The following is a 131640-nucleotide window of genomic DNA, read 5'->3' as shown; positions in this document are numbered from 1 at the left end:
ACAGTCGCCCAAGGGTGGAATCAAACCCAGGTCCCTGGCGTTGTGAGCCCACAGTGCTAACCACCGTGCCACCATGCCACCCACATATAATGTACTTGCTAACAAATGAATGCAGATTTGACATTGAAATAACTCACACTGCTTATTACTGATGAAACAATTTCAGTCAAAAAAATGAAGCAAAATATAACAATGTGAAAGTAACTGCAACACGTGGGCAATCTTGGCACAACATCCAAAATTAATCAGGGCCAAACGCATATTTTCAATGGAATGAATATCAGGTGAGTTCTAAATAGGCAGGTAATCCATTTCTCCATATTAATATTGAATTACTTAAATTCAAGTTGAGAGAAGAAATAAATTTTTGTAGCATAATAACCAACAGCAGGATCCAACAGCACTAAGAACTCTTAGGCTAAGTGTGTGGATAGTCTGCCTTGTTGTCTGTATTTTTTTAATATTCAGCCATGTGTTTGATGCTCAAATGAATTGTCGTTTCCTTGTCCAAACCCAGAGCTTAAACTTTTATTGGGAAAGTTGGATAACTGGGCACACTGCCATGTATCGCTTGGCTTTATTAATCCAGAACACAAATAAATAAAAAATGGCACTCAGTTGAGCAGAAGGACAGATATCACCTTGGGTAAAAGGCTTATCTAAGTTGAAAGTCTTCCAACAATGCTCTGAGCATTCCCTTAGCATTGCATGTAAATGTCAACCTGAGAAAGGTATGATACTACGAAGCCATGAATAAGAGATTGCAATAATTTTTTTTGTATGAATGAAGAGTTCCACAGTTTTCCGTGAATAGTAAGAATTAAAACAAACATTCAGATTTCCATGCTTACACTGTAATGACAAATGATACATCACATGAATAACAACAAAAGTAAAGATTAGAGAGAAAGAGAGAGAGGGAGAAAGAGCGCTAGATTGTTACAGGAGCTGGGTATGAGAAACCATTAAAACAAACAAGCATTTTCTGTATCCTGGCCTCGACTGACAGAGATATTGAGAGTACAGATGTTGAAGCATATGAATATCTTAGGCTTTCTCTTAGGAAATGCCTTGACCTAGCCTACTAAATTTTACTAATGTCAGAATAATTACACAGTCAGCACTGGCAGAAACTGATGAAGATACTCTGGAAAAAAAATTACATTGTAATAAAGGTAATCTCTCTAAAATCTGGCAGCCTACAGACCGGTGCCATAGCAGATTTCAGATGTTGCAGGTTCTTGGAATGCATGCTGAAATCAAGCGTTTTTATCACGACAAAGTTACAACAAGAAACAAACGTGTCCAAGACCATTTTGATTAGTACATCTTCAAACTCTAAACACTTGCTCCTTAACCCAACTATAAGGAAGTATTCCCAACATTGATTTTAGTCTGATAAAAGTTTGACAAGAAAGAGACTTTTACAAACAAAAATAGTTCCCGTCTATGATGTTGGTACTTCAGAATCACAACATTTCTCTGCACAGGGGAAAGGGATCAATCTTGGTCACCATCTTACCACTTTATATTTGGGTGTAAGTGTTATTCAGACAGCCAGATTTAGGATATAGTAGCTGTAACTTGATTTCTGTTCAACAATGCTAGAATTGTCACATTGAATCAATTGTCTAAACCTTGCATCCAACCCATAGGGCATCCAGTTTAATACTATTGTCTCTTTAGTGTTTAAGAAGAGGCAAACCACCATTTAGAAATATTCTTGAAAGTTAAGGCAGATCCAGAACCTATGAAGCAAGAATTAGTGACAGAAATATAACCATAACCAAGCATCAAGCATAACTATACTACTTTGCCTGCATAAGTCACTACGCTTAAAACAAAATGATCCTATAAAGCACTATGAACACTTCATGTTTTCAGACATCATTAATGCAAGCTAGTCAATTAATTCCAACTGCTACAGTATAGGACGCATATATTAACACAGACCAGTGGGTCTCATACCAATGGCAGCAAAACTATTGGAGAAAATAGTAAAGAACAGAATCTATCTCCATTTGGAGAGGCAAGGCTTGATCAGAGATAGTCAGCATGGCTTTATCAGAGACTGGTCATGCCCAACAAATTTGATTTAAGTCTTTGAGGTGACATCAAGGAATGTAAATGAGGGTAGTACAATTGATGTAGTTTATATGGATTTCAGCAAAGTCTTTCACAAGGTCCCACAAAGGAGGCTTATCAAGAAGGCAAATGATCATGGGATACAGGGTGATTTGAAAAAGTGAATTCAAAACTGACTCAGTTGTAGAAGACAGAGGGTAATGACGGAAGGTTGTTTTCATGACTTGAAGCCAATATCCAGTGGCATTACCAGAGGAGTCTGTGCTGGGTCCCCTATTATTTGTCATTTTAAAGAAATGATATTGATGACTGTATGGAGGTTGAATTAGTGAGCTTGCAGATGACATAAAGGTTGGTCGGTGGCTGAGTGTCCTGGGCTACAAGTAGATATAAATGGACTGGCAAATTGGGAAGGTAAGTGGTAGATGGAATTTAACCCTAAAAAGTGTGCTGTGAGACACTTTAGAAGGAGTAAATTGCAAAGAAACTATGCAGTGAATGGCATGACACTAGGAAGTTATGTAAACAAGGAGGCCTTGGAATGTGTGCCCTGACATCTCTTAAGGCAGAAAGGGTGGTGAAAAAGGCAAATGGGACACCTACCATTATCAATCGAGCATAGATTACAAAAGTAGGGAAGTCATGGTGGAGCAAATTGTTGAAGATGCTGAAATCTGTATTGAAAACAACAAATGCCAGAGATCACAGCAGGTCAGACAGCATCCATGGAGAGAGAGCAAGCTAATGTTTCGAGTCTAGATGACTCTTCATCAAAGCTCTGATGAAGAGTTGTCTAGACTTGAAACGTTAGCTTGCTCTCTCTCCATGGATGCTGTCTTACCCGCTGTGATCTCTGGCATTTGTTATTTTCAGTACAGATTCCAGCATCCTTGTAAATCTTTTCTGAACCCTTTCACGTTTAACAACATCCTTCCTATTGCAGGGAGACCAGAATTGAACCCGCAACATGACATCCCAACTCCCGTACTCAATGCACTGAACAATGAAGGCAAGCTTGCCAAATGCCTTCTTCACCACCTTGTCTACCTGTAATTCCATTTTAGAGGAACTATGCATCTGCATCCCTACGTCTCTTTGATTGGCAACATTCCGTAGGGACCAACCATTAACTGCATAAGTCCTGCCCTGATTTGCCTTTCTAAAATACAACACTTCACATTTATCTAAATTAAACTCCATCTATCACTCCTTGCCCCATCTCATCAAGGTCCTGTTGCACTCTGAGATAACCTTTTTCACTGTCCACTTCACCACCAATTTTGGTGTCATCTGCAAACTTAATAACCATACCTCCTAAATTCACATCCAAGTCATTTACATAAATGACGAAAATCAGTGGCCCCAGCTCGGATCCTTGTGATACACCACAGACCTCCAGTCCAAAAAACAACCCTCTACTACCACCCTCTGTCTCCTACTTTCAAGTCAATTTTGTACCTAATTGGCTAGATCCCCTTGGATTCCAGGTGATCTCACCTTGCTAGCGAGTCTACCATGCAGAACGCTGTCGAACACCTTGCTGAAATCCATATGGACAATGTCTACCGGTCTGCTTTTATCAATCTTCTTTGTCACTTCTTCAAAACACTCAATCAAATGTCAACCAAATTTTTAATTGACTGCTAGCAAGCCTTGTTGCGACTTCATACACAGAGAATGTATCAGTGGTCATGTGTTATGATAAATGGATCACAGTCCTATAATTCTAGGGCCTGATTTGCTATATAAAACCCTTGTTAGGCCGCATTTGGAGTATTGTGTGCAGTTTTGGTCGTCACATAACCAAAAGAATGTGGAAGCTTTGGAGACAGTTCACCAGGGTGTTGCTCGGTCTCCAGGGATTGGCTGTTATGAAAGGTTAAAATGACTGGGATTGTTTTCATTGGCCAGACAGTTGCTGAGAGGAGACTTGATAGAGGTCAACATAAGTATGAGAGACATAGATAGGGTGGACAGTCAGAAGTTTTTTCCTATTACAAGGGGGCACAGTTTCAAGGTGAGAGAGGGAAATTTTAAGGGAGATGTGCGAGGGAAGCTTTTCACGCACAGAGTGGTAGGAGCCAGGAACACACTGTCAGAAGAGGTAGTGGGAGCAGGCATGTTGGCAACATTTAAGAAACATCTGGATGGTTACTTGAATCAGGAGGGAATAGAGGGATACTGACCGAATAAGGGGAGAAGGTTTTGTTTTTTAGTTTAGTTAGGGTATGATGATTGGCTCAGGCTTGGAGGGCCATATGGCCTGTTCCTGTGCTGTACTTCTCTTTTGTTCTTTTGTTCTGTTATGCTTTCCATTGATGACTGCCCAACAGTGGAAAGGCAACCAAAGAGGAGATGCCCCAATTTCTTCCTGCTGAAGGCCTAAGCAAGGTGTCCCCCTTGTCCCTGACGACCTCCAGTGAACTGCAAAATTACTTCTGTGTGGGAAGCATCTCCTAAGTGACTATTAACTGTCCACTTAAGTGTTTCAACAAGGACAAGGGAAGGTGAACTGTCCTCAGCCAATGCCCACTTACATATAAAATTGAGGAGAGGCCAGTGTAGGGCAGGAAAGAGACAGGAAGGTTTCCTGGGGAATTTGAGTAGAGGAGTAGTGAAATTTTGCTTCAATATGGGAGCTTGGTTAGATTATAGCTGGAATACTGTGTGCAATTTGGTCTCCCTCTCTCAAAAAGTAAATTATTGCCAGAGAGGGAATGCAACACAGGTTTGCTAAACTTCTTCCTATGAAGAGAAGTTGAGCAAACTGGGCCTGTATTCTAGAATTTTGAAGAATGAAAGGTGATCACATTGAAACTTACAAAACACTTTAAGGATTGGATGGGGTGGATGCAGGTAAGATATTTCCCCTGGCTGGGGAATCGAGAACCAGGAGGCACAATTTAAAATAAGAGAGTTGAGGCAAAATCTTTTTACTGAGAGGGTTGTGAACCTTTGGAATTCTTAGCCTGAGATAGATGTGAATGTTCAGTCTTTGAGTATGTTTAACACTGATATTGACAGATTTCTGATTACTAGTGCCATACAAGGTTATGAGGATGGGGTGGGTAAAAGGCATTGAAGTGTTCAATGAACTATGATCATATTGGATGGCAGGGCAGGCTTGACAGGCTGAATGGCCTACTCCTGTACCTGTGTTTTCTTGGACATAATCTGGAATGTACCTGTTGACATGAGGCAAAGTCGTTTTCAGGATCAAGTGTAAAGATGGATGTGAGGAGATCTTGTAGTAGAAGAGGCTGTGGATCTCTAACTGAAAATTTCTACATGGAGAAAACATTGAAGTTTAATTTTGCATTTTGTCTGAACATCAATATTTTTTGTGCAGGATGTCAGACATCACTCTCCCTATTGTCCATCCTAAACCTCCACTGAAAAAAATCATTCTGTCATAAACTGGTGCTGACAAGATTTCACTGACCTTAATATGTCATCTGAATATAAATTGTCCCATTGGGTTCATGAAGGGTAGGTCATGTTTAACTAATTTGGTGGAATTCTTTGAGGACATTACTTACATGGTGGACAATGGGGAACCTGTGTATGTGGTGTATCTGGATTTCCAGAAGGCATTTGACAAGGTGCCACACCAAAGGCTGCTACATAAGATAAAGTTGCATGGTATTACAGGTAATGTATTGGCATGGATAGAGGATTGGTTGACTAGTAGAAAACAAAGAGTAGGGGTAAATGGGTGTTTTTCTGGTTGGTGGTCAGTGGCTAATGGTGTGCCTCAGGGATCAGTGTTGGGACCGCAATTGTTTACAATTTACATAGATGATTTGGAGTTGGGGACTAAGTGTGGTGTGTCAAAATTTGCAGATGACACTAAGATGAGTGGTAGAGCAAAGTGCGCAGAAGACACTGAAAGTCTGCAGAAGGATATAGATAGTCTAAGTGAGTGGGCAAAGGTCTGGCAGATGGAGTACAATGTTGATTATTGTGAGGTCATCCATTTTGGTAGGAATAACAGCAAAATGGACTATGTTTTAAATGGTAAAAAATTGCAGCACGCTGCTGTGCAGAGGGACTTGGGTGTCCTTGTGCATGAATCGCTAAAAGTAGGATTGCAGGTGCAGCAGGTAATTAAAAAGGCAAATGGAATTTTGTCTGTCATTGCTCGAGGGATGGAGTTTAAAAACAGGGAGGCTATGCTGCAGCTGTATAGGGTCCTGGTGAGGCCACACCTGGAGTACTGTGTGCAGTTTTGGTCTCCTTACTTGAGAAGGGATATACTAGCACTGGAGGGGGTGCAGAGGAGATTCACTCAGTTGATTCCAGAGTTGAGAGGGTTGGATTATGAGGAGAGACTGAGTAGGCTGGGATTATATTCATTGGAATTCAGAAGAATGAGGGGAGATCTTGTAGAAACATATAAGATTATGTAGGGAATAGATAAGGTGGAGGCAGGGAGGTTGTTTCCACTAGCAGGTGAAACCAGGACTAGGGGGCATAGCCTCAAAATACAGGGAAGCAGATGTAGGACTGAGGTCAGGAGGAACTTCTTCACCCAAAGGGTTGTGAATCTGTGGAATTCCCTGCCCAGTGAAGCAGTTGAAGCTACCTCGCTGAATGTTTTTTAGGCAAGGCTAGATAAATTTTTCAACAGTAAAGGAATTAAGGGTTATGGTGAGCAGGCAGGTAAGTGGAGCTGAGTCCCAAAAAGATCAGCAATGATCTTATTAAATGGCGGGGCAGGCTCAAGGGGCCAGATGGCCTACTCCTGCTCCTAGTTCTTATGTTCTTATGTCATACGAGAGTGACAACTTCTGCAAAGACATAAGTAAACAAGGATAAGGCTGATAGTTAAGGACTGTGTGACAAATAGCATTACACAGAAAAGGTAATAGAAGTGAAAATATGTCTGAAGCTGTTAAAGTTAAGGAAGGTGTTTTGGGATATTACAAAGCAGTTGCTTTATGTTCTGCGAGTTATATAATCATCGTGCAGAATATGGAAATAGAGAACAAAACCAGAGACCAAGTGATGGATTAGTTGTCTGAATATTGCTTTTATTGGGTAAAGCAATACCTAATGAGCAGGGTGGAGACAGAAGAAAGATAGAGGTTGTTATTGTTTCAAGGATTATGGAATGTGTGAAGAACTGGAAATATCTGCAAGCTGATTGACACTCTGTCATACTCTTACCATTCAAAGTTGTAGCTGCCTTTATACTAACTAATAGGATGATTAGTCCTGTACAGCAGAAAGGTTTCAGAAGTTGCCTCCATCCATTAATTTCAACAGAAGTGAAAATGGGGAAAGATACAAAACTAGATATTGACTCACTAATAAACTGTAGAGCTGGATGAACACAGCAGGCCAGGCAGCATCAGAGGAGCAGGAAAGCTGACGTTTTGGGTCTGGACCCTTCTGAAGAAGGGTTACGACCTGAAACGTCAGCTTTCCTGCTCCTCTGATTCTGCCTGGCCTGCTGTGTTCATCCATCTCTACACCTTGTTATCTCAGACTCCAGCATCGGCAGTTCCTACTATCTCTATTGACTCATTAACACCTTTTAAGATCAATATTCAGAAGTAGCTGGATAATGAAATGAAACTGGAAAGGGAAGAAGTGGGAGTACTTTTTTTAGGCACCCTAACAGTAGTTATACTGTAGTGTAGAGTATTAATCAAGACATAATCAGGGCATGTATGGAAGTTACTGCAATAATCAAAGGCAATTTTAATCTTCATATCGATTGGGCAAATCAAGTTGACAAAGGTAACCTGGAGGATTAGGGCACAAGAGGTAGCACATGAGGAGGAAATTATTTTTTTCACTGGGGTCCCTTATCTTTGGAATTCACTTACACAAAAGGCCATGGAGGCTGGGTCATTGAATATATTCAAGTCTGAGTTAGGTTCTGATCTACAAGGCAGGGAAGGGTTATGGGAAAGGACTTAAAGCCCCAATCAATATCAATATCAATATTAAATAGGGGAACAGGCTCAAAGGCCTACCTCTACTCTAATTTCTTATGACTTTATTGTGAAAGCCTGCTCCCACAGAACAAAAAATCATGCTGCTTGTCAATTCAGGATTCATTCACTACTCCAATGAGTCAGATTTAAATCCTACACCTGATTTGGAGGTATGATGAACATGAGGTTTTATGATGTTTTAGGACTGTCTCTTTAATTTAAAGTAAAATGGGTAGTGAAGAGAGATATTTGCTCTATTTCGAATTCCTACTCCAAAATAAGTCTTGGTCACCATGGGGCCATTGGTTGTGGGTGAGATTAATTGAGACCGAGATGGAAATATTTATGCCTGATACATTGGCAAGAGCAGCTGGGCCAATTGCGGATAGACTTTCTAATTCAAAGCTTTGGACAGAAAGCGAGAAAGACAGAATGCTGCTGCTTGAGTGGTCAACAAGGCAAGTGTTCTGCCTTTTTATGGGCTAATAGACATAATGTAGGGTAACCCTGTTTCTAGCTGAAGAGATCCATTTTGTGGCAATTTAAAGACTCTGTAAGATTTGTCTTGGTCTGAGAAGGGCCAGGAAACACAGAGTAGACTTTACTGATTGTAATCAATTCAGAAATTCCATGAAAAGGGCTTTTTGATGTTCATTCAATATTATCACTTATCAAACAGAAAGAAGTAGACCCTTGGAAGCTAGGGGTGATTTTGAACTGGTTCCTGTAAAAGCTGTAGTTCCGTGGAGAGTGGGTGATGAAGTTTTATTGTTTCATGAGATTTTTGGTCATGTTAAAAAGTTAAAGAGTTATCCCGTAGATTAGAGACCTGATTGCCTGATGGCTATGTCTAGTCAATGTTACTTTTAGTTTGTTTGTTGCAGTAAAATTCTGAAAACTTTCAATCTTGTGTGTAGTTCCTTTAAGTCCATCATGGAGAATTCAAATATCTTTTTCAAAGGTTATCAGTCTTTATGGATATCATAACAAAATCAGGGGTCCTTGCAGGATACGAAGTCATAGCCTAAAAATGAGTAAATTAGAACTTGCCAGAGTTTAAAGATTTTAAGATTTCACATTTTCATTGTATTAATTTAAACATTAACATCTCTATGTCAACTGTTAAAGTATTTCCCTAAACCCATTTAGGAATGCCTTACAATTGTTATCAATATTTAATATGAAGTAATTGGCAGAAATATTAGAAATAGATTTAAAAGTGAGCACTAAAAAGACAGCTTGTTGAGGCATTGACTCAACATGTGAACGTTGAGAAAGGAAAGAATAATCCAGATAGCCCAATGGCTACAATTCAGTTGCAAGTTAAACAATAAATTAGAAAAATATTGTTAAAGCATGAATTCCAAAGGGAAAGAGATGAAAATGAAAGAAGGAAACAAAATGTGAAAATTTGAATTAGAATTTCAAGGAGGACAAGAAAGGGAATAACTTGAATATCCTGAGATAGAAAGAAGCAAGGAAGTTTGATCTTGACAAAGAAGAGCTTAGTTTATATGAACAAGGGTAGCAGGGAAACTTGACAATGAGTCAAATGTAACCCCAAGTTTTGATTTAACAAGGAATAGTTGACTGATGCCAAAGTTCAGTGAGGAGTAGAAAATTAATTTGTCTCATTTAAGAAAATTATGATGAAAGTTACAGTAAACTGTGCAGCCTTATTTCAATGTGTACAGGGGTAAGTATTAGAAATGTACTCATCCCTCTTAAATGTTCCTTTGAAATCATTTGTCACTTCTACTTCCTCATAGGCAGTGGCTTTTTGATCATCACCACTCAACATTTGCTTCCTGCATTTCTCACTCAAAACATTAATTCTGTGTCCTCAAGCCATTGTGTCATTAGCTAAAAGGAACAGTTTCTCTTTGCCTACATTATTTTAAACCTGTCAAAATCTTGTAAACTAAAAACAATAAATGCTGTAGATCATGCTGGGTCAGACAGCATCAATAGAGAGTGAGCAAGCTAATGTTTTGAGTCTAGATGACTCTTCAGCATCTGCTATGATGAAGAGTCATCTAGAGTTGAAACATTAGCTTGCTATCTCTCCATGGATGCTGTCTGACCTGCTGTGATCTTCAGCATTTGTTGTTTTCAGTACAGATTCCAGCATCTGCCGTAATTTGCTCCTATAAGCTTGTAAACCTCTACCAAACCTCCCCTCAATCTCCTTTGGTCCAAGGCAGATTCAATGAAGATCAGACTTGTCCTGCTGTGATATCTTAGGCCAGAAGCAAGCATATGGATCTGACAGTGCACCAGGTTAGGTTGCCATTGTGCATTCCAGTGGGGTTTTCAAATATTCTGCAGTTTCCTTGAAACAGATCTTTTCCTTTCCTCTCAACTAAGTAGTATTCTAAACTGGGGAATGGTATACGGGAAATTCACTTATGTCAGCAAGTGGCCAAAAAACAGAAAATGCCATCTTCAGTCTCAAAACTCAAACAGTAAAGTGGGACACCTTTAACACAGTATTTCAAAAGAAATGGAGGGAAGTTAGAGTGTAAGGACACAGGTATAGGCTGCTCCATCATTACAGAGTGATGGTATTACTAATACTCCTCAACTATAGAAGAGATGAAAAGAAAATAAAGGTATGTTTTTCTTCTATCTATTCCATACTCTGACCTTCATCATAGCATGTCTCCAGTGGAGGGAGTGGGACAATCTGACCCATTCTCACCACATATCCCTTGGATAAGAAGGCTAGACCACCATAATCACTGCAATGCATTCACTTCAATCTAGGACAATGGGATAATCTAAACCTGGGTATATGAGGTGATGTGGACCATAGTTGTACTCCCCTGAGACATGAAAAGTCACAGCACATTGCAACTAGCAGACAGTTTGGACTATTGTTAAGTTCAATGTGAGAAATCGAAATATAATTCTTTTTCTTATTTGAGAAGTCAGCATCAACTGTTGATACAGTGAGGAGACTTTGAGTCTGACACTATCAACATGTCTTGCCAACATTATGCATTGTACAGAATTAATGGAAGAATCTAAAAATAGTGTCCCTTTAAGAACGAGATCCCAGCCAGAAGACCATAACATTTCCATGACAATTATGGCTGACAACTATGAAATGTCTCACAAACATGTAAGTTGTAAAAGACCATTGTTATAAACTCACACAGACACTGCAGAGATAAGAGATCTGGTAATGATCAGAATACTGGTTACCATGAGGAAGACAGTAGGAATGATAAGACAAAGTTTTAAGAGTAGTAAAAATGAGATGTGAAGATCAAGCATGATTCAAGGAGAATGAAGTGTTACTTTTGTCTTAAGAATTACATCTGAAGGCAGATTGTTACAAATTAAAAGCTAAAACTAGTATTTATAGTCATGCATGAAATTTGTAGCAGTAGGAGTTACTTGTGACAAATCAATAACGTCAAGTGTATTTATATTTGGAAGAGACCGGAAAGTGAAAAATTATAAGGACTTTCCTTCCAAGGCAGAGAAAGCTCCATGTTTCTGCCCTACATAATGGGCAAAGAAATTAACGTTTTTAGAGAATTAGGGTCAACTTAAATGTGATACTAATAAGTGAAGGGTAAATCCCTATAGAAGGTATAATATTTAGGAATGAGCTGAGAAAGGGTACATGATGAAGGGATTTTGACAGCTCTGTTGCACAAAGTTGACATAAAATATACAGTTGTGGGAATTGTGACTATTAATGGTGTCAATTTCATGCAATGATATGACTCCATTGTGGATAAAGGGTTGGATTTTCTGAGGAGTGGCAATCTCACATGGGGGTAGGGTTGTGGGGGGCAGAAAGGTGGAAAGTGTATTGTAGTCACGTGTGTGGTCTGAGGTGGGGGGGATTGCAGTAGTGGGGTGGTGTTAGCTTTGGGTCCGGCTGGAGCGGGGGTGCGGGGTGGTGGGTCAAGCCAGGCTGCTGTGGGTTCAGTTCAAGTATGATGAGGACAAGGAAGATTGGATCTGGTAGTAGAGAAAGGAGGGGGAGGTGATCAGGTCTGACAGGACGTCAAGTTGGTTGGAACCCAGGGGTTGTCATTTCAGGGTCTGTTGGCTGCCAGGAGGTGATGTGGGGTGTATGAGGCATATACGTATGGGTTCAGTTTAACAGTTATTCAGGAGTTAGGCTATGTATTTAATAGCCTAACTTTTCCTGAGTTAACTATTTGCTTAACTTCATTGTCTCCAATTTAAATGGAGACATTCCAAGGGTTCCAGGCATAAGGGAATTGCTCAGTAGAATCTTCAATTTCCCAGACAATCTCTTCAGAGTGTGCTATAATGGGGATTTGTCAGGGTCCCCATGTGGAACTCTGACAATGGAATAACAACTGTCTAACCAGTGGAAAATTTGGGCTCATTTTATCATTTCAAGGGATGTCATCAAGTCCAATAAAACTGTTTGAAATGCAAAATATACAAAATAAATCAAATATCACACTGAAATCAAAAAATGCAGGAGATCACAGCAGCTTGGGCAGCATCCATAGAGAGACAGCAAGCTAATCTTTTGAGTCTAGATGACTTCTTCAGAGCTGAAGTGAAGTGTGGAGGGTGAGATGATGACAGGGAATGTAACAAGTACATCTAAAAGAATGTGAAGGAATAGGTTCACAGTTTGAAGGTGCTGAACTCGATATTGAACCCAGAAGGTTGTAAAGTGCCGAGTCTGAAGATGAGATGTTGATCCTCCAGTTTGCATTGTGATTCACTGGAGCATTGCAGCATGCTGAGGACAGACAAGTGGGCATGCGAGCAAGACACTGTGTTAAAATAACCAGCTACAGAAAGGTGGGAGTCATGTTTGTGCACAGACCGGAGTTGCTCTGCAAAGCGGTCACCCACTCTGTGTTTAGTTTCTCCAATTGAGAGTAGGCCACATCGGGTGCAACGAAAACAATACGCAAGATTGGAGAAGGTACAGGTGAAATGCTGCTTCACCTGGAAAGGCTGTTTAGGCCTTTGGATGCTCCTACATCATGCTGACACTGGTGGCTATTTATAAGCTTCTGAAAATTGTTGTTTCATTTAAGGATCTGCCCAAAGCGTCAATAGTTCTGAGGTTGAAGAGATACTGAAAATCACACTGACAAAAAAAAGTTTATAACAGGTCAAAATGAATGAATGAAGTCTGAATTAAATGTGTTTGCACAGTCTAAGCTGGAGGTGTCAGGGCAGACATCAGCAACAGTCAACAATGAACAAAAAAGCAATGTTTTGAAACCAAATTACTCTGTCTGATTCCATTAAACTACAAGAAAGGATTTGTGTTATTGAATGTAAATGTAAACTTCAGAATAATGAAGCCATTACTCTTGCAAGAAAAATAATTGGAACAGTTTTGTATTGTGTAGAAAATGAGAAAGTAAAGGAATTGAAGAGAACTAAATTAAGAGAACTAAAAGGATGATTTGAACAACTATCTAAAAACACCTAAGGACGATTTTATTCAGCAAAAGAATTAACTGCTTACACAGCTAAAGAGGCAATGTTAAACCTGCATCATAACACTGAAAATTTAAATCATGAATGAAAGCATAAAACTAAAGTAATTCTGCATTTAAACAGGAGGAGCACAATTCAGGTACATGGCTGACTGAAATTTCCTTTCCGGACTTGGGTATAAAGGTAACTGCAGGCATGAAAGAGAATAGAGATTCAGACTTAAAACCTACACAGTGTGGTTGAGATTGTATTATATGTTCAACACGGTGGTAACAATATTATTTGTGATGAAGGTAATCAATCCAAGCACGCAATGTTCTTACACGGGATAAGGAAAAACATTAAAACTTACATAAAATGAGGGAGGAGAATTGCTACAATGAACGGCAGAAAGTGCAACCACCAATGGGTAAAATAGCTCTCATTCAGCTGAAAATTAGAATTCTAAAAATCCATATAGACTTAACTTTGAATCCTAATTATCACATAGGATCGGATGTGATGGGTTAAGCCTTGTAATAGCACCAAAGTCAGACTGTTTAATAGTGAATTATGGAGAGTGTCAGATACTATTACTTAAAACAGTAAATGCTGGAGAAACCCAGGAGGTTTGACAGCATCTGTTATGTGAGAAACAGAGTTAACATTTCTTGTCCAATAACTCTTCTACAGAACTGAAGACAGGTGGAAAAGTTTTATGCAGTTGAAAAAAAGGTGGGGAAAGTGGAACAGAAAAACAGATCAGAAAGATTAAAGGAAATTGAAGATCAAAAGTATCATAGAATGAAAGAAAAAGGAGGTGGTAATGGTAATAGAGAAGACGAGGCATAGACCCAGAGTAGGTGCTAATAACAAAATAAAGACGAATTGTGATTCAAAGCAAAACCAAGATGAAATACGATATAGACTCTGAGGTGGTGGAGGGAGGAGGAGGGAAGAAAGTATTATAAAGATAGACTGAATTAATGGCCTGAAGTTATTCAACTCAAATGTTAAGTTCAGAAGGCTGTAACATGTCTAAACGGAATGTTGGGATTCATTTGAGCATTGCAGCAAGCCTGGCACAGGAATATTAGCATGACAGAAGGATCATGTATTGGAATGGCAAGCAACTAAGGAATTGGAATGGAAAGCAACTAGATTTAAGACCCTAACTTAAGATTGAACCACACCCTCTTCAAATTAATGGAAAATTCTATCATATTATGGTCACCTCTCCCTAAAGGTTCTTGTAAAACAAGATTATTAATTAGTCCTTTCCTATTCCATAATATTAAATCTAAAATACCCTGCACCCTAGTTGATTCCTTAGTACGTAGCTTCAGAAAACCATCTCAAACACATTCCAGGTATTCTTACTCCACAGCATTGGTATTCATTAGATTTACTCATCCTATATGTAGATTGATTTATATCATGCCTTATATTACAACAAGTATTTAGTTGCCTATAAGTCACTCACACCAAGAACTATGGCCCATTGCCATATCTTAGCTCCATCCAGATAGATTCTGCATCCTGTTCTTTCAATCAGAAATCCTGTCTCAATAACGTGTTGATCCTATCCCTTATCAGCAGTAACCCAACCCTTTTCCTTTTTGTCTGCTCATCTTAAAAGTTGAATATCCTATAATATTCAGCGTTTAGTCTAGGTCACCCTGCAAGTCACATCTCAGTATCGGCAATCACCTGCTTACTTCTCCTCATGCCATCAATTCACCTGCTTTGTGGAGAATACTGTGTACATTCAGATACAGTGCCCTTAACCTGCATTTTTAATATTATTTGGTAATTTGGTCCTGATTGTTTCTAGGATTTGTTTTGGCTGTTTTTCATTTTTTTGTTTTTTCCTATCCAAATTCCCTCTCAGGCTCCTATCCTCATGACAAGTTATTTCAAACCTCACAGCACTAGCAAATGTCCCCATGAGGGAATTAGTCATGGTGCTATTAAGATGTAGCATATCTATTTTGTCAGGTCCCACTTGCCCAGAACCAGTCTCAATGCCCCAGAAATCTAAAGACCTCCCTCTTGCATCATTTTTCGCACCTAATATTTATTTGCTCAACCTTCCTATTTCTATATTCACTATTGTGTCGAACTGGGAGTAATCCTAACATTAAGGTCCCTAAATGTCACTCTTTCTAATCTCTTCCCTAGCTCCATATATTCTACTTTCAGGACCTCATCCCTCTTTCTAGCTATGTCATTGGTACCAATGTGAAACACAACCTCTGTCTCTCCCTTCCCTTCCAAAATGATTTCCCACAGTTGTTCCTTGATATCCTTGACCTTGGCGTCAGGGTGGTATCTCAACTCCAATACAAGCAGAAGAGCCAAACATTGGATGACAGGACAGATTAAAAAGTAAACAGAAGCAGATTAGTCTTACCCTTTAAACAAAGTGAATTTATATAATTTACCACCCTTCATGTCTGCATGAGATCCAGAGATATTTCACAGCTCATCAAATCATTTTAGAATCTTGGATACATTATCACGTTCATTATCATAAAACACGGCAGCAAAAAGATACATGACCAGTCAATCAGATTTATTTTGACGTTGTTGTTCCGGCAATAAATGTTGACCAGGACAAATCTTTTGTTCTTCAACTAATCCTGTGGAATATTTTACTCCCACTATGCAAGCAATGATAGATTTCATTTAACATTTGATTTAAAAAGTTCCAACATTGCAATTGTTCTCACTTGGTGGAGCACTGAAGTGTCTCAAGTCTGAAGAATGAGGCATAACCCAATGAAAGGATAAAAGAGAGACAGGAATGTAGTAATACCGCAACGCACTAAGACATGGTAGAGCAAATTCAATTGTGACCTTCAGAGGCACTAGTAGTTACTTTTGTGGCTAAGCTCCATTGAAGTAACAAATCAAAAGGTCTCTTACTACTCTGTGAACACTCTATAATTCTAAAATCCTTCAGGATTTAAATATTATTAAAAGAAATAGAAAGAAAATTTAAGGCAAAATGATCTTTTCTAATTTTCTAATCACCTTTTCAGATATGTTTACGTATTTCTGGAGTAGTGGCATTATCCATTGTAACACAAGAGAATTTCAACTTTCACCATTTGCCATTATGCCCTATAACTTCTATTGCTCTGAAAATGGACAGTTTAATTGGATAATTGAGGTGATGGTGTAAATTTAAGGAAACAAATTTTGATGCACGATAGACTGAAATACAAAAGTAGATAATTATTTTAACATTCAAGTTAAATTGCATTGGAAAATGTATTTAATGTCACAACTGTGTAATTATAATATCAAGGGTAAAATCATCATAGTCCCCGAGAACCATCGAGCTGCTCATTCATGAGAGAGAGAGATGACTGATGGTGGTTTAACCTGAAGGTCATCATGTTTAGGTTAAGAAGCAAAGTCCTTCATGGTAACCTCAGCCAGTGCAGGAATTGCACGCATGCTTTGGGTCACTCTTCATTGCAAGCTGACTGTCTAGCTAACTGACACCCTTAACATTATAGTATATACAAAACAGCCAATCATTCTTTAAATGAACACTAAATCCTGCAAAGTGGCTCCCAGAATCTCATGAAAGTCCTAGATGGTCAGCCAAAATGGTGGATTTTAAGTTTAACTAACTCTTAGTCAACACAATAAGTCCTTGTAAAGGTGTGAGAATTCAAAACTTCTGAGAAAATCAGAAAGTTGGAAGGAAATACACATGAAATTACAAATAGTCATTTGGTAGCACAGAACTTGAGTATTGGAGAAAACCCACACTTTGTTGAAGCTTTTCATTTTGCACTTATCAGAACATTTTGCAAGAGTACAAATTGAAGGACAAAAAACAACACTGGCCTTTCATAAGAGAGAAATGCTGATTGGCAGGTGGAATCTAATTGATTGAGGTGTTTTAATGGAGAAAGCAGCCATTAATACTGATTGATAATTAACAGCCAAGATTGTTTAAATTTTAAATCAGGTAGGTAATGCCAATTGGTCAGGGCATTGCCCTATGAAATGAACCACGGAATGTAAAACACCTATTTTCTTTGTTGATATAGACTCAGTGTACATACTTATATTTTTTGCCCGCAAAGAACAGGGCCCTGTATTAATTTATTTAGCTTCTAGTTCATACAAGTGTATCACACTGTGAGCCTAGAGTCCACCTTAAAGGGATTCATTTAAGTTTTAATTAACCCTTAGATAACTCAACCCTAAATTTGCTTCACTCTGTGGAACAGTGATTCATCAAAGTTAACATTGCAGCTATTTTAAATTCAATTTATATAATATTGATTATAAGACATCATTTTAAACAGAACACCAACAGGAACTCTGACAGACATTATTAGGAATCATTGTTTAAAGATGCTGATGGTCTGTTCTAACATGCTTCTGGTAGCACAATGACTATCATGCATACCCATCTTCCCTCTTGCCGTCAGCAATGCGTACAGTGGATATCTCTTGAGTTACAGAACCCAATTTCATGGCTTGCTGTTTATAATCAGTTAAATGTTCTTACAATATATAAAAAAAATGAGGAAAATATCAATGAACTGGATTGACAGCAAAGGAGAAAAAACATTTTCAATTTTTCAAAGCATTTATTGGATGCACATTTTGTATTTATTTCAGCTTTTTGCAGCATTTTATCCATTTTCTGTGAATTCTACTATTGAGATCTATCTCATAAATATACCATTGGTGACATTAGGAAAAGCTTCAAAAATGTTAATGGTCAGCAACAGGTTTGTGTTTATTCTGACATAACCTATTATTTAAGCTATCTAATTGTACATCAAATTAAAGTTAATGCTCAACAGATGGTCACTATTATAGTGACTGGAAATAGGAAAATAACCTGCCATGTATGACAGACCAGAAAATAAGGAATCCTACCTAAGTAAATTTATTCTTCTGGAACAGTTTATAGCATTATCAGCTACAACAGTGAAAGATTTATTTTAATGGTTTTATAAAATGTCGGGGTAGAAGTGCATTAAGTGGACTTCAAAAATGCTGGCTTGCATCCAAATCTGAGATTTCTGATCTCCTTCCTGGCACTGGTAACTGTCATTGGTTTTCGATAAGGGAAGAGCACTGGATTCTGTATTCCACCCTTGTAACCATTATGGAAGTGGGCATTTCTGAACTTCTGCACATTCGATGGAGGAAGGCAGGCTATGATAAACAACATGAATCCCCAACAAAGGTATTGTGAATCATAATTTGGAGGTGGAAATCATATGAAAGCTAAGTACAAAAGCTATGGCTTTTGGAAGTGCTGAGGCATATGTTAAGTTTTCTTTTATTATTAATTCTTAACCTTGCTTGTTTTGAAATTTAAATAATATGGTTGCCATGTTGTTACTTCTGAAAACTGGCAACCTCTCCAGGGGACGATCAGCTTTTGAGAATTTGAAAAATCTTGAGATAAAATATTGTACATTATCCACTGGATAAGGTACTCTTCTAAATTGTACACCATTGAAATTGTGATCTGATTGCATGAAATTTCCCCAGTTGCTATTTATTTGTCTTCTATATTTTCTTTGAAGCTCATCTCAGACATCTGTTTAGCTGATTGAAAGCTTTGATAAATTGCTGAGCTTCTGGCCACATTCAAAAGTTCTATGAGATTGTTCTCAGCAAGGTTTGTTTATACAGTTGATAAATGGAATGTCATTAATGAAGATAAGCTTCTATGCAAGCCACATGGACCAGGGTGCATCTCAAGGATCCTCACTTGCTCACTAAATGTGTACTACTTGGATGCTTGCAGCAATCCTGTCTTGCCTTGTGTAGACTTTTTTGCACTTCATATAGCCAGAGCATACAGGCTTGCAGTACTTCAATCTTGCCTTGCCTTTTGGTGCAGACACAAAACCAGGCACCTTGTCATGATGCCAACAGTGATCAGGCAAGGGGTTGGACATGTTGCTGTATGTCACTTTTCTATGTCAATCTCACATCTGCACATTGCATATGTTTCCACAAAATGGCCATGTCTCAAAATTTGAGAAGAGTAGTCCTCAGTCAAGTTAAGGCAGGGGTCCCGGTAGCTACCAAAATCAGTCTAGGGCATGGCACTATCAGTCAGACATGCGGGCAGTCAGGGTCAGCGACCGTACCTTTTTAGTACAGGAGTGGGTCACAGTCAGATCACAGTCCAGTGCAATCTGCTGGGAAAGCTGCAGGGAGACAACCAGGGAGCTGCACAGAGATCATTAGAAGTCTGGTCAGTCATCGTTTGAGGTTGTCTGTCCAAGTCAGTCAAGGAGATGGGTCACAGTCAGTCTTGGGGGTGCATCAACTAAAGGTCAAGCATTTATCATTAAGGTCCACTGCTGTAGGAGGAAATCTGGGGAACTCAATTGTGGGGATTGGAGGCAGCATGTTGGGATACAGAGGCGATAATAACATGAAAAGAGCAACTCAATATGTAAGGGAGGGAGACAACAGAGCAATCATGTGACAATAACTTGCAATTGTTTAGCATCTTTAACATAGGAAGCCAAACCATGATGATTAATGTAGCACTGTGCAGGTGAAACTCCTCAGATTCTCTGACACTGTGCCACTGTAATTTCAGTTAAAGTTCCTTTCCACAGAAGGTGACAGAAATAACGGGGGATCTTGACCTCACTGCAGGCACCCCTTCCTCACAAGGAGGTAACGCAGTGCCAGGAGGCAGACAGTTGGAGGAGGAACTGCATACAGATCTTCCAGGATACTCCAGAGGTGGCCAGGTCTTCTACTTCCAATCTGCCTGCTATCCTCAGCTCTGTAAGAGTTATATGACTGGATCCAAAATGATATGTACCAAAAACAGAACATTGCAGATTCTGGAAGCCTGAAATAAAAACAGAAACAAAGTATTGGAAAAACTCAGCAGGTCAGTGGCAACTGTGGAGAGAAAAACATGACACAATTTTATCCATTAGGGTCCTCAGACTTCATGTCCACCTCTGGACAGAACCTGCCTCTCCTGGATGAAAATGACAATCGCGGGCACCGTTGGGCTGGAGGCAGGATGCAACATTGGGAAAAAAATTCCTGACTCCTGATTCCATCCCAATTAAACCCAAAGGTTGAACAATCCACAGAGAAGCCAATCAAAGTAAGCTTAATGCTCTAATTGTGATGCCCTACCGGGCAAGTGAAACATCATAAAACAAATGGAAGTGAAATAATTGCATTAGTGCAACAACATTTGAAAAATATTTGTTTTTCTGTGAAGTTATGTTATGGTTAGATGGATTGGCCATGCTAAATTACCTATAGTGTACAGGGATATGCAAGCTAAGTGAATTAGCCATGAGAAATACAGGGTTATGGGGGTCGGTGTGGACTTGGTGGGTTGAAGGTCTGCTTCCACACTGTAGGGCTTCTATGATTCTATGAGATGTCAAACTGAGACAGTACTAACCCAAGATACACCACTAGTAACATTGAATACAGGATTTGGACATCATGTTGAGATTGTACAGGAAGTTGGTGAGTCACTTTTGAAATACTGTGTACAATTCTGGTCGCCTTGCTATAGCAAGTATATAACTAAATTGGAGAGGGTTTGGAAAAGATTTATAAGGATTTTGTCAGGACTGGAGTGTTTGAGTTATAAGGAAAGGCTGGAAAGATTCGGACTTTTTTCACAGGAGCACAGGAGGTTGAGGGGGTGACCTTATAGAGATTTATTAAATCATGAGGGGCATAGAAGAGATGAATAGCAAAGGGGAGTTCAAAACTGGAGGTCATATTTTTAAGATGAGAGGGACCTAAGGGGCAACTTTTTCACACAGAGGGAGGTTCATACGTGGAATGAACTGTCAGAGGAAGTGGTGGATGCAGATACAATTACGACATTTAAAAGGCATTTGGACAGGTTCATGAAAAGGAAAGGTTTAGAGAGATAGGAGCCAAATGCAGGAACTGAAACTAGTTTGTTTGGGAAACCTGGTTGGCATGGATGACTTGGACTGAAGGGTCTGTTTCCGTGGTATATGATTCTATTGTATAGTATCATCGTAAATTGTTTCGGAAATCCAATGACTCAACACTTAAAACAAAACTTTGCTCCAGACTGTTGCTTCCTGTGCAATACCACACTCTTATAAAGCACAAAACCTGTGTGGAGAAAAGGCTTCTCCTTTAATCTGTCCTAAATCTTTTACATTTAGTTTTCTATCTATGGGGTGAATGTCATAGGGGCATCGTATTGCACCACCACCCTTCCATTCCCCGCATCCTCTGATTTAAGTGTTAGTTGGCATTTGTTAGCTTTAAATCTGGCTGACCTGCCATAATAATGTGCTGGCAATTGCACAATTATCTGCAGCTATCAGTTATGTCCCTCAGGAACAGGAAGTCCAACACTTGAGAACAGTGGATTGGCCAGCAACACCAGAAACAAATAGTGGCAATTGCTGGGACCAAGGGCTGTTCCAAAAAGAAGGAAGAAGTCTCCCAAATTTAAAGATAAATCCAAGGATTTTGGTCAGGGAGGATTTGAGGACCTGGTGAGGGGAATGAGGGCATTCAGGTTTTGGAGGGTGAGGATTGGAAGGTTTCCCAAGGTGATTTCACCTGAAGAGCAGAGGGGGTTCCCCAAAGGAGATGCCCATCCTTTGTTCCTGCCTTCACCTAGTCTTTCAAACTTGATGGATTGGCTACACCGTTTCTACACATTATTCTGGCAGAGGCAGAATTAATTAGCCACTTAAAGGTCTCAGTGGGTCCAAAGGCAGTAAGCTGCCTGATGGTTTATCAACCTCTTGTATTTAAGCGCAGGAAGGAGGCAGGCTGGCCTCTAACTATGGTTTATGATTCCCCAGCCTTCAAATGCAACGTGGAGGGCCATAAAGTTGTCCTTCTGTGTGTTTACTTTTGACCTTTCATCACTTGAAACAATTTGTTTCTATTTACTCTGTCCCATTATTTCAAATTTTAAATGCAATGATCAAATCACCTCAACTACACTTGCAGACTTCAGAATGGAAAGCTTTTCTAAATGGAAAAGGAAATTTCTAATAATCTAATCTAAACAGGCTAACTTTTCAAGTCTTCCTTTGTATTTATTTTCAACTAGGCAGGATTCTTATGAATCTGTTGTAACCTCTCTATTGATCAAAATTGCATAAAAAAGAATTTTCTCAACAATGAGGAATTTCAAATGCACTGCCTGATAGGATGATGAAAACAGATTCATTAGTAACTTTCCAAAGGGAATTGGTTATTTGAAGGAGAAACAAAATGCAGTGATATGGGGAAAGAACTAGGGATTAAGACCAATTGTATATCTTTTAAGCTTGTTGTACTATTTTATGGATCTTGGTGCCCACTCTCAATTATTCCAGCTGCCACTTTTACTGCCTATTTCTGCATCTTACCCACATTCTCTTCTTGCTTCCTTTAACCCTCAATTATTGTGAGGCTTCCTATTTTAGTACAAGCTATTTATCACTATTTGCAATGTAAATCATTTAATTTTTTTTTTGTTTATTCATGAGATGTGGGCATTGCTTGCTGGACCAGCATTTCTTTCCCATTCTTAACTGCCCTTGAAAAGATGCTGGCGAGCTGGTGGTAAACTCTTGAAGTCTGTTTGGTGTAGGTACCTCCAAAATGCCATCAGGGAGGGAATTCCTGGATTTGACCCGGTGACATTGAAGTAGTGGTGATATATTTCCAAGTCAGGATGGTGACTGGCTTGGAAGTGAAAGTGTTGATACTAGTTTTCTCACTTCTCTGCTGCCTTTGCCCTTCCAGCTGATAGAGGTTGTGGGTTTGGTGGAAGGTGCTGTTGTAGGAGACTTGGTGAGTTACTGTAACACATTTTGTATATGGTACACACTGCTGCTACTGAGTGGCTGTGGTGATGGGAGTGAATATTTGTGGATGTGGTGCCATTCAAGCTTTGTCCTAGATGGTGACAAGCTTCTTGAGTATTGTTGGAATGCACTCATCCAAGCAAGTGGGGAGTATTCCATCACATTCCTTACAGTAAAAAGCAGTGATTCCAGGAGACTACTCTGTTGGGCATAATTGCCCATGTGGATGAAAAGAAGGAAGAGACAAGGACACAATGTAACAGTGCAGAAACAAAAGGAAAACCAATTGCTGAATATACTATAATTGGATGGACTAGAGTGAAATCATTATGCTGGGCACCAATTGTTCAAGACAGATACTGTGGCTAGCTGGGTCTAAAGGGACAGAGATCAAGGTGGAATCATTCTCAATTGGATGAGCAAGATAAGTCTGACAGAATCAGAAAATCCATTTATCAATTGCTTAAAAATATCTGTCATAAAGATACATATTAAACATCATGAAATGGTTAATTGTGACTTACATCTCCATAAACAAAAGAGATTTGCTATTTCTTTAATTGAACAGTTCCTTGAAAATTTCTGCACATACTTTCATGATATGATTTATGTTATGTTAAAACATTGCTTTGATGGCAATAGAACAGTAGTCTCTGGTTTCTATATTTATGATGTGACCACATAGAGAATATGTAAAGTGTTGAGACTTAATACATCACTGTTTGCCCATGAACAGCTTGTCAGTACCTCAGCAGATTTATCCAGTCTGTTGCTGATTTATGTAGGCTAGGAAATTTTGATATTTTATTTTATGCTTTCATGAGATATGGGTGTTGCTCATAAGGCCAAAATCAGTTGCTGGTGAGCCTTCTTGACATACAGCAATAATGCAATAATGAAGGTAATTCCAGAATTGTGACCCAGTGACAATTAAATGAGTAGTGATACAGTTAAAAATCAAGATGGGGTTCGGCATGGAGGTTAACTTGTAGATAGTGGTGTTTCCAAGTACCTGCTGTCCTTGTTCTTCCAGGTGCTGGATATCATAGGTTTGGAAAGCTGTCAAAGGAACCTTAATGGGTTGTTTCAGTCTATTTTGTATTTGTAACCCACTGTGACTAATATGTCGATGGTGTTGGGTGTGATTGATTTAAAGTGGTGATGATGGGGTGGGGGGCTGGGATAGTACGTAGACAGACTGCTTTGTCTTGCATTCTTTTTGGTCTTCCTTCTTTAGGAAAGATGTTGTTAAACTTGAAAGGGTTTAGAAAATAATATAAGGATGTTGCTGGGATTGGAGGGTTTGAGCTACAGGGAGAGGCTGAGTAGACTGGGGCTTTTTTCCCCTGGAACATCGAAGGTTGAGGGCGGACCTTATAGAGGTTTATAAAATCATGAAGGGCATGGATAGGGTGGATAGCCAAGGACTTTTTTCCCCCATAGTGGGATAGGGGAGTCCAAAACTAGAGGGCATAAGTTTAAGGTGTGAGAGGGGAAAGATTTAAAAAGGTCCTGAGGGGCAATGTTTTCATGCAGAGGATGGTACATGTATGGGATGAACTGCTAAAGGAAGTGGTGGAGGCTGGTACAATTACAACATTTAAAAGGCATCTGGATGGATATATGAATAGAAGGGTTTAGAGGGATATGGGCCAAATACTGGCAAATGAAACTAGATTAATTTAGGATACCTGGTCGATGCAGACAAATTTGACCGAAGGGTTTCCATGCTATAAAAATTCTATGACTCTATGATTCTTTCAAACATCTTGTGTGTTGTTGAAGCTACATTTATCTAGGCAAGAGGACAGTATTGTATTGAGCTTTGTAATGATGAACAAGCTTTGAGGAGTCAGGAGGTGAACTACTTGATGCCGAGGTCCTGTACTACCCTGTCGCCTGTTCTTATAGCCATAGTACTTACATGGCAGATTCAGTACAGTTTTTGGTCAATTAAATGAGCTGTGATATAGTTAAAAATCAAGATGGGGTTCGGCATGGAGGGTAACTTGTAGATAGTGGTGTTTCCAAGTACCTGCTGTCCTTGTTCTTCCAGATGCTGGATATCATAGGTTTGGAAAGCTGTCAAAGGAACCTTAATGGGTCGTTTCAGTCTATTTTGTATTTGTAACCCACTGTGACCAATATGTCGATGGTGTTGGAAGTGATTGGTTACCCCAGAGATGTTGACTGTGGGGAAATCAATCATGGTGATGCCATTGAATGTCAAGGTTAGATACTCTTTTGTTGGTGATGGAGAAAGGAAGCTGCACCCATTCTGAGTAGCGTGGAAAACATATTCTTTGCCAGTTATCAAGCAGAATGCTACTGAAAACTTGTCCTCTTGGTAAAAATAAGAAACCTGTAGAGATTTAAGTTCATTCAGAGATTCAACCTGGTGGAGATAGGAAAAAGGATGCTGGAACCCTCAGGAGTCTCAAAGGCAAAGGTCTCAGGATGATATGACTCAGTTTAAAAAAAGGGAAAAGTGAATCCATCAGAAGCTAGGAGTGACCCGGTACCATTTCCTGTAAAGACTGAAACTCTATAGAAGAGGGCTGGAATGCAGGTCTATATGGTGTGAGGTTGTCGGTCATGTTAATATATTGAAAATTTATTGTGATGGGGGAGCGGCAAGTTGAAACCACTGGTTATATTTTAAAAGACTGAACAACCGCATTTCAAGTGACTTAAACCGTAAGTCCTAAAATTGCTGAACATTTAAATAGCTGTAGGCTACAAATTACAAAACTTTGAGTAAAATGTTGCGCTGCCCAGAGGTAGCCCAACAGAGAAAATCAATGGAGATGAGTGTGAATGATCTGTCTCCTAAGTCATTCACAAAATATCCAGTCACAATCTGTGCCTTCAGCTGTATATGAATGAAGCCATTAGACTCAATCACCTTGACAATAAATCCTGGGTAAAAAAGGAACTCCACTAGCTGTAACCTACTAATTTTAAAATAAGGGGCCAAGAATCATCTTGCCCTGTTTGGGTAACTGGCCAGTTTGTAAGTTGGAATCATACAATGAGCAAACAAGTCCTTTTTTGGGCTTTAAGATACTGCATTTTCAAAGCTGCTCAGTAAAACCAGAAATACCTTGAGCTGGCACACTTTATCTTTCTAACCATCCTCAAAACCTGTGTCCTGTCTCTATTTGGATTAATAGTATGTGATAGGCAGCTTTTTAAATGTTTACCCAGCAGCTCTTTGTTCTAAAAGAAAAAAATCTGAAATTGTTCATCAATATCTTTAAATTATCTTAAAAACAATCCAGAAAAGTCCAATCTAAAACCATCCAGGTCTTCAAGGATCTGTATAAAATTGCCTTTTTAGCTTTAAAATATTCCCACTTTTTAGTTAACTGTATTGTGTGGATTCGTGTCTGAATATATTTGTGTATGAACTGTTGAATGCATGTGTGAACGGGAGCTGAAGTGTTTATTTTTATTTGATCGAAGTTAAGTGCAATAAACACTATTTTCTGTTCTTTTAAAACTTAGAAGGGAACCTACCTGTGTGTGACTTTTATACTATACATATTCACACTTAAACAGTTAAATACAGCCTACTCTTTTTAACAAATTCTGTTGCAGGTAATTGTGCCAATTCTCACCTATGGTAATGGTTAGTAAAAGTTATCGTTTCTATAGTTTAGAGTGATGGTTGTCAACTAAATAAGTTTAGTCAATGTTGATTTCAGTTTGTTTGCTACAGTAGTCCTAAGATTTGAAATTGCGTGTGACTCTTTTCAGTTGGCCAGTGGGAATTTAAAGCTTATTTTTAAATTTATTTATTTATTTTGATATGGATTGTAACAATACTAAGGTTTTTTAAAATTTCTTTGCAGTGTAAATTGTACATGTAGTTTTAGCAATTGATCCACATCATCTGAACAGGCATATGTTTCTCTGTGGAACCACATATTTGTATATTTGCTATTTTGTGCAATATATTTTGTCTCTACTTTTTTTCTTTATTTCTGACTTCTGGATAAAATGGATGACAGTGAGGGAAGCAGTTAACCTGCTCCAAGGTGTTTGCTGAAGTAATTAGAGGAGGTCTAGCAGATTGGTGTAGGTCGAACCTTCAAGATTACACTTACTCCTGCAGGAAAATAATTGTTTGCTAAACCACATCTCTCCTGATGACACTACTAAAATTGAGAACTCACTGTGGCAAGGTTCACATCATATCACTGTATTCCACAGCTCTGCCACCAGCTTGTTATTTTTATGTAAGGCAAGCAAAATAATTAAATGAAGCAGATGTTTCAAGATTGAGAGAAATTTGATTCTAAAATAAATAAGCACAACCCCAACTGTAAATTAGAAAAATATTCCAATTAAAATGGTGTAAATTTTTGCCTTATTAATATTGAAAATATCAATGCTTTGTCTACCATAAGCAGCAATATTTAATAAAGATCACTGTACATGTAAAATTGCAAAATATGATGCCAATTTACTTTCTATTATGAATCAACTGTCAAATCTGCATCTTCCCAAATCCCCAAATTCTTCCTACAGAAGATAAGTTGTTCACTTGTAATAATGTTCACTTGCATATCTTTCCTATTCATACGTACCCATCTTGCTGCACAAGAAGCAGAATTCTTCTTAATTTATTGTTTTTGTTACTTTTCTCATCACAGTGGTACATTTAATGCTTTGGTGGCAAAATATTATAATGAATTAGCAAAAGCTAAAAACATGCCCCATTAAGATGGTGCTTATCACATCATTCACTGTAGAAATACTGAAATTTTGACAGTAAAGATCAATTGTCTACTGCAGCACTGAGCTATACACGATACAAAGTTAAGGAGTAGGCTTTGGTCCTTCTAGCCTTCGCTGCCATTTGATAAGACCATGGTTAATTTGATTGTGGTTTTAACACTATTTTTCTGCCTAGCCCTTATATTCTTTGACTCCCTTGTTAATCAAGAATCTATCTCAGTCTTAAAAATATTCAATGACCCTATCTCCCCTGCTTTACGAAGATGAGAATTTCACAAGCTAATTAGTCACTGGAGAAAAGATTCTCCTCATTTTCGTGTCAAAGCGAAGATTTTGAATTTTTAAACTGTGTTTCCTATTTCTACTTTCTCCCATAACATTAATACAGGATCTGATGTTTCAATAGGATCCCAATTCAATCTTCTAGACTCTAACAGATACAGGCTCAACCCATTCAACCTTTTCTCTTAATAAAACTCTTCACCCCAAGAATCAGTTGACTCACCTGTTTCTCTTTTAATTATAACCTTTCATAAGTAAGGACACTTAAAGTATACACAGTACTCTAAATGTGGTCTCACCAAAACCCTGTACAACTGTAGCAGAAGTTCCCCATTTTTATATTTCATTCTCCTTGCAACAAAGGACAACATTCCATTTGACTTCCAAATGACTTGTTGTACCTGTATAATAACATTGTGATTCATATAGCAGACCCCTTTGTACCATGAGCTGCGAAAGTTCTCTCCATTTAAACAATAGAGTGCTTTACCACCAATCTGTAATGATTGTAACAAGGTCAGCCAGCTGGACGTCTTAGAATATGAGTTCCCTGATTGGGGCTGTTAATCTGGTTCAATCAGGGAGCCCTGGCTTACATATAAAAAAAGGTTGAGTGTCAGAGACAGATACTCTCGTACCTGACTCTGAATGAGACTGCACTCAGTCAAGGATTGGTGATTTGGTGACAGGATACCGGCCTCTGTGGAGTTATTTTAAATCCTGCTAGAGCTGGACAAATTCACATTTTCTGCCAAGATACTCTATCTAACATTTTTATTTTGGGCCACGCACACAAACTATCTATGTCCCTTTGCAGGTTCCTTATGCCCTCTTCACAACTTACTCTTCTACCCGTCTTTGAGTCATCAGCAACCAAATATTTAATCACTCATGCAAGTCATTGACATGGATTTTAAATTGTTGAGATACCATCTCTAATACCTGTGATATCTATGATTCCATGACACTCCAAGAGTTACAGATTGCCAATTTGAAAATGACCTCCTATCCCTAATCTTGACATCTTGTAAACCAATTTTCAATTAAATTGTTAATTCTAGAGACTACAACTGACAGGGGTCAGTACAATCATCCTATGTTGTTGAATGCTCTGAAGCAAATTTATTTTCTGTTTAGAAAACGTATCTGTTCTGAAGAAGGGTCACTGGACTCAAAACATTATGCAGAACACCTACGCTCGGTTCGCAATAAACAACTGCACCTCCCAGTCGCGAACCATTTCAACTCCCCCTCCCATTCCGCAGACGACATGTCCATCCTGGGCCTCCTGCAGTGCCACAACGATGTCACCCGTAGGTTGCAGGAACAGCAACTCATATTCTGCTTGGGAACCCTGCAGCCCAATGGTATCAATGTGGACTTCACAAGTTTCAAAATCTCCCTTCCCCCTACCGCATCCCAAAACCAGTCCAGCTCGTCCCTGCCTCCCTAACCTGTTCTTCCTCCCACCTATCCCCTTCCTAACTCCCCACCTACACTCACCTTTACTGGCCCCATCCCCGCCTCTTCGACCTGTTTGTTTCCTCTCCACCTATCCTCTCCTCTATCCATCTTCTATCCGCCTCCCACTCTCTCCCTATTTATTTCAGAAGCCCCTTCCCCTCCCCCTTTTCTGATGAAGGGTCTAGGCCCGAAACGTCAGCCTCTCTGCTCCTAGGCCTGCTGTGTTCATCCAGCCCTGCACCTTGTTGTCTCGGATTCTCCAGCATCTGCAGTTCCTACTATCACTGATTCAAAACATTAACTCTTGTTTTCTTTCCACAGATGCTGCCAAACCTGCTGAGTTACTCCATTAATTTCCGTTGTTGTTTGTTTGGGATCTCCAGCATCCATAGCTATTTGTTTTACCTCAAGCTTTAATTTAGCCTGTATATTTGGGTGTGCTTCTTCCTTACTCAATACATATTTTTAGCAGAATGAAACCAAATATTTGAAAAGTGTTCGGGGCTGAGGAAGTCAAAAAGCAAAACTGCAGTTATTGTGATTTTAAAATTTTAATTTGACTATAGATTACATTCTTAGGCATGTTTCCGCGTGAAAATTGTGTGTCATTACATTTGGAATATATTAACTAAACCTGATATTTTAAAAATAGACTTTCATTGCATTAGCTGGGAATCGAACCCGGGCCTCCCGCGTGGCAGGCGAGAATTCTACCACTGAACCACCAATGCAACTGACGAACAGTTATGTCTTCACAAGTCTTACATCAATATCTATTCAAAATGCTGAAGGTTAATTAAATTGAATTGGACTATTTTTGATTCACATAAACTCAAGCGTTCAGTTGCAGTTGCTTAGACAGCACATGTCCGTAATTTGTAGAACTAACAATGATTTTGTTCTCGTGATTGACTACCTCCTCCCACCCCCGTCCCACAGCCACTCCCATTGGAACCTACCCTCCCTGTCTGTGGGGTGGTGGCTGGAAGACTGGCACGTGATCAGAGTCACGTGGCTGAACGCGTTTATGTAATCACGTAGTGTTCGGCCGTGCTGCCTGGAGAGAGAGACGTGGCTTTGGTGTGATCTAATTTATAAAGCCTTTTGGAAGGTGAGTGTGGTCTCTTCTTGTTGTAGATGCCGTCCTAAGTGGGTTAAATGAAATCAAATATGTTCTTAGAGAAGCAGCTGATGTGTGGTCAGTTGCTCTGTGCTATGGGTAAATAATAGAGATGGCCGGAGCTGCTGCTTTACTGAGGAGAAATCAGATTGTTACTACGTGACATCCTAGGATTGGTCTCATTGTTTACGATAAGGTTCTGCCCCACGAGTCCATGGACAGTGTAAATATGTAGCTCACCTAATAACTAAGAAAAAACTGTTCGAGTGAGGTTCCTCAATAATTTCAGGTGTTGAGGTCTGTGACGATGGAGCAGAGATTGAATCTTGATAACTTTACGAGTTTTTTTGTGTACGTACAGAAATCATTAAAAGTGGAGAAGTTAAAGAAACCCACCAATTCCCAGTTAGCTGGGAAGTCTCAGAAGTGTCCACTTTTTTCCTGGACCGAGGAGTTCCTGTCACCATGGTAGACAGGGCTCAGAGTTGTGTCCAATCCATTTCCCACAATTCACCCCTTCTCTTCCCTTCTGCAGCCGTGATAGATTCCCCTGGTCCTCCCCTTCCACCCACCACCACCTGCTTCCAAAGGATCATAAGCTGCCATTTCTGCCACCTCCAGCAGGATGCTGCTGCCAGATATTCCTATACCCTCTCCACCCTGTCAGCATTCTGCAGGGATCATTCCCTCTCAGGCACCGTCATCTATTCCTCCTCCACTCCCAACACCTCCCCACAATCTGCAATCTGCAGCACCTGCCCATGCAATTGCAGAAGGTGCAATATTTGCCTGTTTACCTCTTTCCTCTGTACTATCCAAGGTCCCAGACACACCTTCCAGGTGAAGCAATGACTTACTTGCACTTCACTCAATTTAGCCTTCTGTATTTGCTACATTCAATATGGCCCCTCTACATCAAGGAGCTGAGACACAGACTGGTTTACTGCATTGTAGAATGACTATGCACTGTCTCTAAAAATGACCTTGAGCTTCCACTTGCTCACCACTTCAATACACTACTGTGTTCCCTTGCCAACGTTTCTGTGTCCTGCTGCAGTGCACCTGCGAGACTTGATGCAAGTGGAAGAGAAACACTTCATCTTCTGCTTGTCAATATTACAGCCTTCAGTACTCAATATTGACTTTAATAATTTTGGACTACACACCACCTTCTATGTCTATTTTCCACCCTCTCACCCCAGGTTTTGCCATGATCTGGGTCACTCAGTGCAGCCAGATAATTTCACCCCTCATAGCCCCAGTATTTCCCATTTAGATCATTTTCTTCCCTAGCTTATTATCTTAATCTCTCTGTCTACCTAAATTTTTTTTCTCTCTTTCTCTGTGCTCCTGCTCTACCTGTCCGCTCTACCTGTCCACTCACCCTGCCTGTCATCAGCATAAATACCATCCTTTCCCAGGTGCTATCAGTTCTGAAGAAGTCGTTGGATTCAATACAGTAACTCTGTTTTCTCTCTATAGATGCTGCCAAATCTGCTGAGTTTTTCCAGCAATTTCTATTTTTTTTGAATTAGAGATGTGGTGGTTATGCTTGAGTTGTAAAGACCTTTTTGAGCAGATGCTATCTGGAGTATTGCATTCAGTTAGGGATATTGAATCTTAGTGTTACTGTTGGAAGGGTGCGTACTATAGATTCACCAGAATTGTGAGCTTAAAGTGATAAACTATGAGTACGGCATGTATTAACCTGTGGTATATTATGAAAAGATCTGATTATCTGACATCAAATATTTCCTCTGGTGGGCAAAACAACATCAGGGGTCATAATTTTTGAAATTGGAAGAACATCATCTATTGAGAATGAAATCAAAGCAGGAAAGGTAATTGGAAACATAGTGCTCTTCCCCAAAACATCTGGACTAATTGAAATTTCAATGCTTATAGCAATTCTTTATATTACATGAGGTGTATTTGAAAAAAAAATAAAACATATTAGTTTTAAGGGCAACTTTTTTTTATAATGTATTGTCACCAGTACTCATAGCAATACTGTTTGATAGTCATTATGATTTCAGTTTTGATTTGATTTATTATTGTCACATGAACAAAGTTACAATGAATTGTAGAGATAATAAGGTGTAGAGCTGGATGAACGCAGTAGGCCAAGCAGCATCAGAGGAGCAGGTTGTCTTCCAAGCTTTACAGACAGATGATATTCTACAAGTGCATCAGGGTAACAGAACAGAGTGGAAGATGCAGTGTTACAGCTGCCAGGAAGCTGCAGAGAATGATTAACATTTTAAGATGTCCATTCACCATCCAAAAGTCTGATAATAATGGGGAAGAAGCTGTTCTCAAACCTGTTCATAGGTGTAGTCGAGCCTTTGTTTGGAACAGCTTTGAAGTGATCACATGATTTTACATATCCGGGTGAATAATAAGCAATGATGGATGAATGAAGTTGATGTATAGACCAGCTTATCATCTAATTGAGTGGCAGAAAAGATTTGGTAGAAATAATTTTTTTGATACCTATATATTAATCTCAGAAGAGGAGCTATCTAAGCTTTGTATTCTTACACTTTATTTATAATTTGATTGTCTTTGTCTTTTTATTTTGCAGGATGATCACAGATGTGCAGTTGGCAATCTTTGCCAACATGTTGGGGGTATCCCTTTTCCTCCTTGTTGTCTTATATCATTATGTTGCTGTAAATAACCCCAAAAAGCTGGAATAGCCACATAACACTGCACTAGGTAATGAACTACATATATAGAATTAAAAGGAAATATTTTATATTGTGATAGAAGCAGGTTTTGAGTGTATGTAATGCATAGCTTAATTGATTTTAAAATATTTGTTTGTGATTCCTTGAAGTGAAATTCTGTCATTCAACAGGACCCCTTTCACTTCCAGTAGTTGTGATGTTCTTTGAGCTGTAAGCAGTATTGTAAGGAAAATTTGTAATTTCCTTAAGGTCTGTAGAATCTGTAACTTGTTAATGAACTGAATTTGAAAATGATCTTTAACAGTTTCCAGTAATTGAAAAGGGATTATTTGTAATTTTCTTGTGTAGATAGAAATATTGGTCCCTGTGGCCTGGTGAGGTGACCTAGGGTAGCGTTAGTTCGTTGGTTGAAAAGGAACTCTGTAAAACAACGCTATCAGGACCACTGAGACCTGATGGGGAGAGGATCAATAGAAGAATGTCTGGCTTGCTGATCATGACCATGAAATTCAGTCGTGAACACTGTCATCAGATAAGCCTCCTGACTTGCCCTTGCATTAATAAAGAACAGCATATTGTGGAGGTATGTAATTACAATTTGTAAACACAACTTATTTCAAGCATCTTATTTTACAGTGCAAAGATTCGGACCAAAACACATGAATTAATTTGAAGGATGGAAGCTAACTTGGATGAAACAATGCAGATTGAACTTTACCAGCACCACAGTGAATTACAACTGCATTAAGTATGTTTTGTATTGAAGAAATATGCCTTGTGAATAAATATTTGTGGAAAAACTTTGCAAATTTGTGATTTTATTTCAAATTTATCTTCCATTTTGGAAAATAGGGAAAAGAATATTTAGCTATCTTCCTGCAAATCAAACAGTAATGAAATAACAGTTTGATACGAAGACAAAGGGTAGGACAGGGGATGTTGTCTATATGGACTTTAGTAAGGCCTTTGACAAGGCCGGCTAGTCATGAAAGCTAAATTGCATGGGATCCAGGGAGAGCTGGCTAATTGGATTCAAAATTGGCTTGATGGTAGGAAGTAGAGTGTGATGGTTGAAGGTTGTTTCTTGGACTGGAAGCCTATGACTAGTGGTGTGCCAGAGGGGTCAGTGCTGGGACCTTAGTTATATGTTATTTACATAAATGATCTGGATGTGAATGTATGAGGCATGATTAGTAAGTTTGCGGATGATACGAAATTCGAAGGTATCGATGATAGCAAAGAAGGTTATCAAAAATTAGAGGGATCTTGAACAGATGGGGGAGTGGGCTGAGGATTGGTAAATGCAATTCAATACAGATGAGTGTGAGGTGTTGCACTTTGGAAAGTCAAACTAAAGTAGGACTTGTACAGTACATGGCAAGTTCCTGAGGAGTGTTGTGGAACAGGAGAATCTAGAAGTAGAAGTACGTAGTTTGTTGAAAGCAGTGTCACAGGTGGACAAGGTGGTGAAGAAGGCATTTAGCATGCTGGCCTTCATCGGTGGAGGCATTGAGTATAGGAGTTGGGATGTTACATTACAGTTGTACAAGTCGCTGGTGAGGCCACACTGGGAGTATTGTGTACAGTTTTGGTCACCTTGTTATAGGAAAGATATTTTAAACTGGAAAGTGTGCAAAAAGATTTGAGGATGTTGCCAGGACTTGTAGACCTGAATTATAGGGAGAGGTTGGCCAGGATAGGACTGTATTTCTTGGAACATAGGAGAATGAGGGGTGACCTTATTGAGATGTATAAAATCATGAGGGGCATAGATAGGATGAATGCATATAGTCTTTTCCCTAGGGATAGGGAATTGGAAACTAGAGGGGATAGACTTAATGACCTAAGGAGCAACTTCTTCATGCAGAGAGTGGTGCGTATATGGAATGGGCTGCCAGAGAAAGTGGTTGAGGCAAGTACAATAGAAACTTCTTTTTTATTTGAAAGAACATTTGGACAGGTACATAGAGGGATATGGACCAAATGTGGCAATTGGAACTAGCTGAGTGGGCACTGTGGTCAACACAAACCAGTTTGGGCAAAAGGGGCCTGTTTCCATGCTCTATTACTCTGACTCTAATTGTAGTAATAATTATAGTTGTGGTATTCTGTAATATGAAAGATAGATGTATAACCTAAAGATCTGTGCAGCTTTGACACTCCAGGTACTGTAACACTAATTTAAAATCATAATCATTAACTTTGCAAAACTCATTGAAGCAATCCTAATATGGTATATTGGATATGTGCTGAATCCTTTTGTGCTCCTCTTACTGCAAATTTTCTACTGTGACAAATTTCAATTTTTTTTTTTTTTTTTTTTTTTTTTTTTTTTTTTTTCCTCTTTTTAAAATTTTTAAATTATAATTTTTTTTTTTTTTTTTTTTTTTTTTTTTGTTCATCAACCCTAGTCCCATTTCTCAAAAAAAATCTTTTACTCCCATTTTTTGTGCAACAAAATTTTGTTGAAGCAAAAACTTCAATGTGAAGATTAATTCCTTTTTAATTATTCAGTACTTTAAGTTCTTTAGTTCTCTTTCTGAAGCTAGCTTTCTAAAGATGATATTTATTGGGTCTCTTGTAAGCACATAATATTTTCTTTATTGTACCTGACCTGCATTTATCTCGATTGGAAATGTCAAGGTTGACCAACTTTGAAAATTGTCAAAAGCAGACATTTGTGGTTGTGATATTAAATGTCTGGTTATTTGAAATCAGAATTCCTCACACAGTCTCAAAACTTAATTTATCACCTATGTTTTTAAAACTGGCAGTCTTGAGTTTCTCAACATTCAACGATTTGATTTGGAAATTCGGAACATTTGATGTGATCCTACTTATTTTAAACATCTAACTGAGATTGGAAACCTTTTTGTAAAAGTAATTAAAAGGCTTAACTGTTGTTAATCTAAAGTACTGACATCCCTATTCAGAATTTTTAGAGTTGTTCAGAGTACAAATGACTTCTGCCAATTCATAATTCTGATTGCTAAAGAAATAAAGTTGAGTTTTAAAAATATAAAAACTTGGAAGTAAAAGGGCACTTGATTCTTTATAATTGGAAAGTTTTATTTTCTTAAAGGAGGTGAAGTGACGGAATTGCATTGAATTATATCATCAGATTATAAAAGTACATCCTTGCCTCCAACAACTTTTCAGTTTGCCATACGCAACTTTTATATTTCTGAATGGAAATTTATGATCATTAAGTCTCAAGTTTTAAAATCAATAGAGGAAAATTATGATTTGGCAAATTTAGCCCTTCAGTTTTTCAGAGCACAGTTGTTTCTGTCTAAACAGGTGACCCTGGTTTTGTGGACAGCATGAAAGTTGATGGCAGAGCAAAGAAGATTTAAGAACTTACCAACAGGCTTTTAATGTCGCAAGCATGAAGAAAGTTTGGACTTTGGTTTTTAAGCCAACCCAAGTTTAACAGTACAAGTTGGATAAAACAAACTCAGGAGTTGACCAAATTTTACTAGCATGCTCCTTAATGTCAAAAAGTGCTTTTAAAGCATTTTTTAACACGGGAAGACCTTGGCTAGGAGTGAACTGCTGAGACTGTGACGAGTACACACGTTTATAAGTAGTCGTTTGATAGTAAAGGTCTTGAGTATTGTTGAACAAAGGGGTGGCATGTCAATGCTGCCAGCAAGGTCCCAGGTTTGTTTCCTGCACTGGGCAATTGTCTGTGTGCACTTTGCATGTTCTCCCTATGTCTGTGTGGGTTTCCTATGGGAGCTCCAGTTTCCTCCCTCAACGTAACAGCACTTTTCACATCCATAAACATTGACCTAGCCAAAGAGACAATTGCCACACTGCTGGATGAATCAGGAAGGCAGGCACCCCATGACAACAACAGCATCAATAAGGACAGCACCCTGAAACTGCTGGATCTGTGCCTCACAACCTTCAAAGACCATATATTCAAACAAGTCAACGGAACACCAAGGGGATTGCTGAAATCAGGACTGATACAAAGGTTCGAATGGACAGCACTCCCAATATACAATGCAAACTCTGGGTCAGCAATGCAGATGATACCTTCATGATTATCAAATACACAAGACTAGAAGAAACCCACCAACACACGAACAACATCCTCACATAATAAAATTTGCAAAAGAAGAGGAGCACAACACAACCAACTACCCTTCCTAGACGTAATGATGGAACATAAGAACAACTGGGAACTCTAGACCATCATATACTGAAAGACCACCCATACAGACCAGATACTTAATTACACCACAACCATCCGAACATCCATAAATGGAGCTGCATCAGGACAACCTGGAATTGCGCAAAGCAGAGCAGGAGCACTTATATGGAAAAGGACCACAACAAGAAGACACAACACGGCCAGACACACTAGTTACCCTACTGTACATCAGAGACATGTCAGAGATGACCACAAGACTGCTCGGACCCCTAGGTATCAGGGTAGCCCACAAACCAACAAACATGCTGCAACAGCTATTGATGAACGTAAAGGATCCCATACGCATGACCAATAAAATTAACGTAATATACAAAACACCATGCAATCATATTGAACAGGACCCGGTATACAAATCATTGAAAAACAGAACTGGAAGTGATGTCAACCACCCCAGCAAAACAAGGCATATAAGTAAAAGCAGGACAGAACACCAAATCTTCACTGGAGGTGCACTGCTGATGTTACCTAGAAGGGTGACGAAATGTCTGCAATCAACCACACCGGCTTGGCAAGCAAGTCTACAACCTTACTTGTAATATCTTGCTGGTTTTTAAGTAAAAGAAACTCATTCCAGAAATTCACATGTGGCATGAGCTTCCTGAGGATGTGGTGGATGTGGGCATAATCACGATGTTTATAAGACATTTGGATAAGTACATGAATAAGAAAGGTTTGGAGAGATATGAACCAGGATCGGGTGAGACTAGTTTAGTTTGGGATTATGTTTGGTATGACATGGTTGGACTGAAGGATCTATTTCTGTGCTGTATGACTCAGTCTATAAATCTTTGTTTTGCATTTTGTTCTGAGTCAGTATTCTGAACTGTTCAACAAAATGGAAGTCCTAGAGACTTGGACTTGATTCTTTAGGAATGTTGATATCTTCTGAAATATAGTTCTGGTCATGGTCAATACAGATGTGAGTATAAGCTAAGGAGTGTTATCAAGGAGATAGCAATAGAACATGTAGACAATTGTAATATAAGAAGTCAAAGGAGCAGTGCTTCAAAAGCTTGTGATTTCAAATAAACCTGTTGGACTATAACCTGGTATCATGTGACTTCTGACTTTGTCTGTCCCAGTCTACCACTGGCACCCCCATATCATAAACTTAAATGAGCATAGACCCAACCTGCTCAACATTTCCTCATAAGACAGATGCCTTCATCCAAGGAATCAGACTAATGAATATTCTCTAAACTGCTTCCAATGCAAGTATATTCCTCTTAAGTAAGAAGACAAAACTATGCTGTAGCTCCAGTCTCACTAATGCCAGATACAACTGTGTCAAGACTTCCCTACAGTTCATTCTCCTTGTAATAAAGGCCAATGTTATCTTTACCTCCTAATTACAAGCTGACCTTTTGTAATTCAAGTCAAAGAGCATCCACATTCCACTGCACTGCAACACTCTACAGTCTCCCTCCTAAATAATACTGTGCCTTTCTTCCAGCTGAAGTGGACAACCTAATTTGCCCCACACTTCACGTCAAATTTTTGCCCACCAATTAACATCTCTTTATATCTTCATGACTAGCTTTCCTGTCTATCTTGTGTTGTCAGAAAATGTGGCTACAATTGGACCCTTCAAGTCACAGGCAGATTGTAAGTAGTTAAGATCCCAGAGGTGATCATGATCCATGGCACTTGACTATTTATCCCAGCTCTCTTTGGCTACCCAGTCCTCTTTCCGTGCTATTGTATCACCCACAAAATATCTTATCTTGTGTGGTACTTGTCAAATGCCTTTTGGAAATCCAAGTAGATTACATCTAATGATACCCCTATATCCACCCTGCCTGTTACATCTTCAAATAACACATAAGCTTGTCAAAAATGCTATGCATTGCACAAAACCATGTTGATTCTCCCCTATTGTATTACAATTGTCTCCACGCCCTATTGCTACCTCCTTGATAATGACAGCATACCATATTCTTGAGGTTATACTCATATCTGTATAACCATGACCAGCGCTATATCTCAGAAGATATCGGATGACCCTGAAGAATCAAGTCTGAGTCTTTAGAACTTGCATTTTATCAAATAGTTAATCCCTGAACACTATGGGCGATTTAGCATAGCCAATCTACCGAATGACCGCATCTTTGGACCTGTTCAAAAAAAGCAGGACAAATCCCATCTCGCCAATTACTTTCCCAGTCTATCTTTGATCTTCAGGAAGGTGTGGAAGCTGTTATTGAGTGAATCAATTTGGCTGAAGACTGGTATCTGTGATGAGGATCTAGGGAGGAACTGAGATGGACCATCCACTCAGCTCTGCTGGACGAATATAGATGAAATTGGTTCAGCCTTGTCTTTTGCACTGGTGTGCTGGGTCTTCCAAAATTGAGGATGGGTGTATTTGTGAAGCCTTCTGCTCCTCCTCCTCCTGCTTCTCCTCCTGTTAGTTCTTCAATTGTTAACTATTCACAGCTGGAATAATAGCAGGAATGCAGATTCTAGATCTGTTGTTTGTGGGAATTATTTTGCTTGGTCTATTGCAGCTGCTTCTGCTGTATGGTATGTGTTTTAGCTTTCCCAGGCTGAAAATTTAATTTTAAATATGCTAGGTGCTCCTCCTGGCATGTCCTCTTGCACCCTTCACTGAACCAGTGTTGATCTCCCAGCTTAATGGTTATGGTAGAATGGGGATTAGTCAGTTCATGAGGTTACAGACTGTGATTGAATACAATTCTGTCGATGATGGCTGTCAGCACCTCCAATAGATACCCAGTTTTGAATTGCTAGATCTGTTTGAAATACAACCCATTTAACACAGTGGTAGCGCGACACAGCATGATAGAGTGCATCCTCAGTGTCAAGACAAATTAAATTGTCTTCAAAATTATTACAATAAATACAGGTTCCTCTCATCAGGAAAAAGATGAAGTGTTGCAACCTTACCAGTATTTGCAGAACTGTTAGTAAGATGGAATTTATGCCAATTCTGAGATCAGCAATTATACCAAAATTACTGAGATTCTCATTCACAACAGAAGAACCAATATTAAAAAGTAGAAATCAGCCTAAACAATTCTTCTCTGAACAAAAGTGTAACTTACACCACATTTCCTGTTTTGTATATGAACACTAAAGTCTGAGATAATCATTTATGCATACTATACATGGAAGAGTTGAAAAACACTATAACCACAGAAGCCCTTCAGTCTTTTCTATATCAGGTTTCTAAAATACGCATGGTGTCATAAGCTCCCAAGGCAGAACGGAACTTGAACTGTCTGGTAATGGCTGAAAGGCCCCTCTATTTTCTCAGATTTAGAATTTTTATAAAAGCAGCGATAGTATCCCTAGTGTACTCTGGACAAGAAGGTCTAGGTTCAAGACCTATCCAACCCATGAGGTGTGTCAGGACATGTCTGAACAAGTTGATTAAAATAACGATTTTCTCAGACTTTTCCCGTTAGTGCGTGTGGTTTAATGGACTGATCTGAAGCTTGATTGCTTCAAAATAAAAAGCTGGTCAAAATGGAGGTGTTTGTATATCCTTCCAATTTCTACCTAGTGAACTTCTTCCTACCTCTCTGCCCAAGGAATTGAAAATAACCCCCAGACCCCAACAGTCACACAAAGGGTTTAATTGGGGTAATTCTAGGAAATGTTTAGGGAGCACTAAAGGCTGCACCAAAAAAATTAGATCAAAATTCACAGACTGTGTACAACTCCAGGAGGCCTACTTTCTCCATCTATTTGGGTTCAGTGAGGCATAGCTATGTAGAGTGGTTTGGCACAAGGCTTCTGTGCGCAAGAGATGATGTAAACCAAAATAAATTGCTTATGCCCAAATGAACTTTTGCATTGAATCTTGGCATCTTAAGATGAAAACTGGCTTCTATGTTTCCTATATTGCAACAGTAACCGAACTTCAAAAAGTGCTCCATTGGTTGTGAAGTACTTTGAGACATCTGGTGGTCATGAAAGCAGCTGCATAAATGAAGTCACGATTTTAAAAAAAATCCTCTGCCTCTGATGTCTCTGTCTCTCCCATGAAGTGATTGGGGAAGGGGACTCTGCCAATGAGCGCTGAGTTTAAATGCCTGTGCGATCTCCGAAAACCAATGATGTGCGGTGTTTGAGACGCCTTTGATCACCATAGAAACGGAACGAGCAAGGGCCTGTGTGGTTTAGTTAAGATTGAGTAGTTGTTTTATAAATAAGTAGTCTGTGGGTTTGGATGCTGTTTTTCGCCCAGTTTGATGCACTGAATGCCCAGCGATTTCTGACATGATTTTCATATGCGGCGTTGTCTGTTGCCCGGTGCTTGGTCCCTAAAAGTTTTAAAGTCGGACCCAGCCGTCGTCTCAATCCGCTCGTTTTAGGAATCTTTACAGAATAAGAATTTCCTGCGGCCATGGATTTAAATTTAAACCGCGTCGACTACCTGCAGGTTGGAGACGTTATTCGGTTATCACCTGGGTTGGAATAAGACAGGCGCTAATGGCTTTTACATCCAGTAGATGGGGCATAATTTCTACACTTTTGCCGTTTGAGGATGGGAGTGTTAGTAAAGATAAACCAGCAAACATATTGCTACACAAGCGCTGGATTTCATGAGAATAGAAGATCTTGTAAACAAATTAATTTTAAGTTTATAACTTCAGTTGTGCAATGCTTAACAAGTCTATGTGAAGTGAACTCCATTACTTCAGGCAATAGAACTCCAAGCAATGTACTGGCCCCAAAGTTGATCTTCAGTTTGTATTACCAGAGGGATGATAAGGTCACTGGAATTAGCACACTGACTTTGGAAGGAAGTGGAAGTTCCCGTTCTTGAGCCAGATTTGTTGACCATTGCTCAGAAATTAGCAATCTAGTGTTGAACTTAGCAATCTTTTATTGTACACATGTCCTATTATTGTGTCTACTTGAGAACATTAAGTTGGTATAAATTTGATACTGTCATTATGATTTCAATGTTGTGATTAAATCAGCTTCCTACACATATTAGCTGAGACATTTTTCAACTGGCAGTCAAAAATCGTATCTCCCAAATGGGCAATTGTTACTTCCTACTTCCTACTTCCAAAAGTTGTACTTACTGTGGTGATAGCACAATAATGGGTATTTGTCAAATAGTTCTTCTGACAAGAAAGGATGTATGACACAAATGTTCAGTAGACTGGGGCATCAAGACTTATCTATCTATAATGGGCTTGTGAAACTTTAGTAGAGTGTTACAGTTACACTAATGTTGGACCAGTTTTTCTTTGACCCATCCTACAGTGCGGTGCATTCAGGGACTAAAGTAATCAATGTTTATTTGTTGTCATGTTGCTGTAAGTTGCCCTTCCTTTTTTTTTATCCTAGGTAGGAGTGACTTCCCAAAAGACCATGAAGCTGCTACCTGCATCAGGACGCAGAGCAATCCAAAAGGTTAATTCACATTAAGTTAACACATGGAGATGATAACTTGTTTTTTCAGTTCCAGGCAAAAGTGTGGGAGAAAGAAAAAAGATGTCCTATCCTTGATGTAGCACCACGTAGTTTTCTCAGCAGAGATGTTTTTATCGTATGTTGTGACATTATTGGAAAGCATATTTAAGTAGAAGTTTGCATTTTAATTTTACAATGGGCAAGCAATAGACAGATCTTACAGCTAAGTGATCATATCTAAAGTCTTCAGGCCTATCTCATGAACAGTGAATGATGCTGGACAAGTAAAAGAACTGGAGAAAGACAGTCTGCAAATATCTCAATCTGCGATGATTTGGCAATCCAGCACAGTGGTGGAAAAAAAGATAAGGCTGAACCACGGCATACATCTTCAGCCAGCAGTGCCAAATAGACAATTCATCTCGTTGTCCTCCTAGTTTTGAGCTAATTTGATTCACTCCCGTGTGATATTGAGAAGCGACTGAAGGCATGGATAGTGCAAAAGCTATGGACCCTGACAACATTCCAGCAACAGTGCTGAAGACTTGGGCACCAGTTCTAGCTGTGCCCCTAATGAAACCGTTCCATTAGGTCTACAACATTGGCGTCTACCTGGCAATGTGGAAAATTGCCCTGTTATGATCTGTCCACACAAAGGATAAATCCAATCCAGTGAATTACTGCCCTTTTGGCCTCTCTCCATCATGAGCAAAATGTTGGAGGGGTCATTCACACTGCTGTCGAATGGCACTTGCTTAGAAAATTTTTCATTGAGACTTGGTTTGAGTTGCTCACGGGCTTCAGAGCTCCTGACCCCATTATAGCCTTGATCCCAAGATTGTCAAAAGAGCTGAATTCTAGAGGTGAGGTCAGAGTGATTATCAAGTACAGCCTTGATGTTAAGGACAGTGTGTGGTGTCAAGATGTCCTAGCAAAACTGGCTTCAATGGGAATTAGAGCCATGTCTTATACAAAGGAAGACAATTGTGGTTGTTGGAGGTCAATCGTCTCAGTCCTGGAATAACACTAAAGGAGTTTCTCAGTTTAGGTGTTTTCCAATCAGCCTGTTCAGGGATATTATTACACACCTTCGGAGCAGGTGGTATTTGATCCCAGATCTCTTGGCTCAGAGGTCGGGACACATATACTGTAACTCCAGAGCCCTTAGTTGCTCAGGCTAATGCCTTAATCCCAACAATCTTCAGCTGTTTTAGCAATGATCTTTTTGCCACCATAATGTCAAAAATAGGGATGTTGCTGCTGATTGTACGACATTTAGCACCATTCACAACTCCGCAGATACTGAAATAGTCCACGTCCAAATGCAACAAGACCTGGACATCATCCAGGCTTGAGCTGATTAGTGGTAACATGCTAGGCACTTGTGTGGCATGAAACAATCATCTCTAACATGGGAGAATTTAACCATCTCCCCTTGGCATTCAATGACCTCATCATGACTAAAATTGCTACTATCAACATCCTGGGGTTACGGTTGACCTGAAACTAAACTGGTTTAGCCATATAAATCCTGTGTTCACAAGAGCGGGTGGGAATTGTGAGGCATAACTCACCACTTGTTTCCCCAGTGTCTGTCTGCAATCTACAAGGCAAAGTTAGAAGTCTGCTGGAATACTGTCCATTAGCTGGTTGAATGTAGCTCCAACAGTACATAAGAATTTCCAGGACAAATTTGCCTGCTTGATTGGTACCAATCTACCAACTTCAACGTTCACTCCCTTCGCTAGTGACGCAGTGGCAGCAGTGTGTACCATATTCAAGATGTATTGTTGCAACTCACTCGGGCGTTTTGAAGCCCCTTCCAAACCTGTAGCATCTACCACCCAGAAGGGCAGGAACAGCAGATGCATGAGAACACCACCATGTACAAAATCCATTCCAAGCCAGACATCATCATGACTTGGAATCATAATACTGTTCATTCAATGTTGCTGGGTCAAAATCCTAGAACTTCCTTCTTAACAGCACTGTGAGGTTGCAGGATTCCTTCACAAATGAAGGATTGCAGATATTCAAGAAGGCAGCTCATCATCACCTTCACAAGGACAATTTGTGACCGACAGTAAATACTCATCTAGCCAGTGATTTCGCATTCTATTGGTACATTTTTAAAGAATCTCCTACTGTTGCTAAAATACTTTTCTAAACTGAACATATGATTTAATTTTATTCTTTTAAATATTTTTATTTTGTGAACTTTTTTAGGTGGTCATTGCAGATCATGATGGAATGGTTACTTGTTTTGGTATTAAAAAGGGAGAAGCAGTTGTAAGTATCAACTCATGGCTGTGACTTAAAATGTTATTTGAAATGTGCATTGTGCCAGTGCCAAGCATTACATTCTCCCAAAATATAGTCCGACTGAATAAAATGTAATGTATTCTTTAAAAAAAACTTAGTAATAAAAAAGGAAAATACTGGAAATACGACATAGTTTTGTAAACTTGAAGTTGTCTTTACATAAAATCAAAGTAGTACAGCAAAGAGAAATCCCATTTAACCTGAGTCTGCACACTCTGTTTTTGAACAACAATCTAGTTTGTCTCATTGCTCTTTTGCCATTTCCCTGTAATATTTTTCTCTGTCTGGTTTATTCTGAAAATTACTTTTCTATCTGTGTCCACCTGTTGTCAGGCAATACATTTCAAAGCTTAAATTCTCATTTATAAATATGTTGCTTCTAGTTCTTTTTTGAATCCCCTTTATCTGCCGTGTCTAATTATCAAGCCTGCAACCAAAGCCTCGATCAAATCTCTTCTTAGCCTTCTCTGCTACAAAACTGGAGACAGTGGGAATCGGGGGGGGAAAACACTCTGCTGGCTGGAGTTATACCTAGATAAAAGGAAGGTGGTTGTGATTGTTGGAAGTCAATAGTCTTAGCCCCAGGACATCACTGCAGGGGGTCCTCAGGGTAAATATTCTTAATCAACCTGTTCAGAGATGGAGCAGATGGAACTTGAATCAAGGCCTCCTGGCTCAGAGGGACAGACAATACCACCACTACAAGAGCCCCCTAGTTCCTCAGTTTAGTGCCTTAGTCCCAAAAATCTTCAGCTGTTTTATCAATGACCTTCTGCATCGTAGTGTCAGAAGTGGGGATGTTCACTGATGATTACATAAAACTCAGTACCATTTGCAACTCCTCAGATACTGAAGCAGCCCTTGTCCAAATGTAGCAAGACCTGGATGGACATCATTCTAGACATGAACTGCTAATTGACAAGTAGCACTCAGGCAATGATCGTCTCCAACAAGAAAGAATCTAACCTTCTTTCTTTGATGTTCAATTGCATGTGACAAGTAACCCACTTTCTCTCTCCCTTATGTTGCAGCAAGTCTTCCCTAATCTTGTACTCCAGACCCCTTGAAATAAGGCCAACATTCCATTAGCCTTCCAGAATACCTGCTGCACCTGAGTTCTAGCTTTGTGTTTTGTGCACAAGTACCTCAAGTTCCTTTGTGTTGCAGCTTTTTGCAGTTTTTATCCATTTAAGTAATATTCTGATCTTTAGTTCTCCCTTCCAAAATGAACAACTTCACATTTTCCCACATTATACTCCATTGCCAACTTTTTGCCAATTACTTATCAATATCTGTGTAAAATGTTTGTCTTCCTCCCGTCGTCTGCAAACTTAGCTACGATGCTATCTCTGTAGTTACTTCTTTTTGGATCCTAGATAGCAAGCCATCAGAGCCAGGTTACTTATCCTTCTTTAGCTCCTTTAGTTTGTCTCATGCTACTTCGCTAGAGATGATGTTGTAACTTAATATCCCTACCCCGCCCCCCACCCAACCTTCTTTAGTATAAATGAGATATCCAAAGTATCTTCCATTGTAAAGATAAATGCAAAAATCTGTTTCACAGCTCTGCCATTTCCTAGATCCACATAACCGTCTCCCCAAATTTATTTCCTAAGGGGCCTGTGTTCACTTTGACCTCTCTCTCCCTTTTTATGTAAAGAAGCTGTTATTGTCATTTTTTCATATTCCTTGCTAGTTTGCCCTTGTAGTATAATTTTTTTGTGTCTTTATTTTTAGTCTCCTTTGCTGGATTCTAAATTTATTACAGTCTCCAGGGCTATCACTGATTTTGGCCTCCTTATATACTTATCTTTTTCCACTTAATACTCTCCTTAACTTCCTTGGTTAGCCATGTTTCCCTTATCCCTCTCTTAGAATCGTTCCCCTTTGTTGGGATTTATTTATTTTTGCTGAGAGTCATGGATTACCTCCTTAAATGGCTGCCACTGCTTACTTAGTGTCATTCATGCTAATCCATCAGCCCAGTTCACGTTAGCCAATTCTATCCTCATTTCATTGTAATTCCCTTTATTTAAGTAAAATACAGTTGTTTCTGACCGAAGTTCCTCACTCTGAAACTGAATATTAAATTCTTTCATGCTATGATCACCACTTCCTAGGGAATCTTTTACTCTAAGGTAATTTATTAAACCAATTACTGTATCTAAGTTGACCTGGTCTCTGGTTGATTCCATGGCATATTGCTTTAGGGAACTATCCTAAATGCGCTCTATGAATTTGTTGTTGTAGCTATCCTTTCAATATGATTAACTCAATCAACATGAAGATTAAAGTCACCATAATTATTGCTGTATTCTTTTTTACATGCTCCTGTTATTTGTTGATTTATACTCTTTTCTACAGAGTGTCTACTATTTGGGATCTGTACACTACACCTACCAATGTCTTCTTTCTCTTGCTGTTTTTTACTTCCACCTAAATGGTTTCTACATCATCTGAGCCTAGATCGTCTCTCACAACATCCTCACTTCATTTCTTCTTAATAGTTCTAGCCACCCCCTGTCCATCCCTCCTGTCACTTTGAAAGATCAAATATCCCTAAATGTTAAGTCCCAGCTTTAATCTCCTTGTAACCATGTCTCCAAAATGGCGATGAAACATATTCATTTACCTGAATTTGAAGTGTACGTACGCCTACCTTCTTCCAAATGTTCTGTGCATTAAGGTACAAAGCCTTTAATTTTGTTCTCTTATCGAACTTCCCTGCATTTTTTTAGTTTCTTAGTACAATACGACATTGACACATTCTTTCCCTTTCGTTTATGTTTAGGTAACAATCAGACCAATCACTAACCTGCAATCCAACCTTCTCCATTACCTTTGATTTTCTAATTTTCCATGCAACTGAACCCACCCACCCCAACTATTTTGTTCATAACACTGTATCTGCCACCATATTATGCAATTTTCCCTGACTCTGGTCCCACCATGATTCACATGGAGCCTCTGCCATTGGAATAACTCCCTCCTTCCACAATACTGGTGCCAATGTCCCATGAATTCAAACCATTTCTCCCATACCAATCTTTGAGCCACGCATTTATCTCGTCAATATTGTTGACCCTGTGCCAATTAACTCATAGCTCAGGTAGTAATCTGGAGATTATTACCTTTTTGGTTCTGCTTTTTAATTTAGCCTCTAGCATTCATATTCCCTCAGCAGAGCCTCTTTCCTCGTTCTGCCTATATCACTGGTACCTACGTGGACCATGACAACTGGATCTGTCTCCTCCCACTTCAAGTTCTTTACAGCTCAAGGCTGAGGCTTCTGCAGCACTACCTTCTGGATTCATCTACCAGCCTCATGTGAAGTAACATCTTCCTGTCCCTTACTACTCCCCGAATATGAGTCAGTTAATCTATGGGGTGTGACTGCCTCCTGAAACACAGTGTCCAGGTAACTCTCCCCACTTACAATTGTCAGGCTCGATTTTGTGGAGTGAGGAGCAGTCCAGAGGAGATACTGTGATCTTGTATGCCTTTGCCACAATTTGTTGTTGATGGTCAGAGATTGGAGGCTTTCTGGCAAAACCAGTGGTTTAGGGAGGTGAGACACGGAAGGTTTTGGGCTAAGACTGAGAATCTAACTGTTCAGGAGTACTTAGGAGGTTAATATGAGCCTTTAGACATGTGTGTGCTAAGTCCTGAAGCTTTGGGGACAGGTTGGTGGTCACAGTGGGAGAATAAGGAGGTAAGAGCCCTTAAGAGAAGAAGGAAGTTCAGATCCTGAAGTGGGAAAATCTGAGTTTAGCAGGTGATTAGAGCTGAAGGTTGGAGCAATATGTGTGTGAGGGAGGTGGGATAAACTTGTGTAGGTGGTGTTCCAATGCACTGCTTTTCAGAGTTAGCTGGGCAGACACACAGTAAGCAACATTTAAATGAAATGGAACTCCCTGTGTCTTGAATTAGTAGTCTCATACCTCATTTCAGCTGGTGGGTTTCCCAGGACCTAAGAAATCAAGCCAGGCAGGTAAGCTTAAAATGCTGACTTATTTCAGTATGGACACTGCCAACTTGCCTTCATTATAATTAGAAGTGGGTTGGTTGGATCAGAATTCAGACTTATAATGCTCTAATCCTGACCTGTCACAGAAATCAATCTGTTTTGGGGGAATTGTATTCCCTCTATCACAACTGATTATGTTAATTTACAATAGATTTCTGCAGTTTACATGATGTTGTAATATAACCATTATTCTTATTTTCATTTTCGTTATTAGGGATCAGTGAAGTCAGCTTTGGATGAAATATGAAAGACTCTGAGATAGAGTTCCTTCAATTATACCCAATGATAAGGTTTCTTCAGTTCAACTTGAGGAGTGATTGTATTCAGTAGCGTACCCTATCATTTGATTGCTGTTGAAGGGCATATTTTACTAATCTGCATTTTCACTGTGAAGGATATATTGAACTAATCTGCATTTTTACTGTGGATGGCATCACTGAAATAACAATTTATAGTGTAAATTTTGTTTCAACTGTATTCTCCAATATATGCTGATATGCTTCAATGTAAGCTGCAAAAGTAATTTGCATTCTTGTACACAGCCAGTGTTCAAGACCTTGCCAGGACATAAAGTTTCCAGATTGGAACTAGGAGGAGCCATTGGTACTCCACAGGAGAAAATCTTTATCAGTGTTGGTTCAGAAGTGCGAGGCTTCACTAAGAAGGGGAAGCAGTTTCTTTCATTTGAAACTAACCTAACGGAGATTATTCGAGCTATGTAAGTCATCTAGTTGATGTCGTTTCTTTTTATTCAGAAATAACCCCTTCCTTCAGATTTACTGCCTGCTGTTTCACACAGTATTTCACTGATCACTGCCTGAGTGTTAATGAAATATGTGCTTTTTCCCTCCTCTGCAGTACTTCAACCAAAAAAATCCCCACAATATATTGCTTCTAAGGAAAGCATTCATTATCTTCCACGTTTAATTCAAATTTGTATTTTGGTAGAAGAGCAATAAAATATTATTTACAACTACATGATTTGCTTGTATATTGTCAAATGTAAATTCCTAATAAATATATGCCATTTATCAGTATTTCAGAGAAGTGTAAAAATAATACAATAATGATTAGTAGGGGATTTCAACTTCCCTAGCATTACCTCGGTGTAGTCATTGTGTGAAAGTTTTAGAGGGAGCAGAGGTCTTAAAATGCATCCAGGAGAGCTATTTAAGCCAGTACCTCTGACTTTATAATGTCATGATGGTGTTTGTTGATAACTTTACATATTTAGGATCTACAGTCATCACAATCTGTCGCTTAATGCTGAATCAACACATTCATCGCAAAATCTGCAACTGTTAAGTCCAAGCTGAGTAAGTGTGTGGAATGTCTGCGACCTGACAGATAACACTAAGCTGCAAGTCGATGAAGTCTGCATCCTTAGCACACTCTTCTGCAGTAATGAGACCTGAACAGTATACTTTAGGCCACAAGACAAAGCAGAACAGTTTCCACCTTCACTATTTCTGATGTATCCTCAGCATCTATTGGCAGGATAATGTCACCAAGTTTCTGTACAGTGACCTTCTGTGCAGCAAAGTGACCATTACTCCCAACCTCTTGGGCATTTATACCTCTGCTGTAAGGACACTTGTAAGTAAGATATAGAATCCCTACAGTGCAAAAAGAGGCCATTTGGCCCATCAAGTCCGCTCCAACCTCTGAAAAGGACCCCCATCCAGACCCAGCCCCACACTCCATCCGTGTGACCCAGCATTTACCATGGCTAAGCCACTTAAACTGCACATCCCTGGACACTATGGGGCAATCTAGCATGGCTGGAATCGAACCTGGGTCCCTGGTAGTGTGAGGCAACCGTGCTAAACACTGAGCCACCTTGCTGTCTCACATGGTGACTTTGAGACTGATGGTTGTTAAAATGTAATGAACACACACAGAAAGTTATCAAAAGGTTATTGAAACGCCGATCTTTACGTGGAGAAATCAAGACTACAAGGGCATAGAAGTAATGTTTCAGCTATACAAAGTCCTGTGTGACCACATTTGGAGAACTGAGAGTAATACTGGTCACAACACCCTCAGGAGAATATATTGGCTTTGCAAGAACTGCAGTGTGGATTTTTTAGTTTTATATCTAAACTCCAGAAGGGTTGCATTCATGGGGGATATTATAAATTCAGATTTAAGGGATGCTTTTATCGAAATTTACAAGATATTCGGGGAGGGGGACAGATGGGTTACAGATAAATACGTTTTTTCCTGTTGGCTGAGGAGTTTAGGACTAGGACATGGTAAGATGAAGGAAGGGAGAATTGATGGAAGTTATCTAAAAATTAGAGCCAGACCTTACAAAGCTTGAAATTTCGAGACAATTTTATTCATAGAATCCCTACACTGTGGAAAGAGGCCATTTGACCCATTGAGTCTGCATCCACCCTCCAAAGAGCATCCCACCCAGACCTAGCCCCACAGCCCACTTCTCTGTAACCCCACATTTACCATGGCTAATTCACCTAGCTTGTACATCCTGGATACTACGGGGCAAAGATATCGAGTGCTTAGCGGCATAGTATAAAGACCACAATCTCTCCATCAATGCCAGCAAAATGAAGGAGCTGGGCATTGACTTCAGGAAGTGGAGTGGAGGGCATACCCCTTTCTGAGTCAATGGTACTGAGGCGTCAGGTTCCTGGGGGTGACGATCACCAACAATCTGTCCTGACCTGCCCAGGTTTACACGACGGTCAAGAAAGCACAACAAGACCTCTTCTTCCTTAGGAGGTTAAAGAAATTTGGCTTGTCCATAAGGGTTCTTACAAATCTTTATAGATGCACCATAGAAAGCATCCTGTCTAGGTGCATCATTGCGTGATATGGCACCTGCTCTTCCCTGGACTGCAAGAAACTGCAAAGAGTTGTGAACACAGCCCAGTCTGTCATGCAAACCAACCTCCATTCACTGACTTCATCATCTTTCTGCTGCATTGGGAAAGCAACCAACATAATCAAAGACGTCTCCCATCCTGATTATACTTTCTTTCACCCATTAGGCAGAAGATATAAAAGTTTGAAACAAGTATGAACATATTAAATGTTAATGTTGATCTCTGTCTCTGCACCTTCTTGGCAGTTGTAACACTGTATCCTGCACTCTGTTCTGTTACCCTGATGCACTTGTATCGTACAATTTGCATGTAAAACAACAGTTTTCACAGTACCTCAGTACACATGACAGTAATAAATCAAATCAAAATCAAATCAATTTAGCATAGCCAATCCACCTAACCTGCACATACTGGACTGTGGGAGGAAACCAGAGCACCCACTAGAAATCCACACAGACATGGGGAGAATGTGCAAATTCCACAGATGATCACCTGATGGTGGAATTGAACTCCGGTTCCTGGTGCTGTGAAGCAGCAGTGTTAACCACTGAGCCACCATGCTGCTTCACATAGTGATATTGATACTGACAACTGGGAAACAGTCACTGATAGTTGTGACCTGCGGACAGTGTTTTGAGGGAAATTGGAAGAAGCAGGAGAAATCGAAAGTGAACTGAAGTAATTGTAACAAGATCAGCCAAGTGGACCTCCCAAAATGTGAGTTCCCTGATTGGGACTGTTAATCGAGTTCAATCAAGGAGCTCTGGCTGACAGATTAAAAACAGGAGTGTTAGACATCCTGCCATTCTAAGACCTGGCTTTGAGGATGCTGGATCGGTGTAAAGGACTTTCCACATGTAACTAAAGGGTGACTTAGTGACAGGATACTGGCCTCTGGAGTTATCAAACTGACCAAGGAAAAGGCTCAGAGAAAGCAGGCCAGCGAACTTTTGGCCAAGTAAATTCAATAGAGACTTCCATTTGCGGGTCATGTGCCATTCCAATTGATGTTTAACACAGTTTGCGCTGTGGTGGTCAACACTATCATCTGGCCAGACAAAACACTGCCAATTTGCAGTGTAATGTGTTTTCTTTAATTATTTCCACTGAAAATGTACTTGTGTGTTTTCAATTGCCTTTTCACTTGCATCATATATATTCAGAAAATTCTGACTGTATATTGATTCCTTATAGGTACGTGTCTGGTGCAGACCTTTTCTTGTGTGCAAACTATATCTATAATCACTACTGTGACTGTAAAGATCAGGACTATTACCTTTCCAGTGACAAGATCGATGATATAATCTGCTTACCAGTGGAAAAAATAGGTCACATTACACCCATACTAGCCTGCCAAGATCGGGTGCTCAGAGTTTTGAAGGTAAAGCAACAGATTTGTTATTGTATAATTTTTGACTATTTTCCAATAAATTACATTTGGGAAGATCTGTTTGTTTTAATATGAAACATATTTGCATACATTTTAGAAAAGAAATATTAAAATGACTAGTTGGGAAAATAGTAATGAAATAAGTTTTGACATTGTTTCACTATCAACCGTAAATGATGACCATTTTTTTGCATGCCTTTGTGAATGAGAAGCTCTTTATGTCTGTTATATTGAAAGATCTCTGGTTCTGGATACAGAAGGATATTTTCACAGATCTTCCCTCTGTCAGTCAACTCAGGAAGATAAACAAGAGATACAGAGATAGACAGTCAAGTTTAACCTGGAAAGTGGAGAACAATCTTTGACCAGGCTTCAAAAGAAACTAGTTAGGATATATTTTCATTGTCAGTTAATGAGTCAGTAATGAGAGTATGAAATATAACAGGTTCATAATTGGGTATGGTTAAAAGAGCTTCATGGATTCATTTGTATAGAGCTGCAGAGAGAGAGTCTGTGTACTAGTATATGAAGATATCTCTCTAAAGTACAAGCTGTCTGAGCTGAGTAAAATAAGATTATTGGTGCAGAAATAAGTAACGGTATTGTTGTAGAAATTTGGTTTAGAGACTTTTACATAACGCTATTGTTTACAGTGGGTGATGGGGTCTTGGATGCAGATAAATAATGAAAAAGTAATGGTGGAAAAATAGATGGACTAACCCTGAATATTTGAGTGGAGAAAAATGTTGGGATATTGGGAAAGGTTTGTTTGTAGGCTTAGTTTTAAATTACTTAAGTAAAAGTAATGTTCAGAGATGATGGGTTGAATGGCCTCATGCTGTAAACCTCAATGGCCCAGTGAATCATTTAAGTATCTTCCAGTTATAGGTTTTTAATCTCTTGCTTCTACAGCATCAGCATATTATATTTTTTAACATTTTTAAATTGATTTTTGGAAATATAAGTTAGTGCATTTCTGACATTTTAATGTTGTCTCTGATTACATCATGTTTAATATAATTGACAGCTTTGATGTATTTTACCAGGGATCTGACCTGTTGTATGAAGTGGAAGTTCCTGGAGCACCTAAAGTCCTAGCATTACACAATGGAAATGGAGGCAAGTATGAAGTTAGTGTTGTGTGTAGAATTATTACTGATTTATTCAGCAACAATTGGTCATGCATTGAAAGATCAACAATGATCTGGAGTAAAATGATAACTTCCAAAATGCCCAGGGTTGCAGGAACTAATATCAGGTTGTTTTCACGCAGGTTCAGTATATGGTGATGCTACAATATCATTTTCATCATGCACATTTTATTATCAAACTTCTTTTGCTTTGCTAACAAGAGAGGACAGGCAAAGCCGTGACCTCAGCCATTTCACTTCTCTACATCACATTCAACTAAGTAATGCTATAAGGAAGAAACTTTGTGTAATATCTAGTATAGAATGTTACTGAATAAAGAATTCCCAAATTCATGGTGGAAACAAAGCAATGTGAATACCAAGTGGGCGCAAATGATTTGTCTTCCTGTTGCTTTAGTTACCATTTCATCTTTGAGTAACGTGACTAATATCAGCAATAAACCATTTTTTCGAGCAAATAAAAGGGGGAAAAACGATCAAATTGGCAAGCAGTGATAAGTCCTTGTAGCAACATGATCATTGCTCACCTCATCACTTTGTCTGGAACAGTCGACTTGTGCACTTTGTCCCAACAACATCTCTTTTGATTGTTCCATTCAAGAAACATGTTTTGACTATATTAGTTTTCTTTGTAGGTACTGTGATCTAGTGTACGGTCAGTTAACTGCAAATTGTCTAATTATTCAATATGCTTAGGGGACACGGGAGAAGACCTACTTTACGGAACATGTGATGGGAAATTAGGACTGGTCCAGATCACAAAAAGCTCTCCATTGCATCGTTGGGAAATCTCCAATGAGAAAAAGAGGGGAGGCAAGGACTGCTTTGTGTTGTTGAATAACTTTGAGATACTTTTATAATTGTTTTCTTTCTCTGAGAAATAGTTGCCCTTTTGTTCATTTAGCACATTCTCTATCACTTGAGTTAAAATGGGATAAAGCAATTAAAGAATTGATAAGATATATTTAATTTCAACATTGGGCACTTCCACCCATTATTAGGCATGTTTATTTCAAATCATTTCATCAGTTTTTAAAAGGGCCTGTTTCAGTATTGTTTTACCTTGCACTGGCATTTTTTTAGTTCAAAATATTGTTTGAACTTCATGCCAAAGTTTGGCCCATATTAATTAAGTTGTTATCCTTTTGGAGTTGTTATCTTGACTGCAGGATCAAATTTGGATATTGACCATGTAGCATATCCAAAAATCTTGGCACAACATTGAAAGGCATAGATGGTGGCCAGACATGATTGATGGGTTCCCAGTGCTGTGGAACAAATGGGATGCCCATTAGCACTAAAGGAACTGCAGCTGCCATTGTAAGAAAGGGAGAGAAGAGGTAATCTCTGCAGTTAACAAACTTGTGAAAAAGAAATGCGCACAGCTCATAGACTTCAATTATGACTGTAGCTGTGACCGAGTAGATATGTTGGCAACAAATCGATCCTAGGGTTCGGCATCCCAGTCTGCTACATCTTTGGCTCTATGTTGTAGGAGCTGACAGGCAGACTGAAAAACTCCAACAAGCCTCTTATTAACCTGAATATGTTCTTAAATTAAATAACCAAGCTGTCCACCACATTGCAGGTAATTGCCATCTCACTGTCGGACGTGCCTGGGAAATGGTCTAGAGGTGGGAAATTCCAGCCAGCTCACCCGTTGTGCAGTTCGGTGCATACGTTAAATCTTTGGTCCAAAACCCATTTATCTGTCATATGTTGTAACAATGAAATGTATCTCTGCTCAAAGCCGGCATTAAATAAAAATTTGCGACTTCCTTCAATAGCTCACTACATAAATGCGTTGGCATAGTATTGTGATTTGCAATTTTTAAGGCTACAGATTAAATTCCTGATCACTGATTCCTTATCTCCTGTATTTCAAGATGATGTGTGGGGGCCTACCACAGTTGCCCATGGTATCTCTGAATGAGAGAGGAAATAAATGCTGAAGTTCTGTTCCTGTTTGCTGGTCAATGCTGGCAAAGACCCGTTCATAATTGCCTTTGGACAAATTGTCCTTGTTCGGAAAATGAACGTACAGTGTGTAGAATTCAAGGATCTCAACCAGGTTCTTTTAGGGGTCTAAAATATAGGTCCAAATTAGAATGTTGTGATACCTGGAACAGAATTTGGGATGAGAATTATACGAAGTATTTGGTCAACTGAATAGAATAATAATGATATAGGTGAGAAAAATAAACATTCCTTTTGTTTTGCATGGACTGCAGGCGTTCTGTGTGTTGACTACTATGATGTTCTGGGAGACGGAGTCAAAGAGCTGCTTGTTGGCCGTGATGATGGAATAGTGGAAATGTATGGGTTCAATGACAACAATGAGCCTGTTCTTCGATTTGAACATGTAAGTTTTCATTCCTTCGGACTTAAAGTTGTAGTTCAAAATGTAGGTTAATTAACTCCTAAGTGTAAACACTTGATTTTACATATAAAGTTTTGTTTTGAAATGGAATTAAACCCATTGGTATAGACATTTCTTTTATTACGTGATTTTTCTCACTCTCACTCGTTTGTATTTTTACCCCTTTTCTTTCTCCTTTTATCTTTCCCCCTCATTTGGTATTGCATACATATTTTATTTAAAATAACATTCATTCTTTTAATGTATTTAGGGCACCTGATTGCCGTGACATTTTTAACCAGCTAAGACTTTGGGCTTACTGATTTCAAGAATTTGAAAGGCTACTTTGTTTGACATCCATTTCATTACTTAAATGGGATCAGGAAGAGATTTATTTAGAACATTAAATCTGCAATTTAATTTGTTAACAGTTCCTAACAAGAAACTAGTGTCATTGCATCTTAATGAGTCAGTATAAATATGGGCAGAGTCTTCTGACAGCAAATAATGCAAATGTGAAAAATTAAAAATTTTTGTATTGTGCACTTTTCTTATAAATGACAGCTTTACATAACATTCTGTTCTATAAACTACGCAATCCTAATACTGAAAACTGACAGAATCATAGACTGATTATGGTACAGAAGAACGACATGTATCAGAACAAGGCTGTGTTGACTATCTCAAAGAGCAATTTAATTAGTCTCTCAATTTTACTTATCCAATTTTCTTTTGAAAGTCACAACTGAATGTACTTCCACCTCTCCATTGAGCACAGAATTGTAGAACATAACTGTGTTTCAGGGAAAAAGGTTTTCCTTTGACTCATCCTTTGAAAGAGTAAAGGCCACACTCCAACAAACCACACTGTGAGTGCTCTTAGATTGACTGGCCACTTGTGCAGTCCCATCAGTGCCATTTCCTGGGACTACAAATAGTCTTGTAAAGAAATGTCATGGATGCTGGAGATGAGCAAGTCCTGGGTTTTTCCGGTGGGGGAGGGATATGGCACCTTAGGGATGGGGGTGAAATTTGGAGGTATAAAGGTGGGTAGTTAGGAATTGCTCCCTGATGTGTACATGGCACCCACAAAATGATGTATTTCCTGCATCACCCCACCTTCTTCCTTTTCACCAATTTGGTGGGTAAAAAGTAGCCATCACACTCTCACCTTCCGGGCACTGGAGTGGACCGAAGGCCTTAAGTGGCAATAACTGACAACCTTAAGGGGCTCAACAGTCCTAAAGATGGGTGGGACTGTGTGACCCTTTTCCACACCTCGCCCTCCTCTCCCCATTTTTATTAAGCAGACCAGTTAGGGTGGACAGGAACATGGTGGGAAAGCTATCTAATGCTATGTGTGTACTCCCCCCTGCTGAAAACAACCAAGTAGGGTGCCATGAAGTCCAGCCCCTCATGTTATCTTTGATTATTTTGACATGTCCAATAAGAGCAGTTTTTCTCTTTCTACTCTGGACCATTCATGATCTTGAGCACTCCCATCAGTCTTTTGAACCTTCTCTGATCTTAATCCATCATTGAATTCCCTCATCCCTGGACCATTTTTGTAATCTTTACTCTTTCGAAAGCCTTCACATCCTTCCCAAGTGAAGTTCCTAGAATTGGACAGAATATTTCAGTTGAGAAACGGGTTCATGATGATTCTCTTGCTTTTGTATTTGCATCTCTTTTTTTTCCACAAAGGCCAGGATTCTGTATACTTTGTAAACTTTCTCAGTCTGTCCTACTGTCTCCAACAGTCTGTGTACGTATACCCCCAGATCTTTTTCCTCTTGAACTCTATTTAGAGTTGCATCTTTTAGGTTATATTGTCATTTCTTGTTCCTGCCAAAATATATCCCAGTTCTCTCTCTGTTTAATCTGCTATGAATCTGTCAATTCCATTAACTTGTATAGATCCTCTTTAATTTTGTCACTAGCCTCTTTGTGATCTGCAATACTTGCAATACACATACATATATTTAAGAATACATATATATGCACACTTTTCTGCAATAGTTACATATCTTTTTAATCATTTAAGGGATTTAAGCATCTCTGGCAAGACTTGCATTTATTACCCATTTCTAAATGCCCTTGAGAAAGTGATATCTGGTGCCTTCTTCAACTGTTGCAGTCCATGTGGTGTAGGTAAACCCATTGTGCTTTAATGGACTTGATAAACTTTGAGTCAGTGAGATTGAAGGAATGGTGATTTATTTCTAAATCAAGATAGTGCTTTGAAACTTGTAGGTGGGGGTGTTCCAATAAGCCAGCAATCTCCTACTTGGTGGTAGAGATCACTGGTTTGAAAAGTGCCCTTGAAGGAATCTTGATCAGCTGCTGCATAAATCTGTAGTTAGTGCACACCAGTATGCACTGCTAATGGAGGGAGTAGTTATTTAAAGTGGTGAAAGGGTGCCAACTGAGGACTGTTTTGGCCCGGGTGATGTTAAGCTTTTCTAGGTGGTGTTGAAGCACGTTCATCCAGGCAAATGGAGAATATTCCGTCAAAATCCTGACTTCTGCCTTACAGATAGTCCCCAGATTTTTGGGAAGTCGGATGATGAGTTATTTGTCCCTGAAATCCTAGCTTCGGGATTGCTCTTGTAACCAAAATTTTTAAGTGGCTCGTCCAGTTGAGTTTTTCGTCAGTGGTAATTCCAGGATGTTGATGATAGTATAGTCAATTGCAGTAATGCCCTTGAGCATCAAGGAGAATTGACTAGATTCTTTTTTATTGGATCTGGTCATTTCCTGACACTTATGTGGTATGAATGTTATTCTCCACTTATTACCCCAAACCTGAATGTTGTCCTGGATATATGTGGACACTGACTTTAATAACATTCTCAACACCGCAGATACTGAAACAATGTGTAATTAACTTCGAATGTCCCAATTTTTGACTTTAATGACCTTTCTACCAAGGTAACGAAGCAGCTGAGGATGCTTAGGTGTCAGACAATATCCTGAGGAACTCCTGTAATGATGTTCTGGGGCTGTGATGATTTGGCCTTAAGCAATCCCAAACATCTTCCTTTGTGTTAGGTATGATTCCAGCCAGGTTTCAGTTGAATTCATTGACTTTGGTTTTGCCATGAAAACTTGATGCCAGACTCAGTCAAATGCTACCTTGATCTCTTGGACAATCACTCTCCTCTTAGCTCTTGAATTCAGCTGTTTGGGCCAAGAATGTAATAATGTATGAAGCTGTGTGGCCCTGGTGGAATCCAAACTGAGCATTGGTAAGCAGATTACTGAGTAAGTGCTGTTCCATAACACTGTTGATAACACCTTCCATCACTTTATTGATGTTGGAGGTGATTGTTGTGACATTAATTGGGTGGATTGAATTAGTCCTGCTTTTTGAAGACCTTCCCGAGCTAAGCAGTTTTCTGCATTGTTGGCTAAATGATTTGGAACATTTGGGGTATCCGTGTTTTAATTTATTTCATGATGCTTTATGATGTCCCATGTTTAAAGTTCTTAATATTATCTGTGTGGGTGCTTTTGTGTTTTGATTCCATGCCCATTGTCTTTGTTCCATTTCTTTTTAAATGTTGCTCATCTGTTCTGCTGAAGTGTCTTTACCTGAAGTATAAAAGTGTTTTATCTACTTAGATAATGACTGATCTGGTGAGTGTTTTTTGCATTTCTGTTTTAGTTTTAAAAGAGACATTATTTTAGGTCTGATCTGAAAGCAAAAGAGGAATTGACACAAGAATGCAGAGGCATGACTGAAGAGTTAAATAAATACTGTGCATTTGACTTCATAAAAGAAGGGGATACTGCCCAGCCATGGTGACAGAGGGGGAAATTTTGTCACTAAAAGAGTTCAAAATTAATAAGGAATAAGTATTGGATAGTTTTTTAGCGCTTGACAAGGCACTGGGACCAAATGAGAAGCATCCAAGGATTTTGAAGGAAGTGAGGGTAGAAATTGCGGACGCACTAGCCATAATCTCTCAGTCTTCCTTGGCCTCTGAAGACTAGAGAATTACAAACATAATGGCCTTGTTCAAGAGAGGTTGTGAGGATAATTCCAGCAATAATAGACCAGTTAGTTTAACTTTGGTGGTGGAGAAACATCTAGAAATAATTATTCTGGATAGAATTATTAATCGCAAGGAAAAATGTGGATTGATTAGGAAGAGTCAGCACAGATTTCTAAAGGGTAAATTGTGTTTAACTTATTTGCTGGAGTTTCTTTTGAAGAGGTAGCAGAAACGGTTGGTGAGGGTGACGCTGTTGATGTGGTATATGTGGATTTTCTGAATACGTTTGATACAGTGCCACACAACAGCCTTGTAAGGAAAATTATAGATCATGATATAACAGGGATAGTAGTTACATGGGTACAAAGTTAGCCGAGTGATAGGAAACACAGACTGATGGACAATGGATTTTTTTGAGTTGGAAGAAGTTTTGAGGCAGAGTTCCCCAGGGGTCGGTATTGGGACATTTGCTTTTCCTGATTTATATTAATGATCTGGATCTTAGTGTGCAGGAGACAATGTCAGAGTTTGCAGTTGACACTAAATTTGGAAAAATTGTAACCTGTTAAGAGGACAGGATGGAAATCCAAAAGGACATTGACAAGTTGGTTGAGTGGGCATAATAGGTGACAAATTTGTTTCAGTGCAGAGAAATGTGATGTATGCATTTTGGTCAGAAAAGCATTGAAAGACCATAAAATGATGAGTGCAATTCTAAAGGGGGTGTAGGGTCAGAGGGACCTGGGTGTATGTGTGCACAGACTGTTGAAAGTTGCAAGTCAAGTGGAGAGAGTAGTTAATAAAAAATACAGTGTTCTCGGCTTTATTAATAGGTGTATAGAGTACAAGAGCAAGGAGCTGATGTTGAACTTGTACAAGACACTGTTAGATCTCAGCTGGAGTATTATGTACAATTGCAGGTGCCACATTATAAGAAAGATGTGAATGCTTCGGAGACAGTGCAGAAACAGTTTACAAGAATGACTCCAGGAATAGGAAACTTTACTTATGAAGGTAGATTGATGAAGTTGGGACTGTTCTCCATGAAGAGAAGGCAGCTGAGAGCAGATTTGAAAGTTTTCCAAATCAGAAGCCGGATGGACAGTATAGATGGGGAGAAGCTGTTCCTGCTCGCAGAAGGAAGAAGAAAGAGGGCATAACTTTAAAGTGATGTACAAACGGAGAAAGGGCGATATAAGAAAAAACGTTTTCTCTCAGTGCGTCATTAGGGTATGGAACATGCTGAGGACATTGGATGATTATTTGGATAGAAATGGTGTGCAGGGACATGGGGGAAAAGGCAGGAGATTGTGCCTGTGCTGGTTCAATTACCTAGTGCCAATGAGTTGAATGGCCTCCTTCCACTCCTTATCAATTCCATAATTCTATGATTTTGTAGGATAATGATTAAATTTTACTTGTTTCAATTAAATTATCTTCACCAATGCTGTGAAAGTGAATAATTCAGTTTATTGCCTTACTGTTCCTAGCCTATCAGCTTGCAATCTATCCTGTGATCTGGGCAGATGTTCAGAATATTTGTTACATTGTATTTAATGACACTCTCACTGATCTCTGAAAACCCTCTCCACCATCTAAAAAGTTCAAGTCAGGATCGTACTGATGTACCATCACTTGTCTGTCCACTGCTGAAGCATTACTCAAGAAACATGAAAACATTTTGGGTATAACAGCTGAATTGTTCTGCACTAATGCCATCGACATCCAGCCCTTCCATTACTGGTGTGTTGCAGTTGCAGTATGTCCTCACTAGATTCCTTAGCTATTGGGAGGGAAAAGAAACAGAATAGTATTTTCAGTCTACTCCCATGCACTTCTCAACAGAGATGTTTAAACCTTCTTAAATATTTCCATGGAAGGAAAGATGGATAACTTATTCAGAAGGGAAATAATTCCAACAAGTAAATGAAAACTTTTTTTATCTACTTCGGGATATAAAGACGTGTACTGTAAAATATTTATGGAGCATTTACAAAAGTTATATTTTTGTGTATAATTACACATTCTAGACTTTGGCTGAAAGCATCACTTCTATTCAAGGAGGGTGTGTTGGCAAAGAGGGTTATGATGAAGTGTTGACTGCAACATACACAGGTAAGAAAATAGATTTTCCATTTTTGAATTGATCATACTTTAAGGAAACAAAAATTAATCTGTACAACCTCCTCAATATCCAATATATTGGCTAACTGTTACTGAACCGCATCGAACCTAATCATTTGGATTAAGTATTTGATCTCAGCTGGTCAACAGTGCAGTTGTTGTCATTGTATCTGGCCTAGGGAGGGTATCAGCTATGGTTCCACTCATGACTGATGTTTCCAGAAAGTATGTATATGTGAACGTTAATTAAAGACAGGATTGTGCTTTGCTATGTTACTCCAAGCAATAAAATAGTCTGCTGGTATTGTGGCTAGGTTAATGCTGTCTAGGTCTTGAGAACTGAGTTTGTGTCAGCTTAGTCTAGTTCTAAATGGCAAGGACTATGGCAACAATAGTGATTAAAAATTCAACTTCACTTACACCTTAATTAGAGATTAGAACACACTAATGACTTATCTTGTTCTGCACAAAAATTAATTCCAAAATATTTTAAATGTTTATATTCTACCATTTAAAAGTGACATTATTTATGTAGCATCTTTACTGCAGTTAAACATGCCAAGTCGCTTCACAGGATTGTGATCAGACAGAAATTAATACTGAGCCAAAGGTGGAGAGGTGGCTATATTTGGTACGACTGTCTTAATTCATCAAAGGTCTAGGTTTTAATGGAGAGGGAAGTGAGGAGGTGAAAAGAAAGTGTGAAAAGGAATTCCAGACCTTAAAGTCTAGCTTACTGGAAACACTATTTGTCAATGTTAGGGTGAAGCTTAACAGCCAGATAGGAGGATGCAGAACTATTGGAGGTATTTAAACTAGGGAAAACTAAAGGTATAAGAAGGACAGAGGCCAGTGAAAGCTTTTAATATTAGAATTAGAACTTTTTAATTAAACTGTTAATGACCACAAGCCAGTGTAGGTCATTGAGTACAGTGGTGAATAGAATTAAAATTATCTTTATTGTCACATGTAGCCAAATGGGAATTTACAATTTGCCACTTATGGGGCCATCTTACAATCAAGGTACGGATTCTTAATTACAAATTCTTAGAAAAAAAAATTAGAAAGATAAAAAAGTAACGAGTCCAGCATTGCAGATCATAGGAATCAATTATAAAACTAAAACAAAAAATTCAGAATAACAGTCCTTCCTACCAAGTCCATGCTGGAACCTAGCCTGTAGTCCACACCGGGCCTTGATCCTAGATGGTGTCAAGCTTCAACTCTTGAAGCCAGGACACTGCTCTGGAATCATCCTGAGGCTGGAAGTCCGCGCCAGGCCAGGATGCTGCCATGCTGGACCAAGAGGCCACCATAGTGTTTGGAATTAGGTGTGAGTTAAGATATGGACAATCTGAGACTGGGGAGATATAGAATTATTGGCTAGAAAATGGAGTATGTAGTGTTCAGTGTTTCCACTATTGGTTAAATAGAGAAAATGTTGGCTCATGCAGAACAAGTCTCACAACATACAGGACAAGTTTAGAGGAGGTGGAAATGTAGAGAAGGCAGTTGTCATTCTGCGCTTGAAATCTAACATTAAAAACCAAAAGAACTGTGGATGGGGAACAAAAACAAAGTTGCTGGAAAAGCCAAGCAGGTCTGGCATGTGAAGGAAAAAACAAAGTTAACATTTCGGGTCCTATGACCCTTCCTTAGAACTTTGAAATCTAACACGTTATTTTTGAATGATATTGCCAAGGGGCAGTGTATAGATGATAAAGATAAATGGATGAAGAATAAATCCTTGGGAACCTCCAAAGGCTGTACTCCAGGGTTGGAAGAGAAGCTATTGCAGGAAATTCTGTGGCTACAGCTGAATTGGAAAGACTAAGACCCAAGAACAACAGTTTGAACACTGCTTGAAAATGTGGGAAAGGTATTTGAGGATGATGTGATCTGCCTTGTCAGATACTCAGACAGGTGAGGATTGGGAAGGGATAGTACAACACAGAAGATCTATTTTTTGACTTTGGCTAGCATTGCAGACAAAAATATGTTTGGAGATGTTCATATATGGATTGCAGGAAATTGACCATAAATCTGGGAGATGATCAAATGTTGAAGTATTTTGTAGAGGAAAGGAAGGGTTGGTATTTAGTACTTTTGATGCAAGGATGACTCAAACAGATTCAGGAGGTTGGAAATATCTATGATATCTGTGAGCACATGGATCAGGAAGGGAAGTTGAATGGTCAGCAGTTTAGTGAGAATAGAGCTGAGAGCTGGAGATTAATCTCAGGGACAAGATGGTCTTGGAGAAAGCATGAATGGATAAACAAGAAAAATATGTTGGTTCATGCAAGTTCACCTTAGGAGAAGCTTGGTGGGCATAGGGAAGGGAAGGATGCAGTAGAAGCAACTGAATAAATTCCTGATTTGTGTGTACATTTGTGTTCTGTCTAAATCCATTTGAAGGAATGCATGATATCAAGTTCATAATACTTCCTTTTACAAACAGTTCTGTGTATTTCCATGTCTTTGTTTCAATCAAATGGAAGGGTAAAAATGACCAAAATAAAAGACCTACCCAACACACTTGTGAACATTACCTGCTGGATGTTTGTTGTGTTTTAATATAAATGTAATGGTATTCAGTATGCATTTTCTGGTTTACAAAAATAATTGACTTTTATAATTTCAGTTGAAACCTAGAATTCTTAATAATGGCTGACTTTATGTATGATAAAATGAGCTCTATTTAAATTTTCTTTTCAGTTTCTTGCTTGCAAAGTGATTTGTATGCGTTTATATCATGAATGGTGTTTTAGGAATGACTGTCTTTTGTGCTGATATTTGCTTTTTGTATGTTTGGTTTTTAGGCTGGGTGATGGGTCTAACAACCGAGCCAGTTCAGAGAGAGGCAGGGCCTTCTGATGCTCTGAAGCTGAACCAGGAGATGCAGAATAAAGTCATGAATATCAGGTCTGAAGTACTAGTGTAGTGTTCAGACGTGCTGTTCTTTGTTGCTAGAAGGTTCACTACTTCAATTACTGGGACCTGTCCACCTGACCCTTGCACATTTTAAAAAGCAATCTAAACTTTTATTTGCAAACACTAGAGACACCATCTCCTTCCTGCAGCCTTAACAGTGACCCCTCTGTTAACAATACTGCTGAACTGTCAGCCTTCTGATTGAGCAGGCAGTTTTGAGAGACCGGATACCAGCCTCATGTGGACACTCGATCTGGTGGTAGCTTCTTAATTGACTCCTGGCAAAATCCTATCTGGGATTCTATCGTCCACCTGTAGGTTCAGGATCTGCTTTCAACCATGACAGTGGGACCTCAGACTTTCTTACAATATTCTGGCCATTAAATCTGTTTCTTCCTCTACAGATGCTGCCTGACTTGCTGAGTATTTCCAGTATTTTCATGGGATGTGGAGGTTGCTGGTTGGACTAGCATTCATTGCCCATCCCTAGTTGCACTTGAAAAGGTGGCGGTGATCTACTTTCTTGAACCACTACAGTCCATTTGGTGTAAGTACACCCACAATGCTATTAATTCCAGGATTTTGAGCCAGTAACACTGAAGGAAGGGTGATATACTTTCAAGTCTGAATGGTGAGTGTCCTGGAGGGGAACTACTATATAGGGCTTTCAAGTTGTAAACCAGCATTCTGTCATACTGCTGAATCCTAGTTTATGTAACAATGGTCTTTCAAGATTGAAATTGAACTTGAATTTGGGGAAACTAGGCAGGTTATTGTAAAACTGCATTATAGAACCTCGGTTATCCATTCTTTGTAGAACAATCAATGTGGTGTTGCTGATTTCTGCCGCCTCCCATGAAGCACAAGTAAACATATACAAATCGTTGGCTCTTCAACCTATTCTATCTATGCTAATACTTTAGAGAGTCATAGAGTCATACAGCATGAAACAGACCCTTCAGTCCAACCATGTTCCCAAACTAAACTCGTCCCACCTGCCTGCACTTGGCTCATATCCCTTCAAATCTTTCCTGTTCATGAATAGATAGATAGACCTATTGGATGTGGACAAAAATTCAGCAGTGGTCAGCTTCAGTCGATGTGATGCAGAGGTAAGACGTAAGTACAAGTTATTGCAAAGTTATTTCATTCTAAAAAAAGTTAATAAATTCAAACACTTAGGGTTTGTTTTCTTATTTGCTTTGAATTCAGATATTGGATTCTTATTACCTGCCAATGTCTTCTAAATGTTGTAACTGTACCTGCATCCACCACTTTCTCTGGCAGTTCATTCGACACACAAACCACTCTCTGTGTAAAAATAAAAGTTGCCCCAATGTCCTTTTTTAAATCTTTGTCCTCTCACCTTAAAAATATGCCCCCTTTACTATAATCCAGATTAAATTTTATAGACCTCATCTTGAAATAATAATCCAGTTTTACTGTTTGGAATGTTCCAGCAGGACATCTGACCTCTTTTAGTAATATACCCATGAGTTGATTTACTAGTTCTTTAGAAGCCTTTTATAGCTTTTAGGAAAGATGAAGAAAAATACAATTTTTATCAATTATTTCTTACCCACTTCTTTGAAGTGTTGTATACAACTGACCATACAGAACCTGTTTCTCCATTAGGGTAGAGTTGGAGCAGTTACAGATGAAGGTACTTCAAGAGCGTGAGAAATACCAGCAATCAGCGCAATCGAGTGCTGCAGTTTCAGCGGTGCCTGTCTTTAGTGTGAATGATAAGTTCACTCTGAATCGTGATGATGCGAGCTATAGTCTCACCATAGAAGTGCAGACAGCTATCGACAATGTACTACTACAGGTAAAAGAAACTGTAAATGTTTAGGACAGTCACATGCTATAGATAGAAATCTGCGATATTTTGCATTATTTATTTACGCACTTACCTATTCCATTGTTCCGTGGTGCATTCCCAATGGCAATGGCTCGACCATTGTCAACAGGTCTGGTTTGAGTTTAAGCAAAAGCTTGGGGAATAATTTTTCTTTGGTGCATTCTTTGTGGGAAAGCTTCAACCAATCAACAATTATACAGTTTTGGTATTCTTGCAGTTCTATCCCAATAAGTTCAAGATAGAAAGTTTCAACTTCTTTTTCAGCAGTAAAATTGGTTTTGATGTTTGGGTAATGAGCCTGATAATTTTGTTCTACTTGCTTATTTCTGTGCACAGAGTGATGTCCCAATAGATCTATTGGATGTGGACAAAAATTCAGCAGTGGTCAGCTTCAGTGGATGTGATGCAGAGGTAAGACATAAGTACAAGTTATTGCAAAGTTACTTCATTTTAAAAAATAGTTAATAAATTCAAACACTTATGGCTTGTTTTCTTATTTGCTTTGAATGCAGATATTGGATTCTTATTACCTGCCACATATTTCACTATGAAAACTGGGACTTTGCTTTATCCAAGTGATAACTTTTACACACTGATCATGAATCCAAATTCTGATCCAGCTTTGAATTTAGCTGAATGCATAGCATTATGGTGGCTGGTAATGTTTATCATAATTTGTTGACTGATCAGATTCAGCATTCAAAAAAGATGTTGCTACTGCAGAGGATATTGTTTATCTCTGTTGAGTGACATTTTGGACTGAAGTTTCATTGTCTGTTAGAACAATTGCTGGTATCACATTCCTGATTTTAGAAAATTAGCCCATTTACCTGGAGGTTTGTTCTCTATGAGTTGAGTACATGTTGGAGTCAGGATGTGGGTTCCCAAGGCTGGTTTGAGGTGGCAGATGCTCAGCCTAGCAGCTTGGAAGTCCTGCCTCCGTTATTGGGATATCAGTCTAGTTCTATACATAGTTGTTGGGCCCTTCAGCCCTTAACACTCACCCGCCTCTATCTCTTTTCAATTTCCCATGCCCCTCACCCTGTTTGGTATAGAATTTATCAGTTATGTAGTAACAGTGCCAAGTTTAACAAAATGAACATTTCAATCAGATTTTAAAAACACTCTCTTGGAAAAACAGGAATTGAGAAAACACTTCAAAGAGAGGGAAGTGTGTTAAAAGCTCATCAAACTGTCAGGTAAACAAAGCTAGCTGTCCCCTTTGCAGCCATGCAAACGTTTTGCTCAGTTTTGGAGTCTTGGTGTTCAACCAGGCATTCATCATGAGACCACCTGGCAGAATAGGTGTCAGTCCAGCTGTTAACCTGCTTTGTTGACAGAGTTGTGAGATGTAATCTGATTATGAATGCTCGTTGGAGCTCCTGGATTCACTAATGGATTCAATAGAAACAAAAGGTAAAAACGGATGCATCTAAGTCCAATGGGTAAATGGAGCAATCCATACTGTTGGTTATTGGGAAGCTTACGATAAAATTAAGGTTAACAATAATGAAAAAAAACCTAAGGAATATACAAAGGTTATTAAGTAGGTAAAAGGGAGATTGAAAGGATAGAAAAAAGACTAGTATATAATAGAAGAGGAAATAGTAAGAGCTTTTAAAGGCATGTAATAGAACAGCTAGAGTGGGCAGAACTGCTCTGAGTTTAAGGAGGAAGTCTCATTATGGAATACAAAGTTATGATGACAACATTGGCACCCAATATATATGAGGAAACAGAAAATTACTTTAAATAATCCTGGCAACATTTCTGGTTTTCTGGATCACAATCCAGACGAGGCCGCTATCTGTTCCCTACTTTGGCCAAGTGACAAATGAATATACTTAATTTATTCAGTGCAGCTGTCTCATGATCTTTTGTTGGATACAAGATGAAGAAATGTCAAGTCTTGGTCCCTCAGTCCTGCTGCCACTTATGCCGCTGTCTTAATTGCTGGTTTAAAAAAAAAATCAATCCAGTGTATTTAGTTTCTAGATTAACTTTTAACACTATTGCCACTGTTCTTGAATGAAGGGACCTAAACTTTCAGACCTGTTAACTAAATATTTTGCAATGGTTTTCACAAATAAAGTAGGAAGTGTGAATGTAAGTTTACCACAGGAGGAAATGGAACAATAAATATTTCTAACTAGACCAACCAAATCAAAATTATAAGACACAAGATGAAGAAGTTCCTGGATCCTTACGGCATACATTTGGGCAGGAAAACAATGAAGAGTCTAGTCACAATTTCACTACCTTCCTTACATACATAAATTACGCAGTTAGATTGGCAAATAGTGAGACTTCTTCAAGAGGAAAGTAAAGAGTATAATGTTTAACTTAAGGCAATTAGTCTTCCAGTAGTTGGAGGAAAAACTCCTCAAATCCATAATCTTAAAAAATTGCTGAGTAAACTGAAGAAAGGGGGTTTGGCAAACAGGCTTCAGAATAACATAGGAAAAAGGGATGTATAACACAAAATGCAATTTAGCATGCATCAGTATGGTATTGTTTATTTCTGGTGGAGAACAAGTAACTTGATGGAAAGACACAGAACTATGTCCAGCACAGAGGGTTTCAAGTAGCTAATTCCTTATAAGTGCAAATATCAAATAAAATCATAGAATGCCACAGCAACAATGTAGTTCTAAATGTATACAAAACACAGTTACTCACCTGCTTCTCTGCCATATATTTGTTGAATGAGTTATGGAAGCCCCACTTCCATTGAACCTCTAGCAAAGTTGCAGCAGGAGCAGTTCTGCGGAATTTCTAGAGCTGTGTGATTTTTAGACACCCCATAATAGAAAGGATATTAAAAACTACAGTGATCTCTAAACTTCAGGATTATTCTAGACATGGGAACCTATAGTTATGAAGATAAAACTTCAGATTTGGGTAGTATTTCTTATAAGCTTCTTTAAAAGGTCTCTGGACAAAGACTATTCTAGATGATGCATAAGTAACAAGGGCCATTGGTTACCTGTGAGTGAGAATAAAGTTTAGTAGACATTTCTTTTCATGGGTGGTTGTTGAGATTTGAGTTGCTGCAACAGAAGGTCTTGAGGCAGAAAGCATGGTGTCTTTTCAGGTGAAAAATGACAAATATTTGAAGCATAAGTAGCTTACTGGTCTATGATTAAAGATTGGGTAAGTAAGAATAGTTTAGATGCATCCAGAAAAAATGGATCAAATAGCTTCCATTTATGTATGTATGTGTATGTATAGTATATATAACTTATTATTCTGTTTTTTCCCAATAGAATGGCAACTTTCTTCTGGCAACTTATCGATGCCAAGCAAATACCACCAGGTTGGAACTAAAGGTACTATAAATGGATAAATCTAGTTCTTGCTGACAGAACTGCTGTATGTTTCCTGCATTTTGTTTCTGTTCCTACTTCCAGCATCTATAATGCTATGCTCAGGAAACACATCACTTTTTCCTGCCACTTGAATTTATTTTGTTAATCCTTTTGACTCGCACCTTTCTATAAGACTGACAGACATGACCCTTGTATATCATTCAGCATTTTCCATCTTATTGGAGTATTTCTAAATAATTTCCAAATTATTGATTCATTGCTGGCTTCTGTTAAAGTGCGTGCAATAATTCCTTTTACCTGTTGAGTTCATTGAGGTCATTCAGAGCTCTGTAATCTGACTCCAGCAGGCCCCTTTTCCTGCTCATACCTGTGCTTGCTGACCTACATTGGCTCCTGGTCAAGTCATATAATTTTAAAACTCTCATAATTATCAAATCTCCTCCAGCCCACAACCCTCTGAGATACCTGTGCAGCTCTAATTCTGACCTCTTTAATTGCTCTATCATTGGCGACTGTGCCTTCACTTGCCTAGCCCTCAAGCTCTGGAATATCGTTGGCATATCTCCTCACCTCTTTGCAATGCCTTTCGACTTTAAGAGACTCCTTGAAATCTACCTCTCACCAGGCTTGTGGTTAATGATGTAATATACCCTTTGTAGACGTGCCGGCCGAGCCGGTGGGTTTGGTTGCAAACATTTTGTCACCCTGCTAAATAACATCGTCAGTGCACCTCCAGTGAAGCGTTGGTATTCTGTCCTGCTTGTTATTTATATGCCTCAGTTTGTTGGGGTGTTTGGTACCAGTTCTGGTTCTCTTTCTCAGTGGTTTGTACACAGGGTCTAATTCAATGTGTTTTTTGCTAGAGTTCCGGTGAGAATACTAGGCCTCCAGGAATTCCCTGGTGTGTCTCTGTTTGGCTTGTGCGATTATGGACATGTTGTGCCAGTCAAATTCATATCTCTCGTTGTTCGTGTGTAGTGAGACAAGTGAGAATTGGTTGTGTCTGTTGGTGCCCCCCAACGACAAAAAAAATTCTCATCTTTGGCCTTTAAAATTTGGGGTTCTCCAATTTTGAAATTGAATTTCCTACTTATCAACACCACAGAAGAGGAAACATCCAGCATCCACTCTCTCAAATCCCTTGGGATATTTTAAATGTTTCAGTAAAATTACCTCTTATTCCTCTAAACTGCAACCACTGTAAGCCCTCTTGTGTAAACCCTTTCTGACTGAAGGACTGTTTCTAATGTAGCTATAACCTTTCTTAATTAAGGAGACCAAAACTGTACACTGTTCTCCAGGCGCAATTTCAGAAAGGCCCTGTACAGCTGTAACAACAGTTCCCCACTTTTATTCTCATTTTCCCCTTGCAATAAATGGCAACATTCCACTTGCATTTCTGATGATTTGATGTATCTGATTACTGTTGTTCTGTGATTCATGCTCCAGGACACTCAGATCTCTCTATGCTGTAGAGTTCTGTAGTGTTTCTCAATTCAAATAATACCCTTACTTTTTTCTTTCTGCCAAAGTGGATAAGTGAACAGTTTCCCATATTATCCTCCTTCTGTCAACTTATTTTCCACTCACCTAGCTGATTTAAATCCCTCTCCAGACTCTGTGCCCTCTTCACAATTTACTTTCCTACTTTGTGTCATTAGCATATTGGGAGTTTTGTTGAGGAGGCGATGGCCTAGTTATCACTGGACTGTTAATCCAGAGACCCAGATAACATTCTGGGAACCCAGGTTCAAATCCCGCCATGGTAGATGGTGGAATTTGAATCCAACATGTATCTGGAATTAAGAGTCTAATGATGACTGTGAATCTTCTGGTTCACTAATGTCCTTGAGGGAAGGAAACTGGCCTACATGTGATTCCAGACCCACAGCAATGTGCTTGACTCTCAACTGTCCACTGGGCAGTGAGGGATAGATAGCTAGCTAGCGACGCCCTCGTCCTGTGAATTCATTAAAAAAAAGTTTTAGGCCTCCAATACTTGTAATGGGTTATTCACAGAATTTGAGTGTCACTGGCAAGGCCAGCACAGATATCCTATCTCTAATTGCCTTTTGTGAAGGTGGTGGTGAGCTCTGTTGAAGAAAATTTGAAACTTAAAAGGTAGATACAAAATTGTAAATAATCTAGATTACAATAAGTCTTTAAACTCCTACATGTTTTGGCAACATGTCCCAGATCACTTGATCCCACACAATGACTTAAAAGCAAGCATAATGTGTGATTCTGAGCTAACTTCTTGAGGTTGATTCCCAATGCAATTAAAGCCCCAAACATGCACTTAAGGCCTAAGCATGCTTTTTGATATCAAAAATATAGACTTGTGTAATTGAGTCAAATTATACACTGTATTCTACGGTTAAATAATTAAGCCAGGAGAGAGAAATCTGTTAATTGGTCAAACAACAATGATCGATAAATCATGTTTAAAAATAATTGCATGTGATATAGCACAAATTTATATCCCTAAGGGGCATGAGCTCTAATATCAAAAAAAGTAAAGGACAGTTGAAGAAGTAGGATGAAACATCAACTTTAAAAGGAAGTGCAAATCATAGCATGGGTCCTGATAAATGGAAAAGATGCAAGAAACAGCGATCAAGACAAAAAAAAATTATAATCATGTGGTAAAAACTACAAAAGTGAAATATGAAAAGAGACTTGCAAGGATGTTTGAATCACACAAACAACTTGACAACTTGAAAAAAGTGCATAGGAACAATGTGGGTCCATTGAAATCAAGGAAATGATGAAAATTTTGACTTTTTTCCATCAGTAATTACAGTTGAGGCAGTACTTTTCAGACAAGCTAAGGTAACTAATATGAAATTGAGAACAGGAATTCACCAATAAACATAAACCAAACAACAATAATGAGGAAAATAATGGCACGAATAATGACCAATCCCCTTGATTGAATTTCTATTCCCAAATTTTAAAATTTTAGGGGAGAACCACATTGCTGTGGACAGAAATATAATACTTTAAATTCTCTAAATTTGGGACCACTCCTTTAATGTTGGAAAATTACATACACCATTCTGCAATTTAACAAGAATAAGAGGAGGAAACAAGCAAAATTTTGCTCAGTTAGTCTAATTTGTATAATTGGGAAATTTTATTAGATTCTAGTCACAATAGAGGTTGACTGACCATCTTGAAAAATTTTCACCTGATCAGAAATAGTTTTGTGATTATACTTTATTGCGTTTTTGATGCAGTGACTCAAGTAGTGGGTAAGAGAATGACTTTAGATGTTATTTATGTGGCTGTCCAAAAGACATTTAATAAAGTCCCTTCTAAGAGCCTGTTTGCTACAGATGAAGCTCATGGGAGAGGCAATCGCCTCGTGGTATTATCGCTGCACTAATAATCCAGAGACCCAGAACGTTCTGGGGACCCAGGTTTGAATCCTGCCAGGGCAGATAGTGGAATTTGAATTCAATAAAATATCTGGAATTAAGAATCTAATGATGACCATGAACCCATTGGTCGATTGTCGGAAAAACCCATCCAGTTCATTAATATCCTTTAGGGAAGGAAGCTGCCATCCTTACCGGGTCTGGCCTACATGTGGTTGACTCTGAACTGCCCTCTGGGCAACTAGGGATGGGTAATAAATGCTGCCTGGCCAGCGATGCCCTCATCCTGTGAATGAATGAATAAAGGAAAAAAAGGAAAAAAAAATTGAAAGCAAAGTATTGTCCCATAAAATTACAGATACTTATAGATTAAGTGAGTTATGGCAATTGAGTTTCATTGAAGACAATTATAAGGTCATCCACTAAAAAGGATGGACAAATATTTTTCTAGAAATAATGGAGATCACAAGGGACTTGGGGATTTGTTAATAGTTCATTAAAATGTCATGAATAAATACAGAAAGTTCTCAAAAGGTTATTTGAATACTGGTCTTTATGTGGAGAAATCAAGAGTACAAGGGAGTAGAAGTGGATCAAAAACAAAGTTGCTGGAAAAGCTCAGCAGGTATGGCAGCATCAGTGAAAGAAAAAAACAAAGTTAACATTTCGGGTTCTTAGAAGTTTGGAACTCTGTTCCACAGGTCTAAATTTATGCTGGATCAGTTAGTTAACAGATCTCAGATTTAAAATCAACAAAGTTATTAAGGAGTATGGATAAAAACATCTATGAAGCTAGGTCACAAGTCAGTTGAGATCTAATTTAATCTAGTCAGTGGGTCTTCCAATGTTTCTGTCTACAGTCCTTTTCTAACTAGTCACAACTAGCTTGTGGTGGTGAGACTGTCTAGGTTGGATCTGTATCTTTCCTTTTGATGCTGTACATCCACTGTTCGTTTGCAGATATTCAGATTTTAATTTTTAATTTATGCCATTTTTGTTTAAATATTTAGTTTCAGATGAGATATTAACTATTTTGATCTCATGTGGACATAAATGATCCTATGACACTACTCAAAGAAGAGCAGATGTCATTTCACTGTTCTTGCAAATTATTTGTCTCAACTGCATCATTATGACATTATTTGGTCATTATGAAATTGCTGTTTCTGCAAATTGGCTTCTGCTTAAACAACATCTCAAAAGTACATCATTGGTTATAAAGCGCTTTAAGATGTCCTGAAATGGTGAAAGGTACTTTATAACCGCTAGTCTCCTTGCACGAACCTCAATCTCCTTTAATGAGTCTTAAAATGGAAATGAGAAGCTCTAAATGGATGGTGATCTTTCTTGGAATATTTAAGGTTCAGGTAACCAGTTTCAGATTTTGATTAAGTGAAAGGAAATGAGAAAATATATTTTTATACCAGAATATTTATTTTTCTAAAAGTACCACTGTATTAATTTAAGATGAGACACTTGGAAACACATTTCTACTGAAAGTTACGCAATTATATTTTGTTTCTTCTCCACATTCTTAAAAATTATTTGAGACTTTAGCATCAATTTGTAGTTGCAGTGAGGTTCACCATGCAGTAGTAGTTTTAACTTTGATTTTAAAGGCTATAGATGATTGTGTACCTTTCCGGAGGGTTAATTTTATGTTCTTTCTATAGATTCGTTCCATAGAAGGACAACATGGAACACTACAAGCCTATATTACCCCACGTCTCCAACCTAAGACCTGCCAGGTCCATCAGTATCGGATTAAACCACTGTCACTTCATCAGAGAACACATGCTATTGATCACAACAGGTGGGTTAATGAAAGCAAAATGCCGTGGATGCTGGTAATCTGAAATAAAATCAATAAATGCTAGAGAAAGTCAACAGGTCTGGCAGCATCTGTGGAGAGAAAAGGAGTTAACGTTTCATCCAAAACGATTCTTCTTCAGAACCCAAGTGGTCAGTAGAAATGACTTAGGTGTGAGCAACATTTCAGCTTTTATGGTAGATAAGTCACCTCTGAGTCAGCATCATATTAGCATGGATTCTCATTGTAGGTTTTTGAAATAATAGTTGAGATTGTGCTTCCAGTGTACTTTGAAATACAGTATTTTAATGTAGCAGACAGGCAGTATACCTCAACAAGGATGTATTGGCCTTTGTAGGTTGCATAGACTTGGGCTGCACTCCCTTAAGTCTCGAAGATTGAAGGTGATCTATCTGGTATGTTAAGATTATTAAAGGAATCATAAGTTAAACTGTTTCTTCTAGTGAAGAGGTGCAGAAAAAGGAGGTATTAAACTATTCAGAGATGATGTCAAGAAGCACTTCTTCACACACGTTAGTGTAAATCTGTAACTTCTTATCTGCATTCCACCTCCAAAAGCTCTCCAGGCTAGATGAATTGAAAATTTCAAAAGATAAAATTTAATAGATTTTTGTTCAGCAAGGATATCTAGAAGCAAGGTGGATAGATGGAGTTAGGATATAGATGAGCCATGATATTATAATGATTTATTCTGTCATTGGATATGATGTCACTGGCCAGGCCAGCATTTGATGCCAATTTCTAATTCCCCTTTAACTTAATGGTTTGGAAGGCGATTTCAAAAGGAGTTAAAAGTCAAGCCACTTGCCTGTAAACCTAGAGTCAGATGTAAACCAGATTGAGTAAGGATGGTAGATTTCCTTCCTGAAAGTACATTATTAAACCAGATGGAATTTTAGAACATCATGATAGTTTCATAGCAACATTACTGAGATTAGCTTTCTATTCCAGATTTATTAATTGAATTTAAATTCCACCCCCTGCTGTGATTTGAACTAGTGTCCCCAGAGCATTTAGAGACATAGTCACTGAGACCTACATCACAGAAAAGGCCATTTGGCCCATCGTGTCCATGCTGGTTAAAAAGATAATCACTTAATGGTTCTAATCCCATTTTCCAAAATTTGGCCCATAACCTCATATGCCTTGGCACTGCAAATGTGCACCTAAATTCTTTCTAAATGTTATTAGTGTTTCTGCCTCTACCACTCTTACAGGCAATGAGTTCCAGATTCCCACTACCCTCTCAGTGAAAAAGTTTTTCCTCACATCTTCTCTAAACCTCTGCCCCTTACCTTCAATCTATGTCCCCTATCATTGATCCTTCTATCAAGGGGAAAAGATTCTTCCCATCTACCTTATCTATGCCCCTCATAATTTTATACATCTCAATCATGTTCCCCCTCAATCCTTCTGCCCTAAAGAATACAATCCGAGTCTGTTCAATCTCTCTTCATAACTGAAACTCCAGCCCAAGTAACATCCTGGGAATTCTCCTCTGCGCTTTGTCCAGTGCAATCACATTCCTCGTATAATAAGAATTCCAGAACTGCACGTAATACTGTGGGTTAACCAATGTTTTGTACAGTTCCAGCATAACCTCCCTTCTCTTAAACTGTATGTCTCAGCTCATAAAGGCAAGTTTTTTAAAAAACGGCAAGTATCCCATATGCCACCTGAAGCACTGTTTTAAGGGACTGATATATAAGCACAACAAGTTACCCCTGAACCACTGTGCTTCCCAGGGTCCTACCGTTCATACCCTTGCCTTGGTTGTCCTGCCCAAGTGTATCACTTCATATTTATCTGGAATGTATTCCATTTGCCACTGGTCAGCCCATTGGACCTGCGTACATATATCCTCTTGTAGACTAAGGCCATCCTCCTCGCTATTTATCACCCCACCAATTATTGTATTATCTGCAAACTTACTGATCGACCATCAAATATTCAAGTCTAAATCATTTATATAAATCATAAACAGCAAGGACCCCAATACTTCCTGTTGGAAAAACACCCCTCAACCATCAATGTCTGCTTTCTGCCACCCATGCTATCAGTCTCCCATGCCAGACTTTATCAAAATCTTTGCTGAAGTCCAAGTAAAATACATCAAAAGCATCATCCTCATCTACACACCTGGTCACCTCTTTGAAAAATTTAATCAAGTTGGTCAAACATGAGCAAAGTTGACATGGGGTTATGATCTAAAATTGGTAAACTCATGAATTGTTGAACTAGTGCCCAGTTGAAGGCAGTTGAAGTGCTGAATTAAAGGTGAACTACTGGTCCTTGAGCTTTTTATTGAGCTTTATTAAAACACTTAAATGCCAAGAACAAGATAGGAGCAAGGCAGAGAACTGAAATGACAAATGTGACAAAACTCAGGTTGTTGTTTGTTGACTAAATGTAGGTGTTCCACAAAGTAGTCTCACGGTCTGAGTTTGGTATCCCTAATGTAGAGGAGACTACAGAATGAGCAGAGAGTAGTCTGCTGAATTGTAGGAAGTACAAATCAATCACTGTTCACTTGAAAGGATTATTTGGTATCTTGGGTAATGAGAAGTTACAACAACTATCATATTGCTTATTTGGAAAGGTGCAATATGAAAAGGAGGTGATGTTTGGAGGTGACTCAAGTGGATCACAGTATTGCAGAGGGAATGGCATGTTAAAATGGGAGTGTAGGGGAAGCTGTATTTCATAGTAGTATCATGTAGTGAGCAAAAATGGCAGAGTCTGGACCAATGAATACAGAGGCTGATGAAATTGAAGGTGGGGAGAAGGAGAGCCTATAATCATCTGGGAGGGAGAGGATATGGTGAGGGCAGATACATGGGAGATGGATTGAATCCAGTAGAGGACCATATCACCATGGGATTAAGCAAGACACATTGGAGTGTTGGTAGGGAACTTTGCGTGTCTACAACACGTAATGGATAAACTGGGAGAATAATACAACATGCTGCTGTCTGATCTGAGCTGAAGCTTTGGTATGAATGTGGCAGTTTGTCTTGGTAGCCTTGGGTTTGGATGTTGAAAAATTGGGATAGAGAGTGAAGTTTATGCAACGATTGCTGAATATGGTGATTAATTAAGGACTACATCTGCTGTAACAGAAATGGCTGGCAATGTCTAAAAGGATTTAACTAGAGAAAGAGGGAGACAATTAACATTTGAAGTTCATGAGTACTGTGTTAATGTTCACAGTTATTACCTCACATTTTAAAAGAACATTCCTGAATTGAACGTTTGCCCTCTCTCCCGAAAGAAAAGAGAAACTGGTCAGAAACGTGGAGAGGTAATGTTATTGTAACTCTCTCCATCGTAGTTATTTTTGCTTTTTTTTTCTCTCTGTTTTCTGTAACTCAGGCCTGTGAATACACTGATACTCACAGGACAGTTCAGCTTTGCAGAAATTCATTCCTGGGTTGTCTTTTGTCTGCCTGAAGTACCAGATAAAGTTCCAGTGGGTGATAACGTCACATTTCACTTTCAGAACACATTCCTGGATACACAGTTGGAATGCACCTACAAGTAAGGGAAATGACGCACTGGCTGGATATAATTTCTGTTTTTTTTAGTAATCTAAACGTTGAATGTTTTAAGAATTCTAAATGAGCCTCCTTTTATTTGCTAGTGACATGCATCTTAATTTTTCATTATGGTTTATTTAACTCTTAAAATGCAGCTTGGTCAGAAATGCATTATCTATTATATAACCTAACTGTTCAGCATATTATAATATTGAAAAGAACCTGCGCGAAATAAGCTGTTTGTTTAAAGGCTAGAATTAGAATAGAAGCAAGTCGTTCAGAAATCTCATACTCAGGGCTTCATTGTGCACATTAATATGCATTAAAAGCATGCTAGATCAGTGCAAATGTGGCAGTATCACTTCGCTTATCTCACAGAAACAAATCATAACAATGCTATGGCAAGTAACCTTTTGAAATGTTACTAGATATCCTACATGAAATTAAAACTTTGAAATTCCCTCTTCTGCTTTTACCTTTTAAGATGTTCCTTAAAATCAGCCCTTTCAAAGCTTTTGTTCAGCAGTCCTAATGTCACTGTCTTTAGCTCAATGTTAAAATGTATCTGATTATATTCCTGTGCAGAGCCTTCAGACATGAAATTCCAAGAAAAGAACCAAACACTTTCACTATGCTTTCATTGCCCTAGCTCATTGGTTCCCCCACCATTTAAATTCAGGTCCTCAGATGGGCATGTTCCAGAATGGGTTGGAGGCCGGATTGTGTCCACATGCCAGTTGGTAGCAAACAAATTCAGGCTTCTGATCCTGCCATCACAATCATTTAAAATCTGCCCAGTGAATGGGAACAATATCAAAGTATAACAAAGTACTTGATTAATTTGCATTCTTTTTCAGTCATCAACATTATTTTCATACATCTGATCTGTTTAAAAACCTCTATTATCTTAGTCCATGAGTAGCTGTAGAAGAAATGGTCTATATGTTGTATTTATTAGCTTGTTGCAAAACGGTGACTATGTTGACTGAGTTAATCTTGTTTCTTTCCAATGAAATTGTTTTTGAGGATTTCTTAACTATTTGCATATGCTCTTAGAAAAGGTGAAGGAACTTTTAAATCGGACAACATCTCGACCATTTCCATCCTGAAAGACATATTGACAAAAGAAGCTACAAAAAGAAAAATCAATCTCAACATCTCATATGGTGAGAACCAATCCAAAATTTGTATCCTTTTAAGATCCTAGAATTCCACTGTTTTATGAACTATTATTCCTGAGAGGTGAATCTTTTTTTTTAAAGATGTTAATGAGGAATCCATAAACTACACATTAAAATTGATCCATCCTAAATTGGAACATCAGTTGCTTTTGGCCAAGAAAGTCCAGTTAATCGACGCTTTGAAGGTAAGTTGTAAAGATGATGTGATAGGCTGAGAAAGTCAATTCATGAGTGTATTGCTACATAATTTGCTGCTACCATCTTAGGCTTCAGTTCCTTTTCAATAGCTACTCCATGAATTCCTATCAGTAATCTTCAAAGGGCCTGTTTCATAAAAATACTCACAAAAGCTACAGCACTGGAGGAATTCATTCATCTCACCATGCCTCTGCCAGCTCTTTGAAAGAACTATATAATTGTACTCAATTTGAGATTTGATGGAGATGAATATGACTTAGAGACTGAGTGTTGGACTTTAGGGATGACTGGGTGTAGATTGGAGGTGTGGAAGACATTTAGACAGAAGAGAAGGAAACTCGGGATCAGAACATTTAGAGCATCAGCAGGTGGGGAGAGAGACTACTGAGCTGAAATAAACTGAGCTGCATTTCCTGCAAGAGCGTCAAAACAAACAACATCATCAAGGCTGTACTTAGAGCGAAGCAGCCAGTGAAGCAGCGAATTAAACCGGAGAACTGTATTCTGGTTAAATATTGAAAGATTGTTTCCACTGATGGGTGAATGAAGAACAGAGAACAATGGTTCGCCCAAGCACCAAGACATGGAGAAAAGAGATGAAGAACCAAGTATGGACTGGCAGTAGACATAGTAACACTGTAGATTTGGGAGAGCAATTCTGCTTTACTTAAGCTTGAGAATGGGACAACAAAATGCTTTCCCTGCCATCTGCTGAGTCTCCTTATAGTCCTTTTAAGGACAAATACTTTGTTATTGCAGAATTGGAAAAGCTGGTTTAAACATGTTGCAGTTAGTTTTTCATGAATTTTGCAGAAGGGTCCTAAAACATGAGCAATATCTGAAATGTTGGTGCCCAGAACCTAACTCTCACCATATTCCACTCTCCCATCACTCCTTTGCTAACTGACCTGCATTAATTCTCAAGTACAAAATTATCAACCATGTTCAAACTGATATATGACCTTCACACTCCTCATCTCTGTAAAGACCTTCAGAAACTCTGCATTCCTCCAACTCTGATCTCTTGTCCATCTTGAACTCCCTTCACCCCACCATTGATAATCATGCTCATCTAGATATAAGATGTGTTGTGCTTATACCTACCTGATGCTACAGTGTTGCATACCTTTCCTAATGTTTGCTGCAACTCGACCTACATCACCAACTTTAATACCCACCTTAAACTTTCTCTTGGTTGACCTCTTAATATCTTTTCGGTTGGCATGTTTTCCTATATTGCAAATGTAGTATCAATGCATGTTATTAACAGCAATAGTAGAATTTAGAGGCTGTCTGTGATTAAGTGTAATGGTCTGAGAGATCAGGTGATTCATCTCTTTGCAGGAGCTGCAACTCTATGAAGGGAATGTGGATTTCCTAATACCTGAATACCGTTGCATTTTAGAGGAAGCTGATAATCTGCTGGAAGAATATAAGAAACAACCTGCTCACTTGGAAAGATTATATGGAAAGTACTGTAACTAGAAAGAGTGGAAAGTATGAATGTTTGAAAACTTGGAATAATGCTAATAGAGGTCTGTTTCAAGTACATAACACACAGAACATCCTTGGACCTGTTTTGATACCTTCAGTTTTTCATCTTCCTCTTAAAACTTCCTCTTTAAGCTTCTGTATGGCTGGCTATTAATAGTTTTTGAACTCTTCTACAATGGGATTGTATGTTCCAACTCAAACTTTCTCAGAGGTACCAGAGAAGTTTAAAACTCCTGAAGCATAAATCTGTCTGCAAAATTTTCTTTTTTGGTTCCAAAATGTAGCTGCATATCCTTTGGCACCTCTAAATATTTAATCAACAGCACAACAACAATTTATATAACACTTATTTTTCATAGAATTTTACTGTACAGGAGGTGACCATTCGACCTATCATGTCTGTACTGGCTCCCAAAAGAGCAACCCTGACAGATCCATTCTCCAGCCCTATCCCCATAGATCTCTAAATTCACCACTTTCAAACATATATCCAGCTCTTTTTTTTGATAACCTAATATGCAATCTGCCTCCAGTACTCTCTCAGGCAGTGCAATTCAAATCCTAACAACTTTCTGTGTAAAAAGGTTTCTCACTTCTAGCTCTCTCTTGCTGACAATCATGAAATTGTGACCCCTAGTTACTGATAGACCAACTAGTGTAAACTGAATATTCTCCTTTACCCTATGAAATTGTTCATAACTTTGAATACCTCAAAAAGGTCACTTAATCTTCTCTGCTCCAAGGAGAATAATCTCAATTTCTCTAATCTTTCCTTGTATCTAAATTCACTCATTCCTTGAATCGTAATAAATCTCCTTTGCACACTCTCCAGGGCTTTAACATCCATCCTTAAATAAGGTGCCCAGAACTGAAAACAGTACTCCAAATGTGGTCTGACCAATGATTTGTAGAAGTGTAGCATTACCTCCTTGTTTTTGTACACTGTGCCTCTATTTATGAACCTAAGGTTTCTCTAACACTTCTTAATAACTGTTCCACCTTGCCTGGCCACTTTCAGAGAATCTGGCAGCATCTGTGGAGGAGAAAACAGAGTTAACGTTTCGGGTCTGGTGACCCTTCCTCAGAACTGATGGTGGCTGGGAAAACGTCAGTTTATATGCAGAAAATAGGGAGGTGGGTGGGTTAGGGAGTAAACAATAGGATAGATCCCACTGAGAGAGAAAGACAGTTGGACAGACAAAGGAGTTGCTAATGATCAGGCTGGGAGGGTGAATAGTTGTTAATGGGGACTGTTAGTGACTAACAATGGGGGGTGTGTAGTGGCAGGCTATGTGGTAACAAGGCCTGGTGTGTGGGGTGGGGGCTGGGACATGGGAGAGTTTAGGCCCTAAAATTATTGAACTCAATATTGAGTCTGGAGGATTGTAGGGTCCCCAAGTGGAAAATGAGGTGTTGTTCCTCCAGCTTGCGCTGGGCTTCACTGGAACACTGTAGCAAGCCGGAGACAGAGATGTTGGCCAGGGAGCAAGGTGGTGCATTGAAGTGGCAGGCAACAGGTAGTTCAGAGTCTTTTTTGTGAGCAGAACGTAGATGTTCTGCGAAGCAGTCGCCAAGTCTACACTTCGTTTCCCCAATGTAGAGGAGACCACATTGTGAGCAGCGAATGCGGTAGACTAGATTCTTGGAAGTGCAGGTGAAGTATTGCTTCACCTGGAAGGTATGTTTGCACCCTTGGATACTGGGGAGGGAGGAGGTAAATGCGCAGGTGTTGCACCTTCGCCGGTTACAGGGGAAGCTGCCGGAGGGCTGTGGGGAGGTGTTGGGGGTGAAGGAAGTATGGATCAGGGTGTCCCAGAGAGAACGGTCCCTGCGGAAGGCGGACAAGGGAGGGGAGGGGAATATGTGTCTGGTGGTGGCATCTTGCTGGAGGTGGCAGAAATGGCGTCTGATGATCCAACACTTCACCTGCACTTCCAAGAATCTAGTCTACCGCATTCGCTGCTCACAATGTGGTCTCCTCTACATTGGGGAAACGAAGCGTAGACTTGGCGACCTGAAGGATCACCGGACCTGAAACGTTAACTCTGTTTTCTCCTCAACAGATGCTGCCAGACTTGCTGAGCTTTTCCAGTAAATTTGTTTTTGTTCCTGATTTACAGCATCTGCAGTTCTTTTGGTTTTCACTTTCAGAGAATTATGCACATGAACCCCCAAGATCCCTCTGTTCCCGTACTTCCCTCAAAGTTGTACCAATGAGCCTGTATTGTCTCTCCATATTTTTTTTCTAAAAAATTGCATTATCTCACGTTTCTCTGCATTGAAATTCATCTGCCAGGTGTCTGCCCATTTGGCCAATTTGTCAATATCCCTCTGAAGTTGCTCAGCATAAGGCTCAAAATTCACCATTCTCCTTAGCTTGGTATCATCTGCAAATTTAGAGATTTTTGCTCTCAAAATCTATCTCCAAATCATTTGTGTAAGTCAGGAAAAGCAAGGGACCCAACAATAATCCATGGGGAACACCACTTTGAACTCGTCTCCAAGCTGGGAAATGCCCCTCTATACCTACCTTCTGTTTCCTATCTTTTAACCAACTTCTAAACCATGCTGCCAAGGACCCATCAATCCCAAACATTTGTAATTTGCTAACCAATCTGCCGTGCGACACCGTATCAAATGCTTTCTTAAAGTCTAAACATAGAACACCTACATTACTACCTTCATCCATTGCCTGTGCCACCTCATTGAAGAACTCAATCAAATTTGTCCGACATGACCTGCCCTTGGCAAAGGTATATTGACTGTCTAGTGTTAACTTATGTTTCTCTGTGTCTACTTAACCTTATCCCGTATTATGGCATCCATCAGTTTTCCTGCTATTGACGTCAAACAGACAGGTCTGAAGTTTCCTGGGTTATCCTTTGCCCCTTTCTTAAAGAACAGTGTCATGTTTGCAATCCTCCAGTCCCCTGGGACCAATCCTGCATTCAGAGAAGCCTGGAAAATTTCTGTTATCAGTTCCACAATTGCTCCCTTACCCACCTCAGCAATTTAGGATGCATCCTATCCGGACCTGGCAACTTCTCTACCTGTAGTGCTGCCAGCCTTTTTTAACCACTTCTTTATCTATCACTATACTGCTCCATTGCTCAACATCCACATTTTTAACTCTGCCATTGTTCCCATTTTCTAATGGTGCAACATACTCATTTAATACCTCTGCCATAACATTTGCTTCAGTGAGCAACTTAGCCTGCCTGTTCCTTATGGGCCCCACTCTATCCTTCACAAATCTTTTATTATTAATATAGTTTGATAAACATTTTACTGTTTGTTTTAGCACAGCCTGTCATTGTTTCCTCATGCCTCCTGTTAGCCTTTCTTATTCCAGCCTTAACCTCTCTCTGCATTTGAGATACTCTTCCTGATTGGTATTGCTAGGATTATTCTAGAATGTATCATATCCCTCTTTTTTTAAAATTTCTCATCAATACTATATTAATATAGTCAAGCATCCTTTGATTTTTTTTCCGCAGGGATAGTTATCAGGGCAGGTATTTGACATTTGAGTCACAAAAGGAGACATTAGGATAGATGAGCATCAACTTGAACAGAGTGAGGTAGTAAGGAGTATCCGAAAGGAAGATAATGAGTTAGGGAGGCAGAGGAAGAGAGTTCCCAGACCATAGCAATTAGAGGTATTGTCCAAATGATAGAGTGCACAAAATAAGATGCGCAAGCAGTCAGAATTTGAACAGGGCAGAAAACTCAAAGACTTTGTTGGGCTGAAAGAAGCACAGATGATATGAAGGGGTAAACCCACAGTCACTATCATATAGGATGTCATTTGTGACTTTGTTAAGAACTGTTCCTGCATTTAGTTAGGCAGAAACCCAATTGGAACGATTTATACATGCTGCAGCAAAGGTCTTTTGAGGGGTGACTTCATGTTCATGGACTTGACAAATCATTATTAAATGTTTTGAAAATTGAGCTCAAACTCTAGTGTTTGTGCATTTTCTACATATAACCATGTCTACACTTCAAAACTAATCTGTAGGTTGTAAAGTGATTTTGGATATCTTGAGGACATGAAAAGCATAACATAAGTACAAGTTTTTTTTTGCCAACCTGAGGATTTTGAAGCCAATTGCAATGTCTCACAACCCACTGAGATCAATTTAGCAGAGACTGTGTGGCCTTCCTGATATAAAAACATCACTACCATGCCAAGTAACTTATTTATGCTATGATCCATCAGACTTTAGTGGACACTTTAAATTCTCTGTTTTCCATCTGAAAATAAAACAGAAACATATTTGAAATGAAAATCAAAGTATATTGAATTATTGAAGGGCATGTATTTAAAGTAGTTAGTGAACAAACCAAAGAGGAAATGAAGAAAAATGTTTAAGATTTTGAATGCACTGTCTGATGGTGATGATTACAGATTCAACAATAATGTTCAAAAAGAATTTGAATATAAGGCTGTGTTTGCAGCCACTGCAACTGTGAGCTCATATAGTTAGAGTGCACATGATGTCACTGCCAGTGATGCTGCAAGTTGCTGCCTGGACCAGAGAACAATGAAATTGAACTCACTGTTATGCAGAAAGCACCATTTAATTAAAACTTAACTTGTTTCTTAAATGTATATCTTTGCTTACTGGAATGTTGAGATCTTGAATGGGACAGTAAGAGTGAATGTGTCTTAGGGGATGGCAAATATCCAACAGATATTTCGGTGTACAATATTAACTGCACTGCACGTGGGCCTATGGACAGACTGGGTGCTGATTTCTGTTCCAGCTGCATATCAACAATGTCAGTGGCACTGATTTCCTGTTCCAGTGCAGTGATGGGGCATATAATGATTGGGCAAATCTGTGGAAAGAATCAGTTATACTCAAATTGACACACTTCCCTCCTTTTGGAAAATGGTGTGGAGTGTTTGAAGGTTTTTGGGCTACGTGACATCCTGTTGAACTGTGCTGTGAGTCCTCCATCTGTGGCCAACTAATCCTGGAGTTGAACTTAAAATCTGAACCTTTTGGTATTGATGCTAAAGCACTACCAATTGAGCCACAAGACTTCCAAAAGAATGGAAGAATGGGACTAATTGAATTAAACCATAGAATGCTTTCAGTGCACAGAGACCATTTTATTCATCAAGCTCATGCAGACCTCTGCAAAGAAATTGCTCATAAAGAGCTTATATGGACTCAAAGGACTGAATATCCTGTGTCTTTGCTGTGTTGTAAATCTGAGATACATCTTTGTGATTAAACTAATCCTCTTTTCTTTTCTTCCTCAAATAGGCATGATAACTGACCTCTTCATAGATAAATTCAAATTCAAAGGCACCAACGTGAAAACAAAGGTTCCCCTTTTGCTGGAGATTTTAGATAATTATGATCCTAAAAGTCTTATGGCTTTTTTTAATTCAGCCTAGAGAAAGTACTCAAAGCCTGTTTAAAAAGCAATGTAATTTCCTAACCATGAGTGTTTTATAGTGGTGAAATGTTATGATTTGAAGCAGTAGTGGAACAGACATTGTTTTCTTGATGGGAAGAATGAATGATCATGCTATTATAAAGGTGTTTAAAGGACGAGTTTCTCTCAGTTTCCCATCTTGATTTCAGCAGATGATCTGCGGAAATCCTGGATATGTGGTTAAAAACAGTTTTAAATGCTATTGCATTAAATTTCTAAAATAGTCCCCCAGCTTTAAGCACGAGTGGGAGAATTCTTGTGATATGACTCCTTAATATCCAGCAAAATAAATAAGGTGGTGTAATATGTTGTAATTACTGGTGTGAGTCCGCGCATTTTTAAAATAGTAGTTGATAAATAATTTTAAAAGATTTTTTTGGAGTTTTGAAACAACTGGCAAAAACCCCATTCTTTTACAGTTATCCAGAATGGATGAATGCCCATTAAGCCCTTACGCTCACATACATATTCTGCCAATACGCAAACCTGAAGTTAGATTCATGGTTCATGCAGCGTTTGTTTGGATTTTGAGAAATTGCCATTCAAAGTCAAGCATCCATTTTGAAATAGACTGTGAGAATCCAGCAAATCTTTTTTAATATAATTTGCTTACTTACACACTTATAATTTTATGTTAAAGCGATATATGGTTGTCTTTTGATAATAATGGGCAAAGCATAATTTTCTTAATCTTTTTCTGAACAGCATTATTGCTTGTACCTGACATCATAAAATATCTGGTTAGCCTAGAGACCCTTTTTTATGGTAACATGTTGACCCCTAGGATCCTAGAAGAGCAGTTTCCATCTACACTATTTTGAAATGCACTAAATTTTTGATACACTGGGTTAAAATAAAATACACACTCGTTAATGTTACATACATAAAATAATCATGTCAATTTTGTGTAAATTCTTAAAAGAATATACAATTCCCCAAATGCATTTATGCATTCTTATTACAGGAACATCAGTTTTTGAAAATCTTCTAATGTTATTGTTCATTCCCATCCTCAAAATTTCTGTTAAATTTCCAGAGCTGAAATCTTACCTACTAACTTTGTAACTGATGAATGTGTGAGAGGAATAGTCTTTTTATGTGACAAATACAGTCCATCACATCTCTCCAATAGTATTATATTGAAGCAGATGTTTGAAGTATTTTCCAGCTTTTGTTCTTTTGTTTCGCTGTTAGTCATCGATGTAGTGATTGTATTGTAAATAGAATGGATTGTAAATATGGTGGTGCTAAAAAAATCAATAATATTAAATTTGAATATGTTCATCAAATCTCCGTTGCAGCAATTAATCATTTTGGTACACTTTTCTGTTTAAAAACATTATGAAAGTTTGATGTATGTAAAACGTATGGACTTTCATAAAGTAAACCATCTGTCACATCTTTTTTTAAACTGTCGGCAGCCTTTAATACTGTGACCATATCAGATTCCTCCAATGCTTCTCCATCATTATGCAGCTGTCACACGACACCAGGTTATCGTCCAACAGGTTTATGTAAAATCATATGCTTTCAGAGCGCTGCTTCTTCGTCAGGTGACTTCTGACTATGCACCCCAGTCCAAAACCGGCATCTCCACATCATGGTTATACAGCTGAATGGTGCTGCGGCATTGAGTTGAATTCTTATCTGTCCATCTAGCCATAGAATTGTCTTCAATGATTTTTCCTCTTGCTCCTGTACTGTTGCCTCTGGTGACCCCAAGGACTGAGCCAAGAATAGATCATGTTACTCATTTTCAAACTGTCCCTAGGCAACAATCTGAAAACAAAATGTCCATTTTCACATTTTTTTTAATTCATTCATTGGATGACAGTGTCGTTGGCTCGGCCAGCATTTATTGCCCTTCCCAGTTGCCCAGAGGGCAGTCAAGAGTCAACCACGCTGCTGTGGGCCACATCAAATTCCACCATATGCCATGGCAGGAATTGAAATAGGTCCCCAGAACATTACCTGTGTTGCTGGATTTACAGTCCGGCGATAATACTATTTGGCTATTGCCTCCCTTAAAGTCACTTCACCCAAAAGCTTGTGATTTCAAATAACCCTGTTAGACTACAACCTGGTGTTGTGTGACTTCTGACTTTGTCCACCCCAGTCCAACACTGGCACCTCCACATTATGGTATTTCAAGCAACCCTGATTTTTATCACACCACCGTTGGTGACTGTGCTCTAAGCAGCCAAAATCTAAACTCTGGAATTCTTTCCCTAAACCTTTCTACATCCTTTTCCTCCTTTTAAGATGTTCCTTAATGTCACATTTTAGATTGATGTCCTCATATGTAAACTGGTCTTTTTTATTCCTTTTTCAACACCCATGTATTTAGGGGATGGGATGGGTGAATCCATCAAGATGTTCCTTCAAACCTATCTCTTTAATGAAAATATCCTAATATTTCCTATATCTCTGTTAAATTTTATCCATAATACACTTCAAATTACCTCGGAAAGTTCAATATTTTAAAGACACTGTAAAAATAGATTTTGGTGTTATTTGATCAAGAAAACACCATTTGAAGAACACCATGATCAAATTATGGAAGATGGACTGTCGTATGAGTAATTGTCCAAATATTTCTTGAACATAACCATCTCAAACATTCTTGCGTTTCTCTTGTCACTAGATATAGAATTATGTGTTTGTTGAGATTTCAACTTAACATCACTGTCTTATGATATGCTTGTCACCTGGGCAGTGCGCTGGAAATCAAACCCCACTATTCCCAAAGTCTTCACAAATGTGAATATTCCATTAAACTATTGAATTACTCAATTCTACCCAACCATCTTAATTCAGGTTAAAATAATATGCACCCTGTTTTTTTTTAAAAACATTGTATTAACTATTGTAATCAAATTTTTTAATCAACAGTCAGAAAAGTGTGAATTGCTAATTTAATACTCTATAACATAAAATTCCTAACTACCTATGAACAAATGCACAAAGAGATGAGACACAAATATTATGAATGGGGAGGGGAACAAAATCAGAAAAGCACAGTTCTGGCTCTAGTCCAGATCATAGACATCAATGAGTTTTTACATTCAGCTTTATTTGACTCCTCTGATCTTTTAATGATGCAAAGTGTACATGCACCAGTTCTCAATCTTTCAATCACTGAAGAGTGAGTGGACATGTGCACGTGGAGCCCATAGAGAGAGAGAGGAAAAAAAATTAGGCAGACAAAGGGATGGTCAATAGTAAGAAAAACTGATAATGAATAGATAAAAATGGTAGGCTGTGCTGAAGCCAGCCTGTGTCAGGGCAGGATCTGGAGTATGAAGGTAGATAAAGGACAGGAAAGGTGGTGTTCAGGCTGTAAAATTAATGAACTCTATATTGGATCCTGAAGGCTGTAGGATCCACAAGTGGAAAATGAGATGCTGTTCCTCCAACTTGTGCAGAGCCATGCTGAAGAATTGCTGCAAGCCTGATTGAGAAATGTTGGCCAATGAACACGGTGGTGTGTTGAAATGGCAGGCAACAAGTTTGGGGTCATTTTTATGAATAGAAAGTACATGTTCTGTAAAGTAGTCACCCAGTCTGCACTTTCATCTCACCAATGTAGAGGAAACTGCATGGTGAGCAGTGAATACAGCAGGCTAGATTGAGAGAAGTTCATATAATTGTTGCTTCACCTGGAAGGTTTTGTCTGGAGCTTTGGACAGTGATGAGTGAGGAGGTAAAACAATTTCTATGTGTAGTCACAAATGGAAAATGGGTGCAGTCACACATGGAGTGGGCAGAGACTTTGTTACTGTTCCAACATGGGCTGCAGTTCTGAGTGATGGGAGGACCAACAAGTTGGTTTTAGTAGGTGTGGCAGGGAGACTGTATACACATCATGTGGAGAGGGCCATATCGAAATGCAGCTGAGTTCATCAATAGAAAAGGGTTCTATTCCATTAAGTGACCTGATCAGTGGTATCATTTCTTAGAAGATTGACACGTATCCTGGGTGCTGTCTTGATGCCTTTATCTTTGAGAACTCTCATGTTCCTGCTGTGTTTGAGGCTAGGTACTTCACAATTTTTGGGGAGGTTGTGGAGGGGGTGTGGTCAAGGGGGTACCCTCTGCAACCGTGGCTGACAACTCCACTCTGCAACCCTAACTGACCTGCAGCACAGATAAAATGCAGACCATTCTTCAATTAGTCCATAGTGCAGCAAATGACAGGCCTGCTGGAAAAGAGACTCAACCACTTGGACTAATCTTCGGGGCCTTACGTTACACTTCAGAATGTGCTGCATAATCCTACCATGCTCTACTTTGTATGATTGCAGCAGGTAAAAAGGGGATATGATGAAGGCTGATTACATGGATAGACGGAGCAGTCTTCAAAGAGGATGTGGAATTGAACAGGAGAGCATCACCTACTGCATGAAAGAGTGCAGAAATGTTGGACTTTACTTGACATCCTGTTCCAGTAATTGAAAGTTGGATGCAGTGATCATTCATTAACTGCAAATTTGATGGTGCTCAACCAACAAGCAGTGCATTTCTGTTGAGAGACGCGGTTTTATCATTTTTTATTCACTATAATTCCTAAAGCTGAAGGAACAACAGCAATACATATTTTTGTATTATGCCTTTTATGTAGTAAAATGTCCCAAAACACTCTATTGGAGTACTGTAAATAGCAGATTATAAGATGACCCTATTTTCTGGCCCCAAAAGAAATTCTTTGCATATTCTTGGCATAAACATTGACCCCCATTTTCAGCCATGACATATTGTACTCACATTAGTAATCAGCCTTCAATTTTTCACCTTGCAAATGTATATGTGGCACCTATATAACTGGGCACAAGTGATCAAGCAGGCAATATGGACTGTGATGTGAAGGTGTGCAGGAGTTTAATTAGTGCCCACTCTTCACATTGGATGCCAATTACATATAAAAAAGGCAATCACCAATGCCGGCTCTCAACTTTTATACATGCCATACATGTTAACCCCTATTTTTTGGAGGAATCTTCCAAGGCTTTGAAAATCAACGAATATGTTGACATCTAGAAAATATAAAATAATATATCATCTTGAGCCCCATAAAAAAATTAGGTCAAGATAGCCAAATGTTTGATCAAAGAGGTAGGTTTTAAGGAATGTTTGAGGAGGACTGACAGATAGTGAGATGGAGAGATGCAGATAGGAAGATTCAGAGCTTAGTGTTCAGACAAATCAACCAATGGTGCAGCAAGTAAAATTAGGGATGTTCCAGGGCACAGAATTATCTTTGAGGGTTGATCTGGAGATTACTGAGATATAAGGGTGTGGGACCATTTTTGGCTGCTACTTAGAATATTCATTAGCTCATAACATTGACATCTAATAAATAATAAGCAATAACTTTATCTCCTACTCTTTTTCTACCTGAAATGTCCTGTGTTGAATTAAAATTCCATGGGTCTAACCTAATTTGTTAATCTGCCAACAGGAGTCCAGACAGTATGTTATGAAATTAAGATACTAATTTGCAAACAAGGATGAAAATATTAAAATCAAGATACTGCTTCATCAGGAGCTAGTGTATAATAGTGCACAGATTAGGTCATGAGCATCAGGATTTTGAATAACCTCATGTTTACAGAGGTAGAATATAGGAGACCAGATAGAAAGGCATTGGAATAATCAAGTACAAGTAATCAAGTGAGCCGGGCCAGATGCAAAGTTGGACAATGTTATGGAGATGGAAAGTGTTGCAATTATATGGTTAGAAGTTCATCTTGGAGGCAAATATGACAACAAACTTGCAAACAGTCTGGATTATTCTCAGGCTGCAGCCAGGAAGAAAGGCACAGTCAGCAGATAGTGAACTGAAAACAATTGCTGCAGCCTGCTTAAGTTTTAAATGGGAGCAAACATACTTTATAATGTGCTCTTTGTAATGAGAATTTTCAGTGTTACCGTATATTATAACATTATAGCGATGGGTCATTATGCTACTTTTGGTGTTATTACCTGTGTGACAGTTATTGTACAACAGTAATTTAACTATTTTGTAGTTCACAAAGTTACCACATGGTGGCAACTAACTCCAAATTTCTTAAGTAAAACTTGAGTTCTGGACAGTTTCATCCAGTCTATTTCCCAAACAACTATTGATCACATGATACTCGTGGATAAGCAAGGTCGTTTGGTCCATTCTCATTGATGAATCCCAAACAAAACCTAATTCAATTATTCCAATGATGTCACCTCACTTTGCTTGGAGCCTATTCCAAGTGTTTCCTCTTGGAATGCGCAGCCTGAGAGAGTGGTGGAGGCAGGTACTCTCATAACATTTAAGAAACATCCGGACAAGTACTTAAAATGCCAGAGCATAGTAGGCTATGGACCAAGCGCAGGTAAATGTGGTTAGTGTAGTTTAGTGTCTGTTGATTGGCATAGACATTGCAGGCTAAAGGGCCTGTTTCTATGCTCTATGACAACTGATTTCCACCAAATTCCCAATCAGTTACAACTCTATTATGCTCATGTCTCATGCTCAAGTGAACTGAAAAAGTTTTTTAGATTTAACTATGTGTGATTGTTCATTATATGTGTGAGCCAATGTGATATAAATCATGAAAACAGAACTGTGATAAGTTACAAATTACTTTGTATTTTCACAATTTGAACTTTATAAAATCACTAACAGAGCTACTGTAAAGAAAGACATAGTTGAAGTCTGTAGGAAACACCTATATTCTGTGAAAGGTGAAAGTACAATGTGAAAGTAATAAAATCACATTTAGATCAATATTTTTAAATCAACCAGTTCATAGAACATCGAACATAGAACATAGAACATTACAACGCAGTACAGGTCCTTCGGCCCTCGATGTTGCGCCGACCTGTGAAACCAATCTGAAGCCCATCTAACCTAAACTATTCCATTATCATCCATATGTTTATCCAATGACCATTTAAATGCCCTTAAAGTTGGCGAGTCTACTATTTTTGCAGGCAGGGCATTCCACGCCCTTACTACTCTCTGAGTAAAGAACCTACCTCTGACATCTGTCCTATATCTATCACCCCTCAATTTAAAGCTATGTCCCCTCGTGCTAGCCATCACCATCCGAGGTAAAAGGCTCCCACTGTCCACCCTATCTAATCCTCTGATCATCTTGTATGTCTCTATCAAGTCACCTCTTAACCTTCTTCTCTCTAACGAAAATAACCTCAAGACCCTCAGCCTTTCCTCATAAGACCTTCCCTCCATACCAGGCAACATCCTGGTAAATCTCCTCTGCACCCTTTCCAATGCTTCCACATCCTTCCTATAATGCGGTGACCAGAACTATACGCAATACTCCAAGTGCGGCCGCACCAGAGTTTTGTACAGCTGCAACATGACCTCATGGCTCCGAAACTCAATCCCTCTACCAATAAAACCTAACATACTGTACGCCTTCTTAACAACGCTATCAACCTGGGTGGCAACTTTCAGTGATCTATGCACATGGACACCGAGATCTTTCTGCTCATCCACACTACCAAGAATCTTACCATTAGCCCAGTACTCTGTATTCCTGTTACTCCTTCCAAAGTGAATCACCTCACACTTTTCCGCATTAAACTCCATTTGCCACCTCTCAGCCCAGCTCTGCAGCTTATCTATGTCCCTATGTGACCTGCAACATCCTTCCGCACTATCCACAACTCCACCAACTTTGGTGTCATCCGCAAATTTACTAACCCATCCTTCTACGCCCTCATCCAGGTCATTTATAAAAATGACAAACAGCAGTGGCCCCAAAACAGATCCTTGAGGTACACCACTAGTAACTGAACTCCAGGATGAACATTTCCCATCAACCACCACCCTCTGTCTTCTTACAGCTAGCCAATTTCTGATCCAAACCGCTAAATCACCCTCAATCCCATGCCTCCGTATTTTCTGCAATAGCCTACCATGGGGAACCTTATCAAACGCTTTACTGAAATCCAAATATACCACATCAACCGTTTTACCCTCATCCACCTGTTTGGTCACCTTCTCAAAGAACTCAATAAGGTTTGTGAGGCACGACCTACCCTTCACAAAACCGTGTTGACTATCCCTAATCAAATTATTCCTTTCTAGATGATTATAAATGCTATCTCTTATAATCCTTTCCAACACTTTACCCACAACTGAAATAAGGCTCACTGGTCTATAATTACCAGGATTGTCTCTACTTCCCTTCTTGAACAAGGGGACAACATTTGCTAGTCTCCAGTCTTCTGGCACTATTCCTGAAGACAATGACGACATAAAGATCAAAGCCAAAGGCTCTGCAATGTCCTCTCTAGCTTCCCAGAGAATCCTAGGATAAATCCCATCCGACCCAGGGGACTTATCTATTTTCACACCTTCCAGAATTGCTAACACCTCCTCCTTATGAACCTCAATCCCGTCTAGTCTAATAGACTGTATCTCAGTATTCTCCTCATTCAGTTATGACACACCCCTGGAGCAAGTAGGACTTGAACCCTGGCCTTCAAGATGGAGCCTTAAATATTTATGTATACTGAGAAGAACCTGTGATATGTTGGCCCCAATATTAAGTTGTGGAGATGTATTGGGAGTGGGAGTGGAAGGATGAGCTGCTACAAGATAATCTCCACTTGCTTGGCTGGGATGCAGCTTCACCAACACTCAAGCAGTTCAATACCATCCAGGGAAAAGCAGTCAAATTGATCAGCGCCCCATCCAACACCTTACTCATTCACTCCCTGCACCACCAGGAAATCACTGACTGCTACTGTTTTTACTATTTATGGTATTCACTGCAGAGCTCACTAAGGATCCTTCGACAGCAACTTCTGGAAGGTCAGGGAAGCAGGCGTATGGGAACACTGTCACCTTCAAGTTCCTCTCTGAGTCACACACCATCATGATTTGGAACTATATCACTGTTCTTTCACTGTTGCCAGGTTAAAGTCCTGGAATGCTCTTTCTATTGGCACTGTAGGTATACCACAACTACATGGCCTCCAGCTATTTATGAAGGTGGTTCACTACCCCCCTCAAAAGGGCAATAAATGTTGCCCTTACCAGCAATACTCATGTCGCAGAACAAAAGATTTGTAATTATACGATGCTTTTCATGACCACAGAACATCACAAAATACTTCACAGCCAATGAAATACTTTTGAAGTGTGGTCCCTGCTGTAATGTAGGAATATATGCACAGGAAACTCCTTCAATCATAGATGTGATAAGAACGAGACAATTTTTTTTTGTGATGTTCACTGAGGAATAAATATGCATCAATTTTAAAAAAGAATGACACCTCTCTGTGATGTAATGAAGAGGTCACTGTAGGTCACTGTTCTCCAGAAATGTGAGGAAGAAACCTGCTGCTAGCTGAACGTGCAATGTGATGGCCGACAATATCAGCAGCAGAAGCATTGTTTCATGCTCCTGGATTCAGTGTAGGAAATAAGCTAACCACATCATGAATGGTGAATGCAGTTTACCGTCTTGCTGCGCTAATCACCCCTATTCTCACTATGTCTTGTACTCCATCATATCACAATGGTCTTCTCCATCTTTCTCTTTAAGCGCACTTCCTCATATCTTTAAATATCCATTCACTATTGCTTTTCATCATACTTATGCTTTCAAAATTTACACAATTGTATGCGGTCTCTGAAAGTCACTCTCTAAAAGTACTGCTTCCGTCAGGTTAATACATGCTATTTCAGCCACTGACAGATTCAGGTATTTTCCTAAAGAGGAGACAATATAGTATTCCAAGGTCCAGGACTACATACTGAGCAACACACTGAAGTGTGGGTGGCTGCCACCAAGGTGCAGTGAGGAAAAGCCACTATTGAAGGCCTTTCTGTCATAATGTTTCGAACCCTTTGTAGCTTGTATTGGAATGTATATAGTTTCTGGTCTTATTTAGCAAATTCTCAAATTTTGCATCTGAATGGATGAAATGTGATATTTTAATTGCATTTTCTGTAATGTGTGACTTTGTAAAGTACTTAGAGATAATTTATGATTAAAGTACAGATTTCCAAAAAGGAATAGGATATGAAAAAATATTGGCTGGCAAAATTGAGGAAAATATAAAGATGTTTTATTAGTACATTACAGCAAGAGGACGACTAAGGAAAGGGTTGGTTCTATCAGAGATGTGTATGTTAACTTGTGCATGGATGCTGAAGAAGTGGGCAGGGTTCATAATGAATGTTTCTCCTCTCTCTTCATAAATGAGAGCAATGGTACAGAATTAGAGAGGTTAAGTGTGAAATATTAGATAAAATAAGCATAATGAGAAGGGAAGTACTGGAGAAACTACCCTCGTTGAAGGTGGTTAAGTCACTAGGACTGGAATAATATTAAAGGAAGCCAGGAGGAAATAGCAGTTCCTTTGAGGATCATTTTTCAATTCTCACTGGATACAAACAACGGTACGGGGTTTTAGAGGTCTGAGAATGTTGTACCGCTGTTCAAAAAGGGTGCTAAGAATAGGCCAAACAATTATGAGTTGGTTAGCCTGATCTTATGGGTGGCAAATTACTAGAATCAATATTGAGAAGTAATTAGGCATAGTCAACATGGATTTTGTTGAAGGAAGCTTGTGTCTTACTAACTTATTCGAAGTTTTTGAGGAAGTAACAAGGAGGATTGATTAGGATAGTGCAGTGGATGAAATCTACATGGATTTCTGTAAGGCATTTAACATAGTCTTACATAACAGACTGGTCAGAAATATTAAAGCCCGTGCAATACAGGGGAATGTGGCTCAGTGATGGGAAACAAAGTGTGATGGCCATTTTTGTGAATATAAAGTGTTTTCCAGAGGTGCTCACGGGCTCACCTTTGGATCCCTAGCTGATGAAATAGATTGAAATGTTGGAAGCATGAATGGAAAATTTGCAGATGACACAAAAGTTGGGCGGGTAGTTGATATTGACGAGGATGGCTGACACCTGTAGTGTGATATCAATGGTCAGGCTGAGTGGGCAGAAAAGTGGCAACTGGAAGCCAATCCTGAGAATTGTAAGAAGGCAAACAAAGCAAGAGAACACATAATAAACAGGAAGGTATTGACAGAGGTACAGGAAGTGAAAGACCTTGGAGTGCATGTCCATAGGTCTCTGAAGGTGGTAGGACAGGTGGATAAGGTGGTAAAGAATGCATACAGGACGCTTTATTTTGTTGGGCAAGGAACTGAATACAAAAGCAGGGATGTAATACCAGATTTTATACAAGAAAGTGGTTAGGCTACAGCTAGAATTTTGTGTACTGTTCTGGTCACCATACTGCAGGAAAGACAGATTTCTGTAGAGAGTATAGAGGAGATTTACAAGAATGTTGACGGTGTTTGAAAATTGCAGCTAAGAGGAAAGATTGGATAGGCTGGTATTGTTTTCCTTACACAGAGGAGTCTGAGGGGTGACTTAATCGAGGTGTACAAAATAATTAGGGGCTTGGATACAGTGTACTGGGTGGACATGTTTCCCCTAACGGAGAGGTCTATTACCAGGAACACAGATTTAAGGTGATTGGTAGAAGGATCAGAGGGGATAAGAGGAAATACTTCTTCACCCAGTGTTGTAGAGGTTTGCAATTTGCTGCCCAATTTGGTGGTTGAAGTGGAAGCTTTCAATTTGTTTAACAGGAATCCAAATCTGCACTTGAAGTGATGTAACCTGTGCTGGAAAGTGAGATTAGAAATGGCAACTTGTTTATTCAAAGACACAGACACAATGGACTGAATGATCTCTTTCTGTGCTATAACATTTCTACGATTTTATGGTAGAGTGGCCAACATGGTAGTCAACTGAGTCCAGGCATGCTTTACCCACAACCATTTACACTTTGAAAACCAACAAGCCTACTGCCTTAAATAGGATGACTGACACCCTAAGTGCTCCACAGAATTTTACCAAAGTACTCTCCAGCAAATTGGTAGCAGTGGTTGACCCTCTTGAGGCGATTTGAAACGCAGAAGTGACAAGTTCATTTCAAGATTTACACTTCTCACCCATTTACTCCCGCCCCTCAACCAGCATCCAATATCCTGAAGTGTTGCCATATTTCCCGATAGCCAAATTTATCCCTGCACACGTGCAGCAGTCTTTCTCAGGGCCCTCCATGGCCCAGAGGCTGCCACTGAGGGGAGATCTAATTGAGGTATATAAAATGCCAAAGGGGATTGACAAAGGAAAGATGATTCCTTGTGTGGGGCAATCCAGTACGAGAGGTCACAGTTTTAGGATAAGAGGTAGCAGATTTAAAACAGAGACAAGGAGAAATTACTTCTCTCAAAGGGTCATAAATCTGTGGAATTCACTATCCCAGAAGTGGAGGATGCTGGGACATTGAATAAATTTAAGGGGGAGGTAGGCAGTCTCATCTTGTGGCTGTATAAGACATTGGTGAGGCCACTTTTGGAATACTGCATACATTTCTGGTCACCCTGCTATAGGAAGGATGTTGTTAAACTAGAAAGGGTTGAAAAAATATTTTCAAGTTGTTGCCAGGACTGGAGGGCTTGAGTCATAAGGAGAAGCTGGATATGCTGAGACTTTTTTCCATAAAGCGTTGGAGGCTGAAGGGTGACCTTATAGAGGTTTATAAAATCATGAGGGGCATACATACCATAAATAGCCAAATTCTTTCTTGAATGGTAGGGGAGTCCAAAACTGGAGGGCATAGGTTAAAGGTGAGAAGGGAAAGATTTAAAAGGGACCAGAGGGGCAACCTTATCACACAGAGCGTGGTACGTGGAATGAGCTGCTAGAGGAAGTGGGAAAGGTGGGTATAATTACAACATGTAAAAGACATTTGGAGACGTACATGAATAGGAAAGGGTTAGAGGGATACGGACCAAACTCAGGTAAATGGGACTACTTAAGTTTGGGATACCTGGTCAGCATGGACAAGTTAGACCAAAAGGTCTGTTGCCACGCCGAATGACGATATGTGATCGGCAATGATTGTATTAGGTGGTGGAGCTGGCCCTGTGGGCTGAATTGCTTACTGCTGCTCCAAGTTCTTATATTCTTATAGGGCATTGAGATAGAGCTTTAGCCAAAATTGTACTGAATGGCAGAATAGGCTCAAAGGGCCAAATGGCCTAATCCTAGTGGCCTAGTTCCCATGTAAAGGTCTGAAATGGCACAAGTGTATGCATATGAATAATAGAGAAAATGTAATTATGTGATGTTTTCATTCCCCGGTAAAATCAAATAAAATGTAATGTTTTCCCCACTTTCGTTCAATTGTTCATTCCTTTTTAATTTTGTGCCAGGCAGGAAAAATGACCCAACCATGGCTAACATTGCGAAACTAGGGATATTATTAAATTCAAGATGGGGCATACAAATTGGCAAAAAAAAAACTGCAGAGTGAGGATTGGGAGCAATGTGGTGTTAAGCAAAGGAGGACAAAGGGACTGATTAAAAGGAAAATAGAGTACAAGAACATATAAACAGATTGTAAAAGCTTCTATTGGTATATGAAGAGAAACAGATTACTGACAATACATCTCGGTCCCTTACAGTCATAAACAGTAGACATTATAATATCTCCAAGTATGCAGTTGACACAAATAAGGGTGGGAGGGTGAACTGTGGGGAGGACGCATAGTTGCTTCAGTTTGATTTGGCTAAGTTGAGTGAGTGGGCAACTGCACGGTAAATGAGGTATAATGTAGATAAATGGAAGATTTCCACTTTGATAGTAAAAACAGGAAGGCAGTTTATTTTCTGAATGGTGATAGATTGGGAAAAGGGAGGCAAGTGAGACTTAAGCGACCTTGTACACCAGTCACTGAAAGCAAGCATGCAGGTGCAGCATGCAGTGAAGAAAGGCAATGGCATGTTGGCCTTTATAGCGAGAGGATTTGAGTAGAGGGACTATCCTCACTATAAACGGATATCCCTGTAACTTCATCCACAGATGCCTACTAAACAGACAACAACAGGAGGACACAGTATGCCCTAACACATTGACCGCACTGCCCTACATCAAGAACAAATCGTAACTGAGAACAAGACTCCCAAGACCACTAGGAATCATGCTTGCCCACGAGCCCACAGCCACTCTACAACAAACACTTACAAGGATTAAAGACACCATTCCCACAACATGCAGAACCAATGTGGTTTACAAAATACCATGCAACGACTGCCACAAACATTACATCGGACAGACAGAAAGGAAACTAGCCATCAGAATACATGAATATCAACTAGCAGCAATACAGCACGACAAACTCTCCTTAATATTCGTACACTCAGACAAATGAAGGCCATCAGTTTAATTAGGACAAGGTAACCATAGTAGCCCAAGCCAAACATAGACACGCACAGAAGTTCCTAGAGGCATGGTTCTCCACCCATAATGCAATCAACAAACATATAAAATTGGACCCCATATACAAACCTATACAGATCAAAACCGGAAATGACACTACTCACCATAATGGACTGCACAGTATAAATTCCAAGCGGAATAGAATAACATCGCTTCATCAGAGGCTCCATTGATGATGTCACCTAGCATGGTGATGAAACATCTGAATGAGAACAAACCAGCTCGATGAGCAAGTCAACAACCTCTTAATAGGAAGCTCACAGGGACAACTGGATCTTCAGGTACTTGTTCAAAGATCCCTAAAGGTGGAGGACATGTTAATAGGGTAGCTAAGAAGGGAAACGGGCCACTTGCCTTATCAATCATGACATAGATTATAAGCAGGGAGGTCATGTTGGAGCTGTACAGAACTTTGTTAGGCTACAGCTGCAGCGCTGTGTGTAGTTCTGGGCATCACAGGATGTGATTTCACTGGAAGGAGTGCAGAGGAAATTCACCAGCATGTTGCCTGAGGTGGAGCATTTCAGCAATGAAGCTTGGATAAGCTTGGGTTATTTTCTTTGAGCAGAGATGGTTGAGGGGGGATCTGATTGAGGTGTATAAAATCATGAGGGGCATGGATAGAATGAATAGAGAGCAGCTTTTCCCTTTGGTTGAAGGGTCAATAACAAGGGTGTATAATTTTAAAGTGTAAGGGGATTTGAGGAAAAGCTTTTTACGCAGAGGGTAGTGGGTGTCTGGAACACACTGCCTCTGTGTATTGGGAGGTGCACTTGAAGTATCAATACATTCAAGACTATGGGCCAAGTGCAGGAAAATAGAACTAATATTTTTGGTGGTATAGACTTGATAGGTCAAAGATCCTCTTCTGTACAATGAGAGCACACCACACCTAAATCATGCTGAACACTGATAGATTCATAGAAACCCTTGAATGCAGAAAGAAACTATTTGGCCCATCAAGTCTGCACTGTCCCTCTGAAGAGCATCCTGACCAAATCCACCACCCCAACCCCCTAACCCATTTCTACCATGGCTAAACTACCTGTCCTGCACATCCTTGTACACTACTAGGTGATTTTTAGCAAGGCCAATCCATCTAACCTGCACATCTTGGAAGTGTGGAAAAAAACTGGAGCACCCAGAGGAAACCCATGCTGAGGGGGTGGGGGTGGGGTAGAATGTGCAGACCCCACACAGGCAGTCGTCCAAGGTTGGAATCAAAGCCAGGTCCCCAGTGCTGTGGGGCAGCAGTGCTAACCTCTGTGCCACTGTGGTCCCTTGGGCTATTGCACATTGAAGTATGCTGATAACTTGATGACAAGACATCTGCTGATCATATGGCATTCGTGTAGCATTTTTGAGCTTTATTGGTCAGATTTCTCAGGCCGTCAGCCAGGTTCGAAATTAGAATTTTTATTATTTCTGATCAAGTCCCTACTTGTGTTTGGAGGTCTAAAAAGTGATCTTGGACTGTCACAGGACAAAAGCATCATTACAACTACCTGGTAACTTTATACATATCCACAGAACTGTATTTTGTGTTTACATGCCGCCTGTATTTTTTGTAGCTCTGGCAGTTCACGGATATTGCGATTTCTTAAAATTCTTGCATACTGATGTGGGCGTTTTTGGCTAAGCCAGCAGTAATTGCCCATTGTTAATTACCTTCAAGAAGAGGATGGTGAGCTGGCTTCTTGAACTGCTGCATCCCATTGGGTGTAGATACTCTCCCGCAGTGCTATTGGGAAAGACCTTACAGGAATTTGACCCCACAATGTGAATTAAGGGTGATTTCTCTCAATATTTGGATCGTGTATGGGTTGGAGGGGAACTCACAGATGGTGGTATTCCCATAAATCTGTTACTCTTGTCTTGCTAGGTGGTAGAGGTAAAGGATTCAGAAGGTGCTGGTGAAGGAGGCCTGATGAATTGTTGCATCCTGTGAATTTTTGAGGAGTAGGATGGGCACCAATCAAGTGGGCTGCTTTGTTCTTCTCTTCATTATGCATTCATGGGATATGGGCGTCGCTGGCTACACCAGCATTTACTACCCAGAAAGCAGTTAAGATTCAATCCAATGCTGTGGGTCCGAAGTCATATACAAGCCACAACATATAAAGGTGGCACATTTCCTTCTCTAGTTCAGTCATATCCTTTAGATGAGTTTTTACAACAATTAACAGTGGTCACAATTAGGCTAGTTTTATCAATTACACATTCTTTAAAATTGGATTAAAATGTCATCATCTGCCATGATGGGATTCAAACCCATATCTCCAGAACATGAGCCTGGGGTTCTGGATTATTAGTCCTGTGATGTAGCACTACATGTCCCCTCCAGGATGGTGCTGACCTTCTTGAACACAGTTGGAAATGTACTCATTCAGGCAAGCGGACAGTACGCCGTCACACTCCTGACTTGTGCTTTGTAGATGGCGGACAGGTATGGGGAATCGAGAGGTGAAATGCTTACTGAGAATTCCAGATGGGTTGATTTAGGTGTGTGGATTACTACTTGTGTGCAGCTGATGACTCCCTGAGCCTACTAAAGCCAATTAAGAGAGTGAGAAGTGTGGATCTTGCACCTGTTCCTGGGATTGCAAGTTTAAAGATTAGGATTTATTATAGATTTTTTTACAGTTTTACAGTTATTATAGTCATTATAGCTTACTAATTTTGAGATTTCTTTCCATTTTTGTTTCATTAACATTCAAGGAAAACCAAAAATACAAAACAAAACGACTTTTTTTCAAACAGACTCTTTTTAAACTTTTCTTAAAGGGTCTATAGTGAACAGCTGAAGATTTTTTTATTCTTAATTCAGAAATGAAAATGCCTATATGTGTTTCAGAGGGTGTTTTATTTTACATTCTTAAGGGTTTTTTTGAAAAAAACTGAAGTTTTTTTTAAAATAAGGAGTTGTGTTTTCATTCCAGATAGTCCTCCATGTGATCAGCTCTGGAGAAGATTTTCGTTTTCTTCATCGAGGAATTTATTGAAGAAGAATCATTTTTATTTAGTTAATCACCTAAGTGGTTGATTTTATTTAATTTTTATATGTTGATAGAAGTATTTTTAATTTTTTTCCATTTTAACATTATTTTCTGTAGGTGATGCAAGGTAATTTATTTTATATACAAGGTGTCATTGAAACATCCTTTGTTTTTAGGCATAATGTTATTAAGGCCATATATAAGGTACAGAGTGAGATGGCTAGTAGATTTAGAAGAATTGTTACCCAGCAGGATCAGTCAGATAGATGGGTGACTGTCAGGAAAGGTAAAAAGGTAGTTCAAAAGTCTCTGGTGGTTATTCCTCTATCAAACAAACATTCAGTTTTTGGAACGTTGAAGGAGATAGTCTCTCCAAGGAAAATGGAAGGGCTAGTCAGTTACTGGACACTTGGAACAATTCTTATGTTAGGCAGCATTTGACAAGATTTAATAGAATTATTGTTATAGGAGAGTCCTGACAGAGACATAGACAGGCAATTCTGCGGCAGTGAGCGTAAATTTAGGATGGTTTGTTGCTTTCCTGGTGCTAGGAGTAAGGATGTTTCTAAACGTTTCAAGCATAAAGGTGAGATTGAGAAGCCAGAAATTATTGTACACATTGGTAGGAACAACACTCTTAGGGAAAAGATTAATGCAGTACAGCGTGAATTTAAGAGGTTAGGTAGAAGATTAAAAACTAAAACTTTAAATGTAGTAATTTCTGGTTTACTCCCAATGCCAAACTCAAACGAGGGAAGGAACAAAGGGTTAAAGGAGACAAATCAATGGCTGAAGAGCTGGTGTATTGTTCAGGAATTCTGGTTTTTGGACTATTTTAATGCCTTTTGGGATGGAAAAGACCTGTTCAAAAAGGATGGGTGGAACCTAAATTGGAAAGGGACCAATATCTTAGCAGGGAGATTTGCTCGAAGGAGAGTAGAGGAATTCTAAGTAGTAGTGTAAACGGAAGGATTGATGGGGTAGGTTGTGAGGAGAGCATGTCAATTAGAAAAGAAAGACAAGAGAGTGTCAGAGTATGTAGTAACTCTGAAGAACTAAATTTCATTTATTTCAATGCAAGGGGTCTTACAGGTAAGACTGATGAACTCAGGGCATGTTTAAGAACATGGGACTAGGACGTCATAGCTATTACAGAAACTTGGCTGAGAGATGGACAAGACTGGCAGCTCAATATTCCTGGTTTTAGATGCTATAAGGAGGATAGAAAAGCAGGCAAGAAAGGAGGGGATGTCATTTTTGATTAAGGAATACATTACTGCTGTAACTAGGGAAGATATTTCTGAAAAATCGTCCAATGAAAATGTATGGGGTAGAAGTTACAAATAAGAAAGGAAGGATCACTTTGATGGGATTGTATTACAGGCCCCCCAATAGTAAGAGAGAAATTGAGAAACAAATATGTAGGGAGATCTCAGACATATTAAACATAATAAGGTTATAATAATGAGGGTTTTAATTTTCCAAAATTGACTGGGACTACCATAGTGTTAAAGGTTTGGATGGTGAAGAATTTGTCAAATGTGCTCAAGAAAATTTTCTTTATCAATATGTGGATTCTCCTAGTAGAAAAGGCACAAAACTAGACCTTCTTTTGGGCAATAAGGCAGAGCAGGTGACTGAAGTAAAAATGGGGGAACACTTTGGGCCTAGCAATCACTGTATTATTAGTTTCAAAATGGTTGTGGAAAAGAATAAGCCTTCCATAAAAGTTAAAGCTTTTAATTGGAGTAAAGCAAATTTTAATGGTATGAGACAAGAACTTTCAAAAGTTGATTGGAGTAGACTGTTCACAGGTAAAAGGATGTCTGACAAGTGGGAGGCGTTCAAGAGTGTGATGATGAGACTTCAGAGGCATTTTGTTTCTATTAGAGTGAAGGGTAAGGCTGGTAAGATAAAGGAACAATAGATGAATAAAGATATTGAGGTTCTAGACAAGAATAAAAGAGAATCTTATTTTAGATATAGACAATTTGGTTCAATTGAATGTTTTAATCAATATCTTAACAGAGAAATCAGGAAGGCAAAGAGGTAAAATGAGATAGTATTGCCAGATAAGGTTATGCATAATCCAAAGAGATTGTACAAATACATTAAGAGCAAAAGGGTAACTAGAGAGAGGGTAGGGCCTCTTATAGATCAAGGAGGTCGTCTTTGTGTTGAACCCCAGGAGATGGGAGAGACACTAAATGAATATTTCGCGTCAGTTTTTACTGTGGTGAAAGAAATGGAGTCTAGAAAATGTAGAGTAATAATCTTTGATGTTTTAAAAACAATTCACATTACAGAAGAGGATGTTCGGGAAGTCTTAGAGAATATAAAGGTGAATAAATCTCCGGAACCTGATCTAATGTATCCCAGAATGTTGTGAGAAGTAATGGAGGAAATTATGAGACCCCTTGCAGAAATATTTGCATCACCTATAACTACGGTTGAGGTGCTTGATGAATGGAGGGTGACTAATGTTGTACAATCATGTAAGAAAGGTTGTAAGGAGAAACTGGAGAACTATAGACCTGTGAGACTGACTTTGGTTTTGGGTAAATTGTTGGAGGTGATTATAAAAGATAGCATTTATGGACATTTAGAGAGGCAAAATTGATTAGGGATAGTCAGCATGGTCCTATGCAAGGAAAATCGTGTCTCACAAACTTGATTGTGTTCTTTTGAGGAAGTTGCCAAGAAGTTGATCATGGCAGAGCAGTAGACCTTGTTTATTTTGATTTTAGTAAAGTTTTTGACAAGGTTCCACATGGTAGACTAATTAGTAAAGTTAGGTCACATAGGATTCAGGGTGAGCTTGCCGATTGGATACATAATTGGCTTAACTCAGTAATGATGGAGGGTTGCTTTTTGGACTGGAGGCCTGTCACCAGTTTGTCATTTATATAAATGATTTGGATGAGAATATAGAAGGCACAGTTAGTAAGTTTGTGGATGACACCAAAATTGGTTTTCTGGATTACAAATGGATCTTGATCAAATGGGTCAATGGGTTGAAAAATGGCAGATGGAGTTCAATCTGGATAAATGCAGAGGTACTGCATTTTGGTGTAACAAACATGGGATATACAAGGCTTATACAATTAATGGTGGGGCCTTGGGTACTGTGGTAGAACAGAGGGACCGAGGGGTGCAGATACTTAATTCTTTAAAGTTGCTGTCACACATAGACAGGATGGTTAAAAAGGCGTTTGGCATGCTTGCCTTCATTTCTCAGACCTTTTGAGTATAGGAGTTGGGACATAATGTTGAGGTTGTACAGGGCATTGGTGGAACACTGTGTCCAGTTCTGGTCGCCCAGTTATGGGAAGGATATTACTAAGCTGGAGAGGGTTCAGAACAGACTTAAATAAAAACCGAAAGAACTGAGGATACTGTAAATCAGGAACAAAAACAGAAGTTGCTGGAAAAACTCAGCAAGTCTGGCAGCATCTGTGAAGAAAGAAATCTGTGAAGCTAAAACTCGTTTCCATAGCCATATCACAGTCCTTAGTGACTGCCTCCGGCTCAGGCTCACCCTACATAGATTCCAACTGAAGTTTCATCCCTCATGTTTTGAATCCTCCCAGGATCAGATATCTCTGTTTCAGAGATAGTAGGAACTGCAGATGCTGGAGAATCTGAGATAACAAGGTGTAGAGCTGGATGAACACAGTAGGCCAAGCAGCATCAGAGGAGCAGGAAGGCTGACGTTTCGGGCCTAGACCCTTCTTCAGAAATGGGGGAGGGGAAGGGGGTTCTGAAATAAATAGGGAGAGAGGGGGAGGTGGATAGAAGATGGATAGAGGAGAAGATAGGTGGAGAGGAGACAGACAGGTCAAAGAGGCGGGAATGGAGACAGTAAAGGTGAGGGTAGGTAGGGAGTTAGGGAGGAGATAGGTCAGTCCAGGGAGGACGGACAGGTCAAGGGGGCGGGATGAGGTTAGTAGGTAGGAGATGGGGGTGGGGCTTGAGGTGGGAGGAGGGGATAGGTGGAAGGACAGGTTAGGGAGGCAGGGACGAGCGGGGCTGGTTTTGGGATGCAGTAGGGGGAGGGGAGATTTTGAAGCTTGTGAAGTCCACATTGACACCATTGGGCTGCAGCGTTCCCAAGCGGAATATGAGTTGCTGTTCCTGCAACCTTCGAGTGGTATCGTTGTGGCACTGCAGGAGGCCCAGGATGGACACGTCATCTGAGGAATAGGAGGGGGAATTGAAATGTTTAGTGCGAACCGACCTACTACCTCATCCCGCCCCCTTGACCTGTCCATCCTCCCTGGACTGACCTATCTCCTCCCTAACTCCCCATCTACACTCACCTTTACTGGCTCCATTCCTGCCTCTTTGACCTGTCTGTCTCCTCTCCACCTATCTTCTCCTCTATCCATCTTCTATCCACCTACCCCTCTCTCCCTATTTATTTCAGAACCCTCTTCCCCTCCCCCAGTTCTGAAGAAGGGTCTAGGCCCAAAATGTCAGCCTTCCTGCTCCTCTGATGCTGCTTGGCCTGCTGTGTTCATCCAGCTCTAGTTATCTCAGATATCTCTGTGATGTTCAACGTTCCACAGCTGCTCCTGCCGCATCCTGAGATCCATGCGGCATCACATGCACACTCTCAACCTTTCTCTCCATTGGCATCACAACACACTGGCTCAGGGTAGCACCACTCTGCAGTTCCACTTCATCGTCCGCCTCATTGGTTGTGCTAACAAGAAACGTTTTCTTTTTCTTTCAAGCATCAAGGCCCACGAGATGCAACAACTCAAAGATACCCATGGCCTCTGGAACCTTCCTCTCCTCCCCTCCCCTCTGACTCCATCCACTCTCACAACCCCACCTCCTGTCAGGTATTCACCATCCCTCCTAACCTTCCGCTCTCCGATGCTGAACGTTCTGTACTCAGCAAAGGCCTCCGCTTCATTCTTCTGCGTCCCCACCTTAACGAATTTCGGGCACGACATGACGTCAAACTCTTCTTCCACCATCTTCGCCACCATGCTCATTTCTTTGGGCAACAGTCCTCTCCCTGTCCCACAGACCCCTTTGCCCAGTTCCAACACTCTCCCTCCACCCGGACCTCTCCCTCTGGCCTTTTACCTGCACTTGATCTGTTCATTGAGAACTGTTGACATGATATTGGTCGCCTCAATTTCTCTGCCCCTCCCCCTACCAAATCCAACCTATCTCCCTCCGAACTGACTGCACTTTGTTCTTAAGCCTGCTGATAAGGGTGGTGCTGTTGTAGTCTGGCGTACTGGCCGCTACATTGCAGAGGCTGAGCGCCAGCTGTTAGATATCTCCTCCTACCTTCCCCTGGACCATGACCCCACCATAACACATCAGGCCATTGTATCAACTATGGTAACTGATCTCATTTCATCTGGTGATCTCCTCCTCACTTCCTCAAAGCTGATAGTCCCCCACACAGCTTGCTTCTACCTCCTTCTAAAAATCCATAAACAGGACTGTCCGGGCAGACCTATTGTTTCAGCCTGTTCCTGCCCACAGAACTCATCTCTTCCTACCTTGACTCAGTCTTCTCTCCCCGGTCCAATCCCTGCCCAAATACATCCGTGATTCCTCTGACGCTTTACGCTGGTTTCAAAACTTCCAGTTTGCAGGTTCCAGCCATCTCCTCTTTACCATGGACGTGCAATCCATTTACACGTCCATTGCCCACCAGGAGGGTCTCAGAGCTCTCCGCTTCTTCCTGGAGAAAAGACCTGAACCGTTGCCACCCACCGCCACTCTCCTCCGCTTGGCCGAGCTCGTCCTCACCATCAACAACTTCTCTTTTAACTCCTCTCATTTTCTTCAGGTAAGAGGGCTGGCCATGGGTACCCGCTTGGGCCCCAGTTATGCCTGTCTCTTCATGGGGTACGTGGTACATTCCTTGTTCCAGTCCTATTCCGGCCCCCAGCCACAACGTTTTCTCCGATATATCCATGATATCATCAGTGGTGCTTCCCTCTCTTGTCCAGAATTGGAAAAGTTCATTGATTTCGCTTCCAATTTCCACTCTGCCCTCACTTTCACCTGGTCTATCTCTGACTCCTCCCTTCCCTTCCTCGACATCTCTGTTTCCATTTATGGGGATAGACTGGCCACTAAAATATCCACTATAAACCCACTGACACCCACAGCTACCTGGACTATACATCCTCACACCCTGCTTCCTGTAAAGACTCCATCCCATTCTCTCAGCTCCTCTGTCTCCATCGCATATGTTCAGTTGAGGCCAACTTCAACAAGGCAGCCTCTAGAATGTCCACCTTCTTCCACAACCGAGGGTTCCCCAGCACCGGGTCTGACCCATCTCCCGCACTTCTGCCCTCACCCCCTCTCTTCCCTCCTGCAATAGCGATAGGGTCCCCCTTGTCCTTACCTACCATCCCACCAGCATCCACATCCAGAAGATCATCAGGCACCATTTCTGCCACCACCAGTGAGATGCCACCACCAGGTATATATTCCCCTCCCCTCTCTTGTCCGCCTTCCGCAGGGACCATTCCCTCCGGGACACCCTGGTCTACTCTTCCTTCACCCCCAATACCTCCCCACAGCCCCACAGCACCTTACCCTGCAGCCGGCAAAGGTGCAACACTTGCCCATTTACCTCCACCTTCTCCACCATCCAAGGGCCTGAACATACCTTCCAGGTGAAGCAATACTTCATCTGCACTTCCCAGAATCTAGACTACTGCATTCGCTGTTCACAGTGTGGTCTCCTCTACAGTGGGGAAACGAAGCATAGACTGGGTGATTGCTTCACAGAACACCTACATTCTGCTCACAAAAAAGACCCTGAGCTACCTGTTGCCTGCCATTTTAAAACATCACCCTATTCCCTGGCTACCATCTCTGTCTCTGGCTTGCTGCAGTGTTCCAGCGAAGCTCAATGCAAGCTGGAAGAACAACACCTCATTTTCCGCCTGGGGACTCTGGACTCTGCAGCCCTCCGGACTCAACATCAAGTTCAATAATTTTAGGGCCTAAACTCTCCCATGTCCTAGCCCCCTACCCCATACACCAGGCTTTGTCATCACATAGCCTGCCATTACATATCACCTATTGTCAGTCACTAACAGTCCCCGTTAACAGCTATTCACCCTCCTAGCCAGATCGTTATCAACTCCTTTGTCCATCCAATTGCTTTTCTCTCTCTTTGGGCTCTATCCTGTCGTTTACTCCCTACCACATTCCCCTCCCTATTTTATGCATATAAATTGACGTTTTCCCAGCTACCATCAGTTCTGAGGAAGGGTCACCGGACCCGAAACGTTAACTCTGATTTTTTCTTCACAGATGCTGCCAGACCTGCTGAGCTTTTCCAGCAACTTCTGTTTTTGTTCAGAAGAGATTTACCACAATGTTGCCGGGCATGGAGGGATTGTGTTATAAGGAAAGACAGGATAGGCTGGGAGTTTTTTCAATGGAGTGTAGGAGGTTGAGAGGTGACCTGATAGAAGTTAAAATAATGAGAGGTATAGATAGAGTTGATGGTAGTTGTATTTTCCCTGAGATGGGAAATTTCAAGACTATGGGGCACATTTTTAAGGTGAGAGGAGAGAGATTTAAAACAGACACAAGATGCAAACTTTTTTACACAGAGGGTGGTTCACGTGTGGAATGAACTTCCTGATGAAGTGGTGGATGCAGGTACAATTACAACGTTTAAAAGACATTTGGATGGATACATGAATAGGAAAGGTTTGCCAGGAGCAGGCAGGTGGGACTAGTCTTGTTTGGGATCATGTTCGACATGGACTGGTTGGACCAAAGGGTCTGTTTCCATGCTGTATGACTCTATAACTCTAAAAAAGTAAACCTAAATACCTTTTTTCTGAAGAAGGGTCTAGACCTGAAACATCAGCTTTCCTGCTCCTCTGATGCTGCTTGGCCTGCTGTGTTCATCCAGCTCTACACCTTGTTATCTCTTAACCTAAATACTTCACGGTAGGCAAAGTTGCATGTCTTCTGTGTCTCGATGGTACAAGACAATCTGTGACTCTAAGGGATCACAGTGGGGTTCCATTGGGTTCTGCTTGTGGTGGATGTTCATGAACTGGACTTAAATGTAGTGTATATGATCAAGAAGTTCACTGCTGACACAAAAATTCATAAGATGGTAAATAGTGAGGAAGATAAGCATAAACTGTAGGAGGATATCAACGGACTGGTTAGCTGGACAGAGCATTGGCAAATGGAATTCTGCCCAGAAAAGTGCAAGATTGGGGAGGGCTAACAAGGTAAGGGTTACATTATGAATGGTAGGGCCTGGAAAGTATTAAAGATCAAAGGGACCTTGGTGTACATATGCACAGACTCTTGAAGGAGGAAGGGAAGGTGTATATGGGATTAAAAAGGAATGGGATACTTGCTTTTATTAGCCAAGCACGGAATACAAGAGCAAGGAGGTCATGCTAAAACTGTACACTTCTTCCTCATTATCTGCTGATTTGTTATCCGCTGACCAGTATACTTGTGAGGTTAGTCCCAGACCCAAATATTCTTCCTCATTAAATGTTTTTCATTCTGATTGTACAGTCCTTTGCAGTACAAAGGAGAATCACATAGGAGTGGTATCCTCACATTTTTATTATCTACAGAGAGTCCTCATCCCATCACCCGCTGATAACAAGGATGAAATGTATAAAATAGTGGTTAGGCTACAAATGGAGTATAGTGTGCAGTTATAGCTACAACATTATAGAAAGGATATGATTGCATTAGAGAGGATGCAGGGGAGATTTACCAGAAACTTCCTGAGCTGGAGGACCCGAGATATAGGAAAGATTAGGAAGACAAGGTATTTTTTTTGAAGCAGTGAAAGTTCAGAGGGGACCTGATAGAGGTATATAAGTTAATGAGGAGCATGGATGGGAAAGCACTTTTTCCATTTGCAGAAGAGTTCATAACCAGGAGATGTAAATTTAAGGCAAGAGTTCGAAAGCTATGAGGAGAATTAAGAAGATTTCTTTTTCATTTGAGGGTGATGGAAGACTGGAACTCACTTTTTGTAAGGTTAGTTAAGTCAGAAACTTGTAAAACATAAGCTATTTACTTGGGTTGCCATAACCTCCAGGGAAATGGGCCAGAAACTGGAATATGGGATTAGTGTAATCAGATCTTTGTTGACCACCAAGGACAGGAGGGCCTAAATGGTCTCAGCCTGTGCTGTAAACATCTATGAATCTCTCCTCCTCCTCCTCTCTGACACTTACTTTCACATGGCCATCTTTCATTCCCCCACCACCTGTTGTCTCAGGAGTGGGATCTCAGCAACTCTTATACCAATATGGGGTCACAATAAAAAAAGTTTGGGAAGCACTGTTCTAGCAAGCTGGGGATGTCTGCCATCACCTGACAACCTGAGTCTCTTGAAGCACTGGTGTTCTGGCAAGTCAAGAAAACTCAGTCTCTGAATACAACTTCTGAAGTGAGTACTGCCTGCTGTGAGCTACAGCCTTCTGCTGAGACCTCCCTGGAGTCAAGCCATAGGTCTCTGAATAGTAGGTAATTGCTTCCCTCTCTGACATTTCACTGCAAGTCTCAACTGCAACTTGCTGCTGATTAAATTGCTCCTTATCTAAAGCAGTCAAGGCACGTGATTAATAGAACCTTCAAAGTGTAGAAGGTAAACTTGCATCAGCAACAGTTCAAGAAGGCAGGTCACCACCACCTTCTGAAGGATAAATAGGAATGAGCAATAAATACTGGCCAGCCAGTGACATCATGTCCCATGAATGAATTAAAACAAAAGTACTGTGAAAAAACCGTTTCCCACTTAATACCTAAGAAAATAGCTGCAAGAAGAAGCTGTTTACAATATTTTCATGACTATTCATCAACCCTCTCAATTGCTGTTATGTTCTTACCTTGATTTCAATTGAAAGTTTCAGGAAGCTCAGGAAATCTGTGGAGGCAATATTAAATTGAAAAATTACCACGTTAATGGGAAACACGCCTCTCCTGACAGTTTTGCACAACCAGCCTAACTTGCTTATGTTAAATGCAGATGTTAGCAGATTGGAGGAAGCTTCCCGACACACACACATTTTCTGGTTTAAGGCTCTGCCACCGTGCCTCCAACGTGCACCCAAATGCATGCACTCCACCGTTAAATAGCCTCCCAGTTGTGTTGGAGCTTCAGTGAGCTGTGCCACTACCCCATTTGCTTCCTGCCATTATGGCAATGCAAGCCCAATCAATGGAAATACTAATTTTTAACTTGTCTTATTGCTTTTTATGGATTTAATATTATTAGGCTGACCAAAAAGTGCATTTGACACATATATGAGGTATTAGTTATACAGGTGTATTTTCCAATTTGTGAAAAAGAAGATTTTAAACAATGGACTTTGCATGTTGTGTAAAAACATGAGATTTTGTAAGCTTTTTGCACAAGAAATAAACAGATGTTTGCCTCACTTAAAACAGGCCGAAATTTTTTTTTTATTTTGAAAAAGTACCCAGCATATTGACTAAACGGCAGAATAGCTCCGTTCATTTACCTTAGCTGTCTATTAGTTCCGTCTGGCTCCTGCTTGTTTCTGACCATTATGTAGGTAAATAATACACACCTCTTTATTTCAGAATAATGATTGCTTTAAAAACAGATGGAATGAATAGACACAGATGTAATTTATGTTCATGGACAAAATTTTTAAAATACAATTTCATGAGAGATGTGAATGTAAAATAATTCACAAACTGTATCAAAACCCGTTTACAATCGGACTGATTAACATCGCTCTGCAGTATTCTGAAACATTACTAACTTATTATACATATTATTCTCACTTCTCGAGTTTTCTAAATAAATGTACATCATCTGTACAAATTTTCCTTTTAAGCCATTCAGCTAAATGTTTTTTCCTTAAAATATCCTACATCACGCGAGTATAATTTCCTGTATTCTCAATGTACTTGAAAATATCTTTGTTTTAATTTTTTGCTATTGTTTGCCTATATAATTTCAATCTAAATAAAACTATGACAATTATGGAGATCTATTCACACTTGTTAAACCTCTGAAAATAATCTAGATTTTGAAATAGAGAATACATTCCCCAATATTTGTTGAAAACCAGGAACAAAAACGGAAGTTGCTGGAAAAGCTCAGCAGGTCTGACAGCATCTGTGAGGAAAAAATCAGAATTAACGTTTTGGGTCCGGTGACCCAAAAGCTCAGCAAGTCTGGCAGCATCTATGAAGAAAAAAGTCAGAGTTAACATTTTGGATCTGGTGACCCTTTCGGAAGGATCACCGGACCTGAAACATTAACTCTGATTCTTTCTTCACAGATGTTGCCAGACTTGCTCAGCTTTTCTAGCAACTTCTGTTTTTGTTCCTGATTTACAGCATCCGCAGTTCTTTTGGTTTTTATTTTGTTGAAAACCATTCTTATTCTGAAGGAAACACCTAATTGAGTTGCTGAAATCTCTTGTATGCATGGAATAAATGATATTCAACATATTTGATTGGTAGTACAGCAGCTTAAACATTACTGAAGGAGACCTGAAGTCAAAACTTTTATTCTTCACACATCAAAACTGAAACACAGGAAAACCAACTTTAGAAAGGAAAGTATAATTTATAAAGTATGAAATATTGAAGTTTTAGGTTGGTCTAAAATGTTTCGTACATTTTGAGTAGGAATGTAGGAACAGGAGTAGGCCATTCAGCACATTAAACCTACTCTGTCTTTTAATTAGATCTTGGCTGATCATCTCCTCAATGCCACTTTCCTGCTCTATCTCCATATCTCTTTATGTTAGTAGTCTCCTAAAATCTAATCAACTTCTGTCTTGAACATGCTTAATGATTAAACTTCCGCAGAGCTCTATGGTAGAGAATTCTAAAGATTCATCAACCAGAGTGGGGAAATTCCTTCTCACATTAGTTATAACAGGTCTACCTTTTAATCTGAGATTATGCCTCATAGTTCCAGACTGACCAGCCAGGGCAAACACCCCTATTTACATCCACCCTGCCATGGTATGAAACAACTTTGTAAGTTTTAATGAGATCACCTCTCATTCTTTGAGATTCTAGACAATACAGGCCCAGTTTCCTCAATCTCTCCTCATAAAACAATCCCACCATCCCAGGGATTAGTCTAATGCAACTCTGTTGCACATTCTCTATACCTTCTTTGACTATGAGACCAAAACTGTAACTCAGGTATTACCTGACCAAGGCTTTATTATTGCAGCAAGACATCTTTACTTCTGTATCCAAACTCCTTTATAATAATGGCCAACATGCCATTTGCCTTCCTTTTTGTTTGTTGCACTGCATGCTAGCATTTAGTGACTCATGAAAGAGGACATCCAGAACCCTTTGGGCAACAACACTTTCCAATTTCTACATCATTTAAGAAATATTCTGCCTTTTGTTTTTTTCTACCAAAGTGGATAACTCCACACTTATTCTATATATTCTCTGGTACAATTCCACTGTATTCTGATTAAACTGAGAGAATGCTAAACTGAGGAATCCCTTTTCTGTTGTTTGACACAACTTTTTATTTTCTGTTGAGTAGCTTTTCCCTGTAAGCAGATACTGTGATGTTGAAAGTTTGAAGAATTATATTACAGATGTAATGGAGAATTCAGCAGGTTTTGTGGGGGTCACCTGTCCAAAAGGTCATACAAAAAGTTATCATTTAAAGTGACAGTAACATAGACTAATTATGGGCATGAATGGGAAGTGTACGTTTGTTTCTGGGGCATTCTTTTGCAGGTTTAGTGAGGATGTAACAGGGTAAGAAGCTACTGGACCGGATACTTTGCTCATTTCCAAGTTTAGTACCACGTTGGCTAATGTTACCTTGAAAAGTTTACAGGAGACACTTTTTATATTTAAGACCTATTTCCAGATTCTCTGCATGGTGGAAACTGATTTGACTTGGTCAGTAATGTTCTGTACAGGAGGGTGAAAAATACTTTCTTCAGCACAATGGAGCACCCTGGGATTCCCTGCACACTTCTTACAGCGGGACCTTTGAAGAAGCATCATCAAATGGAGCAGTTCAACTCCTCACTCCAGCAATGGCCTCTGTTGAGCATTGCAACAATTCATATAGGTCTCTGTAATTAGTATCAACAGCTATCAAAGGCTATGTTATGGACAACTTGTTTCATCCATTCTGTTAGCAAGCTCTAAACAGGATTCAATGCAGCAAACTCCTTAAATGAGCTTAATTATGGAAATACTGCATGCGTGGTCTAACTCCATTAGGTGAATGCTACTTTGCCACTCTTAAGTTTGGCACAAAACCGCAAAACTCACCCTACCAAATCTGGGTTTGAGAATCTTACTGACTGAGAAACTTGTTTCTATTTTGTCTAAGTAGTACTTTAATGAACTTCTCATATGGCCTTTATAAGTTTCTGCTGACCAGATGTCGAGTCACAGGAATTATTTTCTTTTGTATTGCAACTGCTTTTGAATCCTTTGGGGGCAGTTGCAGCTAGGGAGTTGCCATGGCTACAGCTGGCACTCTCTAATGCAGAAATTGAAGCACACAGCTGTTTGACCTATTTGGCTTGTTGGATGACATTTCAGTTTGGGTTGTTATTTCATCTCCAATGATAAGTCTAATAAAAAGAACTGACAATTGGCTCAGCTTTGATGAGAGTTAGTTAGATCATCTTGTTACAACCATATATCTTTAGCTGGAGCTTGTAAAAATTTTCTAGATCTCTAGCAGAAGCTATTCTTTGCTTATACTACTTGATTACCTCCTGATTCACCTGGGGAAGTTTCTTTCAGGCCTCTCCCCTTCCTCATCTGAATGTTTCCACTAGTGGCAGTATGTGCAGATATAGGTTATTCTCTATATTTCTTGTACAATTATGATATCTAGATATCTATTGGACAATGGTAACATCCAACTCTACATCACTGTTACATCTGTTGGATGCTATGACAACATCTTTCCTGTCAGATTGTCTGACATCAAGGGGAATTTCCTTGAGATTTATCCTGCTTCACTGCAATCATTTTGGTGGATGTGTATCAAAAACCATGTTTACATACAATGAAGTCCCAATCCCTAGGCGTTTGACCATCAAAGCCACTACTGAGTTAAAGTTTCCTCTAGTTCAATACTGAGAAAACTGAATTTATAGAACAGAATTTCCCTCTCCCTAGAGGTGAGAGGAAGGGTAAAAAACCAGGCAATTGGCTCCAGCAAGATAGGACCCATCACCTTCGGCAATCATGTTCTATGCAGAAAGGCAGAAGGGCATGTCAGGAGCAGCACCAGGCCTACCTAAAAACAGGAGGTCCTCTTTGACAATGGCCAATTAAGCCAATGTGGAAACACTTCTCATAGTAAATTTAACGCTATGCACGTTAATGCTGGCAATTTTAAAACCCATTTTGAGAGTTTATAGAACTACCATAGACTCAATGTCTGTTCTCCTGTGGTCTTGTCACTAGAGGAGTCCCTGCAGCCCCATTTTGTTTGTGAACTATTAGACATTCTGAGGGAGCTGTCTTGTTCCTCTCTGGAGATGTTGCTCTGATCCAATGTTATCTGGGTGAGAATGAAGCCAGGAAGGTCAGGTTTGGAGTCCGACAGAGGGGCTGTTGTGCTCTGCTCCTAATTCGGAATGTTGCTGCTCCCGGTTGCCTGGAGCTGTGGTGGGGTGGGTACTCCTTGGTTTCTGACAACTGGAAGTTGGGTTTCACTGGGCCCCTCGCGACATCCTGTGTTTCTGGGTTGGGCGATGCTCGTCCCCTTCTCCCCCGTGGTGCTGTGCTTCTTTTTTTGTTGGTGGCTATCCCCCCACACGTCTTCATCATCAGAGGACTTGCTGGTGTGTCCATCATGCAGCTGCCTCTTTCTGTTTTGCTGTGGGCCTATGGGGGCCTGACATGTTTTCCTTTTTCTGTTGTTTCCCACTGGTATCCACTCCCTTGCTTCCTTCATTTCCTCCTCCTCCATTGACCCTGTCTGTTCAGGTGGAGATTGTGTCGGTTGCTGTGCCTCTGCATTGGCTATCTTTTTTTCCCACTTCCACCTCTCCCTCCTTCTGGGTGCCCCTTGTTTCAGTTTTCTTGCTGGAGGGTGACACCTTGCTGTCCTTTGTGGGTCCGCAGCTCACGTTGCCACTTCCGGCCATCTGAGCATATGTGGCGCACATTCTTGGGCAGGCCATGTAGTGGTGGCCTGCTTCCCCACACAAGTTGCAGCTGTTTGACTCTTTGCAGTCCTTAGTCATATGTCCATTCAGTAGTTAATTCCTGCAGAGGGTCACTTTGCAGTTCGCTGCCATGTGCCCTGATTTCCCGCAGGTTCAGCACAGTCTAGGCTGCCTCGTGTATGTCAGATACCATCGGCTCCTTCCGATCACGAGGCTGGAGGGGGTGTGGAGGATGTTCCCACTTTCAGGGTCATTGTGACTTGTCGTTTGCTGGTCCAGATTCCGAAGGGTTCCACTATGTCGGTGCTTCTTGCTTCAAGCTGTTCGTATCTTTCCAGAAATGTCAGGACATCTGCTGGTGGGACATAGATGTTGTACATGTGGATTGTGACAACTCAATTCCTCTGGGCAGGAGAACGAACATCACTGTCGCAGACAGGACAGAGGGGGAACCTTCAACTTCTTTCTCCTCAAATACCTTCGGGAGATGTTCACATTGCTTCACACTCCTGAAGGTCATTTCGAAGCACCCCCGGCTGGGGAAATTCTAAAGACAAAAAATATCTGCTGCTTGGGGAACCTGCAGCAATCCAGGAGGACTCTCTTCACAAAGAAGGTCTGGTCGACTGGCGGGCCTTCTTTCATCTTCTTCACAGTCACTCTGACTAGGTTGGGGCAGGGGCAATCGCAGAGGCCATAGTTCTGGTTGGGTGGTCACTGAATTGGCATTAGGCCGAAGCCAGCATAAAGATCCACCAATAGCAGTTCAGCTCAACCCACAATCCTCTAAATTCTGCTCGTAATCACAATTCAGCAATGATCTCAAGATCATCTGATGAAGATTATCAGCTCAACCTCGTTCTGGGAGACCCACCTTCTGGATCATGGCTCTCCCCTGCCAGGTAAGGCTGATAAGAACAGAGAGTGCGCTTGATCTTAGCCAGAAGTCTGAGAAGCCATAATTCACGATTAGATGTGGCAGGACTGCAGAGCATAGAACTGATCTGTTGATTGTGGAATTCCTTAGCTCTGTCTGTCACTTACTGCTTATGATGATTGGCACACAAGTAGTCCTGTTTTATACCTTCACCAGATTAAAGTAGCTCATTTTTAGGTAGGCCTGGTGCTGCTCCTGACATGCCCTTCTGCAGTCTTCATCAAGCCAGGGTTGATCCCCTAGTTTGATGGTATTGGTAAAATTGGGAATATGTTAGGCCATGAGGTTGCAGATTATGTTGGAGTATGATTCTGCTGCTGCTGATGGCCTGCAGCATCTCATGCATGCCCAGTGTGGAGTTAATAGATCTATTCAAAGTCTGTCCTATTTAGCACGATGATAGTGCCACACAGCATGATGTAAGGTATTCTCAATGTGAAAATGGGACTTCATCTTCACAAGAACTGTGTAGTGGTCATGCTTAACAATACTGTTACGACAGATGTATCTGTGGCAGGCAGATAGGTGGGGATAAGGTCGAGTGTGTTTTTCCCTCTTGTTATTTCCCTCATTACCTGCCGCAGATCCAATGTACTTTAGGACCTGACCAGTTCAATCAGTAGTGCTGCTACAGAACCACTGTTGGTGGTGGACATTGGAATTCCCTCACCTAAGTACCTTCTGCAGTCTTGCCCCTATCAGTACTTTGTCCAGGTGGTGCTCAGCATGGAGGAGCACTGATTCAGACAAGGGGAGCAGCACATGGTAATCAGCAGGAGGTTTCCTTGGCCATCTTTGAACTGACACAAAAAGACTTCACAGTGTCCAGTGTTGAGGATTCCAAGGGCACTCCCCTCACTATTATATGCCACTGTGCCACCACCTCTACTGGACCTGACCTACTGGTGGCAGAACATACCCAGGGGTCGAGATGGCGGTATCTGGGAGATTTTGGGAGGATTGTAGAGTGAGGATTGTAGGAAGCGGGAGGGGATCACAGGCCAACGACAGGGGATTGGTTTTCGGTGGATACCCTCTTGCTTCCACCATACAGCTAATTAGCCTTAGCTTGGGACACTGTTGGGAAAAGATCTACCTTTACAGGTGTCAGAAAGGCAGATAAATTGGGTTGATAGTGGATTGACCACTTGAGGACCTTTATTAATATCAGGTCAGGAAGGCAGGAATGTGGGACACTACACCTCAGCAGCTTGTGGACCTACAGGCCTTCAATTTGGTCAGGGGTATATGACTGCCATCCCTCCAGCCTGGGTATTCTGCTGCAGGGAGGCAACTTCACCATCTCTGAGGTTAAGGAGGTGGTAGGTGGACACCTACTCATAGCAGACATCATGTACAGAAACGCTCCCCTGACACTAATTAACGTGTACCCCTCTGTGGTAAAGAGTGAGTGGCTGGCTCCCACTGCTACTGGCGACACCCAGGCCGGTCATTCTGGTTGGAGACTTCAACTACATCATCGATGCAGATGGATGATCCGGAGGGGCTGACAGCAAACCAGACACCATGTCCAGATTCCTAATGGAAATGATTAAAGTTGCCAAGCTGCACGACTACTTCAGCACCCCTGCAGACGGAATGCAACATAGATACCCCCTGTCATGGCCAAATGGGTCTATCCACTCAAGGATAGATTTCCTGTGTGTGTCCTGTACGTTCTCAGCCAGATCCACTGACGTTAAGCCAGTGTTCTTCTCAGACCACTGCCTCCTGCTGGCCAACTGTCACTTACAGGACAACCAACAGGGCGGCAAGGGAACGTGGGAGTTGAATGTGAAACTATTGACCTCAGAACACATTGAGGAGATCAAAAGGGATTACACAGATTGGAGAACCATGAAGCCCTTCTTTGAGGCTCCAGCGAACAGGCAAAAGGAATATCAAGGGGTTCTTTATTCTCAAAGATGTTCAGAAGGCAGGAGAGAAATAGGGAAAATTGTTCAAACTCCAGAAAAGCAACTCCAGAACCTACCCCTGCTGCAAAAGACAGGTGTCGATGTCACGGAGGATCTCCAGGAGGTGAAGGGCCGGCAAGTCTCACTCTTTGCCTTGGAGGCCTCCAAGATAATCTTCCGGTCCAGGGTCCATACTGTGGAGCAGAATGAGATGTGTTCGCATTTCTTCTAAAAGGTGAACAAGGTGAGCTCTGTGCTCAGCAGCCTGAAGAAAGAAGATGGCTCCATAACATCATCTCAGTCTGAAATCCTGAGGATCAGCAAATCTCTTTATGCTAGTTTGTATGATATGATGCCCACAGACAGCATGCCTTCCCAGTCATTCTTGTCCTCTATCACGGAGATCTTAGATGACATTCTCCAGGAGAGGGGCCAGCTATTATCACTGGATGAGCTGACTCGGGCCCTTGAGTCCTTAGACAAGAATAAAACTCCCAGAGGTGACAGTTTACTGGCCAGAGTTGTATTCAGCTCTGTGGGACTTGACTGGCCAGGACCTGCTGGAGGTGTACAACGTGTGCAAATCCATGAGGAAAGATATCATTACCCTCATCTACAAGTGGAAGGGGGAGAGGGACGAAACTAGAAATTGGTGAACAATTTCATTGTTGAATGCAGATTACAAAATCCTATCTAAGGTCATTGCCAACCGGGTGAGGTCTGCTCTGGGATAGGTTATTCACCCAGACCAAATCTGTGCTGTACCGAAAAGGATGATTTCTGAAAGCCTCAGACTCCTCAAGGATACAATCGCCTACATGCAGGACAAGGGGTGGGGTGGAAGTCTGTCTCATCAGCTTGCACCAAGAGAAGACCTTTGACAGCATATTGCACACCTACATGTGGGACGTGCTCTCCAAAATGGGCTTTGGGAAAGGAATCGGATCCGACTGCTCTACAACCACATCTTTAGTGCAGTCTCAATCAACGGGTGGGAATCATAAAGCTTCCCGCTCAGATCTGAAATCAGGCAGGGCTGCCCACTCTCTACTGGCTTGTTTGTGTGTCATACAGAGCCTTTTGCCAACTCCATCAGATAGGATGTGAGCCTGACAGGGGTGACTATTCCAGGCCAGCAAAGGCCTGCACAGGTGAAAGCTTCCCTGTACATGGATGACATCGCCATTTTTTTGCTCGTATCTGCTGTCAGTGCGCAGTCTCATGAGCTTCTGTGATCAGTCTGAACTGGCCTTGGGAGCCAAGATAAATTGAGGCAAGAGCAAGGCCATGTTCTTTGGGAACTGGGCTGACCAAATCTTTATCCCCTTCACCGTCAGGACAGATTACCTGAGGGTGCTGAGAGTATGGTTCACATGGGCCGAGGCACGCATAAAAACTTGGGAGGAGCACATTGCCAAGGTGAAGCAGAAACTAGGCCTTTGGGAGCATCACTCCCTCACAATTGCGGGTAAAAAATCTTGTCATCAGGTGTGAGGCACTCTCTCTGTTGTTGTACTGGCCCATTCCAAGAACCTGCACCATTGCAGTCATCCAAGCCATCCTCCACTTCATCTGGAGGTCTAATATGGATCACGTCCGCAGGGACACCATGTACAAAGCTCGAGATAAGTAGGGGAAGAACATACCCAATGCTGCTCTCATCCTGATGGCCACCTTTGTGTGTGGCTGCATCAAACTGTGTGTAGACCCTCGGTACGCAAACATCAAGTGTAAGTACTGAGGTTCTACCTGTCCCTGGTGTTGTGAAGGATGGGACTGGCCTCATTGCCACAGAATGCTCCAAGTAGCTGGGCCATTCCAAATAATCTGTCCACCTTTGACCACATGGCCATCAGGAAGTAGTCAGCATGTAACGTCCTCAAGACTCTGTGGGAAAAGGAGAGGCTGGATCCTGTAGGGTTGTTCCATGAGCAGACTGTCAAAGTCATTTGGCAGAATGCCTCATCACCAGAACTTTCTAACAAGCACCAAGGTATTGCTTGGTTGGTGTGAGATCCTTCATATATGCCTGGACTCTCTGTGCCACTGCAAGCCGCCCTGAAAGCTGGGTGTTGGGGCGGGTTTGGGTAGACATAGTTACACATTTCCTTCTGGAATGTACTTTGCAAAGGAAGTCTGGAGAGAGATGCAGTGGTTTTTGTCATGGTTCATCTGAGTGGTCCGCGATGTATGTCTCTACGGTCTGCTCCCCAGGATGCACACCGAGAAAAACGCTGTGCCTGGAGGACCATCAACTTGGTGAAAGACGCTCTTTACTCTGCCTGAAACTTGATGATCTTCCAGAGCAAGGAGTTGACCTCAACCAAGTCTTGCAGGCCAGCCCATTCCAAGGTCCAGGACTACGCGCTGAGGGATGCGCTAAAGCTTGGGGCAGCGGCCATCAAGGCGCAGTGGGGAAAGACCACTGGCTAAAGTCTTTCTGCCAAAGTTAAATGGGAGTCTGTTCAGCTTTCAGACACTCCCGGTGCCTCAAACAAACCCAAGGTATTTTTTACTTATACAAGACTAGCATAAGTAAGAAATGCCTTGGGCTTGTTTATTCGATAGAGTCAAATTCCAATGTTTGTTTCTTTCCCCATATGCTACTGTGTAGAACCAAACTGCTTTAGTTACTACGTATATACATGAAGAATTTTTATGAATAAAGTATATTTTTGAAATAAAAATAGATGGCAGATGATTAAATAGTCACTGGAGGCAGAGTCTCCACAAGTATCCCCATTCTGAATGACGCGGGAGCCAGCATACCAGTGCAAGAGCTAACACTGAAGTATTTGAAACAATCTTCATCCAAAAATGCTGAGAAGATGATCCATCTTGGCCTCCTCCAGATGTCTCTAGCATCACAGAAGCCAGTCATCAATTTTTCAATTCATCCACGTGATGTCAAGAAGTGACTGGATATGTTGGGATACTGCAAAGGCTGCAGGCCCTGACAGTATTTGGCAATAGTACTGAAGATATGTGGTCCAAAACTGCTCACTCCTAGTGGCGTTTTCCAGTACAACTACCTGGCAATGTGGAAAATTGCCTTGGTTATGTCCTGTCCACAAAAGACATGACAAATCCAACCCAGCCAATTACCAGCAGTCTACTCTCGATCATCAAATCATGGAATCAATTAGCTGACTATAGAGCTGACCTCTCACTGCAGAGAGAAGAGTGATGGTAACTTTAACCTGAAGGTCGCCATGCCTCAGGCGAGGGGCAAGGTTGAGAAGGTGGGACCTTTATGGTGAACACACACTGCTGGTGTCCCTTTGCATCTTTAAATAGCAGTCAAGCCAACTGAGTTTGTATTGTGCACATTTTATGCCTATAAAAGAGACAGAATAGGTAATAATTTTTCTTTCTAAAACTGCAAAACTGAGTTGGTGATGTGCTCCAGCTGAAAACAGTATTAAGCTGAATAACACAGTGTGGAGCTGGAGGAACACAGCAGGCCAGGCAGCATCAGAGAAGCAGGAAAGCTGACGTTTCGGGCTAGAGTCCGAAACGTCAGCTTTCCTGTTTCTCTGATGCTGCCCGGCCTGTTGTGTTCCTCCAGCTCCACACTGTATTATCTCAGACTCCAGCATCGGCAGTTCTTACTATCTCTGATTAAGCTGAATAGAGTGTTTCTGATTTAATGAGAAAGGGAAGAAACAGAAAAGAGATTGGAGGTAAGAGTCCTGTGCGGAATAACAGGGAGATTATTTACCTTCTGCAATCTAAAAAAAAGCTTCTTGGTAAGACATCTACCAGTATTGACATTGCAAGTGTTCTAGTTAACACTTAACAATAAATGTAAATGGTAATGCCTCCAGCCATTCTCATTTCAGGAAAAACACTACTGAAAATTTCTCAAGCTCTCTTCAGCAAATGGTAAGTGTTGCAAGACCAACGTGTCTTAGGCACACTAACAATATTAAGATTTTGTTTTATAAGTTCCCATTAGTTTTGTTGAAAGTACATATTATGTTCAAGTTCTTTATTAGTTGTAATCACTGAAAAAGTGGCAAGTATAAATATATTTTTTTTCTGTTTGCCTCCGTGGTAACATTTTCATTCTTTTTAAAGTGATTTTTGTATAAAGTGTAGAGCAAACAATTTTTTGCAACAACTTACAAAGGAAAATGTTTATTTCCATGTGAATTCAATATCTTGCTAAATAAAACTGGAATACCAAACAGATTCATTGTAGTGTAAAATTGATTGGGTTACTTTAGATTGATTGTTTCAATCAATATAATATTGTTGGTGCAACGCCTGTTTTTGTGTTGAAATAATGTTAACAGTTTTTAAGTTTGATTTTATTAGCTTCAACACTGTGATGCAGCTTTAAGTTTTTCATCGAACACCACTTTCAATGTTTCCTATTGCTGCTCTAGATTATTGATAGGAGCAATAGCACTTTTGGCCTCTGAAACCTGGTCCACTGTTCAATTATATGCAAACTTATCCGCCTGTGTTCCAAATCTTTTAACACATTTAGCTAAGAAAATCCATCAATCACATTTAAAGTTTATGATTGATAGATTAATTTTGTCATTTACAGCAGAAAATTCCAAGCTTCTGCTGTTATTTATGTGTAGAATGGTTTCCTAATTTCACTCCTGGAAAGTCTAACTCTAATATTTAGATTAAGCTTTCTTTAGTGTCCCTTGCAGTCTAGTGTTCTAACATAAAGGCCAGGATTCAATTAGTCTCTTTAGCCTTTATTCATGATATTTTAAAAATCCATTTATCTGGATGCCTAACACCTCTTTGCAAATCTAGAAATGGTGGAAATCCAATGTCTAACCCAGCCACAGGCGCAGACATGCTTACTTGTATTAGTGCCAATCCCCTACACAGATAAATTTCCATTATTTGTGGTAGTAAGGTCATCTGGCTATAAAACCACTCACCAAATCCAAAATTTACATTTAAGAAGGAAGAATGATCAATCAGCATTGTGATGACCCCGTGTTTCATGGGAAAAGTCAAGAAAGGAAATAAGCAAATACCCTCTTCTTTCCTCTTTGAGTCAAAAGTGGATGATTTGCCTAAATTGAAATCCATTTGTCATTCTTTTGCCCTTTCACTTAATCAATCAATTTCTTTGTAATTTTATAAATTTTTCACACTATTTACAATGTCCCCTTTGTTTCTGTTTTTGGCAAATTTGAATATTCAGTTTTCTAACCCATCATCTAAACTGTAAGTAAATAAGGTAAGTAGTTGAGGCCCTTACACAGACCTTTTCAATCACTAGTCACATCTTTGTGAGTTGGAGTACATGCACATTACTCCATTGCCTCAACCAATTTCTTAACTAGATCAATAATGTGTCTTAAATCCCATGAACTTCAGCTTTAGCTAAGTCTCTTACGAGGGACTTTATCAAAAGGCTTCTTGATGCCCACATAATATCCATAGATTCACATGCACTACTTTAGTCACCTCTTTAAAAAATTCAATGTTTGTCAAGTATGACCCCTACCCTTTAGAAAGCTATGCTGTCTCTTTCTGATTTGCTGAAAAATTTTCAGGTGTTCAGTCCCCTGTCCTTAATTATGGATTCTAGCACTTACCCAACAAATGTTCACCAAATTGGTATATTTTCTCTTTCCCCTTCAGCAGAGTGACATGCACAATTTTCCAATTTAAAGGAACGGTTCATGAATCAAGAGAACCTCAGAAGCTTACAGTTATGGAATCTGCAATTTTTCACCTACTCCCTTTAAAATCTTGGGAATAAAATCATTTGCTCCTGGAGTCTTGTCACTCTTTATTGTTTTCTTCATTATTGCTATTTTGCTTATCTTAATTTTGGTTTACCCATCCCTGATTAAACATTAATTGCCTTGGAATTTCTAGCATTCCCCTATGGAAATACTGATTAAAAATCCATTAATTATTCAAAATGTCCATCATTTCTTTATTTTCACTGACAATATCATTGCCACCTATTGTCAATGGGACCACATTGCTATTGACTAACATTTTTATTGAACATAATTGGGAATGATTCTTCTGTTTATTTTGATACCCCTTGCAAGTTTCTTTTCATATTCCTTTTTTACTGCTTTTGCTATATTTTGTCATCCTTTAATGTTCATTTGGCAGGACTTGTGTTATATTTTGCATTTTTGTATGCTTTTATATTCAGTTTATATCTCTTAGCTCTTTAGCTGTCCTGTTTCAACTGTGGCAATTAGAGTTGAATTTGATGAAATTATGACTGCTATTAGATCAGTGTTCACATTAGTCAGTGGGAGCTGTTGGAGGGCGGAGCAGGAGAAGCAGAGTATAAACCTAGCGGAACTTGGGGACCACAGCCTAGTCGGCTGGAAGCTGTCGGAAGGTGCAACAGCAGCAGAGTGAGTATAAACCTACTGGAGCTCGGGGATCGTGGCCTAGTCAGTGAGAAGCTATAGAAGGGTGCAGCAGCAGAAGAGTGAGTATAAACCTACTGGAGCTTGGGGAACATTGTACCTGCGAAAAAAAATGGAATGATGTTACAGGGAGGCTGTGACCTGATTGTCTGGTAGGAAATCTGCAATAAATTTGAATAAGAACACAGCAAAGTAGTATCAATAAATTTAATTTAACTCAAAAGTAATTAACTAAGTAGAAATGGCTGGAAAGGTGATGTGTTGTAGCTATAAGATGTGGGAGCTGGCTGATCCCATTGCAAACAGCGGTGACCACATCTGCAGTAAGTGTTGGTTACTCGAGGAACTTCAGCTCAGATTTGATGAGCTGGAATCTGAGCTTCAAACACTGCGGCACATCCTGGAGGGGAACACATACCTGGATGCTGTGTTTCAGGAGGTAGTCACACCTGGTAGATTAAGTACTTTGAATTTGGTCAGTGGCCAGGGACAGCAGGTGGTGACTGCAGGCGAGGCAAGTAGAGGGATCCCGCACTCAGGAACAGAGGAGCCTCAGCTCTTGACCTTGTCCAACAGGTACGAGGTACTTGCTCCCTGTGTGGACAAGGAAAAAGGCTGCAGGGAGGATGAACAAACTGACCACTGCACCATGGTATGGGAGGCCATTCAAAAGGGGGGAGAAAAAAGACAGATGGTAGTTGTAGGGAATGCTATAATCAGGGGAGTAGACAGTACCCTTTGTAAGCAGGATCGTGAGTCCCATGTTGCGTGTTGCCTGCTCAGTACCCGGGTAAGAGATCTCTTTGACCGACTTGAAAGAATATAGGGGAGAGAGGGGGAGGATCCAGTGTTGTGGTCCATGTCAGAACAAACAACACAGGCAAGACTAGGAAAGAGGACCTGTTCAGGGATTAGCAGGAGCTAGGAATGAAATTAAAGAACAGGTCCTCATCCTTGAGAACCTGGGTGACCATCAGGAGAGGGAAAGGGAATAAGGAGACAGTGCAGGGATTCCCTGGGGCCGTTCCCCTCAATAATAAGTATACTGCTTTGGATACTGTTGGTGGGGTGGTGGAAAACGACCAACAAGGGGAAAGCCATTGTGGCCAGGTCTCTGGCACTGAGCCTGGCTCTGTGGCTCAGAAGGGAAGGGGGGAGAATAGCAGAGTGATAGGAGATTCAATGGTTAGGGGAACAGACAGGAAATTCTGTGGTCCGATGTGAGTCTCCAGAATGGTATGTTGCTTCCCTGGTGCCAGGGTCAGGGGTGTCT

General features: G+C 40.0%; 3 protein-coding genes and 1 non-coding gene across 8 annotated transcripts in view; 3 read left to right on the top strand and 1 right to left on the bottom strand.

Moving 5' to 3' along the window:
* Nucleotides 1-30463: 30463 nt before the first annotated feature.
* Nucleotides 30464-30534, bottom strand: trnag-gcc. The gene has a single exon. It is a non-coding gene; the product is annotated as a tRNA-Gly (tRNA).
* A 249-nt stretch (nt 30535-30783) lies between these two features.
* ost4 (oligosaccharyltransferase complex subunit 4 (non-catalytic)) lies at nt 30784-34417 on the top strand. Its single transcript, XM_020533977.2, has 3 exons — nt 30784-30914; nt 33508-33641; nt 34250-34417. The coding sequence occupies exon 2, from the start codon at nt 33509-33511 to the stop codon at nt 33620-33622; it is 114 nt and encodes a 37-aa protein (XP_020389566.1). The 5' UTR covers nt 30784-30914; nt 33508; the 3' UTR covers nt 33623-33641; nt 34250-34417.
* Nucleotides 34418-41932: 7515 nt separating this feature from the next.
* On the top strand, nt 41933-89936 carry bbs7 (Bardet-Biedl syndrome 7). 4 transcript variants are annotated; one of them, XM_048617499.1, is made up of 19 exons: nt 41933-42243; nt 43164-43229; nt 45456-45518; nt 50121-50296; nt 53622-53808; nt 54864-54936; nt 55665-55781; nt 57200-57330; nt 63356-63440; nt 66272-66374; nt 68019-68211; nt 68581-68655; nt 71511-71573; nt 76627-76766; nt 80157-80321; nt 81377-81486; nt 81583-81686; nt 83044-83167; nt 88473-89936. In XM_048617499.1, exons 1-19 carry the CDS (start codon nt 42208-42210, stop codon nt 88604-88606), a joined length of 2145 nt encoding a protein of 714 aa, XP_048473456.1. In that variant the 5' UTR covers nt 41933-42207; the 3' UTR covers nt 88607-89936. The 4 variants fall into 4 exon arrangements, with proteins under 4 accessions (XP_048473456.1, XP_048473512.1, XP_048473582.1 ...); XM_048617555.1 differs by lacking the exon at nt 43164-43229; XM_048617625.1 differs by lacking the exon at nt 55665-55781.
* Nucleotides 89937-130254: 40318 nt separating this feature from the next.
* Nucleotides 130255-131640, top strand: part of LOC109916715 (cyclin-A2-like) — a 40301-nt gene continuing 38915 nt past the window's right edge. Inside the window, exon 1 of one of the 2 annotated variants that reach the window (XM_048596184.1) lies at nt 130255-130352. The gene's annotated coding sequence lies outside the window, so the exon portion shown is untranslated. Of the gene's footprint in view, nt 130430-131640 lie in introns of both variants that reach the window. The other variant, XM_048596171.1, reaches the window with a different exon arrangement.

This window comes from Rhincodon typus, chromosome 1 (genome assembly GCF_021869965.1).
Source record: "Rhincodon typus isolate 14 chromosome 1, sRhiTyp1.1, whole genome shotgun sequence".
NCBI classification, from domain to species: Eukaryota; Metazoa; Chordata; class Chondrichthyes; order Orectolobiformes; family Rhincodontidae; genus Rhincodon; species Rhincodon typus.
The sequence above is the reverse complement of the archived record's forward strand: the minus strand, read 5'-3'. Positions and strand labels throughout refer to the sequence as shown.

Bases quoted from the DNA above. Each gene is read 5' to 3' on its own strand.
- ost4 (XM_020533977.2), top strand. From the start codon at position 33,509: ATGATCACAGATGTGCAGTTGGCAATCTTTGCCAACATGTTGGGGGTA.
- bbs7 (XM_048617499.1), top strand. From the start codon at position 42,208: ATGGATTTAAATTTAAACCGCGTCGACTACCTGCAG. The intron at 43,230-45,455 runs GTTAATTCACAT...GAACTTTTTTAG, and splicing joins GACGCAGAGCAATCCAAAAG to GTGGTCATTGCAGATCATGA. The intron at 68,656-71,510 runs GTAAGACATAAG...TTTTCCCAATAG, and splicing joins TCAGTGGATGTGATGCAGAG to AATGGCAACTTTCTTCTGGC.